The following is a 113,365-nucleotide window of genomic DNA, read 5'->3' as shown; positions in this document are numbered from 1 at the left end:
TTGAAGGTGCACATGGTGGCTTACAAACCCTGGCACACGTGGGTTGCTCTAGTTGCCCTCCTGGGACACCCAGTCCTTTGGTGACTGGGGCAGTCTCTTTTCTAACTGAGAAATCTCTTAAGAGGTTCAGCACATTGCAAGGCTGTGTTAGCTGGCTTCTGCATCTTGGCTGTGGGGTGATTTTGAGATGCCCCTTTCCAAGCAGGAAGAACAGCTGGAGAGATCTAGCTGGCTGGTGGCAGGAGATGAGCAGACCTTGCCCAACGTGGATGATGTGCTGGGGAACATGGTGAGCCCCAATGAGTTATCCTGGGGCAGTAAGAGGAGCAGACTGGCTGGCAGGGCGGTCAAAGGATCTTTACTTGCAGAAATGCATCTGGAAGGTCAGCAGGGACCGTGTTTGCTGGCCTGATGCCTTTTCTTACTTGCACATAGCCTCCTGCTCAACAGTTGAGCTTCTGTCAGCATTTCGTACCGCACGCTCCTTGGCAGGGTGGGGTGGCCAACCTCCCTTCTAAGACACCTTTTTCTGCTGTGTCTCAAATCATTCAGCCTTTGCAAGGAAGGGGTTCTTCGCCTCTGGGTTTCACGCCCTGTGGCTTGAACCTGCTGTTTGGGGTGTGTGTCTGTCTGTCCGTTGCACACCTGAAGTGCTCTGCTGGGTTCGTCATAGGTACAGACTGGACAGCTACGAACGAGGAGCCTTTTCTTTCCACCCGGTACACAATCCAGAACCTCAGCTCCGGTGACAAGATCCATGTACGGGTGAAGGCTGTCAGCGCCAGTGGTGCCAGTGTCCCGGCTACTTTGGAGCAGCCAGTAGTCATCAGAGAGATCCTCCGTAAGTACTGCTCCTGCCGTGCATAATTCCTGTGTGCTTTGTCAGCAGTACAAAGAAATCACAGACCATTCCTGCAGCCTGAGCAGCCTCTGCCCTCTCACATGTCACAATCCAGCCTTTGACCGAGATGTTATTCTCAATAACTGTGTCCAGTTCCCTTGGGGTGGGATGGAGCAGCTTCCCAACCTCGAGACACTGATCTTGCAGATGGTGAAGCTTTGGGGGTGAAGGACTCAAAATGCAGAGGCACATTTTCCCATTTCATTGCAAGAGCTCAGAAACAGTTTCACTTTCAGCATATCTCCTCTCCTTGGCCATGCTCACGTCTCTAATATGCCATCACATACACATCGGACAGCTTTGTTTATTTAGTTAAGGAAAGTCAAGAGCTGGTAGTCTGGAGAATGGGAACTTTAATCATGCTGAACTCGCTAATGAATGACTTGCTCCCATGCTTAGCAAGACTCGCATTCCTCCCGGGGTGCTGTGAATGTGCTGAGGCTGATGTATGATTGCAAGGCTGTTTTTCACTTGTCAAACAGCAAATATAGACTTATTTTTCCCTTTACAAGGAATTATTAATGCACAAGTTTTCCTGTTACTCAAAGAACAAGTCAGATTTTTCAGCTGCTTAAAAATAGTAATAATAGTAATAGTAATAATAAAAGTTATTCCAGGAACCATCAGCTTTTCATAGGAAAAGGCTTGGAGAAGGCTATCAGCATTTGGAAAGGGTCCTGCAGGGTCCATCCTCTCAGTCTGCTCGGAGGAAGTGAACATGGCTTAGTGGTTGGTGTCTGCTATTGTGTTCACCTCCAGATCTCAAAGGCATCCCAACATAACTTGTGGGACTGGGGAAACTGAGGCATGAGGGACTGGCATGAGATGCCAAATACACAGCTCATGTTTCCCACTTCTAGTCCCGTACTGTACCCACTAGTTCAAACGCCCTGTTCCTGCTGCTGAGCTTCGTTCCAGCCACATGTACCAGCTGAGAGGTGTAGAACCGAAAGAGCTGAACGACCCACGCACAACTTGCTCTTGCTCTACGCTAGTGGGTTTTTTCTTTTCTCTCTTTTCTTTTTGCTGACTGAAACTCTTCATCAGCAAACAGCACTTGCCTACTTTTGCGTTTCATTTTAAATACAGCCCTGTGCACATTGCCTGGCTTTGCTGAGGAACAAATTAGCCCTCAATGTCCTGCCTCCCCGTGTCCACCCCAGCGGTGCTGGTGTGTGTCGGGTGCATGAGTCTGCTCCTCTCTCCCCGTCTGTTACCTTCTGGTCTTCACATTTTATTCGGGACTGCATTTTGTACCTCTCACCAGTTCATTTATAGCATCACAAGGGATTTTAAATAGCAGCAATACAGACGGCAGAGAGTTTAAAAACAGGTGGGACGAGTGGGCTTGGGAAGTGGAGAGAGACGAGGAGAAACCAGATGAAGATTTGGTGTGGGAGTTGCGTTTTGCAGGGAGCTGGGGCAGGAAAAATGCCTTCCCACCCGCGGCAGCATGTCACCTGGGCCACCGACCTCGGCCAGCCCTCTCCGGCTGAGCAAGGCACGCGTGAGCTGGGGAAAACACCCATGAATTAACATTCCTCCATCGAGGTCAGGTTTCTCTGCCCCACTGAGACTGATGAGCCCAAGTGGCAGCATCGGTGCATGGATCCCTGGAGTGAACAGCAGCATGAGCAGAGGAGAGACTGTCTCAGCTGTCGGCAGGGCCATCTGGGGCGGCTGGGCATCTCCCTGCCCTCCCCAGCCTACCGCCGGCGTTTCACGCTCACAGCTGTTTAGCCATCGCTCAGACCTGGTTTAATTCTGGCCATGCCCCCTCCCCAGAGCTAAGCTCCAGCACGTTTAATCCGGGCAGAGACACACAGCTCTTTTATGAGGGGCTCACGTAAACCCAGTGCCTCTCCAGAAGGATCACTGAATGGCACCGAGCCGGTAGGGTTACACGGCTGCTATTTTCACCCCGGGAAGGAGACACACACTCCGTCAGCATTCTCCAGTGGGTTTTTTGCTTATCTTTGTTATGTTCCCTTGGGGACGTTAGCCTTCATTTTAAGCCTGGGGCTTTCACAGCTCTGCTGTGAGTAACCATGCACCACCTTGGTCTCTCGATGGCCTTGAGCGCACAGCGAAGGTGGAGGTCTGGCAAGCCTTGTCCTTGCTGGAAGTTGGGTTGTGTGCCTCTGGAAAGTCTGCTTTCTGAGCTGGGGGAGAAATATTTCCTAACTGGGAGATGTTGTCCTCTGCCTTGCTACCATGTAGGCTGTGCTGTGGCTCTTCTGGTTAAGCCCATGTTGGTCTCTGTGGCCTGCCTATAACGAAGGGGGTGAATGGTCCATCAGGGTGGAGCCACTGGTTTGGTGACCTAGTATCTCAAGGATGGATATAATTTTGGGGTGCAGGCAATGGGCTAGGCTGGCATGGCCCTGCAGGGAAGCAACCACTGTCCAGGAGACAAGAGGGAAGAGGTGGCCGTGTTTCTGGGTGGGATTTCTTTATGGCCAAGCAGAGGGATGCATGGGGTCAGCCAGTTGGGAGCTGTGATTTCCTTGGCCCCACGGCATGACTTTCTGGTCCCCAGAGCTCCCGAGGATCCGGATGCCCCGTCACCTGCGGCAGACTTATGTCAGGCGTGTTGGGGATGCTGTGAACATTATGATCCCTTTCCAGGTAGGTGGATGATTTGGGATTTAATCCCCCAGGCTTTTTCACTGCAGTTTAGCTTCTTCAGTGACTTTTCTAGCCACCATGACATGCCTGGGGCCAACTGTGGACTGGCTTGTCCTGGTCCCCGTGTCTCATGGGCCAAGGGTGGGAGATGGGGTGGGAACCTCTCTACCATTCCTGCCTAGCTCCCATTTTTCTCCTGCTATGTCTTTATTGATGGTGTTGGCAATGGGACAACCCCAAACACACTAGCGCATGGGCTAGCTAGTGCCGCTGTCTCAGCCCACAAGCCCTGTTCAGCTCATGCTCCTGGCCGAGCCTGGCAGGGATCTGGCCACATGCCACAGGACCCCATGGCACAACAGTGGGGGTCCCCTTGGCGAGAGTCGCTCCTTTGGAGCAGGGCAGCCCCAGGGCTGTGTGACGGGGGGAGCGATGCTGACATTGATGGGCCAAGCTGGAGGTCCTCTGCTCAACTGATCTATCGCATACTGTCTGGGGCATCACCAAAGCATCTTCACCACGGTGTCTGGGATGGAGAAGAACCAGCCCTGAAACATGCTGGCCAAGCAGGGGGAAGCAAGAGGCAGAAAGCTGCCCCTGAGATGAGGGACATGTCCATGCCGTGTCTCACAGGTAGCTGGGAGCCTGCGCTGGCCGTGCTCCAGGAATGAATTGGCCCTGGATGCTGAATTCAAGCCCCTGCTGCTAGGCTTGAACCTGGGCTCAGTGCCTGAGGACTTTGGGGGACCAGCACGTTCCAGAATCATCCCTGGAACCTGATGGCTTCCCGACAGTGGGGCTGGCAGGGATCGGCTGTAGTTTCTTCCCTGGGAACTGCTGGGTGGGAGAGGCTGTATCCAGGCCACTGCTGCCTGGACAAAGCAGGGTGGCTCTGCCCACCCGTCCTTCCCAGCAGGACCCAGTGGGACCATGCGCTCGAGTGGCTCCTAACCTGCCTGTGTGGGTTGCCCCAGGGAAAGCCGCAGCCTGAGGTGATCTGGACAAAGGGTGACCAACCCCTGGACACCAGCCGCGTCAACATCCGCAACACGGAGAAGGACACCATCTTCTACATCCGTCAGGCACAGCGCAGCGATTCGGGCAAGTATGAGCTCGCCGTGCGGATAAACGGAGCGGAGGACAAGGCTACCCTGGACATCCGAGTGATTGGTAAGGCTGGGGATAGAACCCTGCAGGGTCGCTCTGCGGCTCATTTCCACCCCTTGGTTGGGGCTAATTCTTGTTCTGGGTGGGCTGGGACAGAGCCAGCAACAAGGCAAGGGACTCTGGGATCCCTCTTCCAGTGGATCTTCTCCAGAATCATGGAGGTGAACTCCTCTGGTTGGGGATGCAGGGTTTCTGCCAGCCCATGCCCATAGCAGATGCTCATCCCTCGTGTGCTGCAACAGGGTGAGAACAGATTAAAAGTGAGGTGCAAGGGATGGTCAAAGCACAGGATGTTGGGGGAGCAAATTAGGATGCCACCCTGGGAGGGTTTGTATTTGCAGAGCCACCGGGCCCCCCCCAGAACCTGAAGCTGGTGGATGTGTGGGGTTTTAATGTGGCCCTGGAGTGGAACCCCCCAGTGGACAACGGGAACTCTGAGATCAAGGGCTACACGGTGCAGAAGTCAGACAAGAAGAGTGGGGTGAGTCTGGGCACTCCTGGGCCCCCATGCCCTGGTGCTGGGGATGCCCTGATGGGAGAGGGGGAGCTGCACACCTCTGTCTCCCCCCATGCCTTCCTCACCCTTTGGACAGCCTGCCTTCCCTCACCGCTCTTTTTTTTCGTCCCAGAAATGGTTCACGGCACTGGAGCGCTGCACCCGCACCAGCTGCACCATCTCTGACCTCATCATTGGCAATACCTATTCCTTCCGGGTTTTTGCGGAAAACGCCTGCGGGCTGAGCGAGAAAGCAGCTGTCACCTCCGGGGTGGCCCACATCAAGAAGACAAGTGGGGACAAGACCCTGGCTAAGGGTTTGGGGGTGGTGGTGGGCAAGGGGGGTCCTGTCCCCTTTGGGGCTAGTGGGGCTTCCTGGGTGTTGTGGTGATGCTGCTGGGCTGGTCCCCAGGACAAGCCCTGCAGGGGTGAGGCTGTGCATCCCCAAGGCAGAGGTCCAGAGGTCCCCTGCCCTCCTCCTACACCTTCTTTCTCCTTTGGGGAAGGCTTGTGCCATGGTCAGCCCTCTGGGAGCGATCAAGGCATGGACATCCCTGGGGTGAGATCGAAGCAGGAGCCGGGAGGGGTGAGGAACAGCCCTGGCTTTGGCCCCGCAGCTCAGGGCCAGCAGAGGAAGAGACCCAGTGGTCCATCTCAGGGTCAGATCACCAAACCAGCATTCCTCAGCCCTGCTCTCCCTTCCTCTACTTCCATCCTGCTCCCTGGTACACACAGTGAGTTGGGGTCTCTGCCACCTGCAGAGCTTACCTCCAGCTCCTGTTTCTGTGCACTGAATTTTGGGGGTGGAACAGGAGATCCAGAGAGGTGGCTGGCCTGGATCTGACATGCTGCACGTAGCATGCATCGTGGTGTTGGTTTGCAGACTGGCATCTCCCCTGTCCCCCTCAGGGACTGGGCACCAACACGGCATGGTTGGATGTGAAGGGATTTATAGACGTGGCTGGTCTGAGCTGGCTACATGCTGTCTGGCTTGTTATGTGAGGGAGCAGAAGTATTTTGGGGTACCTTGGGCTGTATCCCTGTCACCATGTGCTGGTCAGCCCAGGAGCCCGAGCTCTGCCTCAACCTAGAATTAATTATTTTCTTAGAAACTGCTTACCAGGCAGAGAAGATCCCCCAACGGGACATGATGGAGCCTCCAAAGTTCACCCAGCCCCTGACAGACCGAACCACAACCCGGGGCTACAGCACACATCTCTTCTGCTGCGTCCGGGGCTTCCCCCAGGTCAGTGGTTCCTCCATGGGTAGCGTTGCCTCCACGTGTGGGCAGCCACCAGTGGGGCTTTTGCAAGGTGGCTGGAGATGTTGGGAGACGGTTGGTCATGTTGGGTTAGGGTTGGATGAGGTTAGGGGGCTGCAGTTGCCCTCTGAGTCAAACTGGGGCAAGTCTGGTGTGTTTCTGCATGGAGATGGGAGACTGGGCTTAAGTCAAGCCATGTCCTGTTTCCTTCTGCACTGAGGGATGAAGCGTGGAGCAGTGGTTAGGGCTCAAGAATGGGAGATTTAGCTTTTCAAACTACTTCTGACTGTGAATCCCACCATGGCCACCAGCTTCAGGCAGGGCCAAGGCAGAGGCAGAGGGAGGTAGCTGCATTTTGGGGCCAGTTAGATTTCTCATTTCTCTCCCTGCTTTAAACAAATAAATAAATGCCTCTGCCTTCCAGCCCAAAATCATCTGGATGAAAAATCAGATGGAGATACGGGAAGACCCCAAATACATAGCGATGATTGAGCAGGGCGTCTGTTCCCTGGAAATCCGCAAGCCCAGCCCTTTCGATGGGGGCATCTACACCTGCAAAGCTGTGAACCCCTTGGGGGAAGCCTCAGTAGACTGCAAACTTGATGTGAAAGGTAAGATTGGTTGAGGAGATAGAGGCGTAGGTCTCCTTGCCTGCCTTTTCCTGTTCTCACTTTCACAGTAGTGTGGTTTGTCCCTGTTTTTTGTTGATCCTGGGGATGAGGGAGCCTAAGGACACTGGGAAGCCCTGTGGAGCTTCAGGGTTCTTGGGTTTATGGTCTTGAAGCATCTTGAAATTGCCTTCCCTCATTCATGGCCAAAAAATGGGGAGGAAACCAGAAACTGCAGAGCCAAAGGACCAGAGGTGCTGGTGGAGGCTGGGACAGTCACTTGCTCCTCACTGCGTGTACCAGCACTTGTGTCCCAAGCCACCCACAAGCCACACATGTGGGGGCTGAGCTGAACCCCCTCCACTTGCACCTGAGTTGTTCCGATTTATGTCTTGGGATCCTGCCCAGACGTTCCAGCTCACGTTTCCCTGCCTCAGCAGAGCACCCAGACCAGCCCTTGCACAGAGGTGCCCCCGCTTTGCTCCCTGAAGACCCTTCCTCTGCGTGGCACAGACCTGCCTCGGCATGCAGGAAGATGCATGCCCACACACACGTGTGTTGCTCAAGTGGCGGTGTGTCCTTAGACAGATGTCATTATTTCTCCTCCCATGGCTTCCCAGCGCACGCTTGCCCCGAGACACGCTCTGCCCTACTTCCCACGCAGGCAGGGCTCCAATCCGGCAGGCGCCCGACACCCTTGGTCCCTGCTGAAGCTACAGGGCTGCCGGCGTGGCACGGGGTCGGTGCCTGGCTCTGCAGCAGCTGGTGTCAGGGCTTCCAGCCGGTGCAGCGAGCACTGACCCAGCTGGCCCCAGCCACGCTGCCCTGCAGGCAGGGCTGTCAGTGCAGCCATGCAGGCAGTACGGTGAAGTCAGCCAGGAGGATGAGCTTGTGTTGTGCTGGGGACACAAAGCACCTGGGAGTCACCCAGGCTGGGATCTTGGGGGCAAGCTGACCAGGAGCAGGCAGTGCTGGTGGTGCACATGATTTCTTGCAGCACGTGTGCGCAGCGATGGTGTGCGTAGGTGCACGCTGGTTTGCGCGCATGGGTTCATTATGCCCTGGCTCACTTTTGGAAGTCAAAAGGGGAGTAAGATGAGGGGGGTTCAGGGGGTTTATATCTCCCATGCTCTCCTGCAGTGCCCCAGTGAGGACAGATCAGAGGGCAAGACGAAGAGCAAGGTAGGTCTGGGTTGGGGCTGTGGGATGGAGGGAGGGTGGATCACTTCATCAGGGATGGAGCAGGCTGAGTGGTGTTCAAGGAACGTGTGGACGAGGCATTGTGGGACATGGTTTAGTGGGCATGGTGGTGTTAGTTGATGGTTGGACTTGATGATCTTACAGGTCTTTTCCAACCTTAGTGATTCTGTGATTCTGAGTGTCCTGGATTAGCCCTTGTCACCTGCTGATGCAGCCCCAGCTCGGGTCTTCCTCATCCCATGGCTGGAGATGCACTGGTGGGGTGAGATGCTGCAGAGCCGTAGAGAAACCCGCCCCTTTTCAAGGTGGAGGGAGGGCTGTAAATATGGCCGGGAGAACGAAGATGTGTGTGGAGACTGGTGTGCCCGGCAGATGCATGGGCAGCACTGCGGGCAGAGCCCCAGTTTGCAGGCAGGGCTCAGAGACCTGGGGCACCAGGGGCTGGATGCACATGAGGGGCAGGTACTGGGGCTGGGGGCAGGTATAAAAGGGTGCGAAATGGGGCTGCGGGGTGGAAAAGCAGAATTAAAGGGTTGAACCTGAATTCTGTGGGGCAGGAGAGGGTGGAAGACCTGGGCTGGGTTTGTCTTGCATTAGAGCCATGGCTGGGACGTGGTTTTCCCATCTCATCCCTGACCACTGGTCTCTCGGCAGCGGTGCGCTCACAGGACTCAGATCTCATTCCTTTACCCCAGGTGGATGCTGCAGCTGCTGTGCGGTAGCGTGGCACATGGTGTTGCTCCTGGCCATGGCCTCTGCTGCCTGCTGGCCTGCCCCCTCCCTGGCAGTGCTCTGCGGGGGGGCTACACCTCAGCCTGCCATGGCAGGGTCCTCTCTGAATGTGTCCTTAGCTGTGACAATAAAACAAGCCCATCCGAAGGGCTTTGGTCCTAATAAAAAAACCCAAACCTCTCTGTCCTGCTTGTTGTGGGGCTGGCTTGGGTGGGGGGAGGTAGAGGGGAGAGAGCTGCCGGGGATGCTACGGATTCGTATAGCATCCCACCGAACCATGGATGGAGGAGATGGTTTTTGAGCTTGGAGAGAAAGCACCAGCTTTATGAAACACCTGTGAAGATGACTAAACCAGAAGCAACCCAACAAGGAGGAGGAGGAGGCTGAGGAAAAGTTTCCTTCTGGAGCTGGAGAATTATTCTGGCTGGGGGGAAAAAAAATAGCAACACCAAAACTGTGGCATGTTGATGCTTCTTCATCGAAGCACAATTTCTTTATCCACGCCAGTGATGCAATGATCCAGACACGCGCTGCCACCAGCATCCCCTCCCCACGGCATGAGATGGCGGGGGCAGGACATGCCGATGCATTATCCTGAGGAGGAGGAATCGGCCCCGTTAGCTACTAATAGCTCATGTGCAGAAAGATGACTCATTACTTACAGCTTTGCGACAGCGTGGGTCAGATGCTGTTTATTAACAGAGAGCCCAGACAGATCCATCAAATTGACTAAGTGCATGGTTAACCAGGGGCCGGCAGCGCGGTGTACCTCCTCCGCCGGCACAACCTCCCTCTCGGGCGGACGGGTCTGGCACGTGGGTGAGGGCAGGAGCTTTCCCTGCCGCGTGCCAGCTCGGTCATGGGGCCAGACCCAGATCCTGCCCTGAGAAAGGCATATCCCGGCAGGCCCCGGCACCGCAAATGTGGGTGCAAATCCAGTCTCGGCATCTGCAGATCTGAGCCCAGCCTGCCCTTGGTGCCACTGGAGAGCAAAGCCAAGCAGTGCCTATGGATAAAATAGCTGACCCCTCTCTGCAGCACCTCTCCTGCAGCCCCTCTGCTTTGTCCCCGTCTGCCCCCAGCCACCTACTCGCCATGCCCGAGCTGAAGTCCATGGGTGTATTGCTGTTCCCATGGGCTCAGCACCAGCACAGCACTGTCCACACCAGACATTGTTTCCACCATCAGAGGGCATTGTCGGATTAATTTTTATCCCAGCTGATGGTCAGGCTGGTTTATTGAAGGTGGTTGGGGTTAGCGATGATGCCAGCGGGGTGGAGGTTGCAGTCCAGCTGGCAGGTCGAGAGCAGGTCTTCCCCTGCTGTGCTCACACCTGGCCTTGGACACTGATGGGGATGTCCTGGTCCCCTGATGTCCCCAGCGTCTTGGCACGTGGCTTTGGCCAGTGGGAGCCTTGGGGGACAGGGACTGGGAGCCGGCTGTGTTAGCTGGGGGTTTGCTAACACAGGGGAGAAGCAGCATGTCCAAGACTGTGTCATGCTGAACACTGTGCCCTTTCCAGACTCTTAATGCAGTCCTACAGGGCAAAGACTGTGTTTGTAACCCCACAGGGGTCTGGGGTGGGTAACAGCATCCACTTTAAGTGAGCTTTTCCCGGGAAAGGTCTGGAGAACATGGAGTGGAAAAATCCACTAGATGTTTTTTCTGAAAGCAATCATCCACAATGCCTTTTAATTTATGAGCATCCCAGCCATCAGGTTTCTGGGCACCTTAGCAAGGATCAGAGGCAAAGGCATCAGTTCCAGGAAAGCAGCCTCTTGCAGAAATAAGATGCAAGTGGGAATCAGACCTGTGCTTGGTAAACAGCAGCCCTAACCCAAGGCCAAGCCAATGCAGTGCAAAAGGACCATGGGCATGGGGCGGGGGTGTCCTCTCTGCGCTAGCCTGGGCTTGCAACATCCTCAGGCACTACTGATACAGGATTTTGGGTTCTTTACCTCGAGGAGGCTGGAAGGGTGTTCAGGGCCCCTCCATCACGATGAGGCCCAAGGGAAGGATTTGCTCCTGCCCTTGCCATTGCTCCTCTTCTCCGCTTCCGTTTTGCCCAATGTGGTCTGAGCCAGGAGCCTGGATATGACATATTGAGGTCTTTGCAAAATGTGGGAGGCTGAGCCCCTCATCTCCTCTCTCCTTTGCTGCCCTCCTCTTCCTCTCAGGGAAATGAAGGGACTCCCTCCAGGCTAAACAGAGCTGGCTGCAGCAGTGGGAGAAGGGGACACCCAGCAGCCCCATTGCCCGTGCTACATGTGCACAGCGTGGCTCTCCATAGCCAGCTAACGAGCCACCCATAAATCTCACCCACCCAAGGTCCTTTTCCTCCCTGCACCCTGTCCCAGCCCCTGCGGGAACTTGCTGCAGTCGCTTTGCCCGTTGGTGACGTCCGAGGGGCACGACCCTCCTGGGGCAGGGGAAGGGTCATAGGAAGTGTGTTTCCAATGGGAGACTGGTGAACAAGGGATGCTGATAAGAAAAGAATCCCAGTTAACTCAAATTAACTCTTCCCACCACCTCTTCAGCCCTGGAAGTCCCAGCACAGCTGGGACTGGCAGTGCGGCTGCCAGCACCCATAGGGACCACAGAGCTGGGTGGGGGAGATGGTCCATCATCAGGCTGTGGCAGCCTCAACGCCGAGATGGTGGCCTGTAGCCGTCCCCCACTTGCCCCCAAATGGGCACAGGTGCCTCTCTGCTCCCCTGGGCCATAGAAGTGGCTGCATTAACCCACAAAGTTTGGGTCAGAAGCGTTTGGCTGCACAGGGAGGATGGCAGGGAGCTACATGGGAGAGATGAGAGAAACAGGGGCTGTGAGACACTTGCTACTGCCTTGCACAGAGGAAAGGCAGGAGAAAAGAGGGAAAAAATTACTTAAAGCCAAAGTAAAAAGAGAGAGAAGTCACATGGAGGGGATACAGCTCCCTGGGTGTAGCTCGCAGGAGTGGTGGGTACTGCTGGGGTCCCTGGGCAGCCATTGGGGCAGCAAAGGGTACTTCTTGCGGAGTACTCCGGGGTTATGCTTAAGGGTTTCCTTTCCCCTCTACCTACCTCTCTGGCAGTGTTGAGAGTTGGAGACTGACCCTTTGCTCGGTGGGGATGGTGGGTTCATTACCCTGTGGGTGCCGGCATCGCCATGGGACGCCTTTTCCTATCTCTTCCTGTGTCTCAGCCCAGCTCACCTCTCCCTGGTTATGGAGGAGAAAGAAAGGGCTTGAAAGCTCCCAGCTTCAGAGCTGCAGAAATCACATTGCTCTGGGCTTGCCTGGTTCTCAGCAGCTTCACTCCCACCAGAGCGTGAGGTTCCCCCAGCATCACCGACTGCTGTGCTCCAAGGAGCCAGAGGTATCCATCAATGTCAGAGGATCTCCTGGGTGGTTTTTATAATTTTACTTTATTTGCATGAAGATAAACTGCGCCTTTGTCTGTACAATTTCTCCTTAAATACTTGGCAACCCTTAAAAAAATGAAAAACAAACAGAAAAAAAAAAAAAGAGAGGAACAGTGCAGGCTACAATATCAAAACAGTACGATGCTTGTGAATAAATAACCCCCTGGGGCAGCTGGGGGACACGGCTGTCCGGATTGCACAGGGCTGATGAACCCAGCCCTCCCGGGTCCTCACTACCCCTTCCACTGACAGCAGGAACAGTGGCCAGATGGGGAGTGGGCTGGGCACGGAGGACCCCTCTCTGCTCTCTCCCAGCTCCTAGTTGCCCAGCTCGGCTGTGGTGGTGCTGGCATTTTTGTTGGTTTTGCAGCAGAAGTACTGGTTCCAGATCTGCAGGAAGGCTGTCCGGAACTTCTTGATCCTGAAGGCGTAGACGATGGGGTTCATGGCCGAGTTGCCGTGGGTGAGAAAGATGGCGATGTAGGTGAGGATGTGCGGTGTCTCGCAGGATGGGCAGAACAAGGTGATGCAGTTGAGGACGTGCAGAGGGAGCCAGCTGAGCGCGAAGAGGAAGAGCACCAGTGCTAACGACTTGGCGATCTTCAGCTCCTTCCCATAATACTTCTGGGGGTCGTTGGAGCTGGAGGAGACCTTCTTGTTGAGTTGCTTGCGGATGAGGTTGAAGACTTCCAGGTAGATGAGCAGCATCAGCAACAGGGGAGGCAGGACCCAAACGAAGAAGTTGAAGTACACCATGTACTCCATGCTGATGACCGTCTCAAACTGGCACTTGATGACAAACTCTGTGTGGCTGGTGTTCAGATCCTGAGTCCTCCGCATCTTGTTCAGGTTGTTCCAGCCAAACATAGGGGTGAGGCCCACCAGGAAGGAGACAATCCAACAGCAAGCGATGGCTACTGCTGCCCGGCGGGGTGTCACCACGCTCTTATACCTGTGGAAGAGACAACAAACGCAGGAAAGAATTAAACATAAGTGGGATGCTCTGCTTGGGGGTTAAGACTGTTCCACGTGGGGTGGCAGTGCCAGTGCTGAGATGGCATGATGCTCCTCCCTCCCTTCCTTGGCAATCAGTAATAGCTTCTGATAGATGCGTTAATGGACTGGTTTCTCTGCATTTGCCCTGGGGAACCTCACCCTGTCTCCCACCACCACCCCTGGCCCCAGGGATGGGCAGAGACCTCAGACATGATCCTGGAGCTCTGGGGGTTGATGCCAAGCCATCAAACGCATTAGAACCTGGAGCATGCCTGCGTGTCCAACCCTCATATCTAGGGAGGGTTTCAAGTCACTCCGGCAGCCCACCTTACATCTGATTGCCATACACCCAGAGCACCAGGTCACCCTTTCCTCCCCCTTGCACCAGCCCTTCCAGCACCCTGTCCCAGACAATTCCCCCTGTGCTGGGAGAGGAAATCATCAGCAAAAGCATCCTCTGGGACCCACTGGGCTGGAGGAAGGATCCTCCGGTGCTAATGGACCCCTAGGGAAGCTTCTGGGCACAGCCTGCTTCTTTTCCTAATGTGCTGGGCCGATCGACAAAACCCTTTTTCCTAATGGGTTGGTGCCAAGGGATGGAGGAGGAGGAGAGCTGTGCTCTGGCTGGGCTCTGGTCCCTCCCTGATGCCACTGGGGAGCACGCCAGGGCTGGGCTCATCTCTCCAGAGCTCTCCAAGCGGGAAGTTGAGCGTGCTAGATTGATTTTTACCCCTCAAAAGAAAGCTTCTCCTTGGAGGTCGAGAAGATTTGCAGCCCAAGTGTTATTGCTTTCCACCGGAGGGGATTGAACAAAGAACATTTTTCTGACTGTTTGCTGTGTTTTTCAGTGATGCCGGTGTTAACCCAGCCATGGGGACCATGTGGAGATGGCTGGCAAACCTGCATCTCCATCCTGATGCTCGGAGCTCCCTGCTGCATGTCTGCAGCCTTTGCCTATGGTGGAAAAATGGAGTGTTTTGGGGCTTTTTAATACATCCAAGAACCCAAATCCACTCTCTATCCCCCTTGAAGGTTCTTTCTCAAGACCCATTTCACAGGCAAGGTGTCAGGGCAGGAGCATGGAGGGGTGCAGGGTGGAGGGAGGGAGGGACATCAGTCCCCAGGAGTCCAGGGAGTCCAGAGCCTCCGCTCCCTGAGAGCTTTCCTGAATGAACCCCCTCTGGTCTGGGAAAAGATTCCCAGCATCCTGGAGGCAGCCAGGTCCCATGGGAAGGAGGTGGCAATGTGGGCTGCTGTTTCCTCTGAGAGCCGAGGCTGGAGCTGGAGGGTGATTTATTCCTTGTGGGGAGGAGAGAGGGCAGGAGACCCTGAGAAAGGCACAGGGCAAGGAGAGCTGGGGCACGGGGAGGATGAGGAGTGGTGGGAGAGCACCAGCGCTATGGGCCAAGCAAAGGGCAAGGTGGGGGGGGCGGGCATGGGAGCGGCAGGTGGCAGAGGGATACCGGAGGGTCCCGTGGGGCTGTGTGCTGGCTCGGGCACCCCACGTCACCAATAACAGGTCCTTGGGGAGGGCTGATGTGCCAACCCCCCCGCCCTAGCTCCTTCCCTCTTTGCAATCCCTGCAAGCTGTGTCCCACCTCCCCACTCCCGGGGGTTTCTGGGGTCTTCTACTGATTTTGCTGAAAGCGCTGCTGTCCCGAGTGCTCCCAGCCCTGCAGAGCTGTGCGACAGCCATGGCCAAAGAGACAAGGCTGCTGAGCAGCAGCGGTGCCACCGCGGTCCCCAAACACCCTCCCAGGGCTTGCAGCCTGCGCCCAGGCACGGAGCTGCTCCCAAAGCACCCGCCCCTTCTCCCCCTGCCCTCATGCCTGGGTTGGGGGAGCACATGGGACAGAATGAGCTCTGAGACCCCATTGTTAGTCATGAACCAGGGTTGGATCAGAGGACGCAGTGTTCACTCTTGCAGCCAAGGCAGAGGGGGTGAGGAACGGCTGCAGGGGGCCCAGCCCGGACGGTCCCGGCCCCCCACAGCTGCAGAACATTGCGTGTTGTTGCAGATGGCTATCAGGACAGCTGCGGAGGTCGGGCAGAATTCAAGTCCCTGGAAGCACGCAAGCTCACATGGTCCAGAGTGTATAACACAGCCATAACAGAGCAACCGCCCCTCATGCTGCCGGCTGTTTGTCCACCTCCCCACTTCAGTGCACATCCCTCCCACCTCCTCACTGCACATCTGTCTTCATCCCTGCACATCCATCCCTTCTCAATACACATCCATCCCTCCTTGCTGCACATCCATCCCTTCTCAATACACATCCATCCCTCGTTAATGCACATTCATATCTCCTCTTCACTGCACATTCATCCCTCTTTGCCTCACATGGATGCCCCCACCTCGCTGCACATCCATCCCTCCTCCTTGCCGCACATCCATCTCTCTGCCATGGTCCACATCCATCCCTCCTTGCTGCATATCCATCTCCACCACCTCGCTGCACATGCCTGGCCTGACGCATACAACAGTTCGAGCATCAGTACCTGGCTCTCCCTGCTCCTCGCTTCACTTCGCACCGTGAGGTTTAAGTGTGGAACTGCAGAAGCAGCCGGCAGCTGAGAGCAAAGCCAGTCCGTGGATCCCCCTGCACGTGTGCACCATGGTCACAGGAACCACGGCTGAACCCGAAAAATCCATAGAAGACAGCAACATTTGGAGCTGGGGCTTTTGTTCCTTTTGCTCCTTCAAGCAACAAGCCAAGGGCAGAGGCAGCTGCAGCACCCTGCAGGGAAACGTGCTCCCCGGGGGCTCACCGTCCCCCGTCAGCCCTACATGGAGGATGACAAAAGCCATAAAATGACTCTGAGTTCCTCCTCTGTCCACCCCACAGGGTCTGACCATGCAGTTCTCTTGGGGCTCAGCTGCTCTGAAGGCTGCAAACCCTACTTAAAGGAGGGAAACGCAAGATCCCACCTAACGCTCAACCCCATGGCACAGGGCGTTTCGTGGGGGGCGATTAGCAGAGGGGTCAGGGGCAGACTTTGCTGTTCCTGTGTTTCTTATTTGGTTATGCCATAAAGAAAAAGCCTTTCTCATTTACCTCATTTTGCATTAATATGATAGGCCTGGAGTTTGGTACGGGTCTGGGAGGCAGAAGCACTAGAAGATGCTGATAATGGCTCACAATTAATAAATAATCTTATTATTATCATCAACACTGGAACAATTGCTACCATCGTTGCAACTTTATTGCTACTATTATTTTTATTAACAGCTGCGACTAAAACATCCATGATAAGAGTCACCACCGTCATCATACAATTTGGGTTTGTTTCCTTTGTCTGTGGGGTTTGGAGCCTGACCATAATTGCTAGATTTTCCTCCTGCCCTCCCTCACTGGTGGTTTTTGCACCATCCCTTCCCCACAGAGATGGGTATCGCCCCAAGTCCTCCTGGACACCCTGCCAAGGCCAGGAGAAAGCAGCCTGGAGGGAGCACAGCAACAGTCCAGCCTCATTGATACCCCAGTGAAATGGGATGGGCAGGACCTTTGGTTTGGTGTGGAACACAAATGTCTGTGAGGGTTTGGAAAATAATGCAAAGAGGCAAAATATCAATTATTGATAGAGTGCTGTTTGCATCCCCCGAGGCAGTGCAAGAAGTGATGGTTGGAGGCGGAGGCAGACAAATTGTCCCCAAGGGCTGTGCAGCGCTAAAGGGGAGAGATGGAGCAGGCTCCTCCAGGGAGAGATGCTGCCTTGTGATGGGATGCTCTGGGAGATATTACAGTCTAAGTTTCTTGGGCTGAGGATGGAGTCACAGGGGGAGACCTGCGGCCCCTTTTCTCCAGGAGATCATGAAATGCTCCCTGGGCTCTCATGCCGAGGATGCTATCTGCCCTCCTTTCCCTTTGCTCGTCACTGCCAGACTAGATTCAATTTCTTCTGCCACATCTTGATGTGGCCAGACCTCTGCATCCCTGTCCGCTGCAGCCAAGGGAGCTCAGCTCAGCCCAGGAGCTGCTCTTTAGGTGTCTGGCACTGGGTGGGCAGAGTCCCATGACATATCAGGACACATCTGAAAACAAATGGAGAGCAGCGTATCAGTTGCATTTCTATTGATTTGACTTCTGTCTTCGGGTCTGTCCCCCAAGAAGACAGGAGGGCTCATTTCTTAGACCTCCCACCCACAGGTCAATCCAAATCTAGCACTCACAAAATATCTCCTTTTGTTTTGATTGAAAAAGCTTCAGAGATTCCAGGTCTGATTTGAATAAAATTTGTTTGGTTTTTAGTATTTCAGTGAATATTCTTTTTATCCAGAAAATGCTTGCAGTTGTCCAGACAGCTTCAAGATGCGGCTTCGCTGGTCCTTGCTCTGGTAGGGTTTATTGCAGTGCAATTCCTGGGGAATTAATTCATTAATGAAGGCAGGCCATCGCTAATGAAATGAAGCTGGAGCCAAGGTGGTAGGAGGAAAGGAGGCCAAGCTGACATGAAGCTCATCTGCATTGTGAACGCAGCAGGGAAAAGCAGCCAGAGCATGTCCTGATCTAATTGAAAATCTCTAGACAAAAGTGCTTTGATCTCACAGGATTTTGGTTTCTGCTCCTTTTTCCTGGCTGTATTTTTGCTTCAGGTCTTCCAGTGTCCTGGAGGCCGCTGGGTGGGAAAACTCAGATGTTGGTGTTGAAAGCTGTTTAGAAATGCAAAGTTGAGAAATGTGAAGTGGCATCCGGGTTCTGCAAGGGGCAATCTCAGCCGCGGCTCAGGGCTCGGACAAGGAGGTCCCTGGGCACCCGCACAAGGTGGGAAGTGCTGCAGAAGGGACACTGCATGACAGAGGAACCCTGATCATGGCTCCTTTGTCACCTCTGACCCTGGACGTGAAAAGTTTATTCCTTCTTCAGTCTCTTGCTTCGGCTGTTTTCCTTCTTCCCTTCAGATCTCTTTTGCGCTTCATTTAGGTAAAAACCCTAAGTTCAAAATCTTAAAGGTTATCAAGGATTTGAAGGTGCATTGAAGTGTCTAAACAGGTCTGTTCACATTGGCATAAATGTCTTTTGGCACCAATGTCCCTCTTGCACCATTTGAGTGCATCTCCTATTTGTTCACATCCCTCCTATGTGACAGTTGGGAGCTTTGCGGCTCTTTGGGGTCAAACACCAGCTGCTCAGCGCTTCACACTCCTGACAGCATCCATCCAACAACTGCAGCAAGTCAACGCTCGTGATGGGTCCATGTTGTCTGCAAACGTGGGTGGAGCTGTTGGACGGCTCCCGCCATGAAGGCATTTCACACCCTCCTGCATCATCCCAGCAACTCTCACAGCCAGGTTGACAGGAGGCAATGACACAACCATGGAGGTGATGTGAGAAAACATCTCCTGGGCAGAGGGGTGCCAGCACCATTTCAGCACGTTGCTCTCATGGTCACATCACTTCTGGTTTTCCACCTTGGAAGAAATGTGGGTTTGTGACTGCTGATGGATACATGGCCATGTGAGCGGTGGCCTTGGGAGGGATGGGTGTCAACTAACATCAGCCAAAGCTGGTAGCTAGATGGAGCTCTGCATGACAGCCTGTTCCTACAAATGCTCGGAAGGGAGGAGACTGGCCCTATCACCATCTCCTCCGGGATGCATGGGGATTGTCCTGATCCCAAAATCCCAGACCTGTTGCTTGTCAGATGCCAGCTGGCATATAAAGATGTAAAAAACTGGTCCAAAACCCATGGAGAGTCTTTCAGGTGAGTCAGAATAGTGTGTCCTTCTGCAGCAAGGACATTGGTGCTGGAGACCCTGTCCTGCCTCAAAACAGCCCAGCAGCCTCCATCAGCACAGTATTTCCAGCCTGACATGGATGTACTACCACAGAGACACTTCCTTGTGCTCCAAAGGGACCAGGAGGACCCAAGGTGCCCTGTGCACTGTCCCCTCCCAGTTGGTCTGGGAGAAATTTGAGCTATAGGAGAAACCTGAGAAGTGCCAGCAGGCCCCTGGGACAAGAGGGGACAGGGGGACACGGTGCAAGAGGACAGGCCAGGTGGCTGTGGCAAGGTGGTTTCCGCTGCCTGGCACCATACCCATGTCTGTTTGCTCAGGGTGAGCACGAGCTCAGCTGGAGGGCACAGTCGGGTGAGGACAGCATTGGGTTTTTCTACAGGTCACACTTTCGGATGGGCTGAGGATGGGTTCCCATGGCAGGAGAGGCACTGACGGGGACACCTTTCACCCACCACCCATGCAGATGGGGTGCATCCCAAATGTCCACTTAGAACCAACCTGGCACCCCAGGAGCAGACAAAGCCCAGGTCAGGGTCGCCCTGCTCCCATTGTCACCAGCTGCCCCAGTCTGCAGCATGCACTGGGACAGCCTAGAGGACCACAGGAGAAGGGTGGTCAGTGCTCCCTGAGCTGTGTGCTGTAAGAAGAGGTGGCGGCAGGAGGTCCAAAGCTGAGAGTCTGCGAGGGGCTCCTGGGGTGGATGTCCCTGATGGGTGCCGGGTCCTCCCTGCTAGGCTGCTGCAAGGTCCCTTACGTGCAACGAGCCATGATTTCAGAGGTCACGGCTGCCACCGCAGCTGGAGAGTGCCCTGCAGAGGGGCAGAGCGGGGCTGGGACCACCCCACCGAGAGCCAGAGAAGGATTTTCTTGCCATATGGTCTCTGTTCTCTTTGTCATCAGCTCTACAAGCAGCTGGCACTTTTCTAAGCCCTATAGCTCAGCCCACACGTGGTGACCTGGGGTTACAGCAGCTCAGCACCCCAGGCTCAGCAAAGAGAGGAGCTGGGCATGACCAACCCTCTTTGAGGACCTCTGCTCCCAAAATGCTTTGGGTCTCCTCCACTGCAGCAAGAGGAGACGACACCACACCATGAGGCTGCTTAACGCAAATCTGGTCCAAAGCCACCATGAGAGAGGCCGAAAGCATGTGCAAGGGGGTGTATAGTTCCATAAGTGCACCGGGTTGTGTGCGTCCCACTGAAGTTCCTCCTCGTCCTGTCTATGTCCAGGGTTTGGTTCTACCATCCTAAAATGGTAGCTCTCTGCATAGGAATTACTCTGCAAAGCGCAAGCGGCTATGGCCAGGCGAAGCATCTGGCAAGTCCACTGAACGTTTCTAACTGCTTTTAATAGCCAGTAATTCTTTAATGGATAAAGGCGAGGGTGATTATGAGGCTTATGAGAACAAATCCATCCTGTCAAAATTGACTGGTCCCCACACACTGAGATGCAGCATCCCCAGGGCTTTGGTGAGTGCTTCATTTAGTGGTGGGTGAAGCTGGAGCTGGCCACAGCTCCAGCAAACAGCAAGAAAAAGGAGGGTTTGTGCTTTGAGCTTTATCAGAGCAGGTTGTGCAGAGATCTGGACTGTTTGCAGCCCTCCTGGACCCCAGACAGGGTCCAGGGAGATGCTGCTGCTTTGGTGTGGGTCCAGCCTGCCCTGACACATCTCCTGGGACCTTAGAGGCAGCCCTGAGATCTCTGAGGACTGCAGAGGGATGTGGGCACATCCGAAAGCAGCCCTAGGGACACAAACATCCCCACAAGAAGCAGGACCAATAAGGTGGAAAAGAACTTTATGGGCTAAAATACCTGGAAACGGGGAATGGTGCATCTACAGGGCAGCCAGGTTGTGCCAGGGTATCTTCACCCCAGACTGGCAGTACAAAACATGAGAGTCCATCAGGGATGTCCAGCCAGCAGATGACTACAAGTGCGGGAAGAGGTGTCCTTCCCCGACTGTAGTGGTCCAAGGCCTGGACCCAGCGGCCAGACACATCCCCCCCACCTCTGCCACTCTGCTGATGACATCAGTCCTGGTGGGATCAAGCCCCCGAGCACATACCACAGCTCGGCGCACCTTGAGCTTGGCATCTCCCATGGGGCAGCATCGCCCACAGCCTCATGAATCTACTTAAGAGCTTGTTTCTCTGCTCCTCAGTACCCGTACACACACCTACACCATCCACCTGATTTTTGAGACTAAACCTGCCACGTTTCAGGTTCCAGCTAAGGGATCTAGTTCAATCTTTGCGTGCTGAGCCAAAGAGGCTTCTCTTATCACATGTCTGGTCCCTGGGATGTTAGGAGCAGCCACAACATCACACCAGCCTGGATGGGTTCATTGCCAAGCAGTCACAGCCCCCTCCCAGGGCTGCTCCTGGCCTCGGCAGAGGGGTAGCTGCTGGCTGGATCTCTGCAGCCTGCTTCATTCGGGATGTCTGTGCCACTGGACTCTCTGGGCTCTGGCAATGAATCACAGCCCATCTTTGGGAACAAACCACAGGCTTCCAGTAACTGCAGAGCCTCTTTCAGATCACTTGCCCAGTTGTCTTCATCTGAGAGGTGGGACATGAGTAACTTCCATGGCGGCTCCACTGCCGACAGCTTCCCCTTGGGCATCCCAATGGCTCCCACTGCGACAGGATGCTGCAAGGGGAAGGGGGAGCACGGGAGGGCTGGGGATCGCAAGCGGGGAGGATGGAAAGCACAGGGACCTTGCACATGCCCAAGGGCAACTTCAGGCTCTGCCCCAGGTGCGGGGGAGACACTGCTGTTGTCCAAAGAAGGCAAAGGAGCGTGTGTTGTCCACCACTGCTCAATGAGAAAGACAATTTTTCTCACATCCTTCAAGCAGCATCCTTTGTGTATGTGAAGTTAATCCTGTTTTCAAACTGGTCTTGGTTTACAGCCTGTGGCTGGATCCTGACACGTTCAAGTGCTCTGTCACTACGTAAGCAGCAATTGTCTGCAAGGACCACTCACCCGGTGTTCAGCCCTCTCATCCCAAATGTGGGTGGGTGGGAGCTAAGCAGGGGGCTGGGGATGCCCATTGCATCCGATGCCTGATGGAAATGATGAATTTATTTGTGCCTATCGGGGCGTGCTGCCCTCTAACCCCAGGCAGACCCTCCATGCCCCAAAGGGAGCCATGGGACCACCCAATGCCGTGGGCAGCACTGAGTGCATCCAAGGGTGCTGAGTACAGACGCTGGTGTGTCCATGCTCTGGATGTGTCACCCCTCTGATGCTGTGTGACAGTCCGGAGGGTGTCCCTCTCAATGGGGTACAAGTCGCACTGAGCCACAGATTTGCTGCCTGTTTCCTTATGGGATAAGAGGCAGGATTTGATCTCACGCACCCAGGCGGCACCAGGGCTCCTTCCCAGCTCCACCATGTGTGGTCACAGCTCTCCAGGATTTTCCTGGATCTTTGGCTTCTCACTCCAGGACCCCGAGGTAAGTGGGAGGGAAATGATTTAACACTATTGGCAACGGCTGCAAAATCATGAAACGAGCTGCAGAATCTCAGAACCAGGGGGAAAAAATGTGATGTTCTTGTCTTTTGGCTCCTGGTTGCAGGCAGCAGCATTTTTGAGCATTTCTCTGCAATGCAAAGCATGAGAAAGTGCTGCTTTAAAAGAGAAAAGAAACAAAAGGTAGGATTCTTCCATAGCACCAGGGCTTTGAGAATTAGGGCACATAGAAAGGAACAGCCCAGTCCCTAAGAAATGTGGCCAGCAGGACTGGGGAAGTGATCGTGCCCCTGTACTCGGCGCTGGTGAGGCCGCACCTCAAATCCTGTGTTCAGTTTTGGGTCCCTCACTCCAAGAAGGACATTGAGGTGCTGGAGCGTGTCCAGAGAAGGGCGACAGAGCTGGTGAGGGGTCTGGAGCACAAGTCTGATGAGGAGCGGCTGAGGGAGCTGGGGTTGTTCAGTCTGGAGAAGAGGAGGCTGAGGGGAGACCTCATCGCTCTCTACAACTGCCTGAAAGGGGGTTGTGGTGAGGTGGGTGTTGGTCTCTTCTCCCAAGTGACTAGCAACAGGACAAGAGGAAACGGCCTCAAGTTGCACCAGGGGAGGTTTAGGCTGGATATTAGGAAAAATTTCTGTACTGAGAGAGCGGTGAAGCATTGGAAGAGGCTGCCCAGGGAGGTGGTGGAGTCACCATCACTGGAGATGTTCAAAAAACATGTAGACATGGCACTGTGGGACATGGTTTAGTGGACATGGTGGTGTTGGGTTGATGGTTGGACTTGATGATCTTAAAGGTCTTTTCGAACCTTAGTGATTCTGTGATTTTGTGAAATTATGAAAGCTGGCTACATCGCTGATGGACAGTGTGATGGGCATGATGGACTTGTTTTCAGTGTTACCCGGTGCAATAAATTTACTGGACATTTTTAGTGTCTAATCAGTTTTGTTGTCAAAAATAGAAATTCGGTGTGTGAACATCTCCTTGGAGAGGAGTACGGGTCTGAGTCTGAGGGCGGGTCCTGCATGCCCCCATCACACAGCTAAGCCCTTTCTACACTGGGAGCAACCCCACCTCCAGCAGAAGAAAATTTCTGCAGGGCCAGAAGGTTTCAGGAGGACACACTCAAAACTCACGTGCATCCCTCTCTGGACAGTGTGCTGGAGGTGTTTCTCACCCAGATCGTGGTGGTGAGACCAATGTGCTTGGCCAGGAGTCTCAGGTCATCTGCCCTAGCCATGCCGGACCATCACCCTGTGGATCTGGCCACCTCAAAGGCTCTCACACATCGGCCCTGCCCCTGCCATGGTGATTAGCTGGGAGCTGATTGCCCAGACCTGGCTCAGCAGCTGATCCTGTGTGTCTCTGCGTGTCACTGTGTGACTCTAATCAGAGAAGTCAGGGCGATGTACTCATGTAGTACAAAGAAGAAGGGATAAAAGGCAGCTTTGGCTATCTTCAGTGTAAATCCAGGACTTTGCTGGATAAAAGCACTGTTTTTTTCAATTACTATTTGTATTGCACTTGAATTTTTCTATGCATTGCATATTTTTGTTCTTTGTGCAAAAGAACCTCTTTGAAATGAAGACTCTGAAAGTCAGCTCCAAAAAGGAGAAGGGAGGGGGAAGAGGGGAGGATGAAGAAAGAAGGCAGCTCTAAAAACCACTTAAAATGCCAAATCTGTCAAATGTAGGCTCTATGAGAAACTGAAATTAGACAGCAGATATAAAATGCCTGGTGTGATTGGGCTCCGAGAGCCTCTGTGGTTCATACTCTGTCCCACAAAATGCTGTGGCTTGCAGAAAGCCGGCCATGCTAGGAGAAAGATGCCAGCTAAGGAAGTGCCTGGTGCCATCAGTACAGCACCAGGGCAGGTTGCCCAGTGCCGCCGTCCTTCCCTGAATGTCACCACCTTGCTCGGCGAATGCTGCTAATTCAAAGGACAAGTCCGTACCCAGAGGACACCTCCAACTAGGTGAGTCTGAAAAGCACTGAGAGCCATTGAAAGGCAGGAGCAGATCAGAGATCCCAACTAGGTCTTGAGACCTGCTGTTGGCATTTTATCTGCATTCGACAGGACATCGAGATCTGCTCCCTGGATAAATGGGAGGCAGGAAACTGGAGATAGCATCTCCCCTTAAGAGGCATTAACCCAGCCATGAAGCAGGGCTGAGATGGGTCTTTATCTCTCCAATGCAGAAGGACGCTTCAGAAAAAGAGATATCCTAAATTACAGCTGGAACAAGAGATTAGTATCGGCTGTCTTTTAATTTCTTGGATTTTACACTTCTGCTTGCTAACCTGACTCCTGATTTTGCAGTCGACAACCGAACTCCTCAGTTTCTTAGGCTACAACTTGTTATTGCTGTCCAGGATCCTCACAGCACAATTTGTCGCTGCAAAGGGAACATTTGCCTTCTTGCACTTAGCCCAGTTCAAAGATTAGTACATTCAAGACTGAAAAATTGGCTGGAAGCTCACAAAATGAGGGAGGTTGTTTTCTCTGCCCGATGTCTAAATGAGAATTAGGAGTGCCGACGAGATCTACTGTTTCTAAACCTCAGAGGACACAGTAACCCAAAACAACCAGTTCAGCGTCTTCTGTCCAATGCATATTTCCCCAGATTAAAAGATTCATTTCAAATGAAAAATGCAGTTGGCTTAATTTTTTTTTTTTTTTTTTTTTTTGCTAATGAGTTGGCTATATGTACTTTCAATTAGTGAAAATTGTTTTGGAGATGCCGTTTCATGCTATAATTGACTTCCAACTTCTGTCCAAACACAGCTTGCCACAGAGCTTGAGTAAAACCTGATATTCACCCCTCCACAACTCCATAAAAATGGGAGAAGTGAGGATCAGAGTACAGATGTGTCAAGCCATTAAGTTATTTACGTTGGGATGAATCTGTCCAGTGCAGATCTATATATCTTGATCAGCCAAATGAAATGCTAAATTGAAAGTGAAACTTCCAGTTAACACCACAATCAAATGTTCCCTCACCGCAGAGAATCGATCTTTTGCCAGGAAAACAAATAAAAAGTGCAAATGCAAAGCAAACCTGAAGTTTATTATTTAAACTCTTTCCTCTTTCAGATTTAAAAGATTTTTTATTCCCTTGGAGGAAAACTGATTGACCTTGTTGCCTGGAAGGAAGCAGCTCAGTATTTCCATCAGATGGTGGAGAGAAAGAGCTGAGACCCAAGACCAGGAATTGCAGCGAAATGCATCAGCTGGGCATAAATTACACCCTGTGCATCTTCCTAATTACTCTGGCAGTTAAATCCAGGCAAAGAGCAATGGGCATAGTCTGAGTCTGCCCAGGCAGACTGGCTGGCACAGGGCGTGGAGACGAAGGATGCATGGGCCAGGCAGGATCGAGTCCTCCCCAAGCGTGAGAACTGTGCGGGTCCCTGTGAAGCCTACGAGGGACCTGGCATCCCCCTTCCCTGGTGCACAAGGGACATGCGGTGCTGCAAGAAGGTTCCCAGGCTGCTGGAGATGGAGGTGCTTTGCTGTGGCTGGACCAGTGGCACTCAGGGCAGGGGATGGCCCTAAGGAGGGTGGCCATCTGCATCGCTGATGCTGCGGGCATCGTGGGAGTGGGTGTAAAAGCAAGACGGGGATGGCTGCTGGTACCAGAGCACCTTGAGCTCCCTTTGAGCAAACAGACCTCTCTGAGCCCATAAAGCACCTGCATCCCAGCAGTGCTGAACGTGGGGAATGATCTCCCTTAAAATAATCCCCTCCCGCCTGCACCCACGCGGGTGTCCGCCTGGTTCTGCGCAGGTTTTGCCATGTCCATCTGGATGCAGGCTGTGCTCTAAGCTCGCTCTCAGTCTCGACCGCTCAGTGCCGCAGGCGAACAGAGCCATTTGCACTGAGAAAAATGAGTGTTTCATTTTTGTGTGTTACGATGTTTAAGTCACTGAGTGTTGTTACCAGTGCAGAAAAGAAAGAGAAATAATTTAGTCTGTAAGACTGTGCTAATTATGGCTATGCCTGAGACAGCATTTCTCAGCATCGGCCTCTTGGTGCTTTCAGAGAGTTTGTAGCATCATTCCCTCTGTGAACAGATGGGGAAACTGAGTTGCAGGGGGAGAGGGCTATGACATGCCAAGTGAAGCAAGATGAACTGAGTTGAATGAGAAAGCATCCCTGGTGCCAGGAGCTGGCACTTCCCTTATTTGAAGGAGGCCAAGAAAAATCATCCAAATCCCTGGTTGCAGGGAGATGAATGGCCTGGAGAAGGTGGATAGGCACCCATGACAGCAATGTCCGGCTTTCTGTGCTCTGGCCCTCCTTTGAGAAGCGATGGAAAGGTGTTATTGTCACCCCAGGCAGGGTCTGGGACTGGGGGATTTCACCTCCCTGCCTCTGTGTCCCTGTGGTCCTGCTCGGACATTGCTGGGACCCAGGGGCCCAGTGCACGTCCGGTCTCAGGGACAGCATGGGCAGAGGCTGGCGAGGAAGACAAGGGAACGGGGCTGGGGAACAAATCCCCTTTCTTCCTCCAGCTCCTTTTTGTGAACAGAGACTTCCGTTCTTAACAAAAATCCAACCAAACCACCCAAGGCTGTGGCGGCTGCTGAAAGTGGTCCCCTGCTCAGCGCCGGGGGGCAAAACCCAGGCAAGGAAGGGATGCGGGGAAGGACGGAAAAGAGATGGGGCAAGGGCGTAAGGGGAGCTGCTGCGTCCCACCGAGCTCAGTGCAGTGAAGGGCAAACCCAGATGCTGCAAAACTTCCCAGTGGCTGATCGTGCTCTGCGCTGCCCTACATCACCAAAAATGATTCTTCCTCCCCTATTTGCCCCCCATCACCCATCTGGCCCCTAGCCTATAGGTGATTGCTGCCTGTGCTCTATAGGAAGGATAATCTCAACCCCTTGGGGTTATTTTATACTCTCTTGCTGATGGCATCACCAATGATGTCTCCTTAATACCCAGACCTGCCCGTTCAGCCGCCCTCCAGTTGGAAAGGCGGCTACGTGCCCAGCAGCAGGCTGCAGTGGGGCTGGGTGCTGGCGGAGCAGGGGGTGCTCAGCTCATTGCTATTCTGCAGGACACCCCACTGGCTGTGGGGCTTTTTTGTGGCCACCTTGGAGAGCATCAATTGCTCTTTCTTGCAACTGGGCATCCTGTGCAAGAGCCGTGCGCCTGCCCCGGCAGCTGGGCAGCCGTGCTGCCAGAGAAGGCATCTCCCTGCCAGGAGCCCAGACAGCCTCTGGGGCAGCTGTTTTCCCCTTTTGTGGGCTTAAAAGTTCAGGTCACCTTGGATGAGATGTGTCCTAAAAGGACCAGCTCCCTGGGACCGCTCCTCCCAGCCCATCGGCAGCCCACACGCTGGGTTCTCCCCAGCTCTCAGGTCCTGCAGCCATCCCTGCTGTGTCTGGCGAGATCATTTTGAAAAATCATTAATTTATCTCCAGAATAAACTAATGCTGTTCATATTAGCTCAGCTGTGCTGGCTGTCATTTCCCCCAGCTCTGAGATGGTGCTGTCCCCAAGGGGACGAGCCTCTCAAGCTGATCCTGTCCCTCCCAGGAGTCTCTCACCTGCGTGGTCTCCTCCAGGCTCCATGTCCTGCTGTCTGCAGGGACCACAAGCCCCCATGATCTGCATCTGGGCTTCCCTCACACCCCTGTGGGCAGGACTCTGAAGGGTTTTTCCCTGTCCTTCCTCCAGCCAGAGGTTTTCTTCCAGCCCATCAGTTTCTTTCAACTCTAAAATGACTCCTGTGTGTGTCATGAAGAAACTCATCTCCCAGGTCATTTCACCACGGTGCCTCCTCCACATTTTCCTCCTGTTTTCCATCCTTCTTTGTGTTGCAGTGACCTTTCTATCCCCCCTGCCTCCACACCAGAATATAGACCTGCCAATATGCCAGCTTTATGAATTTCAGAGCCCTCTTGACTCCCTCACGTCTGCTCTGACCCGTCCCACCAAACCCCCTCTCCATGCCAAGGCTCACGCTGTGACCCTTGAGGTGAGTCATTCCTCCCCGCTGTCAGGCCGATTTCAAGCATGGCCATTTGGATGCGATGGGTCCATGGCCCCCATCCCTGATCCTTTGCCTAGCCCTGCCTGCTCTGCCTTGGAGGCCCAGGGACTTGCAGGTCCCAGGCCACCCAGCCGGGTGACTGCCATGTCCCCTGTGAGCACACCTCCATGTCCAATAGTTTCTTGTGTTTGGGTACAAGCTGCTTTGAGATGTTCTAGACAGGAGACCTTGTTGGGTCTGGCCTCACTGACTGCAAACTGCAGTTGTGGGTCTGAGGGTCTCTCCAGATCAGACTTTGAAAACGGAGTCTGGTGGGCTTTGTCCCAACTGTATCCCGTCCAACCTCATGGCCAAACTCCCCTTTCTGGTCAACAGAGTCAACCTGGCACTTTTAAGACACAGTTAAGCTTATTCTCAAACTACGAATTAGCTAGAAAACCCATGCTGTGATGCACCCTGGGGTGTAAAAGGAGCTGAGGGTGGCTTGGCTGTTGGTGGCCACACGGCACATGTCCAACCAGAGCAAGACAGATGCCACATGCATGTGCCAAGGGCTGGGCCTGTGGCTCCAGATCCAGTCGCTGGGGAGGGGGTTGGTGCCGGCTCCGTGGCGGAGGATTGCCTGAGCCCGCCTGCACACCCAGCCCTGACCCCGTGAGTCACTTACTTCTGCTCGATCGCTTGCTCTGGAGTGGAGGTGGGACCGTTTCTGTAAAGACCAGGTGGTGACGACACCTCCCATTCATGGAGTCACATTCTTCCATCTCAGGGGTGGGGGAAGACCCAGGACCCCCCATCAAAGGGCTCCTGCATGCCCTGAGCCAGCTCCAGCACCAGATGGCCGTGGTGACGGCACACACCATGGTGAGCTGGTCCTGACTCACTCCTGACACGCTGCCTGCAGGGCCAGGCTGGGCTGGCGGGGACCAGGCAGGCTGAATCAGCAGTTTTTGCTTTGGCAGAGCCTCCTTCTGTAGGGTGTTTCACTTGTTGCCAGCAGCTGCACAGGGTCCTTGGAAAGCACTGGACACCATCGCCTCCACCAACCCAGTGCCCTTGGAAACACCTCTGTCACTCCAGAAAAGGGAAAAACATCTCCAAAGTGCTCAGCGGTGCTGTTGGATGTGTGACAGTCTGTCTAGGTGTTCCCAGGTGTTTTTGGGGCTCTGCTGCTCAACCACAGGTCTGAGGGACTATCGTACCATGGACACAGGACCATCACTCACCTGCAGTGAGGGACCTCACCTTACTCACTGCAGACACCTCTCTGTCCACCCCACTGTGTCTGGGTGGCCCTGGCTGTTGGTGTTCCTCACCTTCTGCTCAGTGGGGACTTCATGATCAGTTTATATTGCCATGGGATGAAGAAATGCAAGCTGGCTAATGTCCCATCTGGACGCTTTGTAGAGTAGGTCCTCTTGGGTTGACGGTACCCAACACTCCTGAATCACTGCTGTAGAGGAGGCAGAGCCTTGCTGGGTTCCATCCACCCATCTCCACCTGGTTTGATGTCTGTGTTCCCTGCAGGATAATTCATGGGCAGGAGCCCCCTCGCTGAGGGCATCTTCCCTACAGATGTGTCTCAGCCCCTTTTGACTCTCTCAGTGGATGGAGATGCTGTCACTTTTAATGAGGACCATTGGGCCTCCTGGTTAACCTCATTTCATTGAGTTACTCCTGCACGGATCACTGTGGCATGGGTTGGGATGATGGAGGAGCCTGGCTGCTGGGTGCCCTGGGCACGGTCGTGCCATGAGACCGGCTGATCACGGCACAGTGCATGAACAGAAAGGCCAGGTTGTCCCGGTACACCTCAGCTTCCATACCTGCTGTGCCCCAGCCTCTGTCCCTGCCTGGTGGGGTGACCCTGAGCGAGCGACGGTGCTGCTCTGTGCCTGTTTCCCTGTCTGCAAACGTGCTATTGCCCTTGCTGGGAAAGTGCCTTCAAATTTACTGGTGATGCATTGTCAAGGGTCAATGCTTTAAACTGAAAATCAGTAGAAATGGGGAAAAAACCCAACAAAAATATTCCCAGAGCATGATTTTGGGGTGTAGCGGGTGAACACCAGCAAGAAGGAGCTGGTTTTTGTTCATCACTCTGCAACACAACACGGGCAGACGTAAGCTCTGCTGAGGGGACAGATGTCGACTCCCAGCTCATGGGGTCAGGATGAAATGATACCCTGGGCGGATTACCCAGCACGGGGACCATCTCTTGCCCCGCTCAGAGATACAGGAGAAGGGCTGGGATGAGACAGGATGCTGCTGCCCAGGAAGGCTGTCCAGGGGCTCTGGAGGCCATGCATCTCCCCTTGCCCTTTTAATCCAGAAAATTTGGGAATAACCCCAAATATCAGCAAGTCCGCAGCACCTCTGCACAGGATTACCTGCTCTTCTCTCCTTCCCTCTGTGCTACCGGGAGCGGAGCATCCCACGGTCAGACCCTCGCTGCATCCCAAGGAGGGGGACACCCACAAACCCCAGCGTTTTTCCCTAAGAGCCCAAGAGCTGGGGACACTGCTTACAGCCCAAGTCGCTTCCCTCTGGCCAGCACGGCAGCATCTGTAGCTTTTTCGAGTGACCTGATTTTGCGTCTGTCGGCAAACGTCTCGTGGCGCCGCTGCAGCAGCTGTGCGTGCTCCCGCCGAGCCTAATCCAGACGTCCTCTCACCGAGGGAAGAGCCCTTGTGGCTTTGATCTCTGACTTAGCATGCTCTTGGCTGAAAATTACTCTGCGGATCACAGAATCATGCTGAAAACCAGATCAACCTGAGTATTTACAGGATCTCAAGACCAATATAACCTGCTGGTAAATCCCTTCCAGTTTCCAAGGCTCTGAGTATTTTGGTGATACCAGAATTGAGCTCCTGGTCCTGGACCAGCACAGCTCATCTGTGCACCCCGGATCTGGTTCAAGCAGGGCTCGGTGTGAAGTACTTGCTTTGATTTAGCACCCATACACTGAGCTGGTGCAGGGTGCTGGAAACTGCAGCTTGGAAACAGCCCAAAGTCTCCAGCAAACCTCTCTGGGCTGTGATTTCTGCCTTTTACTCTCCATCCTTGGTTCGGATCTGCCTGTTCCTTGGGAATGAAGGTGTCCATAGATGACCCTCGTTTGCTATAAATATACCTGGCAGAGGGCAGCAAGGGAAGAAACAAAAGAGGTGGCTGCAAAGACCTGCCAGTCCCCAAAATTTCTCCAGTTTAGGAAAAATGGGAGTGTTTTCCTCGGAAATTCAATCTGCCTTTGCAGGGGCAGGACCTGTAAGGATGGATGGCATCTTTTCATTGACTAATGGAGGTTGAAAGAAACCTCGATGAGCTCCTGGGCGTCAGAGCCCCCCTGCAGCTCTCCGAGCTCACGCTCCCGGCTCTGAGTCACCTGGATGCTTTTGAAATGTTTCCTCCGAATTTAAAAATAAGCCTTGGAAGAAACACTGTTTGGTTTATTCACTTGCCTGGCTGGACAAGATTGCTCACCATTGCCCTCACTTATCATCTGCTGTTTTGGCTGGGCTGGCTAGAGACACCTCCAGTCACCCTTGCCTCCCTGGGGACACATGAAATCCATCACCTGGCCAGCAAATTGCTCTCAGATGGAGCATACGTTTCCTTTTCTTAATTTCATCCCATTACTCTGGCTTGAAACCCTTGTGCCAGCCTGAAAAATTGCTTCTGTGGTTTGATACCTCCCTCCTTCAGTGGGTACCATCCCCAGGGGACCAGCTCCCACGGGCACGGGGCCACCATGCACCCCAGCCTGTTCCGAAACCTCCCCATCTCCACCCTGGACACATCTTGGGTCTCAGAGCCCAAGTGTCTGGGGGGGGTTTCCTGGCACTTTGTGTTGGGAGTGCCGGAAAGATTTCCCATGGGTCCTTAGGTGCTTTGGTGCCTGGGAATTTGGGCCAAAGTAGGGTTTGATCCTAACATCCTCCTCATCCCCCTTCCCATGGCACCGGGGTGCCCATTGCTCTCCTGCCAAGACCCTCCACAAACTCTTGGTGGAGGAAAGGGGTGAAAACCATCTCGGACGTGTGCCCTGCTCCACGACCCAGCTGGCTGAGGGTGACGAGACTTCCTAGGCTTCCCTGTGACCCAGCCCCAGCTGGCCCCACGCCTGCGGCCCTTGGCAGGCCTGGAGAGAAGGGGAAAGAGCGCTGCAATCCCGGCAAGAGCCCGAGCTCAGGCAGCAGCCTGAAAAACAGGGGGGTCAAGGAAGGAAAGCTTCCCCCTTCCACTGCCGGCTCCATCCAAGAGCTCGCAGGCTACCTGCAAGTCCTCCTCACCTCCTGGCTTGCAGGCGCTGCAGTCCAGGGTGGAGGGATGCTCCTGCCATCCCTGAGCTGTTTTATCTCGTAAGGCTCAGGACAGGGCACTCCTGAACCACTGGAGAATGGCAGTGCCGTCCACAGAGCCACCCACAGACCCTGCTTTACCCTGGGCTCTCCCACTGCTGCACCCCAGCCTCCTGCCCCCCTGTTTCCTAGCAATTCCAGCTCGGTTTGGTCTAATTTCCATGGTTCTGCAGCCTCACATGTGTATTCAAAACCTTCAGCAACACAAAAATGCAGCTTGCCCTGGCGGGATGCTGCTCAGGATGCCGCAGGGTGGGAAGGGCAGGGCTGGGGGGCACCCCGATGTCGGGGCCCAGGCACAGACACAGAGAGGAGAGGTCCCTGTTGTGGAGTGAGAGACCCCACATACAAAGGCTCTTGCTACCAGCAGATTTCTCCAGTTTTTATCTTCTTGGCACATGTTTCAAAGTGTTTGAGGAAAAAGCTGGTGGTCCAAGCGAAGTGGACAAGGTGAGGACCCCCGAGGACACATGAAGACAGAACCAGACAGCATCCAGCATCCCCAGCCAAGGGGCTGTGATTCAGTGTGTCCCAAGAATATCAGCTCCTTCTGCCATGGCCCTCTTCAAAAAGCCCAACGCAGCATCTCAGAGCAGAGATGGGGGGCCCTGAGTCAGCGGAGGCTGGCGCCAAAGGAGCTACATCCCCCCACAAACATCCCTCCGGCACCATCCCCTCCAGCATCCTGCCGCCAGCCGCCGCGGGGATGCCGAGGGGCCGGTTCCTGCTGGACGCCCCTGGCTGGCTGCTTCCCCTCCCTTTGAACTCGTTTCATCTTCCCCAAGCGCGGCTGTGAGAGGGAAGTTTGGGCTGGGCTGGGGGACCCCGCTGCGCGCCGCTGGGGGGGATGACAGGACGGGGGTCCTGCCTGGCCGCCGGGTGGGAAGGAAGGATGCAAGAGGGGAGATGTGAGCTTTTCCACCAGCACGAAGCCAGCAAACCTATTTTAGGTGGTTTCCAGCTGTTTAGAGTGGTTCCTGTGGAGGCTGGGGAGCGGTACCCTCTGCTCCAGCCTGCTCAACCCGAGAGATGCTCTTGCATCCCTCCATAGTTGAGAAAAGGCCCCTTGGGGGGAGGCAGCATCCTTCAGACCCCAGGAGCCAGGAGGGACACTAGCCAGGGGTTTGGGGCAGAGGGAGAAGGTTCGGTGGGATATCCCGGTCCCCCAACCATGCTGGGTGTGCACTGGGTTTACCTCCAAGAGCAGGAGGAAGGACGTGCCAACTCAGAGCCTTGCAAGACCCCTCTCCATCCCACAAAATCTGCCTCCACCTTGCACGAGTTCCCCACATTCCTGTGTTTCTGTGTCCATGGGAAACACAGCCATGGGAGTGAGGAGGATGCCTGAGATGGAACATCGGATGCCGCTTGGGCATCTCCCACTGCCATCCCGAGACACATTACAAATGGTTCAGGACACCATTTACTCAAGGCATGTGCCAGCAAACACCCACCCCCAGAGCCGCAAAGCTTCCAATCTCCCCTCAGGGCTCACTCTCTGGCCGGGTGCAGGGGGAGCGGACGGGTCCACGTGTTTGCTGGAAGAAAGAGCAAACCTGTAGGCTGTCCCCTCAAGCTCACAGCCCCCAGCGCTGGGATGTGCATGGGCAGCCAGGAGCTGGCGCTGGTCTGCGATGCACCATGTTCCCCCCTCCATGCCAAGCTGCGCTTCCAGTCCCCGCTCCACTTAACTAAACAGAAAGCCTGGAAAGTCCAGTAGTGACTTTGCTTCTCATTCAGACAACTCTTGCCAGCCAACAGTCCTGTTGTCTTCTCACCCCAGTTGGCCAGTATGTGACAGGGACAGGGAAACCCTTGCACACCCCTTCATGGAACCTGAAATGCAAGTGGTGACTTACTGGGGACCCCCGGTGTGGAGACGGCATTTGCGGGGTGGTCGGCACAAGGATGGAGCAGGGATGCACGGAGCCTCTCTCCTTGCTGCTGCCAGTCCCTGTCACTGGCCTCTATGAAATGCATGTCCTTCCTCGCTGCCCCTCTCCCCGAGCCTCGGCAGAGCCAGGGCTGCCTGCGAGCGGATAGCGGGGCCGGGGGTGTGGGCAATCCCCATGCACGACAGCCCATGAGACCCCCTCGGCCACACTGGGCCACGCATGGGTCACGCTGGTGAGCATCCACCCCGTGACAGGCTTATCTGGAGACTTTCTTTGGCACAGGAGCAGGCTGCGGCGTGCACGCTGTCTGCTCACCCTGTCCCCTCCGTGCCTGACGCTGGCCAGCCACGTGCGGGAGGGGATGTCCCTGCTCCATGTCCTGGCTGCCCTAGAGACGTGACCAAGGCAGAGATCCCCCCGCATCGCTCCCCACTGCCTGCAAATCTCTGTGGGATGCCATCGCTCCCCAGGACTGGATGCCATTGCTACCTGTGGACCTCCGGGGACGGTAGCAGCTCTCCCTGAGGTCTCCCAGGCACAAGGGGCCACACGCGTCTCACCGGGGACCCGAATCCTGCCGAGGTGTCGCAAGCTTTCAGCACCCAGCACCAGTTTGCACACCGGTGGGTTCGGTGTCATGGTGAGGAACGACACCACGAAGCCGCGATTTGAGCTGTCAGTGCTGTAAAAATGTTTTTGGTATCATCTTTTAGCATCTAGCAACAGGCTGGGAGAAACTTGAGGCATTTCACATTCAGGGACTATTCTTTAGTGGCGTTCTCTGTCCTATTTGTGATCTACAATGTTGTTTTGCTGCTGCTGTGTCTAGGGCACTAAAATTACCTAAAATCACCGCATTTGTCAACTGCCGGGAATTCACACCAGGGAAAGAAGGAAACATCCAGGGATAAGTGAACAGAAGAGCTGGCAAAGCTGAACCCTTCTTGTTGAGGCTACGAAGACTTTCAATGTTAAAGTAGGCTACAAAAAGCCAGAGGAAAATCTTACGATGCCAAGAAATCAGGCACAAAAATGGGACAATGAAATTCAGGGTCGATATTGCATGGGAAACACCCACCCAAACTATACAGGATGGGGTGGGAGGGCTCTAACTTAATATTGCTCCCAGAAATGCTTCTGGGCTCAGGGCAGAAATCTCCCCGAAAAGCCATATTTGATGTTCAGAGGCAACAAGGGAGGAAAAAAGACTGGATTTGGTAGAAAAATGACAGATATGAGCTAGGCAGCGTTGCTATGTATAAAGCCGCAGTCCTCCCACACCTGAACCCATCCCCACCGTGCAGGGGATGCAGGAGGACCAGAAAAGCACCGAGTGCAATGACAGGGTGAGAATCACTTCGGTTACACCGACGGGCTGGAAGACGAGCATTTTTCAGGCTGGGAAAAATCACACTTAGGAAGGAAGTCGGGAACAGCCTGCGAAATCGCGTGTGGCAGGGAAGGGGTGGGCAGGGACCATGGTTTTATCCTGTGCTCCCCCCCTCTGCCTTACACTCCTTCACCAAGCAGCCTCCGCTGGCCATGGCTGCACGAAAAACCCTAAAGCAACAGATCTCTGGCCTGATCCAGTGGATTGGGGGATGCTGAGCACTCCGGAGCAGACAGTTGATCCCGACGCAGGTGCCTCCTGTCCCTGTCTCCTTGTATGGGAAGGCAATTCCTGCCCCAGGAAGGGTCCTACACCCGTTGGGGTCTGGGCAGCACCTAACACAGGGTGGTTGGGCTCCTTTTGGGGGGGTCCTTCTGCTGGTGAAGGGTCACAGACCCCTCCAGCAAATGGGCTGGAGCCCATGTCTGAACTGCAAAGGCGTCAGTGGGGTGACACGAGCTGGGTGTGTGCTCAGCCATCCTGGCTGGGCTGAGGTTTCCAGCAAGGCTCTCAGCAGCAGGAGCCTTCCCGGAGCCGACAAGCCCAGCAAAGCTGTCCCTGCAGCCCAGGCATGTCCTTGGACAGAGCAAGGGGAACCAGCGACAGCAACTGCACAGCGAGAGCCCGAGCCAGGTGTCACATCCTCTTCCAAACCCACTGACACCCCCCGGTTCCACTGCAGCTCCCTGGCCCCACGGCTGCCTCCCCCCAGCCCCAGGGGCTGTAGCACCGCACTGGCGGGGACTGAGCCTGCCGTGAAGCGGTTAAATATCTCCTCCTGGAGCAACAGATTTCAAATACAGTGTGTGCCCCTCATTTATGCCCCACAGTATTTGCTATGGGCTTGACTTTGACAACAAATAAGATGATGAGAAGGGGAAAAACAGGGAGAGGAGTCATTTATGGGGCAGACCATAGCCAGGAGTCTCTCCTGGGTGAGCCTGTCCCATGAGACATGACGGGTTGTCACCTCTCGTCCCTCAAAACCCCAAAACTGTGTCCCACATGTCCATGAGCAAGCAGGTTATCACCCCCAGGCTCCTGGGGTCCCCATGGCAGGGGAAAACCTGGGCCGAAGACAAATCTATATCATCCCCTTTCCACTCCCTGAAGCACCCCACTGCTGCTCTCCCACGTGTGGTGGGACACACTTTGTCCTGGCCACGGGGACGCTGAGAGGGGCTGCCCTGCCCTGCCTGCCGGCTGCCACAATGCAATCTCTGCCTGCACACCCAGCACCCCCCTGAACCCCCAAGTGAAGCTGCCCGAGGCTCTGGGACCCACCCCAGCCCAGCCTGCCCCGATTGCTACCGTGGCCAGCTGTGCCCAGGCTGGCAGCGTGGAGGAAGACCTTTCTCCCAGTGCTTCTCCAAGAGTTGGGGGCATCCTCACTCCCTTTTAACCCTTGCAGCACCCATCACAGAGCCCATCCCAACGCGTTTTCCTACCTGACGGGGATCTTCACCCGCAGGTATCGATCCACAGCAATGGCCAGGAGTGCCAGGATGGAGCTCTCGGTGAGGATGAGGACGGGACAGGCCACCATGAGGCAGCTGTAAAACTCCGTCTGTGGTCCGATGTTGATGATGATGGCCAGGGGGATGACCAGGGCCCCCACAGCCACGTCGGCCACCGCCAGTGAGACTATGAAGCAGAAAGTGGCATCCCGCAGCGCCTGGTTCATCTTCACAGCCCAAATGACCAGGATATTCCCTGGCACGGACACCAGAGCGATGAGGACTTCGATGGAGATGTAGGCAGCCTGGAAGGCTGAGACGGGGTGTGCCATGATGCTCCGGTCCCCTCCCCGCTCACGCTGGGGTCCCTCGGTCACCTGCAAGTGCACAGGGAGGCAGTTCGCAACTGGCATCGTTAACTGCGCTGCGAGCCGGGATGGAGCCTGTGCGGGGGGGGGGGGGGGGGAGTGGAAAAAAAACCCTCTCCCGTCTGTGCCGTCTCCTGGGGCTCCGGCCCCCCCGGGGCTCATCCTGCACCCACCTCCATCCTGCTTCGCAACCGCTCCCGGAGCTCCGGGGCGAGCGGGAGCCGCCGGCCAGTCCCGGGGAGGGCGGCGGAGCCCCCCCCGCCCCGCGGGGCCGTCCCGGGGCCGCCCGCCAGAGCCCCTCGGGCTCCCCCCCCCCCCCCCCCCCGGGGCTGCTTCCTGCCGCCGACCTCGCACCGCGCCCCGGCAGCAGCCGCCCGCCCCAACCCGCCTCACCTTGTCCTGCAAGCCGAGGGCTTGTTTTGGGGTGCCCTCACCCCAAAATAGCAGGAGCTCTTCAGCCGCAGGGTAAGGCGGGGGGCATGCTGGGGGGGGGGGCGGCCGGAGGGATGCTCGGGCCGCTGGGTACCGGGCTCGCCGCGGGGCTGTGCTCGGTCCCCGGTGCCCGGCACCGTTCGGCTCCCGCAGCTCTGCCAGCTCCCAGCCGGAGCATCACATGGTGCAGCCTTCCAGCCGTTTAAAGAGCGACTGACCCGATTTGGGGCTCGCCGAGGCCGGGGGGAACCGGGGGAGGGGGGGAGCCGGCGGGGGGGTGGCAGGACCGGGGGGGGGGAGCGGGGCGGGCACCGGCAGCGGCGGGAGCAGCAGAGCCGGTGCAGCCCCAAGCTCCCGAAACGGGTCGGGGGCCGGTTTTAGCACCAGAACCGGTTTTTGAGGTCGGGTGTGAGCTGAGGATCCGGGGAGGGGAGGCGAGCGCAGAGGCAGAGCCTGAGCTCGGGGTGAGCGAGGACCGAGCCCGTCACCCGGGCACGGAGCCGCCGCTGCTCCGGCTTCAGCCCCAGGACGGGGCCGGCACCCCAAGTCAGACCCCAACCGGCCCCCAAAGAGCTGCGGTGCTCAGCCGGGCTCTGGCTGACAATGTCTCACCCAAATTCACTGCTGAGGCGGGTCTGGAGCAAGCTCCAAAGCACCCTTCGTCTGCTGAACGGCACCCCTGGGTGCTGGGGGGGAGCTGCACCCCACACCGGTGAGAGGGGAAGGCACAGAGCTGAGTCGGTAGAAAACAGAGCTGCTGGGGCAGGCGGAGGGTCTTCCCTGTCCCCAGAGAAGGCATGTGGAGGAATGGTGGCCCCAAACTGGTGCTGAGGCTGGACCAGCTGCTGCTTAAGGTCCTGGGAGAAGTTTGGGGAAAAATGGCCACCCCCAAAATTTCCCCCTTCGGCTCGGTAGCAGAGAGGCAAGGGTCTGGGGGCTCGATCTGACTGACGGAGCTGAACCAGCTAAGCCCTCCAGGGACCCCCCCCAGGTGTGGACCAGGCACCTGCAAGGCTCATAAGTCGCTCCCCAGGAGTGGGGCTGGTTTATCCACGTGCTGCAGGGACCAGGACCAGGACCAGCTACGACCTCAGGTGTGGGGCAAGGGGAATCTCCCAAGCCCCATCTGCACCTCTCCCCATCTTTTCTCCCTCCTTTGGTGGGACTTGGGGCTGGCGTTGTCCTCTCCTGCTCTGTTCTGCCATGCTGAGAGAGGTCCCAACACCCGGATCTGCCCCTTGGGCCCGACCCTCAACCCTCTCCTCCACCAGAGCCTGTGCACCCCAAGGCAGGGATGGGAACAGCTGTGGGACCATCACAAACCTGGTGCTGGCCTCCTCCATCAGCTGGTGGCCCATGGGCTTCCCCCTCAGCTCCTTGGCCAAGTGGCCAGCATAGGGCTGGAGGGGTCAAGCATCCGAGGACCGGCCAGGGACTGTGGCAATGTGCCATCTCCGGCCATTGGGCTGTGCCAGCAGCACAGGGCGAGGAAAGCTTATTTGGATTTCAACGATCTGTTTGCTCTGCAGAGAAAAAAATAAACTGAGGATGGCGGGCTCACATAAACACCGTGCTATTTATGGGAGGTGTTTGCTGGAGCATCTCACAGTGCATCTCCTCACACATCCTCCACCGCGGGGAAGAAGCTGTTACCCCACTGTAGGGCTGAAACCCTGAAGCCAGAGGCAATGTGTGGGGTGGATACACTCTGGACAGGGTACCGGGAGTGGAAAGGGCATTCCCAGAGAGCCCCGCAACGCCTTGCCCACCAGCTTCACGGGGCGAGTGTCCTTGCAATCAACCTCTGGCTGGGAGCAGAGCAGGAAAACCGGCGGGTTCATCATGGGAGTGCAATGCGGAAGCAAACGCGGGCAGGTCCCGGCCTAATTGTATGCAAATCTTCCCAACGCGGCGATTAAAAAACCACTCCTTTTCCTTAGTAGATTTGCAGTTTGTTCTCCCTCCCTGGACTCATGTCCCAGCGTACTTAATTTTAGCAGCACCCCTAAAAAAACCCGTGTTATGCCAAAAATGAACTGCCCGACTGGGAGGCTGCCAAAGCGGGGCAGGAGCTCTCCCACCAGCCCAAGCAAACTGTCCCAGGGCTTTGGCAGAGGCTGCAAAGATTGAACGAGCAAATGCTGTTGCTGGTCGTTGCAGGCACTGAGCCTCTTCCTGATGGACGTGGCATCATCTGCTTCTCCTCACAGACACCAGGCTAGGGCTTGTGTCGGGCGAGTGTCGGAGATTCCTTAAAAACCCATGAAAGGTAATTTCCTGGTGAACATCAGGCACCCAGAAGGTTATTCAGGTCTTTCAGGCTCCTCCTGGGGTTTGGAAGGAGAAAATGGCCTGAGAGGTGCAATGGGTCGTGATGATCCCAAAGAAGTGTCGGATGATGCTGCTATGGGCAAATACCCACTGCCATCCCCGGCGCAGCGGAAGAGTTGGGATGAAGGAGGGCAAAGAGGGGACACGGTGCGGCTTCAATATTCCTGCACCGGTTTTTCCACTCGCTGCCTCCTGTGAGACGGGGACAGGACCAAACCTTTGCCACGGCAGGAGAGAACAATTGGTGTCGGGCTCTGTGCCAGCGTGATGCACCCGAGGGTTTGGCGTGTCGGGGCCGGCTGAGCCAGCCTGCCTGGCTGACGAGACCAAACCCCGACTGAATGCCCCCAGGGCTCGGCAGCAGCCAAGAAACGCTGTTCCAAGGAGGCGAGTCAGGGCGTGGGTAGCTCATTTCCACCTATCTCTTCTTCGGCCTTTCTTGGGGGTTTGAGTTTTCCCCCTCCTGCCTCAGTTTACCTACATGAAGAGCAGCTCCATGCTGCCATCCTGGGTGCTCAGGGCAGGAGAAGTTGAGGATTTCTCCACTTCTTCCACCATGGGGACCTTCCCACAGCCCCTCTAGTCACGGAAAGGGGCCTCTTAATTGGGAAAGTTAATTAGGAGCACAGCTGGTGCCAGCAGCACAGGGCTGTGTGCTTGGATGGCTGACGTCTCCGTGAGATATTAATTAGGATGAGTGACCCCCCCCGAATGCCACGGCCCGGTGGGTCCAAACAAGATGGCACAAGGCGAAAAAAGAAGGAGCAAACAAAGGGAAAACCCAGAGCTTTTCCAAGGATGCCTCTGCTGCGCTGAGATGCTACGGAGCAATGCTCGCCCCATAGCACCAGCCCTGGGGCCACCGGTTTGTGTGCGCCGGGTGACACAGAGCCCTGGCGGGACTTCACTCGGGATACAGGGCAGCTCCATGACTTGCGCTCGGTCTCTCTCCCGTTTAATGGGCCCTTGGGAAGCAGTTTGGGGAGCAAGGAGCACCGCGCTTTTGCAGGGTGATGCATCCCCCTCTGGGCTTCACAGAAGATACTCAGCAGCAATGACACAGCGTAGAAAAAATTCCCAGGTAATTTAAACCAGCAAATCCCGGAGGGCAGAGGGAGGAATGGCTGCTTCCCCATGGACTGACCCTTTCCACCAACCGCATCTCAGCCCTGCAGCCCAGAGCAGGTTTTAACGTGGGTTGGCAGCACTGCCCATGCCTTGAAGGAGAAACTGAGTCACGGGTGGTGTCTGTGGTCACTCAGCAAGTGGGTGCCGGTGCCAGGATGTGCCCCGGCTCCCCTCCGCCCCAGGTAGATGCCATGTTCATGAGGCTGCGGGCTCCCATGCAGTGGCCGAAGGGGTCAAGACCCACTCGGTGCCCTGCCAGATGCCAGCCAGATGTTGTCCGCAGGCAGCTGGGTCACAGCCAAGCCGGGTGCCGTGGCACGGCAGGATGCTAATGGGCTTTTGCGCTTCCCTGGCGGGGAGGAACTGCCGAGACATCACTTGATGGAAGAGAAAACATGTCTGAAACCCGGCGAGCTCTCTGCCAGTGCCGTCCTTGGCACGGCAGCGGAGTAGAGCAGAGGTCTGCCCCTCTCGCCAGCTCTGCAGTGCACCCGGGACCGCAGCGGGGTGCCGGCATCTGCCCCTGCGCCCCAATCCAGGCCCTTTGCCTCTTTGCCGCTGGATCTTCCTCACCACGCGCTGGGTTTATTTTAATCCCGAGGGAGCCCCAGGAGTGTTATCAAGCCAGGCTGCCGGCCAAGAGCTATTCCTGCCCACCGCCTCCAGCAGGCTCGGTGGCACAGGAGGGGGTTAAACCTTTCCATCGCTGCAAATCAGTTTAAAGGATGGTTAAAACCCTTTGCCCCCACTCCATGGCCACCCCTTAAACAAGCCCAGCGCTTGTTTAGCCTCTTTTTTTATTTGAAATGGCCCACGGAAAGGCAGGATGGTGCTTGCTACCTCCATCACTGCGGGCATCCGTGCCCATGGGGAGGGAGGAGGGAGGGAGGCTGGTGGTGTAAGTGCTCTGAGGCACGCAGCAGCGATGACAGATCTTTCTGGGGCAAAGACTTGTGTGAAACAGTGACTTCCCAGGAAAGGAAAAAAAAAAAAGGAGGAAAATGTAAAAGGAAAAATGTGGCTTCTGCAAGTCCTGGTTTTCTACGAGAGATGAATGAGGGGAATTTCTTCCCTTGATGGATCTCTGACAGGGTATAATAATTCTCTAATTGATTTTTGGGGAAATACTGGGGAGGGGATGAAAAGCCGAGTGGGGGCTGCACCTGGAAGACCCCAGGGCCAGCCCCAGACCTGGAGCTGCAGTGACCTGGGGACACAGGCTCTTACCCCCCTGTACTCCACAGGGGCGGTGGAAGATGAGGATTTGAGGTGAAGGAGAAAGCAGGGGATGAAGGAGTGACAGTGACGGAGGGAAGCGGCCGAGGAGGACGGGGCTGGGCTGGTTCGGTGCCTCCGGGCTGAGGATGGATCGGTGCCCCCTCGCGTGGGGCGTAAAGGAAAGCCACCTCCCCATGGCTGCTGCTCCCAAAGTTTGAATTTCTCGCTTTAGAAACATGTACCGTATTTCTATTTTAAAATTCTCCACTTTTAGCTTCCAGCTGTCACTTACTGCATCTTTCTCCACTGGCTGGGCAGCTCTCGATTTCTGTAACAGGGTTTTTTTCCCCCACTCAGACACTTACAGACTGTAACCACATCGCCACCCTCCAACACAAAAGCTCTTCTTCCATTCGACTCCTGCAGCCTCCGAGCCCTGTGCTCTGCTGCTGCCTAAATTATTTTCTTCCAACCAATCTAAGAATATTTTATTTCCAGAAATTAAATCAGGACAGAAATTCACTGGGCAGGTCCTCTATATTGTAGGCAGATCTGTTTAAACCCTTCCTGAGTGCCTAAACCTACAGATTCCTATTGAAGACGTGGAAAATTCCTTATCAGGAGAGGGGATCCGCCTCCTGCCCCGTTCCCCTTCTCCTCTTCCAGCTGGGATCCTTTTCCCCGTGGCCCCAGAGCAGCACAAACATTACTCGAACCCTCTGAACACCGTCAAAAACAGCCTCCCAGCCCTGGTCCCTGGGGGATAGCTTCTCCGGGACGGTGACGCTGCAGCGGGACATGTGACATTTTGCATTGCACAGCGCAACCCCGAGATGGTCGGCAGCAATGTTCCCACAGCTGGCTGCCTTCCTCGGGGATGTGTGACCAGATGTCCCCTGCCACGAGCTTGGAGAATCTCAACTTCGACAGACATGGAGGCTGCTTCTCCTGCCTTTCCTCCCCTTGCTCCCGTGGGTGGAGAGGATTTGGGGTGCACAACCCAGCTTGGGGATCACCCAGCCTTGCGGTGGGAAGCCCCCAGATGCATTTGTGCCCTGGGAGGAGGTGACTTGGTGCAGCGATGCCCCGTGGACCTGCTGCCACAGCGGGGTGCTGCATGGCTCCAGGGCTCGGAGATGATGAAGTGGGGACCCATCAGTGGAAGTTCAGTGCTGCAGAGGCCAAGGGGTGTCAGCTGGGTGGCTGCAGCTTTTGGGGTGCTGAGAGCCCCCAGATGCTCTCCTAGCTCTGAGGGCAGGCAGAGAAGGGGCGAGGGAGAATGCAGACATCGCCTCGCTGGGAAAGGGTGGGAGGAGGGATGGGCCGGGAGAGCACCAGGCTGAAGGGTAGAGACCTCAGACAGACATTGTGAAGGCAGCTGGGTGCGTAACCCCAAATTTCCTCTCCTCTCCCCCAGGAGCAGCCTTTTGCCATGAAAAGCCCTGGCCGAAGCAGTGTTTGCCGTCTGTGTCCATCTCCTCCATCCAGGGTGGAGACGTGGGGATGGAGCAGGGGAAGGAAGCTCCCCGCTGTGTCCCCATCCCTTGTGTTTTCTTGCGGGGATGAAAGAGGGTGAAACCCCATCTCAAGCCTGCTTGGCCTTCCCAAAATATCGCAGGGGGCCAGGAGCTGGCATGCTGCACCTCCGCATATCCCCTGGCTTTAAAGTGGAGCCGGGACCCAGCAGAGCCACCGCAGAAGCACTGGGAAAGAAAAATCCAGATACTGCCCCAGGTGCACCCCAGGGTCCCCTCCTGGGGACAAGGGACCTGCCCAAACCCCAAGGGTGCTGGGGCTCCCAGTTTGAACTTTATTTTCCCCAAATAAATGCTCTCAATATGGCAAAGACTACTATGAACACCGGGGTTGAGGGGTTCATCTGCCCCCAGCCTTTTCATTCACCAAAAACAAATCCATAGGGCCAAAGGGACCAGATGCGACACGGGCACTGGGCGAGAGCATCCTGTGAGGGATAGAGGACACAGCTCCTGCAGGGGAAATATAAGGGGGGGGGGGGGGAACCCCTCAAAGCGCATTCCTGCCCCTCCAGATGGGGTGAAAGCTGAGCAGCTCCCCAAGAGACACTCGAGGGCAAGTGAGGCTGCTAGAGCTGAGGCCAAAAATTCCTTCCCCAGGACGATTTCACCTCCAGCCGAGCATAAAAATGCAAAGAAAAGGGTTTCCGGGAAGTCCCCCTGCTTCCCCAGAGCCTCCACTCCCCAGACTGGGATGTTTTGGCCCAAAAGATGAACGAGGGGACTGGGAGGGGGGCAGGAACTGGAGGAAGCCAAGCCCTGGGAGCTATTTTCAGCCCTCGGGCAGGAAAAGCACCTGCTGGGGTCATTACGCCGCGGGAAAAAACAAACCTCGAGATTTTCTCCCTGGGGGGTGGGAAATGAATAGCTGGGCTCATCCTCGATGGGGAATCGGTGCCGGATATGAAGGGGTCACCCCAAGGGTTTCCAGGTCCCCCTGGGCAAAGGGCTGGGTCCGCACCCCGGATCCTGCATAGGGAGGTGGTGGGGTTTTCTCCCTACCCCCCCCCCCCAAAAAAGGGGTTCAAAGGGCTCCGAGATGCTTTTGGCCTCTGACTTGGGGTGTGCAGCCCTAAATCTGGACTCGGCGTGCGGATAACTGTGCTGCTGGTGCCCTCTCCCGTCGGCCGAACCGAACGGCTGTGGCGGCTGGAGGGGGCTGATGGTTTCTGCATCCCTCCTGGCAAGGAGCGGGTGGCCTCGGCCCCCCGGTCCCATGGGACCCTCGGGTGACCCGGCCAAGGAAGGGGGCGGTTATCCTCGGTCATAACCTCAGGGCTCCGAAAATTTGCAGTTCAAGGCGTTTTTCCTCACAGGCAAGCCAGACGTTGCGTTTGCTCAGTGGTTGAGACGGGCTGGAAGGAGGTCTACCCTTGCGATAGGGTGTGGGGAGCACCCCAGAAACATCTACTTCGTTTCTGTTCCCTACACCAAACCCCACCAGCCTTCCTCACCCCTCCCAGCCCCTCCTCATCCTCCTGGCTCTCATCTCCTCCAGCTGTGGTCCAGGTCCATCAGCTCACTGGGTACAGGACGTCCCCACGGTGGGTGGCCTGGGGAGCCCCATGGGCTGCCTGCCTGGCCCCGGGTCTCGCCGCTGCGGGGTCGGGATTATCCTCCAGCCGCTTGACCGGTCCCGACAGCACATGCTGGAGCAGCCGACAGCTGAGCATGCGAGCGGGAGTCGGGGTGTTGCTGAGGCACGGCCCCCCCACGGGGCTGAACATCCCAGCAAGGGGGAAAACCAGCCTGGGGAGGGCACCGAGCCTGGGCGCTCGTGGGGTGGGCTGAGCCAGCAGCCTCTCCCCACAATAGGAATTTGCAGGGTGAGGCCCCTCCGGAAGGGCTGGGTGCCCCTCCTTGGAGACTGGCTTGTCCGGCATCACTGCTGGCATGTCACGGGAAGGGTCTGCCATCCACTCTCCCTTTGGGAATCCCATCCCGACACCACGAAATCCCCATGACCCTCCCTCCCCAGCAGTCTGAGTTACCGTGGGGTGTCCTATGTGGGGGGGGTCACCCCTCCTTGTGCTGACATTTGCTGTCCCATGGGGTGGGGGCAGAAAAATGCAGGAGTCACCAGTTTATGTCCTAAAAGCACCACTCCAGCATCACCAACTCCTTTTTCCCCCCGCTCACCGGACCCACAGCATCAGGCCCCAGTCGGGCCATGGGGGCTGGATGAGCCCCGGTGGGAATGTGCCTACCATGGGGACAAGACGATGGTCACCCACCCAGGAGACCTGGCCCGCAGCTGCCCGGTTCCCTCCCAGCCCCCACCATGTTCTCCACGTGTCTCCAGGCGTCCCGTCTCAGGGCTGTCCCCTGCCGAGGGACACCGCTGTCCCCAGCTCCCGTCCCAGGGCCTTGCGCCATCCCCCTGGCCCAGGCAGCTGTCCCCCTCGGGGGGTCGAATAGCCGCCATATGTCACGGCTGAATCCCTCGCATTCATGGGTCTTCCTCCAAACACCCACCTGTCCTCCAGCTTGCTCCAGCCAGACTCTCCCACCCTGGGGAAAACAGCTCCTTGTTGACAACCCGAGTCGTCCCCCCCGTCCCTCCGTGACACGTGTGGGGACAGCCCAGCCAGTGCCACCATGCAGGGGATGGAGGAGCAGACTCACGCATGCTGAGGATGCCCCTGGCACGGGGGGACTCTGGATGGGAGCACCACAGTGGGGTTCGCTAGTGGGGGTCCTGCCGGGTGAAACCCGCCTCCAGCTGCAATTTGGAGCGAGGGGCTGGGAAGGGGAAGGGCCATGTCCAGGCCATGGGGTCATGGAGCAAGGGAGGCCACAGCAGGGCAGAAATGCAGGAGGTTTGGTGGTGACAGTGGGGCAGAGCATTACTCAATGAGTGCAGGCAAGCAGGGGGGTCAGGGCACCCTGTATGGTCCCTGGACTGGGAGCCAGCAGACTGGTGTGATGAGGCACCTGGTTTGGTCCCCAGACTGGGATCTTGGCAACTGGTGAGTCAGGGGACACAGGATGGTTCCTGAGCTGGGATCCAACAGGCTGTAGGTCAGGGCGCTCACTAATATCCCCAGACCAGGATCCAGTGGATTGGTATGTTGGGGCACGCAGTATTGTCCCCAGACTGGGATCCAGTGGACTGGGGGCTGCTCGGCCACCTCTCTGTTGATACCTTGTCCCCTATCCCAGGTCAAATCACAAAGACAGCTAATAACCAAAATAAAACTGTTCTCCAGCCAGACTTTATACCTCTGTCATTATCCCTGATTTCCTGATGGGGAAACTGAGGCACAGAGGCTGGTGCCTGGGGCCAGGGATGCCAAGCCCCATGGGGACACGGTGCTGCAAGGGGCATGAGCAGCCCCATCCCACCACCCTCCCAACCCACCAGTGAACCCAGACTGGGCGAACTGGCACATATGGGTGACGAAGTTGCTGTTGGCTGGTTCTGCCACCAGTGCTCCCGTCCCAGCCGGAGACAGACAGCAGGACACTATCCCCCATTGCTCCACATGGGCTGGACCTAAAACAAATGCCGAATCCCCAGCAGGTTGAGACATGGCTGTGTGAGGTACTGGCTGGTGGGGACGGGGTTGAAGGGGCAGGTTCTGCTGTGGCCCCATCACGGCCGAGCAGCTGTCACCGTCCCAAATCTCCGGCGAGCAGGCACGTCGGAAATCCCGGGTGTCGGAGGAGAGGTCTGCTCCGCATTCCTCGGCCGGGAGCGGGGAGAGGGCCAAGCATCTCCCCGCCGCCTGCAGCTGCTCCCAAATATGTTACGACTTGTCACAGCGGCAGGAAGGGATGTCGGTAAGCCTGGAAAGCAAGAGAGGATATGGGGCGGTGGGGTGCCTGGAGGGGACGGGAAAGTGGGTCCCATTGGAAGTGGCATTTTGGTAGGACCACTTTCCCCGTGCTGAAATCCCAGCGGAATGACCTCTTTGCTGGGTCCTGGCCAGCCCCATCCTTTCTCCCCATCAGTGGGATAGTGCCCGCACCCTGGGGGTGTAGATGCTGCCTTGACCACCCGGCTTGCTTCACCAGCCCCTAAAACCTGCTGCTTTTTCTGCCCTTTCCAATGGAAGGAGCCAGTCAGCACCATCCCCACCATCGCTTCTCCGGTGCTGAGACCGTGCAGCTCCAAACAGGGATGTGCAACCAGTGTGTGCAGCTCCGTGCACCAGGCAGGGACATGCACCGGCTGCGTGCAGCTCCGAGCACAGAGCAGGGACATGCGCTGGTCAAGGCTCTGTGCACTGGGAGGGACATGCACTGGGGTGTGGGCAGCTCTGTGCACTGGGCAGGGTCAGGCACTGGACTGCAACATGCATATGTGCTTCCCCAAAACTCAGCAAATCAAGACCATTGGCCATGTTGGGAAAGCAAAACAGCTGGGGCAGCCCCCGGGCATCTTTCCGTGACCCTGCACTGTGGACCTGGCCACCGTCTTGGGAAGCTGCCCCGGAGGAGCAAGGACAAACCCTCCTCGCTGAGATTTTCTCAATGGACGGGTATTTTTAGCACGGGCCTCGTGGCTGCCTGGCCCTGCCGGCTGTGACGGGGTGAGCCGTCCCCGTGAGGCCTCCGCCAGCCAGGGGAAGGTCACCCCGTGACAGATCGCAGCACGTTCTGCCCGGGGCTCACACAGCATCGCCTTTGTGTGCCTCCCAGCCGCCACCATCCATCACGGGATAACCTGACAGCCGGCAGCAGAACCCTAATCCCCTGCCGGCTCCAAATTACCCGGGGCGCAGCCTGCAGCCGCCGTGGGCACCCATGGGACCCCGGAAAAGCCGCCCTGCTTGTTCATCCCCCAGCAATCGTCTTTGAGGGGAGCTCAGGGTGGCACGGGCTATGACAGGAGCCTCCTGATAGTCCAGACGCTGCGGTCCATCGGTGATGGCTACTTGCCCAGCAGTTATCATTATCCATGACTTGAAATCTGCCGGGATGAGCCCACTGGACCCACAGACTCCAGACCCCGCTGTCCCCTCACCGTGTCTGGGATTAGGGTCATCCTTGGCATAGAGGGTCTGATGGAGGAGCAGACCCACGGCCGGGCGGGCACAGCGTTATCCCAGCTCCCCGTACCAGTGGCAGCGTAGGCAGCCTGGATGAGACCCCCCAAAAGAAGCGGGGGCTGCCACCTCAGTGTGGGGTCCCTCTCCCCCAGTCCCCATCCCGTGCTGGCACTGGGTGCCCTTTCCTCCCTGTCTCTATGGGCTGCCTCCTGCCTCTGCTGCCCGCTCAGCTGCAGGGACACGGTGGCCTTGGTGGCCTGTCAGGGCTGGCTCGACCCACGTCCCTCCCTGCTCCTCTCCTGTCCGGGGAAAGTCCACTGCGGCGGCTGGCGCCTGCTCCGCCGATGCTGCCCCTCTTTTATGAAGTGCTAAATGCTTGACTGCTCTCTTGTTCGGGTCCACCACATGCTCCGCGGAGCTGGTTATGTCACCACCAGGTTCCTCATCCTCTAAACACACTCTTGCAATTAAAACAAAATATTTATGTGGTAGAGCCGGGGCAGTCCCACAAGCATCCCTCCCCCAGGGACCTGGCTGCAGCTCAAGGCACTCACCAGGGTCGTGTCCACCAGCAAGTGCCACTGATAAAGGTCCCCACAAACAAGTCAAAGTGCTTGATGTGATGATGTGAAGTTGATGTAAAGCCCTTGGGCTTGGCTCGTCCCCTTGAAACAGCTTTGTGCTTGCCACTGGCTCCTCCGCACACCCTCAGGGATGAATCCTGCCTCTTCCTAACAGTTTTAGGGCTTTCACCTAACTCAGGGACCAGTCCGGCACTCTGATTTCTTTTGGTTTTGAGTATTTTGGGGGTTTGATTGACCCTGGGCAGCGCAGAGGCTGTGCCGAGGGTGAACATTGAGGCTATGGGTCCTGCTTTCCTTACTGCAGATTTTTTATAGATGCTAGAACCGTAGGGAGAGCAAATCCCCAGGACTGAGACCCTGGGAGAGCTGAAATCAGGGCAAGGATGCATTATAAAGCTCCTAGCCCCAAAGAAATCACAGCAAAGAGAGAAGAGCATTGTGGCGGGTTCCAAAAAGGCTAGAAATCAACCCAAAGTGAGCAAGGGTGCTGGCAGTGGGCGTGGGGAATGTGCCGCAGCATGGCCTCTCCAGGGAGGGGGGATTTGGGGAAGGAAAATCCCGACAGGGTTGGCCCTGCTCTTTGCTGACATTCTTTCCACTGACCGATCCCTCGGCTGGAATCTGGCCCGGAGCAGGAATAGGAGGAGATGGGAGATGGTTTCTGACGTTCCTGATGGAAAAAAAAATATCCCTTCGGAAAAGACAAAGCTGGAGAGATGTGGTCGAGCGGTTGGAGTCTGTAGGGAAGGGCTGGGGATGGCTTAAAATCCCACTCATGCTACTGCTCATTTAGGGCCCTTGGTTGTGCCTCAGTTTCCCCTTTGGGAAGGTGGGAGTGATGCATCTTTGCTGGGAGAGGGGTGCGGCAGGATGGTGTTGGGGCTTTGGTCATCCACACGTACAGAGGCCCGTACCAGAGAGCAGCTCAGATGAGCCAGAGCTGGGGTGGGAGGGCAGTGGGGACACACGGGAGAAGGTGTCCCTTGGGTTTGGTGCATGGGAGAAGCCATGAATGCGGATTTTGTGCCAACACTGCCGCTCTGGGATAAGGGACTCACCCAGGGACCTTCAGGAAGCCCATGGTGGAGGAAAGGCTGAGCCTGGCGCTGTCCTGCCTGCTCCTACCTGCCTGCCTGCTCCCTTCCTGCGGGACAGGCAGGAGGGATGGGCAGCAGAGCACAGGGCTGGCACCGGGAGGGATGCTGCGCGGCGAGGGGTGCCCACAGGGAAAGGGCTGGACCCCAGGGTACTCCCTGCATCAGGACGTCCCTCCCGGGGCTGGATTCCTCCACTTCCCTATGGATTCAGCAGAAGTAGGATCAGGCCTTTATGCTGAGACATGCACCGGCAGGATGAGGACATGGGAAATATGGGGGGTGAGTGGGAGCGGTGCGGGGCAGAGCAGGGTGGGGCGGTGGGGAAGGCCAAGTGGCGGAGGATGCTGTGCCAGTGACTGGTCCGACTCCAGGGAAGGTGTGCATCTGGGGTGCTGTGGGATCGAGGGGGGCAGCCATGAAGGGACGAGGGTGCCCTGGCTGGGCAGGCTGGCCACGAGGCCACCGTGGGCTCCCCCCAACCCGGCCGTAACTGAAGGGACCAGATGATGCAGGAATGCCGGGAGGAGCTGGCAGCCACCCGCTGTCCCCGGTGGCACCCCTGGGCTCAAACAAAGCCCTTGTTCGTGGGGCAGCCGAACTGCCCTCCCCGCTGTGCCAACTCCCCCAGACCCCCCCGGCATGGCTGTGGTCCGGGCAGCGTAATCCCCACAGGGAGAGCACATGAAATCAGATGGACAAGTTTTGATGTGAGGCAGCAGCTTAGGGTGGGCTCAGGTTTCCTTTAGGTTTTCTATATTTATCTCCGTGATTTAATGCCAGCGCTGGGGTTTAAATGGCACCAAACAGTTGGCGTGGGGAGAGGGAGCAGCCGTCCCCGAGCCGCACACACGTCCCTGAGCCGCCCGTGTGCCCATGGAGCTCTTCGAGACCAACCCTTATTTTTTCCCGGACCAGAGGTTTTACGATGGGGAAAATTTCCTGGGCTCCCGCTTGCAGGGCTACGAGCCGGCAGCATTCCCCGAGCGGCCCGAGGTGGCCCTGTGTCCCGAGGGCAGGGTCGCTTTGGAGGAGAAGGACTCAGTCCTGCCCGAGCACTGCCCTGGGCAATGCCTGCCATGGGCCTGCAAGGTTTGCAAGCGGAAGACGGTCTCCATCGACCGGCGGCGGGCAGCCACCCTGCGGGAGAAGCGCAGGTTGAAGAAGGTGAACGAAGCCTTCGAGGCATTGAAACGCAGCACCCTGCTCAACCCCAACCAGCGGCTGCCCAAGGTGGAGATCCTGCGCAGCGCCATCCAGTACATCGAGCGTCTGCAGAGCTTGCTCAGCACCCTTAACCAGCAGGAGCGGGAGCAGAGGGACCTGCGCTTCCGCCCCGCCGCTCCCCAGCCCGGGGTAAGTGCCTCTGTGCATCCCCCGGGGTCCCCAAACCTGGGCTGGGGACCAGTGCGGGGGTGACGCCCTATGGGGGTGATGCTCTGTGGGGGTGATGCCAGTGGGAGGCATCGCGGGCAGCTCTGGGGCATGGGGTCCTGCTGGGGGGAGCAGGACCCCCAGCCCTGGGGGCAAGGTGGATGCTGCTGTCGTGGGCTGGTAAATATGTCCTGCATAAAGGCTCGGGGCAGCGATGATCCAGCCCCAGCTGTGAGCTCAGCTCCCCGGGCAAAGGGGCCACTGGCGGGCTTTCCCTGTGTACGGATGTAGTGGGGGCTACGTGGTCCAGTGCTGGACACTGCATTGAGCGCAGCACGTGTGCCTGGGCTTGGGAGGGATAATAAGGGCAAAAGTGAGATAAAACAACATAAAATTAAAATAAACAAAACAAAATAGAATAAAATAAGACAAAATAAGGCAAAACGAAATAAAACAGAATGAAATGAAATGAAATGAAATGAAATGAAATGAAATGAAATGAAATACAATAAAATAAAATAACATAAAATATAAAATATAAAATAAAATAAAATAAAAAATATCAAATCAAATCAAATCAAATCCCCCTGCTCACAGACACACACACACACTCCTGGTTTCTCCCTGTAAAGTCTCGGGGTGGCACAACCCACAAAGCCTCTGACCAAACACCATTGGGGGTTCACCACCCGCTGCCTCCCGCGACACCCTGCAGGTATCAGCACTCCTGGGCGCAAAACCCGCAGCCTCCCTCCTCTCTCGTTCCCCGCCATGCGATTGCTGGTGCCACGACACACTGGGTCATGGGGACTTTTTCTGACAATTGGTGTGGCACAGAGCACCCGGGCAGGGGACAGGGCAGGGGATGAGGGGGTCAGCGTGGGGCCACCTCTGGTTTTTCGGACCGAAGGTGCCAATTCGAGAGCCGGGCGAGGACACTTGCAGCAGTTGTGTCTTGCCACAGCCCCACGGAGAGCTGCTGCTAGCCAGGCCCCGTCACACCGCAGCATTTTGGTGGTTTAACCATCTTTTGAGAGATATTTTTATCTGCCCTCTGATTTCTGGGGGGATGTCTGGGCATGCACTTCCCTGCTGCTCTGAGGCTGTGTATATGGAAATGTATAGATAGATATAGCTATAGATATGGGTAGATATGATATAGATATAGATGATATAGATAGATGTAGTTGTACGTACAGGTGTAGGCATTGATGATAGATACAGATTATATCGATAGATGTAGATGTAGGTATTGAAGTAGATATAGATGGTATAGATATGGATATGGGTATGGCTATAGCTATAGCTATATAGATAGATGCAGATGTAGATAAAGCACTTTATAAGAGGCACAGAAAAGAGAGATTCACAGAGATTCATCTCCTTTCAGACTAGGGGATTTAAGGACCAAACCAGCAAGTACCCGTGTAGCCCAATGTTTAGAGCTGAATAAAGGACTGAAAAAGCTTTTAGGCTCCATCCTATATATTCTTGGGACTTCCTGGTGTAAACCCAATGTATCCACTTTGGTTTGATTTGGCTGGATTTGTTGGCTGCCCCTGCAAATGTGCCCAAAACACGACCCGCGCCGAACGGTTCCTGCATCACTGCTGCTCCGAGCCTTCCCTTCTCCCAGGCACGGCCAGGGGGTCACATACTGTGTGCAAACTCCAATATTTTGGGGAAAAAAGATCCTATCTGTAAGAACTTCCTACTTTAGTGGGAAATAAATCCAAGCGTTAATTAATTAGCCCATGCTGCTGTGAGCTCATAGACACAAAGTACCATTTCTAGGCTGCTACAAACAGTTGGGTCCTTGGGGTTGCTCCTATAAATCATATTTTGGGTTTAACCCGAGCCAGCATCCACTTCCAGATAAAGACACACACACACACACAAAAAGTTAATTCAGAGCTTTGCTGAGCAACGCTCTCATTTTTCAGGCTGTCAGCTCTTTTCTCTGAAATAGCAGTTCAGCCCCAAATCTACAAATCAAACTGCCAAAATATCTTCCCCAGAAATCCCCTTGGGATGGCCTGAGGGTGTCCAGCCTGTGTGTCCGTTTTTATGAGTCTGATTAGGTGATTTTCAGCAAAAAGTTGTTTTCCCCAAAGATGTTTTTCTGTCCCTATCCCTTTCTCATAGTCACTGGGTGAAGAGACTGAGGTAAAAACCGCAGTGAGCAGATGGCCCCATTTCACCTGTGTCCAGAGCCCAAAAAGGAGTTTTTTCAGCCTTTATGGTTAACAAAGCATCTGGCCCCGATGGGTCCTGGGGACCTTAATGCTGTTGGCTCCTCCAGCCGCTTTGCAGGTGGGAAGGGACGTGCCCATCTCTGCAGGGGCGTTGTGCTGCGGTGATTGGGTGCCCCAGGGTGGTTTTGGGGTGGCTGGTGGGCTTTGGCTGGGCTGGAGGAGGTGAGACCCATGGTCGGCATCTCGGCTCCTTGCAGGCAGCCAGCGAGTGCGGGTCCGGCAGCTCATCCTGTAGCCCTGAGTGGAGCAGCCAGCTGGAGTTCGGCACCAACCCTGCAGGTAAGGACCTCCCCGTCTCGCCCCCACGTCCTGCAGCTTCGTTGGGTTCGGGTCGGGGGACAGCAGTGGGGGACACCGCAGCCCTGGGGCAGAGCATCGCTGAGCCAACCCCTTCCCAAGCAGGAGATGCTCAGAGTGGAGGACAAAAGGAGCATTGTCCTCCTCTCTCCACCCCGCTGTTGCAGAGACATGAGCTCCCCCCAAGATCCTAAATCCTCCAGCACCTCCTTGGCTGAATGCTCAGTGAGTTCAGGCTTCTCCCACTGCCTGATTTCACCAAGACACCTGCTCTTAGGAGCTGAGAAACCAGACTGCAGCAGCCCGGAGCCCCGGTGGCTTGGCCCCCATCAAGGGTTCCTCCATCGCTGTCCCTTGGCTTGGCTTTGCCCGCTGCAGTGCTGAGCAAGGCTGAGCATTGCTGAGCATCGCTGCCCCGGGCTCCCTTTCCCTCCCCACGCCCCCTCTGCAGCTGCTGATTTTTTTTTTTTTTCTGTTATTGCAGTTATCCCCTCCCCAAATCCACCTGTTTTTTTCCCCAGAAGGCAGAAACTTAAATCTCATTTTCGAATGGGGAATAAAACCTAAAAAGTTTCACTCCCTGTTGCTCTCTCCAGGGGAAGGTCTCATGCCCCCCCAGGGTGGGAGCTGGGAGCGGGTCCCCAGGTCACTCCGGCTGTGCAGGAGATCACGGGGTCCCCCCTGCGCGGAGCCAGGAGCCGTCCCCCACACATGGTCCCCGTCCACAGCAAAGTCATCACCCCCTTGCTCTCTGCAGATCACCTCCTGGCTGACGACGCGGCGGAGGACCGCAACCTCCACTCGCTCTCCTCCATCGTGGAGAGCATCGCCGTGGAGGATGTGGCCGTGACGTTCCAGGAGGACCGGGTTCAAAACTGAGCCAGTGCAAACCCCGGCGGCTCTTTGAGCTGGTAACAGGGTGGGAATAAGATGCCGGAAGGGTCCAGCCGCTGGAAATCGTATTTACCCCTCCGGCATCAGGGACTGCACTGCTGAAACCACTCAGCTCTTTTCCCATTCCTCATGAAATGCTCCTGCTTGGCCAGCTGAAAAAAAATGATGGGGAGAGGTGGGATTTTGGCAGCGCTGCGGCCCCACGCTGGCAGTGGCCTAAGTTCCTGTGAGGGCGGTCGCCCGGCGCCGGGCTCTGCCTCGCTCCCCGTGTGGGGGCGATGTGTTTTTGGGGCCAATGTGTGTGCTGGGTTCGCTTGCTGATTTTTTTTCCAAGATGCTCTTCGACCAACGTCTCTCTCCGGCTGGTGTCCTGTGGGTGCCGAGCCCCGCGGAGGCCGCCAGCGCCGTCTTTTCTACTGAACGCTGTGTGGAATTGCCATTTGTGGGGTTTTTTTTAATTATTATTTTTGCTAACTTATTTGGATTTTTTTTTAAATAAAGGCATTTGTTTGAACTGCTCGGGGCTTCCTTTACTGCTGTCCCCCTCTGCTCAGGTCTTTGCTAATTCCCAGGTTGGGAGTTTTTCCACCTCAGAAAATCCAGTTGGATCTCAACGTGGTCACTCAGCGGTGGGAATTGGATGTCCCATGCTTAAATCAGCCCTTGAGAGACCAGTGATTGCACTGGTTTGCAACTGGGGCTCAGTCCTGTACCCCAAAAACTCTTGGAGGAGCTAAAGATTAATTATATTTCTAATTTGGACTCTAGAAAGAAGGCTCAAGCCAGCGCTGGTTTAAAATCCTGTTTATTGGAACACACATACATCCTTTCCTGACCCGATCCAGGGTTTGGAGTCCATGCAGTACCAATAATATGATGAAAGAAATAGGGCATCGATATAAAGGGCTCACTGACTCTTCAAATTAAAAAAATATTTAATACTGTATTAGGCAAATAATACACCAAAAAGACATCGTGACTGTAGAGCCTCTCAGATATTGCACTTCCAGACAGCACATGATAAGTATAAGGTCATTCCAGCCATCAATAAATATCACATCAGAAATAGGGGCCACACAAGGCAAACGTGGCATGAGGAGACGAAGAGATCCTACCCTACGGGGAAGAAATGGGAAGAGTTAAGAGCCTCCTGGACTGATCCATGCCCGTAGTCTGGAGGCAGGAGGGGAAAGCACCTCCTCCGCACCCGGAGGGGAAGGGATGGGCATGTCCCCGGGCAGTGGGTGCCCTTGCCGTGTCTCCCCAGGCACCCAAGGAGGGTCCCCTGTCCCGTGGGTGCCAGGTACCGTCCCGGCCGGCAGCAAGCCGTATGGGGCGGTTCCAGCCCTTCCCCACGCAGCCCTTCGTGGACCCGGTGTGCAGGCGCAGCGTCCTCCCACATGGCATCTGGCAGCACCCCAAAATGCAGCACCTTGACCGCCCACCCCTGGGCAGACAGCCACTCTCCTCGCCCCCATGATGGCTGGTCCCCGCTCCATCCTGTGCAGTGCGGACCCTGGCACTGGCCCCAGCCCGCCCTGGGGGCCGCTTCTTGCCCGTCCGCCCCCGATGTGAGGATTTTCACGAGCCTGAATCTTCCTTGGCTTCGAGTCCTGCGGGCAGCAGTGTCCCTGATGCCCGGGGCTCGGGCAAGTCAGTGCAGCAGCCCATGGCATATTGGCAACATGAACCAGGCAGGAGAAAGGTTTCCAAATATCGCAGCCCACTTTCGGGGTGTCTCTGCCGCTCCGCCAGGATACACCACGCTTCCGCCAGCGACGGAGCGGGCACCCAGCGAGCGCATCCATAGCCCAGCCAGTGCAGGGAGAGGTGGGCAGACAAGCCACAGGCAGGAGCCACGGGGAGCCGGGGGAAGCGGTGGGGTGCACAAGCAGAAGGGAGGGCATCCTTTTCGGTCCACAGCAGTGAGACTGCAGCATCTGTTGGTTTGGGCCGAGGAACAGGCGCAGACTGGGCTCTTGTCCTGAAAGGCAGCCAGCATGTGGCCGTATGGATAGTGGGGATGTGCTGAGAAATGAAGTGGGAAAGGCCCCGTCAGGATGGGGGCTCACCTCCACCCAGGCATCCGCAGGCCGACAAACCCATACGGTCAGTAATGAATCCTCCTGGCACAGGGGAGCTGTGCCCTGGGGCACAGCAGGGTCCCAGGAGCCTCTCTAAAGTGCTTCACTATCCTTCCCTCATCCCAGTGGGACCCCCCTCATCTAGGATGGCGTCCTGTGGTCCCCTGCCTGTCCAGGGACTGGACAAACCATTCGTGCTTGGGATGCTGAGCATCCCTTCTGCATCATCTCAGGGTCCTGCGAGCCTCAGGCAGCAGCAGGCTGTTCCCCCACTGCTGAGGTCTCCATGGTCCTCCATGGCAAGGCGAACCTTGGTGAAGGCAGACACCCTGCCTGGGTGACGCCGGGCAGAGGACGCTGGGCCTCGTGCTCTCCTCTTGATCCCCATCCAGCTCCAAGGCCTCGGTCCTCCTCGCACTTACCCAGGGCCGGGCTGGTTCCCGTCACGCTGACCCTCAGCAGGAGTACGTCCGGACCGTGGAGGTCTCCAGCCTTGGCGACCCAGAGGCACCAACTGGAAGCGAGTCAAAGAGCAGAGCGTGCAATTAGTGACTGCTCCAATCAGCCCTCGGCTTCCCACCAAAATATTTACTAGGCAGCATCTGTGCACTGAAGCCACATGAAGATGAGGGTCAAAGGAAGAGGCATGTTAGGCCAGGTCTGATGCTTCCAAGGCTCCAGGCTATTTGGAAAATTGCTGCTTGCCATCCCTACTCTTGGGCAGCGAGCACCCTGCTACCTGTGCCTGGGTGCTGTCAGACCTAGGGATTCTGCCCCAGGTTTCATTGTCCTCAGCTGGGTGGGAATTGCAGCTTCCAGGGATGGGGTGGAAAAGGTTGAGCAGAAGTTTGACCCAAACCACTGGATGGAAAGCTGTGAAATTTGAGCAAATCTGGAGACAGGAGGAGAGCTGAGCCTGGGGCTTGGAGCCAGAAGGTGAAAGCACAGGTTTTTAATTCTCATTCATACACTCATTTCTGAGCCTGCTGAAGCCAGCTCTGCACCTCTGGGGATGTGGTGGGTGGCTTGGGACAGTGGGGCCAGGGTACCTGGACCAGGGGACAAACCAGGGTGATTTGGCTGGAGCTTGTGCCTCCCTGCAGCTTTGGAAGGGACCAAGATAACTTGTAGAAAGGAGTTGTGTGGTGGTGGGGCAGAGCCTGGGACATGTGTGCTCAGCTAAAACACATGACAGCCAGCAGCACGGGCAGCAAGCATGTCAAAGCAGGTCCCTGCCAGCCCTGGGAGAGTGGCTGCTCAGCAGCGCTTGGACTGAATTTTGCTGGTTAATTCAGCCCCTTTGGGGATGGTTTCCAAAAGGCAGGATGGACAAGACTGGCCCAGACTGGGCTGCTGCTTCCTGACAGCCCTCAACGCTACCCCAACAGGCTCTGTCTGACCTGGATGCCAAACCCAGGATGGGTGAGATATCTCCATTTCATGCCCCGATCCAGCCCTCTCCCTTGTCCTGGCAGTTTGAAACGAAGAAACCACACACCAGACCAGAGCCTGAAATAACCGCCCTGAAAAAAACATTTACAGCAGACAACGGCTCAAGGATCACGTGGATTTGGCATCACAGGCGATCAGCAAGCCTCTCTCCTCTCCTCTCGTGGTGGCACATCATTCCCCATACTCACCACGAGGTCTGATCAGGGGTGGGAGAGGACCCTGGAGAGGAGGGGGTGACCCACCTTCCGGGGGCATTTTCTTGGCAGGGGCGGATGGAGGGGGCAGGGGCACCAGGCTGGTGACGCGGAAGCCGGCGGGCAGCGTTTCGGCCGAGCCACTGAGCATATTGATGCTGTGAACATCTCGTGGGCGGAAGCGCTTTCGCCAGGACGGGGTTCGACGGAAGGTCTTTTCGTCGCCCTGCAAGAGAAGAGCAGGTTTACGGGCCCAGCATCAGTGGCAGCAGGACCTTCCACCCCTGTGAGATACCAGCACTGCTTCCACCTAACTAAGGGTGTGCCTGTACACGGAGACCAACTCAAACAGTGAAGAAGTATGTATGTGATGAAATTGGGCCAAGAACATAGGAGATCTCTCTGGGATCCCATGACATAGGCTTTATTCTTTCCAGCTTGCCTATCTCTTCTCTCCAGCCTGCCTGGAAAGATGCCTTGGAGGCATCAACACACAAGCCCCAATAAAGACCTCAAGCGATACATCTAACCTCAGCCAGATAATGGCATCTGGAAGTGCCTGCTTCTCTCTGTGCTCTCAAAAGAGCCCTGACTAGCTCTGCTATCATATGTTATGGAGGAAAGCTGTATGTATGAGAGCTCTAGATGATTTCCCACCTTCAGTGACCCAACACGAACAGCTTTCTGGCTGCCTAATGGGGCATCTCCAACCCACCCGCTTTAACCGCTGCAGATGTGTCATGCCCAGAACATCTGTGACTCTAAAAGGCAATATTAAAGCAGCTGGCAAGGAAAGCCAGGTAAGCCTACTTGAAATTCAGCCCATGGAGCATGAAGCTAGAAATTATGCACAAGACTCTTCCTCACTTGCCTCCACAGCCTGGCAGCACATTCCTTATGGCCTTGTCTAATAGTTTTAGCTTATTCCAGAGATACTGCTCTTGCAACTGCTCTAGAGAGTCTGTGAGGCACTACTTGACTCCCTGGACAAGGAGGGATAGAGCAGAGGTCCTGTCTCTCCCGTTCCTTGCACAAGAACAGGTACTCAGCATGATCTGGACATGGGAGAGCTTTGGTACTCACATCGTCCAGCCTCCGATCTGTGCCCAAGGCGAGCAGGTTGTTGAACTCCCTCTCCAGCACTTGTCGAGCCTGAAAATAACATCAAATGAGCATTCCCCGTCGGTGCGAACAGTTCCCAGCACAAACCCCCATCTCAGGAAACCCTGAGAATGATAGAGAAAAAGCCCACACGCCATCCAAGTGCTCTGCTTTGAAAAGCAGAGTTGAGTTGGTGGGACTGGTGGAGTCACACTGCAGCCGTGTCCCATGCTGGCCACTCTCCTCCAAAGTCCCCCAAGCATGCTGCTCTTTACCTGTGTGTTCTGCGTGGGGATTTGCAACACGAGAGCCAGACTGTTGTGGTCGAAGTTTTCATCAAGGGCCAGGAGTGCCCCGTGCACTCCGCTCTCAACGAGGTTGTTCGCATACTCGCGAAGCCCAATGGACTGGATCCAGTGAATGACCTGGTCGTTGGTCCACACCAACACATCTGCAAAAGAGCAAGGGCGTGTCTCAGAGCCAGCTCAGACCACACTCTTGGTTGTGTGGGGACCTGAGGATGTCCTGAAGCCCTTTGGCACAGTCCCAGGCTGATCTTGGGACTCTCCTTCCTGAGCCAGCAGCAATACCGGGTGCTCAAGTGCCAGGACCAGCTCACTTCAATTTACCAAACTAAATGCTGAAACAACAGGCAGGCAACAACTGTAAAAATTAATCCTAAGAACCCACGGCTGCTGGTGTAATTAGGGGCATTATCAATAATGAGATGTAATCTAAGCAGCAGCCAGATGCGCAGGGAATCTCAGGACAGCCAGCGAGGAAGGGGAGGCTGAGCAAGCTGGGCAGTGTCCTGAGCATCTGAAATGGGCCGGAGAAGATGATCTGATGCTCAAACTGGATCTTTCCTGTCTTGACACCCTTCCTCCCTCCTCATGCCTGACTGGGGTAAGCTGCATAAAGCCACTTGGAGCAATCTGTTGGGAAAATACTGCAGGGAGGTCCCCCCTGGAGAACAGCTCTGCAGGCATGGTTGCTCAGAAATAATGATTTTTCCCTAGGCAAATGCTGTGTTAAAAATAAGGGACAGGAGAGAGACCATCGCTGGGCATCTCTTGGGAGGTTTCTCATCTCCGTTTCCAGAGCTGGATTGTGTATGTGGCTGCTGACCTTTGATTTCGTGCTGGGTCTCTTCCCGCCTCCTCTCGAGCTCTTTGCGGTCATAGTTGAGCCTCTTCAGGCACATGATGCCGTACTGCAGGCTGGTGCTGCAAAGACACGAGTCATCACCCAAGCATCAGGAGGGCTCAGCACCATGGGGCAGGTGGCTTGGAGGGACCCGCGGAAGGACCCACTTCCCTGCTTGCTCTCCAAGTATCCAAAGGATGCTTCACTTAGGGTTGGGTCAGCACAGACACAACCCAAAGGGAAGATCTTGGCCAGGAAACAGGGAACATCCCTCCCTTCCATGGTAATTCCCCACTCCATCAGTTTTACTCTGTTCTACCTGCTTGAGAGTGCACAGATCTAAGCAATGCTACTCTGAGCTCGGTGGCTGGGGAGAATCAGCCCATGGGAGCTGCTCCAGGCTGCAGAGTTCATCCTCAGAGCAGGGAGGGCCCTGGCAGGTCCATGGACACAGCCCCATGGGTTGGGGTAGACGGTGGTACCCCAAGGTACTGGTGTACCCACTTGAAAGCCATGCCAGTGCACATGCCTGTGCATCCCCTCCTCTCTGCATGCCAGAGAGAGGAATGAGCCGATGCCCACAATTCCCACCACAACCATTCCTGATCTGAGCTGAGCACTGGTGGTCAGTAGACGAGGATGCTGGTGCTTGCGCAAGGTGGTTGGGATGGCATAAGCCTTCTCCAAGCTGGGCTGCTGGCAGATGACTCCTCTGCCTGCCAGAGGGGGGCCAGGTGGGACGAGCCTTTTTTTTGCCCGTGGTTTGCTCCACAGCCAGGAGAAGGTTTGGTCCTCTGCAATGTTGCTGGAAGGAGTGTGCTGAAGGAGACTTCATATGTGCCCATATGAGCTGCCCCAGACCAGGTGGTTGAATTTAGCCTAGAAGAGCCATCCTCCAGCACCAGGGCTGGCCAAGACAGGGGAGAATCCCCCAAATTATCCCATCCTCTGCTCCATGTACAGACACTGCAGCCCAGGGACCTCTCAAGGAAGGGGACTCACCGGTGGAAGCTGTCCACCATCTTCAAGTGCACTCTGAGATCTTTCTTGGTGAGGTGGTCCAGCATCCGTGCATCAACAAGACACTCCATGAAGTAGCTGCGATACTGCGGGAGACCCAAGCTGGGCAGCCACTCGTTCCCAATCCACTCGTGGTTCATGTCGCCATAGGCCAGTGTCTGTGGAGAAGCAAATGCAGAAGCTAGGGAGAAACCAGGACTTGGTGGAGCTGCAGACTCCCAGGAGACCAGTGACAGTTCAGTGCTGCACCCTGGGGGTCACTGTCCTGAGGACCAAACCTGGGCCAGCGGAGTTTAACCCTAGCTTGACTGAAGGAGCTGGAGGGAACAGTCCTGCTGGCCATGGTCTCTGTCCTACTGATGTCCCCCAAGGAGACAAGGCAGTAGCCAAAAAGCAAGCATAAGGGATAGCTGGACTTTACGACCAGCTGCTTCTGGAAAAAGCACATTCATGAAAGCTGAAACAACTAACTAAGAAAGAGGTTTCAGTGTGTTCCCAACTGATTTTTAAGAAGCTTAGAAATCACCCAAAGATATACTCTGTGACTTCAAAATGAAAAAAATGTCAGTTTTGGGCAGAAAAATATCCATTCACTTTCACTGCAAGCTGATTCTGGGTCCAAAAACCGAATAAAATCCACCAGAAGAAAAGTAAAACATTTGATAGTGATCAAAACCAGAAGAGACGGATCCAAGCAGGACTTTTTCCTCCCATCTTTTCAGTTCATGAAAATAGTCTATATCCTGAACTTGGGGCTAAAAAAAAGGTGAAAACTAAGTATCGGCGCAGCTAGAAATCTGCCTCCCATGCAGGGTGGCTGGTCACTCTTCTGTTGGGGTCTTAACACAGGATCTGTGTCTTACACAGAGAAAGTCACTCTGCCTGACGCAGAGAAGGATGCTGCTTGATGCAAGGTCCCAGGAGGAGCACCCCATGCTCACGAGATAGCTCAGAGGAGCAACCACAGGGTGCAGGTTCAGACTCCAACAAGGACTTGGCGAATACTGATGCCCCAAGTTCATCTCCCATGTGCCCCGTGATGTCCAGCTCTCCCTCCCATAACCACCCCATGCAACGCCCATGGAAAAGGGTGACGTGGGGACCTCACCTGTGCCCAGCTGCCTTCCTCTGTGTCCTAAGTGTGACACATGCGGCATGTCAATAGAAAGGACAGGTAAAGTCAGTACCCGGCAGCCCTGCACCGTGAAAGCATGTGCCACGTGTGCTGAGCATGTGACCCCTTGGCATGGCATGACCCAGAGGGGATGGGGTTCAGTCTCACAACTGCATGGCTTGGGGAGCTCAGCGTTGTCAACAGGGTGCTGGGGACACCCCAACCCGCCCTGGGCCCAGGTTTCACCCCATCTCTCAGTCAAGTAAGGAGGATACAGGATGAGGCTTTTCTCATGGGCCTTGGGCTGGAGATGGCACAGACACTAGAGCTCATAGGTCTTTCCTGGGAAATATGGGTAGTTCTTGGGTTCCCCAAAGATGGATGCAGAGACACCTATGCTTCAGCTCATGGGTCACAAACCCCAGAGAGGCTGCCCAAACCAATTTGTCAATTTTGTAGCTGTTTCTTCCTTTGTCAACCTGTGCTGGTTTTACTCAACCTCACAAAACCTGCTGAGGGCAAGTATCACATCCCTGCCATAACTCTCAGCTCTCTGTCCCCAAAAGGCACTCACCAGTTACAGATGCCAGTCACAGGTCAGTGCTACTCGACCAGCAGACACAAGCATCAATAAAATGCCTAATTCACACAACAAATCCAAAATGCTGCTCCTACTCTAAGACATGAACAAGGGGTCCAGTTGCAGAAAGAGGCGCATGGCTACATCCCTCCAAAGGAGCCAGAGCTTTTTGGCCACATCCCTCCAAGGGACCCCAAGCTATCAGCCAGAGTGGTAGGGACAGACAGTGGAGACAATATTTGGGTGTGCTAAGGTCAATGAGAGATTAGACGGCAACTTTTTGGGTGTAGGATAACCAACGTGGGACTCAATCTCATGCATCTATCTGAGATCACTCTTGGTTTTTGTTTTTCCTTTCTTTCCTCTAACTCACAACTGACAGACAAGCTACTCTAGAAACCCAGCAAAACCCACGGGGGCTTGACAAAGGAAAATGCATCTGATGGTTTTTAAGCCAGTTTTAGAAATTGTTGGGATATTAAAGGTTGAAAGATGGTTTCTAAACAGGTGCATGGTGCTGGCCAAGAGCTGACACATGAGACGCAGCAAAGATCCCCTTCCCTCCCGGGGTTTAGTGCATTACCGCATGCCTGGAGCTCAGCTCGGTAACTGATATGCTATGCGGCGGCAGTGGGGCCGGCCAGTCTCACCGTCTTGGTAGAAGTCGCCATGTTCTCCATCTCCTCATGGGTGACCCAGACGTTTCCAGAGGACTGCAGGGAAAAGAGCAGAGTGGTGAGGGTAAACCACCACAAAGCCATGGCCTCAGTTCACAACCACGCTGGAAACAAGCCCAGCTCGGGCTGATGGAGATCAGGCCACCCTTGCACTTGGAGCTGTACTGGGGAGATCTCACAGCATCTTTGCAGCTTGAAGACCCTGGGCTTGTCCATGCAGCCATGGAGAGCACAGCAAGGAGCAACGGCCCTTTGGCTGCCTTTATACTTTGGTGTCATGCTCATGGAGTCTGTAGGCTTGTCTCTGACAGCCGTGACCCCAGCCATGGCCATCTGAGGGGACGCAGCATGCTTGGGGCCCTTCTTTCTACAGGTGTGTCTTGGCATTACTGGGGCATCATTAATCCCTCAGGGGTTTGGGGACTATCACAAGAAACAATCCCTCTATCCATTCCATGTCCTATCCAGGGTAAGGATGGGATCTGCAGTTCCTTTGACTTGCCCCAGGAATTTCACATGGTCCCAGGAAAAGGCTTGTATCGAAATGATTCAGAAAACGGCTGTGCATAACGAAGTTCACCCTGTAAATCACACATATGCTGTTTGGGTGGGATTTTATCTTCTCCAGGGCGGATAGTCCCTGAGCTTTGCTCTTTGCAGGCTGCTCAGCAGGGTCAGCCTCCTGCTGACAGCCTCTGAGCGTGAGGACAAGAGCATGTGCTGGTGCCTCAAGACAGGAAAGTGCTTCACACTCAATGGCCGTCAATGATCTTTGTGCCTAAGGACATGTGTCTGGTGGCTTGACTGGTCCATGAAGGAATGTCACCCCCTCCACGGCCACACTTGCCTGTGACACTAAGACTCCCTGGGGATGGATGGACCATTGTGGTCCCAAGGAGTCAGGGAAAGGGAGGAAACAAGTGTGTCATCCTGCCCCATGGAGGGTCTGTCTGGGGGAAGAATGGATCCGTGGCATGGAGCACTTACTGTCCGTGAGGTGGGTGGTGCCGAGGGGCTCGTCAGCGAGACCATCTCCTGGATGGCCAGACGCAGCTTCAGGCGATGCAGTGCATTGCTGATGCCGATCTCCCTCTGGATCTCAGTGTCGGACAGGGCTGACATGATGGCTCCACTCTTCACGTTGGCTCGGCAAGCAGCAACGTACCAGGCTGGCATCCCCACCCAGAGCTGCCAAAACAGGGCAAAGCCAGTGACTGTCCTGTTGACCTACCCTAACTTCCTCTGGTAGGATCAAGGCCACCCTGTTTGAAGTTCAGTATCAAAGTTGGACACCCACGTGGGGCTCCTTTTTTCTTTGTACCTTGCACAGATGGCCTGCAGGCAGCCCAGCATCCCTATATCTGATGGACACAGCACAGGGGAAGAGCACCAACTGAGCCTTTCATCTCAAAAGCTCTACTCAAACTACAACTCTACAGAATATGTGAGGGATCTGGGGATCTGCTCCGCTCCCCCAGATTTTGCAATCACCAACCATGTGCATGGACCAAGCATGGTGGGATTGTGGGGTGCTGTACTGCTGCTGGGAGAGCACACTACTGATCAGCACCGACTGCAAAGCTGTTGGTGCATGGAGACAATGCACGGCCATGCTCTGCCTCACCTCCAGCCAGGAGACAACGGTGGGGCCATCCCAGTGAGCAAAGGGCAACCCTTTCCTCCGAGCTTCTTCCAGGAGTTCGTGCCTGGAGGGAACAGAAGCAGAAGAGTGATTTACTGGGGGCTTGGGGGGAAGGGTACAGCTCTTGAAAGGGAATAGACCACGGGCAGAGCTAAAAAGGGCTCAAGAGAAGGTGAAGATGAGAAGCCTTTCCAGCAATTCCCAGCCCCATGCCATGGCTTCTCAGCCATCAGGCAGGACATTTTCTTGCTGGGGCAGGGAAGGATGTTCACTCACTTCTTCCGCAGTCGCCGATCCTTCTCAGCCTGAGCACCCAGCTTCCCAAGTCCCAGAGGGTCCTGCATGCCCACATCCATGTCAGTCAGCATCACTGTTGGGCAAGACAGACATCCTCACCTCAGGGTGATGTCCCACAGGTTCAGTGTGGGCACTGCCACAGTCCCCATGCCAGGGTGTTGGGGATGCAGAATCGCAGCACAGGAGGTGACAGTCTCCATTTCCAACCCACCCCCACAGCCCCCCTGCTTTCCTAGGAAGCCCAAGGGGATCCCCGCCTGCCATCCCTCCCATTTCAAAATGCTCAACATTGAAGCAGTAAAGGATTTAGGAGTGGAAAAGCAGCTCCTACCAAAGGGCTTTGCAAAATCAAGAAGGTCCCATGGGGAGGGGAGCAGCTTTGGGGACATTAAAGATAAGATACAGTGATGGGGGGTCACTATCCTCACTGCAGCTCTTGCAGAGCATTAAGAGTGATACCATGGTCAGGTCAGAAAGGGCTGCGGGGCAGAAAGCACCAGGATCCAACTGCCCTGAAGCTGCGGGGAGCCCAGAGCCAGTGGCCCCAGTATTCCCAAACCAGCAGGGGTGTCCCTGCTCCTCCACCTGTCACCCCAACAGCACCCCAAAGCCAAACAGTGCCAGGAGGCGTGCAGAGAGCCTGGCCCGAGAGGATGCCCGCCCGGCACGGATGGGAATAGGGCTGCTCACGGACCCTGCCCTGTGGGCCCTTCTCTGCTCAGCTGAATCAAGCGACCCTTCTCTTTTTTCCCGAACAAGCGCCCGATGGAGGATTTGATCCCCTTCCTCTTGGAGCCCTTGTGCAGGGAGTCCTGGCTGCTGTTGCTGCTGGGGTTGCTGGCCTGCTCCTCCAGCGAGCTGGGGACGGAGGAGGGAGATGAACAGCAAAGCCTTTAGGTTATTCCCGAGCAGCGCACAAGCCATGGCAAACCCCAGCCCATCCCACACTCCCACGCTTAGCCCCATGTAAATCCTCAAACCAACAGAGCAGGCACTGGTGGGAGATCCAAAGGGTGCTCCACATACCTCTTCCCATCCTCCTGACTTAGCGCAGGGTGGCCCAGCTTCTCCAGCCGCAACGTCCTGGGTGAAGATGGGGGGGACGTCTCGCATTTGATGGTGGTTTTATCCTCTCGGCTTTCATCCCGAGCTGCAGGCGACTGAACAAGCAGAGAAGCCATGAGGCTGGGCGGCCAGACCCCAGCTCCATCCTTGCCCTGCTGCCTGCCTCTCTCTTGCTCCATGGAGGCATGGCCAAAAGAGCCACCAGAGCCCTGAGGCTTTGCCATGCTCCAGGATTGGCCTGAACTAGAGCTCTGGCAATGGCTCGAGATGCCCAAGCAGATGGGGAGGATGTGGCCGTATGGCCGTGATCCTGGGAATAGGGAGGAGAGAGGATGCAGCCCCATGGTCCAGGTCAGGGTGTGAGGACAGAAGCTGCTGGCCCTCAGCAGAGGGCTCTGAGGAGCACAGATGGGAATGTCCCAAAGACACCCTGTCGCCAGAGGGGACACACAATGTTTGAGGACCCAGTGGCTTTCTGAACCTCCCCATGTCCTGCCAGACCCCCCAAGCTGCCAGCCGGCACATCTCCAAGCACCTTACGGGATCCCCATGATCATCCTGCTGAATCCCTGGGGTCCCCAGCTCCATCCCGCGCCTGCTGCACCCTGACCTGGTGTGGACAAAGCCAGGAGCAGGCTGGAAAAGGGGCTTGGACAAAAACCAACGGGATGGGAGCCACTCACTAGCAGTTTCCTCCGGTGCTTCCTCAAGTCGCTGGGCTGATTGCAAGGGGGAAAGCGAGAGAGACACAGAAAGGGGGGCAGTTAATGGAGAACCCCCCCGCAAAGCAGTCCCGGGGCCACGCGTGCCAGGCTGGGAGACAGCAAACATGGGCACCCCCGTTCCACATCACCCTCCCGCACACACGTGCGGACACCGGGGCATTGCTCCCACCCCAGGCAGCCACACGCACACCCTGTCCAGCCCCCCGTCCGCCCCACGTGCCTCCTCACCAACGTCATGATCCCCATGCGGTCGAGGTCCTGAGCGGCACTGCGGGAGGAGAGCTTGGGGGTGGAGCGTCCGCTGAGCGGTGGGGACGAGCTGGCCAGGGACAGGGCCGTCAGCGAGGTGGGGATGGAAGCCCTTTTGCAGAGCTGGGTGAGGTTGAGGCCCTCCATGCTGCCGCTCGTGACGCGGGTCTCCAGCTCCTCCGCGCGGAGCTCGGTGGACTCCTTCTCCTCTTGGATCATCCTGGGGGAGCAGCAGAGCTCAGGGCTCCTGGCTCCCCACCTTTCTGGGGAGTCATCTCACACCTCACAGCCATAGGATCTCCCCACCCTGGGGAAAAGCACCTTGGGTGCTGTGACTCGAGCCCCTGATCTCCAGGAATGGCAGCAAGATCCATCAGGATCCACATAAACCAGAGCTGAGACACACCATGATTTCTTTTAATATTCATGGGGGACTTTTTTTAAAAATAATGATCCTTTCTGTGAGCCAGCACTGATACAGATGAGGCACAGGGAGCCATATGCAGGAAGGACCAAGCCCTGTGGCTGGATGTCCTGGAGCCATTTCCCTGGCTCAAGCTGGACCATTTTAGGGCGTCAGAGCCTCTTCCCACCACCTGGCAGTTTGTTGCCCCTCCGGAGCCATTTCAGAGCAAGGCAGTGGTGGGTTTTGACCATGGTTGCTACCTGATCTCCTCATTGATGGCATCCAACTGCTCCTGGAGCATCATGGCCAATGTCTGGGCATCCGAGTGCCCGCCGGGGGAGAGCACATCCATGGAGCTGAAGAGTGTCTCACGGTCGTCCTCGTCCACATCGGAGATCTCAGGGTCACTGTCAAAGCCGTGAGGCCCCGTGGCCAGGACACTGCCTGCCTGGGCCTGCTCCCAGTCCTGAGGGAACAAGGTCCACTGGTCCCACAGGGCACTCCCATGTCTCCAAAAGCCAAACTGGAGGCTTCCACACAACAGTCACACCTCAACACAACCCCAGCAGGGAAACCCTTCCTACCATGTTACCCCCATCCAGGCACCAGGTTAAGGAAATTGCCCCATGTCCCCAAATCAGGGATAGGTGAGACCAGCGTCCAAGGCAGGAAGAGACCCCAACCCGAACTCTGACCCCATGCTGGCATGAAGATGGATTACCTTGGTTGGCTCCTCTCGCCGGGTGGCGAATCGGCCCTTCTGCGCCCGAGGCAGGCCCGGGGCTGTCCCAAAGGGCTCGGCGGGAGCATGGACCACGGCGCTCAGTGGGAAGCGCAGGTCCGTGGCGCTGCCCATATGGGACCTGGGGAGAAAGAGCCCTGTTACGGACATTGTTCCATGCAAGGATGCCCCTGTCCCTGGGCTGCTGCCTGTCCCCGGGCTGCTCCCCTCGCAGCCCAGGCTAGCTCAGGACAGAGGAGGAGGACAAGGCCACTCCAGGGTGCCCACCCCAGCGATGCCTGCCTGTTCTGCATGAAATGATGCAAAACCAGGCTCCAGAAAAAGGTGCCCCACTCCCCCCATGCTGGCCCTGAAGATGTGCTCACAGACTGTAAGAAGCTCAGCCCTGGGCCCTATCCTGCTGCTACCTCCCCCTTCGCTGCAGTACCCACTGGGGCATCCAGCCAGTTCTGGCCGAAACCACCCGGCGCAGTGGGTCTGCTGTGAAGTCGTGGGCTGAATAGTCCCCTCCTGTTCTCCCCTCTCGAGAACAGCTTGCACCTCCTGACATGTACAGCACGCCTTGTGCCTGTCTTCTCCATCCCCATGGTACAGAACAGGGGCCAGCCAGGGAGCTTTTCTCCTTCTTTTTATGTTTTCTTCAACATTTTCATGAAAAAAAACCCTGATGAATAAAACCCCATTTGAAACAGATCTTCCAGGTGTGGGGACATGAGCATTGTTTGGGATCTCCCAGTAGAAACCGGCTGGGACTTCTTCATCCTCCTCCTCCACGCTGAGGCTGGTGCTCGGGAGCGGGCCCCCGTGCCAGGCAGAGCAACGCAGCAGCTGCTACTGGACACGAAGCCACTTTTTGCCGCTCGTGGTACTCATTGCATATCTCCGCGTTGCCTGGTTGCTCCTCCTCGCCCTGAAGACCCAACCACGCAGCAGAGCAAAGCACCTTCCTGGAGCACGGGGTCATTACTCCCTACATGTTTTGGCATAAGAGGCATAAGGGGTTTTTGCTTTAAGGTGACAAAAGCAGTTGCCCAAGGCAGATCAGTGCTCTTCCACCACGGTGGGTCTGGTTTGCAGTGCAGATACAGATCCGGGCTCCCCACCCCAGCAGCCTACCGAGCCCAGACAAAACTGCTAACACGAGCAGCTTGGCTTGGCGTCAGCTTGGTGTTTGCAGACGAAGGCACAGCCCAAGTTTCAAGGGGATTTAAGCTGCGGAGCCGCTGACAAGCTGCTCCCGAGCTAAAAACAGATAAAGGCACCTTAGACAAAAGCTGACATTTCAGCTGGGGGATTATTCTGGCCTCTGTAACTTAAGCTTTCTGCTGATTTTTCCTCCAAGAAATAAAAAAAAATAAAATTGTCCGTTCTGTTCTTACAGACCCACACAAAGAGGTCCCACACATGCTCCAGAGACTCCTCTGGCACTCAGCGATCCTTCGTCCTCACAGGCCCTTCCTCGCTCTCCCTGTTTCTTCTCTCCACGACAGATATGGGGCTTCCAGGCCTTCTCCTCTCTGCCACAGCTGCTGACAGATTTGAAGCTGGTTACACTGGCTCCTGTCCATCTTTTCCAGTCTTCCTGAGAGGTGAATTTTCCCCAATGGTGGTTGCTCTCATTGATCCCTCGCTGCCTCTAACCCACGTCGAAAGTGCTCCGGAGAGGATGTGGTCTGCCAGGCGGCCGCAGCAATGCAGTCAGGTGCATGTCATGCTGGCACCCTCCTTTTCTAACCCCCTGGTTTCTTGCAGCGGTGCTGGATACCCCAGTCAGTGCCAGAGGCTGAGACCCGATGGACTCACTTCTCCTCCTGGTGCTCTGGGCTGGGACCTCCCCATCTCCCAGCTGACTTTAAATAACAGGATGTGGGAGGACCATTGTAGAAAGGAGGGGAAAAAATGGGGGGGTTCATTCTCCTTTGCCTGCAACACCTCAAAAGAGATTCCTCCTTCTCCACCAGCCCATCCCCAGCACACCGCAGGGGGAAAGGCGTTTGGTGAACATCCAGCTTTCATAGAAAATTAAGCCCTAAGCCCTTTGTGCAGAAAAAGAAATGATGCCCAGTGTTTTTTCACCCTTAGAAGAGCAAATTTGGGGCCATTCAGTTGGGCTGGGCTATTCTCAAGAGTCTGCGTCCCACCCCAGGACAAATCCGTGGTGGGGACAGCACAGAAGGACCTGAGCCTCCTGTGATGAACCACCCTGCAGCCCTGCCCTGAGGCTTTGTGAAACCAGAAATGCCTGATGCCAACAGCATTTTGGGGCCCTAAAAGCAAAAAGCCCCCAAAGCCATGGGTGCAGGAGGCAAGCAGGGCACGCACAGGCTGGCAGGGTTTTGGTAGCCGGCCCTTACCTTGTGTGCACGCTCTCCACGAATGTCCCACTTCTGGTTTTGAGCTGATCGACCTCCAACCTCAGTTTGTCGATCTCATCTGACAACCGTCGCTGTTTGGGGCAAGACAAGAGACAGGCAGGGGTTGGTTTTGCTCTGAAGAGCAGCCAGGTTTGGGGCAATCCACATCCTTAGCTATTTCCAGGTTTATATTCCCTTTAAAAATCCCCATCCCAGGTTTAAAGCACCTTTGACACATCGGTAAAGAAACAGCTCATGCAGGCGACAGTGAATGACGATGCTGGGGCGATGCCACGAAGGGAGGAAGTGATCACAGGCCAGCCAGACAGACGGACAGACACACACGTGCTCAAAGCGATGCTGGGTTGAGAGGTGAAGGAAAATCAGTCCCACTAGGATGCTCCGGGTTTGCTCCAGACTGCACATGCGCATTCGCCTTGGCAAAGGACTGGCAGTGAGGGACCTGCTAGCCAGATTTGATACTGGCCCTGTCCCTCCTGCTACCAACCCCATCCTCATCAGGAACCTGTGCCTGCACTAAGGGGCCGTGCTGTCCTGCGGGAGATGCGAGGGAGGAGGCTGCAGGCAGGCAGGGAGGCAGGGGAGACAGGATCCTTGAGACACAGCAGGATCCAGTCCTGAGGGCAAACAGGCTGAACCAGGGTGGGCAACATGCAGGCAGCATCATGCGAAGCTCTGAGCTTTGCCTCGGCCTGCAGCTGAGCAGCCATGGCTGGGAAGCACGAGCGGTGCCCGCACATCCCCACTGTGGACAGGGAGCGTCTGGGAGAGCAAGACCCTGGGCAAGGGGGAAAGCAGCCCCCTGATGCCCCTAACCATGCATGAGACATGGGGCACATCCCAAAAGCTCCCATTGCTTCAAAAAGCTGCAACTCTCCAGCTTTCCAGCACAGGCCAACGTGGACTCATGTCACAGACCCTACTTAGATGCTTTATCTGAGAGCAGGGGAGGTGCAAAGACCTATGAGGCTTTCTGCAAGCTCGGCATGGAGCAGATCTTCCCCCCCAGTTCAAGTGAGGGGGTCAAGAAAGCCTCGGGGACGAAGGGGACATGGCTGCCTGAGCAGCACTGTCCCTTGCAGCCAGGCCGCACCAAGGAGCGCTGGGGTGAACCCTCCTCTAGACACGCGGGCGAAGCCACCCCAGCCTTGCTGCTGTCCTTGGCGGGGGGTCGGGGATGGATGAGCATGATAGAAATATGGAGATGGGACTGAACGTGCCTGTTAGGGAACCGAACCGGGGGTCTCCAGGGAGGTGGGTGGCAGCTTCCATCCAGCCACTGCGTGGGTTAGTTTGTGGCCTCCTGCTGCTGGGCGCTTTGGGATCCCAGCTCCTCCGAAACTAGGGTATTTTAGGAGGCGCGACTGCCACTAGCTGGGAATTAGGAGTAAGGAAGCGCAGTCACTAGGGCAGGCTCCCTGCAGCGGCATTTACCTTGTCGTGCTGGTGTTCCTCTATCTGCTTTTGGGTATTTTCCAGCTCTTGTAACAATGTGTTCTTTGAAAAACGAAACAAAAGAAAAGGGAACAAAAACAGGAAAGAAAAAAAGAGACCGTTTAGAAAACGGCCATGCGGCCTCCCAGGAATGGCCAGTGTGGAATCACTGCGTGGACGGTATGACGGACACCTGGCAGGAGGGGTGGCAATGGCTCCCTGATCTATTCCTCACCCACCTGCCTGCAAACCGGTCTTCTCCGCAAACCTCCTGCTCCTCAAGCAGGGCTGCCGTAGCTCAACTCCTGCCCCACAGCGGGGCTGGGGCATGGCCATGGAGGGCAAGCAGTGATTAGAGATTTGATGGGCAGGGCTTGAAGATTAGGAAATGCGTCTGAGAGGAGATCAACTCCTCGAGCAGCTAGATCAAGGGCAAAAATGTCCCCTACATCTAAGCTAGGGAATAGGCAGGGGGAAAAGAAGATGTGTTTGCAATTGCCTGACCTAGTGCTCTTTTTTGGGAGGTGCTGGCAGCCAAACAGGATCATTTTGGCCCGTGGAAGACCTGGAGAAACTCTCTGGGTGAGCCAGTGCTGGCAGCAGGCTGGGGAGCAGATGATGCCCCTTTGCAAGGTGCCACTGCTCTGGTCCCTGTTGCTTGCTGGGGTGGGAATTTGGACTCATCCCCATGTGTTGGGTCCTGCTCTTTATCCAGAGCCACTCAGACCTATCTGCTGAATGACTGGACACGCTGACACAGCCAGATCCGGTTGGGGACAGGAGGTGCAGAGCAGCAGGGGAGACAGACCCAGTCCTGGAGGCATCAGCTGGGGGATGCTACCCCTCTGTGCTCTGACTTGCCAAGGGGAGCCTGGGTCCTGCAGGAACCCAAATAGAGGTGAATTATCAAGGCCTGACCTCCCACCGGCATTGCGAGGTTAATCCTTGCTCTGAGCCACCTGTTCTCCCAGCTAATTGCATTCACGCTGGGGCAGCAGCAACTCCAGCTGGCTCCTCAAAGGAAAGCCCAGCTTCCCGGGAGGTAGTGGGGTGGGAGCTGGGAGGCTGCTCACGGACTCCGCCCCAGCTTGGAGAAGGCAGATCAGTCTGGGCTTAGGGGATAGGAAGGTTTCAAGGCAGGATGTGGAGGGGATGGGCAGGTGGGAGAGGATGAACGCTGCATTTTCTCCTGCAAAATGCAGTAGGGTTTTGGTCCAACAGCTGAGCGCAGGCTGCAGTCGAGGCTGCGCCAGAGACACAGGGAAGCGAGGAAATGGAGCAGGACAAATCCTGCTGCTGTCAGAGGTGAAAGGCGGTGGGGAGTGGGTCTTACCAGGCGAGGGCCGGCTGGAGGCGAGGGTGCGATGCAGAGCACACGTCCCTGCGCTCCCACCAGCCCCAGTGCCCGGATGGCGTCCTGCATGTGATCATTTCTCTGTCCCTGCACAGGTACTTCCAAACCCCTGAGCTGTGGCTGGCTGAGGCTCCACGCTGGAGGGGCTGCGGACCCCTCAACCCCCCACTGGCCCCCCAGAGGACCCCCTGCCCCCCAGCCACTACCTTCTCCTCCAAGGCCGCCATCCTCTCCTTGAGGTGCAGCTGCAGCCGCTCGTTGGACTCGCTCAGCAGACGGTCCACAGTGTCCGAGAGCCGCTTGTTGTGCTCCTCATTCATCTTCTCCCGCTGGCGGGCCTGCAATGGCAAACAGTGACCGGCCACGTCAGATCCAGTGGATCTGCTCCTCCTGCCACGAGGGTCTCAGTGCCCTCCTGCCACCCCATGCCTGCTGGTTGTGTCAGAGCTGATCTACCAGGCCCAGCTTTTGAGGAGAAATTCACCCCTTACAGCACAGATCAGAGCCTCCGCAGGGGCTCTGCTGGTCTCTGCCATTTCCCAGCCAGGGATGAAGAGGAGAGAGGAGAGAATCCAAAGAGATCCTGCCTGATGCTCGAGAAAGTCTGACCTGTGTATCTGCCAGGGACAGCCACGCTGGGGGCACATTCCAGACCCCAATAGGGGCTGATCCTCTGGATTTGCAAAGGTCTCTCCAAATCTCTGCCCTAGGCCAAAACAACCAGGGGCTTCCCCTTCCCCAGGGGCACATGCTGTATTGCCACCTGGGTGACCCAAGAAATGGGCATCACAACCTCCTGCGTGGACAGCCCAGCCACTGGCTAAGGAGCACAGTAGGGATTGTGCGCCCCATGACACATCAGCTCGGTCTCCCTGTCTTCTTGAGGGGCAACACCCTTTGCTCCCAGCACCCATCGGTCTCACCCTGTTGCTGATCCAGGCTGGGGGAAAGTGCAGCTGGAGCCTCCCCCTCCACCCTGCATTTGGGTTCCCAGCTTGCCCCAGAAGGTGATGCTGGGAGAGGAGTGGATGTGGCACACTAACAGCAAGACTTGGATGCCTGGGAGAGGGGGAAATCACAGCAGAGAGTGTCATGAGCTCCTGGATGGCTCTAGTTTAAAGGATCCTGGATGGGAAAGGATTAACCAGTCTCCTCTCCCCATCCTGCTTCACAGACACCAGCAAGCCAGACTTTTGCGGTGTGCCCAGGTACCCAGCCACCGTGGCAAGGGGGAGCCAAGGCCGGATCAGGATCCGCAAAGACTCCCCCGTCCAGGCTGAGCAGCACTTACCCTGGCTAGCTCCTGGTTCTTCTCCTCTAGTTGGCTCTCCAGCTGCCGGAGGTGCTCCTCGATGCTCCCGTGCCTCTCTTCTGCCTGGGAAAAGCAGAGCAGCGCTCTCGGATGCCGCTCCTCAAAAACATGCGGGCCCTCCTGCATCCCTCCCTCCATCCCTACATCTGCATCCTTCCCTGGGATGCAACGCTCCCTCCCACTGCCTGCATCCCCACCATGGTTCACTGTGTGCTCTGAGCCCAAAACAGCCCTGCTAGCAAGGTGATGGGAGATGGAGGTGCTCTGTGAGTGACTTGGCACCCGTTCCAGTGCCCGGGAAGGGCAGGGCTGGCCGTAGCCAAACCTCCCTCCAGGCCTACACCATCCCAGATCCAGCCTGGGTGCCTCCTCTTCCTCCTCATCCCTGAGTGGTCCCAGCACAAGCTGAAGGCCACTCAGATTGACAGGACCATCTCTGCCTTGGAGAAAGGAGTGGAGGGAAGGGAGCAAACCCCATGCGTGCAGGACATGTCAGGAGCCTTAAAAACCATGCATTGTCCCTGCAGCCACGGGGGAGGCAGAGGACAGCAAAGCTCAGAGGCTGGGAATGAGAGCAGGGTGCCTCGAGCCTGCCAGGGGCTCCGTCGCTGCAGGGGGTGGCCAGACCTGTCGCTTCCTCCGGTTCCTGCACTCCATTCGGCTCTGGTCCCCGATCACCCTGCACACTTGCCTTGGTGAGTGCAGCAATGCGCTGGGCCAGCTCTGCTTCCACCTCGGGCAGCGTCTCTGCCTTCCGCATTGTCTGCTGCAGCTTCTGCTCCGCCAGCTCCAACAGCTCCTGCAGGTGCCGGGCTTTCTCCTCGCACTGAGGGACAGAGCAGGATGGGTGCCTGGCACCCAGGCTTGCCTGCTTGTCCCATCCCCAGCACCCGCTTCTCCCTCCCAAGTCCCCAGGGTGGTGGGAGCCTTTGGGTGCAGGCTTTGGTACCTGGCGATGCAGGGACTCCTTGTTGGCCAACTCGCTTTCCAGCTTGTCGTTGAGGTCATGGATGGAGGTGGCTTCTCTCTGGGCTGCCAGGTAGCGTTTCTCCAGAGTGGTGATCCTCTCCTCCATGTCCTCTTTCTGAGCCAGGGCCTGGGGAAGCGATAGGGCTGTCACATCCTGATCTGTGACCACCAATTTGGGAACAACTGGGCCACCCAGCTCCTGTGAGCCTGGGACAGCCCCGAGTCCAAGCATGCAATGAAAACCCTGCTCTGCACAGGAATGAGGGACAGGCAGGGTGGGACAGCAATAAAGGAAGAGTCAGGCAATCACAGAAAAACCTTCTAGCATGGACACAGCTCGCTGCCCCAGGTCTGCAGCACACCTGGGTATCTCGGTGTCTGCTTATAACATCAGAGAAGTCCTGCTGATGGACCTGGGGACAACCTCCCAAAGGCAGTAGCCTCTTTTGGGGAACACTGGCCTTTACCCTGCATACAACAGGGATTACAATCCCTTCCCAGCCCAGAGCATGTGGAAGCTGCTGTGAATGTCTCTGCAACTGCAACAGGCTTGGCAGTGCGAGAGAGCAGTGTCTAACCTCTCGGAGGTCCCTCTGGTACTTGCTGCTCATCTCCTCTGATTTGATCAGATCCTTTCTGGCGGTGCCCAGATCCTCCTCCAGCTCGGTGACGCTGGCAGCCAACGCAGAGATGCGCTCCTTGGCCTGGACCACTTCGAAATTCTGCTTCTCCAGGAGCTCCTGCAGCTCCACCACCCGCCCTGCCTCATCATCCGGGTGGACAGAGCCATTGGAGAGCCGCTGCAAGGCAGCAGAGAAGGAGGTGGGGGGGATGCCGGGCTGCCCCAAAGCACAGGATGCAATTGCCTTCAGCTACGCAATGGGGGAACATGGCCCTGCAGGGACCATGCAGGTGGGGAGTGGGGACGTGGGGCTCTGGGACACCCTGTCAACAGTCTCTGCTAGCTGGGGATGTGGCTTCTCACAGGCATGATGGAAGATAGAAGGCTTGAGGGCTTCCCAGAGCGTCTCTGGGAAGCAGAGCCCCTAGGAGCATCCAAGCAGGAGCACAAATTCCCCTCCACTCAGAAATGGCCTGTATCCACTGGGAAGGGCATTTCCCAGGGGGTTGGACCCAGGAGAGAGGGAAAAAAGTTTTCAGCACCCTGGAGCCAGTGACAAGGGGGCTGGAGAAACGATGGCCTTGGTGAGCACGGTCAGAGTAGGGGCTTCTGGGGCTCTCACCTTCCAGGGAAGCTTCTGTGCTGGCTCCTTGGTCTCCCTCTCATCCCGCTCACCCGCCGGGGCCTCCCGCGTGGCGCCTTGCTGCAGAACCGCCACCTGCATGACAACGGGGCTTAATTAATGAGAGAAAGCAGATGAGACCAGCTGGTCTGGCTGCGGGTGAGGCCAGCCCTGGTGCACCCAGGTCTGCAACCGGCTTCCCGCTGGCTTCCTCCACCGTCATATTCAGCTAGTGCCTATGGCTGGGGGGAACCGGAGGGACAGGGTGAAGAAGAGAGGGGAAGGCAGAGATGCTGTGAAGGCCCAGCACTGATGGAGGATGAAGCCACATCTTGCATGGACACAGTGATGCTTGCTACAGGCATGCAAAAAGCCTGAGCCCCAGCAGTAAGGTTTTCCTGGTGAGCCCTCGGGGACCTGAGACCTGCATTCCAGGACTCCCTCCCAACTCATTTCACTAGTTTGCAGCCAGACAGACTCCAAACCCGGTGCAGATGTAGCCAGCAGGAGCAGGGGATAAACACTGACATCGCACCATGCTCCTGCTGGGGGAGGATGGGGGAAGGTCCCTGCAAGGTGATTGAAGGCCAGGCACCACCTCGCCGCTGAGCCTGGGGAAGTACTGCGAGATGCATCTGGGAACTGGAAAGAGGAGCAAAATTTGGCCAGGCAGAGGCTATAAGGATGGCTCTTTCCTTTTGGCAGTGGTGGCTGGACACAAGCTTCAGGAAGGAAAGCGTCATTCACCATCTCCAAGAGGAACAGGACTAAGTGTTGGGGACAGAGAAGTCCCCATGCCAGAGCCTGAGCAAGAAAGGAAATGGGGGATGCAAGACAGGGTGCTTGGAGCAGCAAGGTTTGGGTCTCTGCTGAGGCAGGGGAAAAGCCAACAAGCAAAGTCACTCTCAGCCCCCTTAAATGATTCAAGTTCAGGTTGCTTTTGTCAGTGAAATGAACACCAAACAGCAAAACAACAGAGGAAATCTTGCCTGTGAGACAAAAGTTTTCAGAATATTTACAAGGTTTCCTTAAATACAGACAAGCCTTCACGTAAACAGCAATTTTAGAATAAAAGCCTCACATTAAAAATGCCCAAATGCCACTTCTCCAATCTGAGTCATCATTTGAGGGTGGTATTTCAGCAAATACAACATGAATTCAAAAATGTAACACAGAGCAGCCCCAGCCCAGCAGGCTCCCCAGCCCAGGGTAGGGTGCCAAATACCTCTTACCTGCCGATGGGCATCCACGAGCTGCTCCTCCAAGGTTGCCACTCGCTCCAAGGCTGCTCGCAAGCGTTCCCTGACCTGCAGTCATGTAAGATAACAGGGAAGGCCATTATTTATCCATGATGAGGGTGCCCAGGATCTAGGCAAGCTCCCAGCCCCTTTTGTCTGGCTGACAGCCAGTCTTAGGTGGATTCACGTCCAGGGCACAGGCTCAAAGATGCTCCAGCCCATCGCCTGGGAGAGCAAAAGCATGTTGGAGAGGAACATCCTGGGCCAAGCTGACTCTTGCAGACCTATGGCCAGGACAGCTTGAAGACATCTTTTAGCAGAGCAAGGAGATGCTTGAGGCAAATGAATCAGGAGGAACAATAAGAGTTATAATGCAAAGACTGAACCAGGGTGCCAAATGCCAGCACTCACCACCATCATGTGAGTGACCCGGGGAAGCAAGTTCCCCGTCCCCAACAGCCTCAAACCCACACCATCCACTCAGCAGCCCCACTGGCTCCTAAAACGAGGGTGCTGCAGCTTTTGGACACCCAAGACCTTTTTCCTGAGGGACCCCATGTCACCACCCAGCTTAACAACAAAAAATGGCATCCAGTGGGAGGGAGGAGAGTTGGGAGAAGGACAGCTCTGAGCAGGGGGTGCTGATGGAGTGAGCCAGGAGAGAGGTCCCAGCAGCCCGTCTCACCTTTTCATCTAGCGCCTTGTGATGCTCAAAGAGTGACTTGAGCGCCTTCAGCACCTCGACCTCACTGGAAACCCCGGACGGTGACTGGGCCTGACGCTTGACCACGGTCATCCTCAAGGACCGCTCATGCCTCGACACCAGGCACTCCAGGTGCTCCAGCAAGAGCTGCAAGAGGGCAAGCATGAGGCTCTCACCACCCCGGGGGGGTGGCGATGCCGATATTGGCCCAGCAGCCTGCAGTATCCCACACTTCTGGGGACTGAAAGACAGACAGCAGGTTTTATATGCTTACCCGGGTGTTATTGCGCTCAGCTTTCAGCTCTGAGATCTCCTCTTCCCTCTCCAGGAGCTGCTCCCGGCACGCACTGAGCTCCCGCGTCAGCGTTGCAAACTCCTGCAGAAATCAGGGCACGGCCGTGAACAGGGAGAGTGGGATAGAGACGGAGCCAGCGTCCCAGCCCCACTGCCAGGACCTCCAGAACAGCACATTTCTGATCCAAACCCAACCAGTGAGAGATGAGGACACCAGGGGAACATCATTGAGAAATCGGTGGAGAAGCACAGCCAGGCTGGGAGGTGATCTATTCCCGGCTTCCCTAAGTGCTTTGGACAAGGGAGAATGCAGCATCCCAATATTTATCCATTTGGTTTGATGTCCAATGACACAAGAAACTGCTCTACAGCTCCAGAGGTGCTCGATGGCATTCAAAGCATGCCAGTCAAGGCCATCAGCATGCTCCCATCCCCACTGTCCCCTTGATGCAACCCAGCAGAGCACCCACCTTGGAGCATCCCATCAGGCTAAAACTCACCGCAAAGCCACAGCCGGCCAGGATGGGTCCCCTGGCCCCAAGCCAGCCTCTGCCATGGCCTCAGGACCTGGCATCATCCAAAATCTCCTTCCAAAGGAAAGAGGAAGATCTGGCCCAGCCCAGCATGTGTGGCCCCATCAAGCTTCTTATGGGGCACCCCCAAGCCCCGAACCCCAGCTGAGAGAGATGGGGCACAGCAGGAGATGTGGCAGGTGCCACCAGTCCTTGCTCCAGTCACTGCTCCCTCCAGGGAGGTGACAGCCAGCAAGGAAAAGCTGTGCACAGAGCGATGCCAAGGCAGAGCTGCAAAGCCAGCACATCCTTTGGGATATGATGGGCTCCTCAGAAACAGGGGAATCGCACTTGTGACTGTGTCGGAGGGGAAAGGAAACCCGCTGTGAAGTTCTTAGGATGCAGGAGAGTTCATTTTCCCTTAAAAAATGAAAACCAAGCACTGGGGTTAGGAGTGCTCCAGGAGCACTCTCCCATTGCTCCCAATTGCTCTTTCAGTTGTCAGGTGGTGCCAGGACTAAGCGACATTTTGCAGCTAGGATTTTCTGGGGTGAAAAATGCAAATGCGGAAACGCTTCATGAATTTACACCAGTTTCACAGTGTTGTTGAGAAGAACTTAAAAAGGAAAAGGGTTTCAGAAGAAGCTGAGAAGGATTTGATTGAGAATTAACAAACCAAATTTCAACAGGGGGCTGAGAGCGGTTTTACAGCGTGAAATTTTATTTCACTTTAATTTTCAAGTTAAACAAATAAAAACCCTTCAAACTGAAGCAAAATGTTGAGGCTTAGGTTGAATCAAATGCTCTGCTCAGCTCAAAGTGAAACCTTCTGCAACAGATGACATCCCTCCAGGAAATCAAGAGCTTTTTAATCTCTGTTTGTCCCAACTAGATTTTCCCTCTCCCTTCCCACCCCAAACTGCTCACACTGGTGTTGTTTTTAGCCTGGGGGTGATGGGGATGGTGGTGTCACTGGTGATGCTGAGACCCCAGGGCGGGACAGGACCCAAGCATGCCACAATGTGGAGGAAGAGAAAGTCAGTCAAAGTCAGTCATTGTCCCTGTAAACAGCTGCTTTTCTGCCCATCACCATGCCTCAGGGCTGCTGCCACCTGACATCCTCAGCCCAGCGTCGCCCCAGGGCCTGAGTCCCCCGGCTCCTTCCCAGCCCCACTCCTGCCCCATTGCTTCCCCAGGGACCGCTCCAGCCCTGGAGTCATCCCTGTCCCCATCAGTTGTCCCCCAAATTGGTCACAGCCCCCCAAGCCTCCGTCACCAGCCCCTGCCATGCCCAGGCACCATCCCACGCTTGCTCTCGGACCATCCCACAGCCCCCCAAAGTGCAGTGAATGTCACTGCAGAACGGCTTCCCCAGGAGATCGCTGTGCTGGCCAAGCCTTTCCCGGAGACGTGCTCTCCCAGCCGGCGGGGATTACGGCTCGGCACAGCCCAGCAGCACACATATGTGCGTGCACACTGCTGGGTTATGCAAGCGCTGCGCACAGGAGCGAGCAGCTCACGAGCATCCCCATGGATTATATCAGGGTTGGGAATGCCCAGTGGAAAGCATGCGAGAGCAGCAGCGAGAGGTGCCAGATTAGGTGCCCGTGCACCGCTGGCTGCTTCAGATTTAGGGATATGTCACTCCCCCTGTCCCTCAATATGCCAGGAGACAGGCAGCAAGGCTTAAGGAGCTCAGCAAAAGCATCCTCACAGCCGTGATGGCTCCAGAAGCGTCTTTCAGCAGCCCAAGCTATAAGAGCGGGTGACACATTGGCTGTGGACTCTCTCCCAGCACTGGGGCAAGATTCACCAGATCTGCAAAGGGTGGAAACCTCTTGCTCTGACCCATGGCTGGCAGGGAAAGCCAGGGCTGTGGACGTGGATGCTCTCCCCACTGGGGTGAACAGGGCTATGTGTAGCATGGGACGGACAGGACAAGGCATCGGAGGCAGCAAGAGAAGAGGAATGCCACGCTGGGGACAGTGATTGCCAGTGCTCAGCCCTCCTCAGCCCACGTTGCCTGTGTGGCCCGCCCGGGCTGGCCAAGCTGTACAGATTGTGGCCACAATCAGGCTTTCATCCCAAAACACAAGGAGATTAAAAGAGAGAGAAAATCCGCTAGAGAGAGGCAGGCAGCCCCCACCCCGGCCAGCCCAATGCAATCCACGGGTCAGCAGGTCAAAGCGTGGTGGTGGCTCCACTCCCGGGCACAGCACAAAGCTCCTGCCCAACCCCATCCATCGGGGTGCCCCTCTCCGAGCCCTCCACCCCGCCAGGAACGGCTGGTCAGATCCTGTGCTGTGCACCCCGGCGAGGCTGCCGGGCCTGGAGCATCCCGTGGCAAACAAAAGAGACCGTGAAAACTGTCCTTCCTTGGGGAAAGGCTGCAAAAAGGAGCATTTACCACCAAAGATAGCAACACCCCTCCAGCGAGACGGGACAGCAGTAAGGGTTAGCTGAGTTCACAGGACTGGGGGCACTTGCAAGCCTGATTTTGATGCTTTGAGTATAGAAACATAGGAATAAATCAATCCAGCACCCGCCTCTAGCTACCTGCACCAGCCTCGGCTGTGCCAGACGTCTGCCCTAGCACTGCCACCTTGCTTCCAGGCCACCGGTGGGCACCAGGCAAGTTTGGGACCGTGAGAACAAGCTGTCCCTGGCTTCCCAGCCGCAGTGTCACACTGTGGAGCGCAGCTTTCACCCCCATCTGCAGGTATGCCATTGCTCTAAGTCCCAGCAAAGTGGTGATAAAGAGGAACCGGGTGATTTTCCTCTGCCCCAGCCACGGCCAGGAGTCTTCCAGGAGATGCAGAGGCGCCTGCCCCCAGCTCCGATAAGCTCTCAAACTAAGCAGGGACACCTATAAACGGATTAGAAAGTGAAGGAGAGGTGCCTGATCTTCAATCAAAGGACGGAAGAAGAGATACAGCCCTGGGAGTCCTCAGGAGCCCTGCGGGAAGCCCAGCAACCCGGGAAGTGGCTAATTTGGATTAAAACCAAACCACCCAAAGCGTGACTGGCTGGGCTCAGCCCCAAGCCCCAGGGCAGGTGGGAGCAGGGTGGATGGATGCTATTTTCACCGACGGAGCAGGGAGGGAGATCTAGAGCACCAAAGAAGGTATTGAAATGGGGCACTGTGTCTCGGGGCTCGGATCTTTGGTCAGCACCAGGCATGTTCGGGGTTCGGGGTCTTCCCCCTTGGCTGCATCAATGGGGAAGGCACAGGGAAGAGCTGGAGGGAGGCCAGAAACCAGCTACATGGAGATGGCTGGGAAAGCAAGGAGAGGTTTAGGGAGCTCAGGTGGAGAATGCTCATAGTATGAAAAAGCTGAAATGCAAAAGTCCTCAGCCCAGAGCCATCTTCTGCCATTCCCCATGCCGTCTGCAACACAGACAGGGACGCAGCAGGATTGCACCAAAGCAGGCAAAATTCCCCCATTTGTTGCAGCAATGTGGCTGCTGCTCCAAGGCACTCAAGCCTCGGGAACAAACTGGCTCCAGCTGCGGGATTAATAGCATTTTAAAGCTTGTAATTGGAGTGATTGCTCCTGACGGGCCAGGTGTGTGACGGAGGGTGACGTGGGAAGGATGCCCACGCCGGGAAATCAGCACTTCTGACTCGGCACGCACGGGATGAAGCCCCGTCAGTCCGTCTGTCCGCGCTGGGAGCTGGCAGACCCATCACCTCGTTTTCTCCTTGCTGTCCCAAGAGCAGTGCAGAATTACAAGAAAGCCCTAAGTCACAGTTGAGGGGATAAACGCAACCCCAGCAGTGTGTAACATGGGATTACAAAGATTAAATCCTGCCGGGTAAACCCAGGGCTTTGACCATCACCCTCCCTCAGCACCGAGCAGTGCAGTGGCATGTCGTGGACCTCTCAGCCACAGCACTGTGATTCTGCGGGGACCATCCATGGGGAATTGGTGTCCTCCGCTCTCAACATGGAGTCATGATATGTATTTCCACCCAGGCTTGCTCATGGAGGAGCATCGTGCAGCCAAGCAAGCAGGAATCCAACATCTCAGCACCCTGGTCTTGTGGGAGGGTGGCCAGCTCCAAGGGTTCAATGCTGAGACACCAGATCCCTCTATCCTTCCCCAAAATTTTGAGACACTTTAAAGGTCTCGCCCAGTGGGTGTTTTCCCCCAGCCTGGAGCTGCTGGGGTTCCTATTTTCACGCTGCTTTTTGCAAGTGTTAACTCTAGATATATTTTTAAGTTAAACGGGAGGAATTTGGGGTGACTGTTTGATATCAGGACCCTCCCCAGATCCTGGGGGACCTCCAAGGAGCTCAGGGAGTCTTAGGGGGTCTGCCTACTCCAAAAAGTCCAGCTCTCAGCTGCTCAGACAGCCGCAAGAGGCAGTGAAGGCACAGCAGAGCAGGGCCTGGAAAGACGAACTGCAGGAGGTTTCTGTGACCATCGGTGGCTCTCAGCACAGCAGCCCCTGTGAAATTTGGGAGCCTGTTCTCCCCCTGACACAGCTGGGGACGTGGACTCCTGCCAAACCCCCAAGCCCTGGCATGGCAGGGACAAGTGCCATCCCACGCAGGACCCTGCACCGGGAACACATCTGGATACACCTGGAGCCTTGCATGTCGCATCTCCGGGTGGCACCTACACCCAGGAGAGAAGAGGGGGAGCTGGGCTGAGCTGAGCAGCCAGGCAGGAGGAAGCTGGCAACCGTGCCAGGGCCCCGGGGGGCTGCTGAGAGCACCCGGACCCTGGTCAGGGCTTGGTCCTCGACCGCATGCCCCCTGCGCAAGCAGGGAGGGCAGAGGGATTGGAGCCAAGAGCTTTCAGCCCGATTAAGTTGCGTTCAGCGCTCCCACATGAATAAATAAATCATGTAAGAAGCATTAAGGCAGCTTAGTTTCCCCAGGAAATCGCCCTGGAGTTCTGCCTTTTGGGGGCTGAGGGATGCCCCCATGGATTGGGGGGGGGGGAACGGTTTGGCCACGTGGCAGCCAAGCCCCGCACGGGCAAGGGGGAATGGGAGCTACAGACAGGAGCATCCCTGGAGCATCCCTGCCTGCCCCATGCAGGGGTTTGCCCCAGACACACATATTCCCTGCCTGCCCCATGCAGGGGTTTGCCCCAGACACACACATTCCCTGCCTGCCCCATGCAGGGGTTTGCCCCAGACACACACATTCCCTGCCTGCCTCATTGATGGCTCTGCTGGCACTCTGCATCCCACCCCACCCAGTTGCTACTGTGCCCTGAAATGCTGCAGAGTGCCACGTCCCCCAACCACCATCCACCCCAACCTCCCCAGGCAGCACGTCCTCCGCACAGCCAGAGCTTGGCTCTTCGGTGACACTGGGGAAGGTCTGTCAGCCTCATGGGTGGCCACCGATGAGCCCGGGTGCCCAACCCTGCCACAAGAAAAGGGTTTCTTCAAGGAATCCAGATTGAATCCCATCCCAATGGGGTCTGACACATTGCAGCAAGCTCCTGGGCAAAAGGGCTCACAGAGAAGGAGGAAGAGGATGGGATAGGCCCATGGAATGCCCCCGCGCAGTGCCCTGGGGAAGAGACCCGCCGCATCCCGCTTACCTGGTACATGCTGGGATTAATCCCATTGGGCAGGTGAGTGCCTTTGGGTTTGCTCCCTGTGTTCATGCCGAGCCCTCATGTCCCATGAGGGTGGCCGGTGCAGCCCTGAGGGCAAGCGGCACAGTGGGCACTGGGAGCCGCCGTGCCCGGGCGCAGAGCAGCCCTGCCTGCGCAGGGACAGGCAGGGCAGCGGGAGGCAGCGGGAGCTCAGGGAAATTCCCCATTTGCTGCCCACCCTAATCACATCCCTCTGTGCGGTGCACGAAGCCAGAGACAGCCCCGGCTGAAGCGGGGCAACCAGCGGTCTTGTGGATGCAGGTGCTGCCACCGAGTCTCTTTGCGCTGACCCAGTTTGCTCCGTCTGCACGCCACCCGTGCCGAGGCACCGAGGACCCTTTATTGGACCAGGAGCGGAGACTAAATCCGCGCAGTCCCTTAATCCGAGGCGGCTGCGGCGGGGCGGGCGGCGCGCGCTCAGGGTGACCTGGCTTGCTCTCTCTGGCGCGCGCTGGCTGGGGAGCCAGGAGCAGAGGGCAGGCGAGCCCCCGGCACACAGGAGGTGGTGGTGGCCCTGACTGCACCCAACACTTGGGCACATCTTAGCGCATCTCTAGGGGCAGAGAGCAACTCATCCGTGGGGACCCCAGGAGCTCCCGGGGAAGCATTGTCAGGTGTTTTGCTTTCGGCAACCAGGGCAGAGCCAGGACCAGCACAGCTCCATGGATGAGGACATGGGCTGCCTTCCTCCTGAGCTGCTTTCCCCTGTTCAGAGCAGAGGAGGGATGCTGACAGCCGGCCAGCCAGCAGCCCAAGCTCTGTCCTGACTTGTTCCACTGGTTTTGATCCATTGGTTATTTCCCATCTCCCTGGGGTATCCCAAACCCCAGCACCCAGGTAAGGCAGGAGGATCTAAGGTCTCAGCACTGGCACAGTTGACACGGACAGAAGCGTTCGAAGCCTCCTGCTTCCCCTGGCTGCGGGGTTCCTCACCGGCTCTCCCCACAACACAACCACAATGGAGTGGTGCAAAAGCCCCCCTGTAGCCTGATTCCCCCAAGTCTGGGCCCTGGGATGCTGCGTGCTGCCCCACAGGACCCCACAGGGAAGGCGGGCAGCTCGTTTCCACCCTGCGCAGCTCAGCAACGCTGATCCACCCCATCCTCTTCTGACGTGAGCATCTTTGTGAGGCTGAGCTCAAGTCCAGGTCCCTGGAGTACTTAGAGCGGGTCCTGCAGGTGGAGGAGCCAGGAACAGAACAACACCAGGCTCTCAGCAGAGCCAGAAACCTCAGTGGAGCCATGGCAAGCCTCGATTTCCCCATGCCCTGGGCTGCTTGCTCAGCACAGACCTCTGGCAGCCTCTCTGCCTGCTGCTTGGCTACTCTGGCTCCGGGAACAAATGGGCCCATTGCGACGTCCCGATCCGCACTCTGCACCCAGTTCTGCCTCCAGCGTCCCCTCTCAGGACCAAGCTCAAGACAAAGAAAGTCCCATCTCCCCACCGGGCGATGGGGCTGAAGGAAAGGATCCCTCCTGGTAAGGGAAGGGGCAGGGAGCTGGGACTTCCTTCCAGCAGTGGGGAAGGAATGTGGTTAACGTTCCCATTCAGGGACTCTGTAAGTGCCAGTGGGGACTCATGAAATCAAGAACAGCCTGATGTCCCAAGGAGCAGGCTGGAGGCAGCAAGCCAGATCTGCTACCCAACATGTGTTGTCTGCTCCCTAAGCACTCTTTGGTGCCAATGAGCAAGCATGGGCCCTGCATCTCCCTCCCCGTTGCCCCGGGGTGTCCTCAGGAAGGTTTTGCCCCTTATTCATACCCATTCCCCTGCGCAAGAGGGGGCATTACACTCTCACACCCCCCTGCATGGACTGCAGACCAATGAGGGGTACAGAGGAGAAGGGGAGACGTTCCAGCTAGTTGTGGCTTGGCCTGGGAGAACCTACGGGTTTTACTATTGGCATGAGGTGCAACACACCTGGCAGCATCACTGCTATCACACCAAGCCAGCCTTCCTAAAGACATGAGCTAAAAATCACATCCGAGTGGCCGATCGCCCTCGTATGCCTCAATGAAGTCTCCTGCTCATCCCAGGGCCAGATCCTTACCTGTGGGAGGGCTGAGTTGAGTTGCCGCTGGAGCTGGTCACGCTCCCGTACGGTCTCCTGCAAGCGGCTCTGGGTGACAGAGAGCGTCTCGCGGGTCTCCCGCAGGGTGTCCAGCAGCTTGTCCCTCTCATCCAGCATGTTCACCATCAGCTGCTCGAAGTCGGCATCCGCCTCGGAGCCCTGTGGGGGACCCAGAGGGTCCCCCTCGCTGATGGTGGGCATCACCTCGCACATCATGGCGGGGTGTGATGGGTGGGCAAGGGTCCTGAAGGTGCCTGGTGGGGCGGGCAGCGGGTGCTGTTGAGCTGTGGGGCCCCGATCACATTGCTACGGGCTCCCGTGGGTCAGGGGAGCCAGCACAGGAGGGGGCAATGGGGATCCCCCATTCCTTCTTCCTGGGTGCTAAGCAGAAGCTGGCATCACTCTGGCGGGGTTGAAGGGACGTCCTTGGCACCAACAAGGCCCTCGCAGTCTTAAATCCCCCTGCTTGGCTGCTTGTCACTGCCAGGGTCCCTTGTGTCACCTCTCTGATGCCTTTCGGAGGGGCTGCAGCATCAGTGAGCCATGGGGATGTTCAGAGGAGGACAAAGCAACTCTTGAGGATTCGTCCCAACGGGGAGCCCAAGCTGGCAGCAGCACAGGGAGGGTCCAGGGGATATTTGGGCTGCCCAGGCATGCTAAGGAGGAGTCCGGTGACGGTGGGCTGTTCTCCCCAAGGCTGGATGAGATGGTCACTGCTGGTGCGGGAACGTGTCTCCGTTTGGCATCACAGCTCTTCAAACATGCAGCGGTGACCTACAGGAGAGGGGACAGAGATCAGATCCCTCCTGCTGTCCCTAAAAAGCCCAGGGCGCCTGTCCAGCACCTTTTGACCCCCATCAAACCCTGGAGGGCTGCAACAGGTGAGCTTAGCACCCAGAGGAATGGGCTGTGTCAGCTTGTACCACCCTGCACCACGTGGTCACTATACTGCTTCCAGTACGGTACCGAGCTGCAGGGAACAGCATCCCCAGGACCCAAAATCCTGCAATAGTCTTTGGCATTCACATATCCTGGGCCAGGATTCCATCCCCTCTGCGGAGCGCCTGGCTGCCGAGGGACCCCGTGGCCCAAGTGTCCTCCAGCCACAGAAACTCTCCATTTGCAGAAAATCTGACTCAAACCTGAGTTTGGCCCAAACCTGGCATGAAGTCACAGCAACAAATGAGTTAAATGATCAGACTAATGTTCATGCCGCCTCTTCCTGTGGCATCAACAGGGACAGATGCGATGGGACTGGCCATTGAGTGTTAACCGAACTTCAGTGCATCCTCCATCAGTCAAACCCCTACCCAGGGGATGGAGGCAGCAGCATCCCCAAATTACTGCCCAACAAGCACCATTCCCTGGCCGGTGCTAGGGATGAGAAGCTGGAGGGCAGAGGCGGAGCTGCCAATTTGGGCAGCAGCCCGGATTTAGGCTGGATTAAAGCATGGGTGGACTCAGGGACTTGACCCCAAGGGCGATGCTGGTACCTGCAGCCTCACCTCCACTTCCACAGCCCAAAACCACCGGGGCGAGAGGCTGGGATGTCCCCCATCCCTGCCGCAAGCAAGGTGCCAAACGGGGATTTCTACTGACGCAGCCTTTTGGGTGAACTTCAGCCCACTACAGCTGGATGAGAGTCCCCAGCAGCGAGGGTCAGTGTGCCGCTGCCACCCCAGCCACCCTGGGGACCTACCCACCCCTTATCACTGTCTTTGCAAGGCTTTGTCTGCAACGGGATAAACCGCGAGCAGGACTCGAGCCAAGCAGCAAAACACGACGTGGCAAGCTCAGTGCGAAGGCAGCTGGTCTAACAGTGCTTATGGGATAGTCTCCCTTAACTTAGCAAGTTTTTAAATCTTTACAACAGATAAAATTCTCCAGGCTAGGTCTCAATATCCTTATATCACCCCCCTTTCAAACTAACATACGCACACAGAGAAAAACGACCTGCACGCAGTCATGGGCCAGATCAGCCCGTTCTGGCCCTTTGGACTGGAACAAAAGCTCGTGTCTCAAACAGCTCGGCGGCACAGTGGGGCACTTCTCCCCTGTTCAAAGGCGGCGTGCATAAGGAGATGCTTTTGTGCACACCCAGACGTGCAGACACATGCTGCCGGGGCCAGGGGAACCGTAGCTCCGTTCTTGGGATGACATTGGCTCATCAGCTGATGGGAAGTTTGACACAAAAAGCCCTCTAAAAATAGAGAAGCTCTGGCAAAAGCACCAGCCCCTCAATGTGCATCCAGCACATTACGCTGAAAGCTGGCTCCCACACACTGGGGACGTGGGACAGGGTGTCCCGCAGGTGTCTGTCCCACCTCCTCCCCCTTTACAGATTTAAGTTGCATTCGTCAAGTGGGATAAAACCTGTTACGGGCACGTAACACTGTCCTGAACCTTTGAAGCTCGTCCATACTCCCTCCTGGCCGTTGGGACATGGATGATGGGATAACTGTGACTGATATCCTGTCCCCGCAGCATCCCTGCAAAATGAAGGCTGGTGGAAGAAAAGGCATGGAGCAGGGACCACTCCAGCCCACTGCTCTTCTTGGGTTGAGTTGGACATAAGCCCCATTCCCATAATTAAGCAGGTAAAATGTTTTCCAGTCGTCCTCCCCCTAATTAGCAGCCCCAGTGGTACCCACACATGAGCATGGCCACGCTGCCAGCCTTCCTGGAGGGCAGGTGCCCCAGGCTCTTAGGGAGACTCGGGGCCAAGAAGAGCGGAAATCAGCCTTACTCCAGGGCTAAGCCCTATTAATGTGGGTGCCAAACCCAAATGAGGTGACTTTCACACCTCATCTTGCTGCTGTGCCTCTGCTTGTGGAATGAGCATGGAGAAAGCATGTCTGTGCCATAGAAAGCCAGACGGCCCCACGAGCACAACATGAATGGCAAAATCAGCTGCGTGGCTGTGTCCCCACCTCGGCTGCTGACGAGGAATTGAATGAATTAGCAGGTGAATTAAGAGATATCAATCAAGGCGCAGAGTGAAGAACCCTGCAGGCACTCAGGGAAGGGAAATGCTGCAGGGAATGGCCAAGACATAAATCTGATGGGAGTGATGATGGGATGGAAATTTATTCCAGCTGCAAAGGAGAGACTCGCTTACCACGAGGAGATGCTGCAGACGCTGGGGGCCATGGTGGCTCCCCACACCCCATGGAGGTAATCCAAGGAGCTGGACCCACACAGTGCAGGAGGAGGCACAGATTTACCCCATGCATCACCCAAGGGCTAATTTTCTTTTTGCTTCCCCCACAGTTGAGCCTGTGCATGGGTGGTTGGGGTGGTCTGGGTCGGCCCATGTGCTGCTTTGCTTCACTGCAGTCTGCTCCCGTACAGTTACATCCTGTTATATCTGCTGTGCTTGGGAAGGGAGGTTGGGGGTGATAAGCACAGCCTGAACACCTCAGCCTGGGGAGGGTGATAACAGGATCACTGGGACCTTGCACAGCACCGATGCTGGTCCGGGACAGACTCATCCCATCCCACTGGTCCCCAAAAGCATCGGTGCTTTGCCCTCCTGGGCATGCTCAGCAAAGATGTGATACAGCACAAAACTGTCCACCCAGGACAAGGCAACGCTTAGTGACTCAAACCTCCTCCATGCCCAGGGCTTGGGGGATGTCTTCAGTGGAGGGTGGTCATGTTCTCCCCTTGCATCCCAGGCCACCAGACGTGAGTGCTACGGAAAATACACACTGTGGCTTAAGGCAAGGAGAGCTGCTATAACCCTCTGCAGCTAGAGAAGCACTACAAGCAGGGATGAGACTTCCTACCACCACAAAGAGCAGCCAAAGCCCTCCTTGTCCTGGCCTGAAGCCCCCGGGCAGGTGGTGAGCAGCCGGCCCAGGGCTTTCAGGGCTCTCCGCACTCCCCATGGCACCGCCGCACCGTGAGCATCCCTCTGCCAGCAGGTCCCTGGCACGCAAATCCAGGCTGATGCTCTGCCACCTCCGAGCGTAGCTCTAGAAACTTTTCAGCCACGAGTGCCCATCTCCTGGCTGAAACGACAGCAGACCCCAAGAGTGGAAAACTCCCTGCACTGCAGAGGCACCGGTCACATCCATAACTGCTGTGGACAGACACTGAGCTGCCTCCAGTGTCCCCATCGCAGAGCCGTCCCGCCAACAACCACTGGACAACTCTCCTACCCCACAGGCTTGGGGGCTATTATTTCTGGATTCAACCACAGCACCTTTCACTGCAAAACCAGAGCAACAGCAAAACCACAAGCCCCAGGAGTAGCCCAGCTAATGGGAAGGACCATCATCCGGGGTCAGGGTGGTTGCAAAGGTTTTATTTGTGTGGCCAAGTGAGGAAGCCAGGACCAGGCTGGGTTTGATACCTGCTGTCTTCAAGCCCTCTGGAGCGGGAAGTGTGTTCGGTGAGCCACAGGCATGGGTGAGCGTGCAGAGCTGCGTGCACATGCAGGGACATGCACACATGCAGCAACATCCATGCATGCAGGGACATGCATATGAGTAGGGATGTGCATGGGTGCAGGGATGTGCACACGAACAGGGATGTGCACACACGTAGGGACACACACGTGCAGAAAGCTCCCACCTAGGGTCAGCTCCCCTCAACACGAGCATCCCCTCATTTCTGTTACCACCCCAAACCTTGGGATTTTCCCCGTTCTCCAAAAGCAACAGAAAACCACCCATTCCCACGCACCTCTTCCTCCGGGAGCCCAGCTGGCGGCTGCATACACAAGATGCCATCCCCACGTAGTGAAGCTCAGCATTTCTTAGGCAGACTTGCACGTCCAACCGGTGGCTTTTAAGGACCTTGGGGATGTCAGTGTGGAGGACGGCCTAAACGCATCACACGCTTTGCCAGTGACTTTAGCAGCAGCGAGGGCAGACCAAAAGCAGCCCTTTGGCGCTGGATGTCGGAGGGGTCTGAGCTTGCTTGCAATTAGCAGCAAAATGCTGCCTGTGAATCTCAACCTTTCAACTGTATCTGGTAAAACCACGCAAATGCTACTGCCTGGGTTTAGAGGGCCTTAACTGATGGGATAATCATTGGGTAAAGGAGTGAGGATGCGAGGAGACAGCTGGTGAGCTGAGAAAACAGACATTGCGCAGCTCTAGCCCTTTGCTGGGTATTTTTAGTCCCGCGGGGCTGCCAGGCGCAGACTTGCTGGAAGCAGGTTTGTTGCCAGTGAAAACGTGCTTGCTTTACTATCCCTTCCCCCCCGCAAATGATGCTTTCCCCACTCTTTGGGATGGAAAACAGCACAGTCACGCACTGCCCGCTTGGAGAGGCACGTTTGCAACAACAGTGCCCAGAGGTGGAGCAGCTGATGGAGAGCAGAGGGGATTTTTCTTTTGCCCTTGGGCTGATCATTTGCTCGGTGTGACTTCTGTGAGTGTCTGCAGGATGCTCGGTCCGTGGTGCAGAGCACGGCACCCACCCAGCACCCAGGGAGCACCCTGGCTTTCCCATTTCCACCAGGGCAAGAAGCACACCCAGCATTTATCCACACAGAAAAACGCCTGTGCACCGAGGCAGAGACAGGCTCATGGTTTTTCTCTGAACAGCTTCACTCTCATCTCAGCCCTGACAAGAGAAAGAAAAAAACCTTCATGGCTCTGTCAGCAAGATCATCACCCCAGCAGGCAGCTGGCAAAGAGGGTTTAACGCGCACCTCGGAGGCAACAAGCTCGCCGAGATTGATCATCCCATAAAAATGTCAGTTTGATCTTTTCCGCTCCTAGAAAATCCTCGTCAGCCGCCCAACCTGGCCTCAAAAGAGCAGCGCAGTCAGGGCAGCAGAGCCCCCACCAGCGGTCGTTGCTTGCAGCTCACTGGCGCGAGGACGGCTTCCCCTCCACTGAACCAGCTGAGGACAGGGTCCCAACGTCCTGTACTGACCCCTCCCCAGCCAGACGTGGGAGGAAGAAGGAGCGTGATGCCCTTTTGCTGTTGCTTTTTCCTTGCAGCATTTCTTTTTTCACTTTTTCCTTGTGATGCTGCATTAAACGTCATTACATGGACAGGCTGCGAAAGGGTTGTACCCTTACATTTCCAGCAAGCTCATGCCCATCGCTGTTCCCACAGTTGGAGCCATGTCCCAGCATAAGTCCTTCCCACCCCTGTTGAAGTTGGACACCATTTTGGAGCAGCCAGGACACGCTGAACCACCGATCCCCCCGTCTGCCCCGGGAAGGTCAGTCCCAACCCACTGAGCTGTGGGACAGCTTGCGGATGGCAGAGCAGGAACATCCTCAACATCTCCATCAACCCACAGAGCCCGCTTTCCATTTTACCCTCAGTGGGAGATGTGGTAATTAGAGGCTGAAAAAATGGAAATTATTCCCGTGCACAAGAAAGAGGATGCTGAAGTGCCCTGGCTCAAGAGTGGGAATTGCCATTTTAAGTGCAGAGCCTAGAAATGGAAACCTTGACCCATGGCAAGTCTCAGAGATGCCTTTGCCAGATGCTCATGTGAGCCACGTGCTGAGATTTCACCTCCTGAGGCGCTTCTGCCCTGAGACCACAGGAGAGCTGCTGCTCGTGCCACAGTGTCTGAATGGGACTTGCCTGCAGTGGAGATGGCCAGGTGAGCTCCACATGTGCCAGGAGCTCCTTGCATCCCTCTCTACAGCCCCACAGACCCCGAGGGTCCCTCCTCATCCTTCCTTTCCTCACTCCATCCCTGTGCTTGGTCGCAGACCCTGTCTAGATATGCTCCACAGGTTTCGTAGTTTTACAAGCCTGGACCTGAGCAGTCTTGTCTGCAAGCTCAAACATCCTGGCTTCTCTATCCTGGGCGAACCACAGGGAAAAAGCTGCTTTTCAATAAGAAAACCAATCAGCAGATACAGCCTCATCCCAGCATCTCTCCTGAGTCCTTACATTTACTCCCGGGATGCACTGTGGCCTCTGGGGACCTCCAGTCCCCTGAGAAGGACAAGGAAGATCCAATTTACCATCGGGTCCATATGGTGATGGTGCCTCCACATTCCCTAACGCAGCCCTGCCGACGGCAGGGTACCGCGCAGATGGTACCCGGCTGATGCCAGGGACAGCCCATGGCCAGGACACCCAGGGATAATAAGGGATATGAGGCATTCTGGCTAGAAATAAGGTGCCAATTTTCAGCATCAGAGGATTAGATTCACATACTACAGGGTGAGATGGATTCACAGGGGGAGAGTCACCGCTGTGGAGATCTGTGTTATGGATGTGATCAAGCCCTGAGAAAAGATATAGTGGTGCCTCCTCTCCCATCCAGGCCTGGGAAGTCACCTGGAGTCCCCACACCTGCAACATGTCCTTCGCTCTCCAGGGGACAAAACCCCACTCGTCCCTTGCTGGAGATGCAACCCTGGGAGGACAGGATGTTTGGGCAGCATTTCCAGGTTTCGGATCCTGTCTCAGAGGTGGCAGGGAAGCAGTGGGTACCCCTAAAGCATGGGCACAGAGGACCCTGCAAGCAATAAAAGATAGCTACTCCCAATAGCTGACCTTAACGGGCACACTTCTGCCCCAAAGGCTTGCTCCAAAACCAAAAAGTGGCTCCCACCCTCAGCCCTTGCTTGCTCCAAGCCCCTAAGCCAGAGGAGAAACTGGGAGGAAGAATGTCCAGATCTAGCTGTTTCTTTGCAGGGAGAAGTAAGTGTTAGTATTCAACTGATATTTATAGTTCCCAGTGGGAGAGAAGGCATTACACACAACTTCCAGTGGGTATTTTCAGAAAGCCACCTGCTCCTCACCATTGTGCAGAAACACAATTGTTCTGCAACAAAAAGCTCATCAGACAATGAGCCGAAATCTCTGCCGGGTCCTCTGGTGCGGATACGGGGAGCACAGTGCGAAGGATGGTGATCACCCCTAACAGGGGTTGGCACCTAAAGTCAGTCACGTATGCCAATTTACAGACTTTGTTACACCTTGGAGAGTGTTGTATCGGTCATGTTATGGTTCCTGACTCAGTTTCCCTGTTTCCAAAATGGGTTACGTGTCCTCAGCTGACCCCAGAGAAAGGTGTAATCTCAGTTTATTGCAAGGCGGAATCTGGCACAGGAAGGGACTGCTGGGGCAAAGACACACCAACATGCAAACCTCCTGCCTTTGCACTCTGGGCCGAGATGACAGACGGGAATAAGCCTTGGAGGGGCTCCAAACGGGATGATCCTTCTGACAAGTGGGATCCCAAAGCCTGGCCAAGAGATTCAGCAAGCCCAGACTCACCTTCAAACTTCATCTCTGGGTTTGCAACAGCCAAAAACATGACTGAGGGGAGAGAAGACGACAGGTCTGAAATCGCTGCTAAGCCCACGAGGATGCCAGTGTGGCCAGGAGCTCACGTGGGTGCCCAGCAAGCGTGCTGGTGAAGCAAGGGCATGTGGTCACCATAACAAGCCCATGAGCTGGATTTCACCCTGCTACAGACCTGCCCTAGCAGGCAGAAGGGGTTACCCAGAACCATTAGAAATGTAAACCAAATCCCCCAAATCCTGTCACCACAATCCCACTCCAGACACCCGCACTGATAACATCTTCTAGCGGATTTCCACAAAAACCTGGCAGCATCGCTCAAATGACTGGACTGCCGGTGATGACGGAGAAATACCGATTCCTTCAATGGATGACCGGTTGGGAAACTACTTTGTGCTCTGAGCAGGACTCCCTGGAAGGGAGCAGAAGGATGCGCCTGATGCACGGCCCTGAGCTTGCATCCCTCTTCGGGGATGTGGTCTGCACTCAGATCCATCCAGAGGCAAGGAGGGGTATTAGCAGCAACTGACCTGACTCAAAAAAGCCATAATGCGGTTACAATAATTTCCTTTTTCAATAGCTGATCCGCTCGCCATCCATGTGCGTGCACGTGGCTGTTTCATCCTTTTTTTTCCTATAACTTTGCAACCAAAACCTCTGTCCTTTGCTCTGTTAGGACAAAGCCTTTGACTTCTGCTTTATTCAAGGTTAGTTTAAACAAGCAGCAGAGGGAAATGCAATTGCCATGGCTCTTCTAGAAGCAGCGTGTCAAGGTAAACCAGCCCCTAGATGAATCTGCAAGTAAAGGTAAGCACTGGGATCCCAGCAATCGGGCTGGTTTCCAGCTCAAGTTGGATGCAAACTCCTTTGAGAAGGAACAAGGCATGGGGAAGCAGTCTACAACCATGGGGAGAAAACTGTGCGCTTGTCACAGAGGCGGCATCACTGCAAAAGTCCCCTCACCTTTGGGAAAGTGAGGCTTTGCGCCTCAGTTTCCCCACCAGCAGGGTGAAATCTTGAGCCACTCTCAGCAGTGGGGACTGAAGGGGAGAGCTCAGGGCGTAATGTCAATCGTTGCCGTGAGTCAGAGGGATAGCTGGTGATTTTCCATAATTTCGCTTGAGGTTTTGCCACGGGTACATCCCTCCCACCCCCATGACACTTTTGATGAGGAGTTATTTCATCTGGGAGCCTGACGCCCCAGAGCTGGGGGCTGTCCTCCTCGCTGCCAAACCAGCCCCTGCCCTGCTTTAGTCACACACTGTGAGCACTTGCTGGTGCTAATTTATTCAGCGATGGGGGAAGAGTCACCAGCATGAAGGGGGACTGCTGAAATCTGTGCTGTGGGTGCACCCAAGCCCCGTGAAAAGATGCGGAGGTGCCTCTTCACCCACCTGGGCCCCGGTACCCACGCTACGGCAGGCAGCTCGGGCTTCTGCACCCAGACCAGGGGACACGGGATGCTGCTGCTTGTAAAGAAACCCCACAGCAAACACCATGTGCATCCTAAGGCAGTGGCCTTTCACCCTAAGCGGCTTGGCATGCCTTGTCTGCCCAAGATCCAGGGTTTCCACTGCGTCATCCAGCTTGTGGCATCTCTTCCACACCCAGGAGCATCATCCGCACCCTAAGCACAGCCCTCCGTGCAATGAGCCTCAGCAGTAATAATTGCTCCCCCAGATCTGCTGCACATCTGCTCATTTCCCGTTATAAAATTTGGCCACCGACTCGATGAATGGTGGAAAGGGAAAGCTCCTCAGTGAGCTCCCCAGGGTCCAGAGTAGCACCCCTCTCCCTGCCTGCTCGGGCAGGTCTTAAGCACTTTGCCACGATCCTTCACCAGACCGCAAATTTTGAGTGGTGTTGAGGAAGAGGACAGGGAGGTAATTTGCAGAGCCAGAGAAGAGGCAGCCTGGGCTTTCAGTGTGAAATTTGGGAAGTATTAGAGGGTATTCAGAGCCATGGAGGACCAGGGAAATGCCTAGTGCTGCTGGGTCCAGTTTGGACCATGGCAGACTCAAGAACACATCCCTGCATCACGCTCTGGGAGGTTTTGCAGCCAACACAACCTGAAAGGGACAAGCAATGGTCATGGAGCACAACCCATGCCATGGGGATGCCTCCAGAGCTCAGCAATTCACCATCGACCACTTTAGCACACAAGCAGAGATAATGGCGGTGAGAGGTGCACCCCAAGCCCTCCCTGCGTTCACCACTGCACCTGCAGATAATCCAGGGTCTCCCCCAGATGCATCAGGACATCGCTTTCCTCTATCCTCCCAAAACACGGGAGGTTTTAGTCCTTCCTATTCAAGAAGAGCACCAACGTCTTGGTTTGGACATTGGATGACCTCAACCAGAGGCAACTCAGATGGTTTTCGTAATTCAAGAGATGTGGGGATCCCCCTCGTATTCATCCCTTCTGCTTTCCCCTCCTTGTGCTAAGTAACTTTCGCAAGTTATTTAATCTCATTGCTGATGGCACAGCTAATTACTAAACAGCTTTTGCCCAGCTGCAGACATGCCTTGGTGGGGAGCAGGACACCAGGGTGATGCTCGGCTCTGTGCAATCAGGCTCTAAGGATGATCGGGCCAGATCCTGTACCAGCACAGCTCTGCAACATCCACATGTTAACAAAACCAGACATGTTTTGATCCCATTCATGTTGGTGGATGGGATCTCAGAGCTGTGGTTGCTCAGCTCCACATAGGGCAAGGCAAGATCAGGGGGTTAAATCCCCACCTGGTCAAAACCTGCTCTTCCTCCCAAGCATCCTCACACCAGGGATAACCACAACCTTCCCTGGCTGAGTCATGGTCCTTTAGCATCTTGGCTGTGCCCTCGCGTGGTTTGGAAGGGGTGGGTGAAGCTGGCAGAGGAGCACAGAGGGCAGGACCAGTCCCAGCAAGGAGCAGGCAGAGATAGAGATAAACTGCAGCACGGCCCTGTCTATCACCAACCCAGGCTGGAATAACCCTGCTGCTGCTCCCACAGTGCCCGTGCCTGCAAGGGCCCAGGCAGCCGGGTGTCAGCTCCCAGAGTCTCACCCCTGCGGTTCACGGCAAGAGACAGGACATGGCATGGCATGGCAGAAGCAGCCATGCAGGGACATCTGAGGACAGTGACATTTAAAAGGCGGCTGGGGGCAAGGCGCACACTAGAGCTCTGTCTGCTTCTGTCTAACCTGCATCGAGCAAGTCCACATCTTCAACCCACACTCATCTTTATGCAAAATTAGCCCACAGACAACGCTCGCCTGGCACACAGCCTCCAGCCATAGCAGCAGGAAAACACCAAGTGCCGGCCTCGGCCGGACAGCACTGCAGGAAGGCTTCTCCTGCATTTGTCTTGCATTTCAAGCCTTGTTTTTTGCAAGAAGGAGTTTTTGGTGGTGACTCTGCCCCTGCACGTCCCCAAACACCATGAAGCAGAGGACTATGTTCCTAGCTCACTGCGCCGGCAAGGCAGAGGTCCTGAAAATGCTGTGCTTTGAGAACTGAGTTGAGAAGGAAAAGCCAAGTCGTTCCCCTTTAGGAGAACAGTGGAATTAGCTCAACCCTTATTAGCCATCAGAGAAACCACAGAGAGCACCTCAAAAATACCCTGCCGTGGAAAAAGCTCCATCTGGAGCTCATTCCTCCTAGATATAGTCCACAGGGAAGCTATAAGGGATATATAAGTCCAGTTCCCTCCAGAGATCCTAAGTACTGGAGAAGATCAGGAAGAATAAAAAATCAAGCCTTTTGTGAATGTCACGAGCTGCGTTAGACCCAGCAGGGAACTTTGAGCACAGCCCCCAAGGGCTTCACCCAGCTCCACTAGCCCGCTCCTTCCCTTCTCTCGTCATTAACTAGCACCCCCGTACCCCAGCTAATGACCCCCATGGTTTATGGGGCAGAAAGGCCACCTTCTGCAGCTCAGGCAGGCGGAGCAGGACTGGGTGGCCCCAAGGACAGAGCAGCCACGGACACCAGCCAGCTCCTTACCCAGTGTGGTCCCAGTCTGCTGGCAGCTGAGCCACCGGGGATAGGGTTCCCATCCCAGCTGGGAGCCTGGGTATATCAGTGGGGAGGGACAGGGGTGCCACAGAGCAACCGTCCCCTTAAGATGTCCCCGGAGAGGCCAGCGAATGCGCTGGCACTATGGGGCATCCAGGGATAAGTGAGCATGCTCCAGCCCATGCCATCACCATGCCCATTCCGTGATCCTGGCATCCATCCTGCTCACCACGGTCCCAACAGTGCAGCCCAGCACTGCCTTCATCCTCCTTCTTCTGCATGAGCACCCAATCTAGGGATGCTCAGGACCACGCTGGATGAGCAGAGAGACCGGCCAGAGGAAATACAGCGCCCCAGCACCATTCCCCTGGTTCGGTGGATTTGAAAAAACAGCACAAGCTTCGAATTGAGGGAACTAACATAAAATTGCTCCAGAAAGCGTGGGGAGTGTCGTGGTTCGCAGTGCGGTTGCAGCTCTTCTCTGTGTCGGCAGAGCTCTCATCTGAGCATTTATTGTCACAAAAAGCAGTACTGGGCATTAGTTCAGCTCAATTTCCAACTTGTTCCCTCTTAAAATGTCAGTTCCACAGAGCTAAGCTAATGCAGTGAGCTCTGCGTCCTTGCCAGCAGCACCCAGTGCACCCCGGGCAAAGCCCCGTGCCTGGCATGGACAGCGCCAGGAGCTTGTGCCCTTGTCCCTCTGTTTCCCGCAAGGTCCCACGGCCATGCCCAGCTCACCCAACAAGACTGCAAAGGTGATGGCTCCAACCATGCCATCATTGAGCCTGGCCCGTGTGTCCATCCATCACCCCCAAAGGGTGTCCAAGAAGCATCCACCCCTGTTACGCCCATCAGCACAAAGCCCCTTGACACAGCACTTCGCAATCCCCCCCAGCACTTGGAGGAGCTCCTGCACACACTGAGTTGCAGCAAGTGGCCCCGTGGCCAAGCACTGGCACCAGGGACAATCCCCTGAACCACCCCAGGAAGAGGCGAGAGGAGTATTTGGCCGATCCATGTGAGACATCACCAGGAGAAGGGGGAACTGCATTTGCAGTTCAGCAGGCTTTTAAAGAAATTAAATGTAGGTAATTACATTGGTGCACGACTGGCTGGGAGAGACGCAGGCGTGGTGGTTTCCATCCTGGTCCTTCTGTTTGAGCAGTGCTCCTGTGGGCACTCAAAAACGCGGTGGCCAGGAAACCTTAAAATCCCTGGAGAGGGGGATGAAGGGAAGGGGATGACCCAATGCGTTGGCAACACATCTGCTGCCTGAGATGACAATGTCGTGCGCCCTCTCTATTAAAAGCGAGCAGCGTATTAAAGCTCACAAGCTGACAGGATGCACACAGGGTTGGGATTCCCTCTCCACACACAACTCAAGAACAGCAGCTGAGCCAACATTTTCTAGAAGGTTTAGTGACCATTTTTGCAGACAGCTTTAAATTTCTGGCTTCTTTACGACACAGTTTTGGACCCTGGGCATCCTACAGTGCCCTGTTCCTGCAGATGTTAGCCCAGGCAGAACCCAGCTCCACCAGCACCAGCTTAGGGATGGTTCAGCCCGAAGCAGCCCGTCCCCAAGATCCACCACGTCACCGTCGCAGTGCCAGCGCTGCGCTGCTGCAATGCTGCAGTCCCTCCAGGGCAACATCGGGGAAAAAAAATAACATGTGTCAGGGGTTGGTGGGGTGCTCACCCGAGCAGAAGTGGCTCCCTGCCCAGCCTCCCGTGCCGTGCCCTCCTCCCGCCTTCCCAAGCTCAGATGCTGCCTGCAGCCACCAGCCCACCTGAGATGACCTTTACCTGCCGTGCCGATACAGGAGCATTCACCGAGCGATGCTCAGGATGTGCACACCGTATAGACAGAGCTCCCTGACCTTGTCTCCACTAGGTAAATGCACCAATTTATCTTAACCAATTTTGGAAGGGGCCTGGTTTGGGCAGCTGCAAGCCCTTCCCTGCCGAAATACAATGATTCAAGGCCAGCTCGTCTGAAGCAATGCTTGCTGCTGGGTTTCACCTTGCTACCACCCACATCAGGACCTTCAGTCTACACAGACAGAGCAGCAACACCTCTCTGACGCAGAAATTCACCCAGTGCAGGAGCTCAGAAGGATTGAATTTACCCTGGACCCGGCATCCTGAAAATGGGAGGTGGGATTTTTATGCATTGTCCTTTGTAAAGTGCTTGGCCCTGCTGAAGGACCTGACAGACAGACTTCAGGCTTGATTAGCCTCAGGCAAAGCATTCATGGTACCTCTGGGTATGCATGTTAACACCCACCGTGTAGATCTGCCATCGTCATGGCATAGCATGAAGTGCTGTCCAAAGACCCTTTCTCCCCTCCAACATCACAACCACACCTGCCACTTACCACGTTTCAGCTCGGCAGAGCCACCTCCACCGATTTGGACATGCTCAGAGCTGACACCCCATGGTAATTCAAGGTCTGGGCTCATATCCAGCAATGCACTGCATCCTTACTGGCGATGCAGCACACAAAACATCTCCCAGGGTGCTGCCACCCCAGACATGGAGTCAACCTGAACAGACTCATCTCTCCCTACAGCCAAAGCCACCTTCCTCCCAAGCACTGGGTCCCTGTGGCAAATCATTCCATGCATGGAGTAGGCATAGATATGAGCCCACCTTGCTCCTAAATCTCAAGGGATTTCCAAAGAGCTTCAGCCAAGCCTGAGGGCTCAAAAAAGATCATGACCAAATCTTCCAGAGGTATGGAGGAATCTAGTTCCTGAGGCCCAAGAACTGAATACCCTCCCGGATTGGGTCTCACCATCTCTGCTGTCCTTTGCGAAGCATATGGCCATTCTCTAGCTGTGTCTGGTGTGGGGAACATGGGATAGGACAAGACAAGAGGGTTTCTGGGTCAATCTTGGTCTCGTGAGGGGGAACAGATGGGTTTTCTGGTGGGACTGATGTTCTGAAAAGCAATTACACATGAAGACATCCCCAATAGACTATGCTGTGCTCTGGCCCAGAGCCCAAGTCATCCTGAGTTTGGATTTTAATTAGCCCCGTTTTGGTATCTGTTCTCTACTTCCCTCCAGATAATGATTTAATTATTACAGACATGTCTTCAAATTAGCAGCTTCCTCAGTGGATTATTCAGCTGGGATCTCCTCAATTACAGAACCCATCTCACCGCCATCAAAAGAGAGGCTGGAGAGAACAAAGGAAAACCAAAACCCCTCCTGGAAAGGGAAACCACACAAGCACCCAGCTCCTAAGCAGGGACCACTGCCAAGCCCTTCTCCTACCTATATCCATGTCTCACAGTTGGTTAAGAAACCTAGCTCCAAAACACACCACAAACATCTGCATCATGCATGACCATGCTGGCATCAAGGCTGGTCTTGTCTTCCCACCATCAAGCCTGCTTACCCAGAAGACCACAAGTAGGTGGAAAGGCCAAGCAAGGTGAAAGGGATGCACCATGAGCTGGGACGCAGAGCCACTGCTGTGCGTTCCCCCTAATGGGATTGCATGCTTGGGGATCCCCTAGGAGAAGGGAGCCCCGGGGGAACTGGTGACGACCCTGCTCATTGCTAGGCTACAAGTGTCCTTGTGCTCTCTGCAGGGTTGGTGCCACCCAGCAAGACCCCATACGTTGGGAAGGACCACAAGGGAGAGGGGAAGGCAGGTGCCTGGTGGGACCAGGCAGAGAACAAGGCACGGATCCCGATGGCATGGCCAATCTCCTTCTCCGGCAGTGGGACTAGGCAGGGGCCATGCTGAGGTTCAGCAAGGCTCCAGGCCTGAGGGACAAAGGCTGAAGAGAGAACAGCAGAACAGGTTGTCCAAAAGAAATATCAGATGTATATGCAAAGTGAAGAACATGGCACAGCGCGGGTGAAACCTTCAGACTGCAGCCCTACAACATGACTTGGGGCCAACGAGCAGTAACTCACCCGCAGAAAAGCTAAGTCCCTGGCCAAACTGCCAAGCAGACAGGTTGCTTCCCCACTGCGAGACCTGGGCAGAGCATCTCCATGCTGCAGGGCTTCAGCAAACCCTCCTCCACAGGCTGGCACGATCCCTCTCCCCCAGTTAGGCTGGGAAAGGAGGGGACACGCTCATGAGGTACTCCATCCCTTGTAGCAAAGGGCAATGAGCTCCAAGGACACACACTTTGGTCCTTTCCACCGATGCACTTGAGCTACTGACTGCACACTGTGCTTCTCCCAGGACCCCCAAGATTTCCCTTGCCAGTAGTTCTACAATCCCCACGTTACTACCAGAGAACCAGATTTTGCAGCAGCTCTACCTTGGAAAAACTCTACCATGTCTCCCTGCTGTAGCAAGGACAGCAGCGGAAAACCTCCTCTGGCTCCTCTGTCACTGCAGTTCACACTCCAACAGATTAGCTTAAACCAGCTGCGGCTCCTGCTGCTGCAGGAAGAGCCCTCGAGCACAGCCATGCGCGAGCCTGCGGCTGAGCACACAGCCCAGGTCTCTCGAAACCCAGACTAACACCCCGTTTGCGAGGCTAGAGCGACTCTCCTCCTCTGGTTCCTTTCCTGAACTCAAGAAAAGCAGCTGGGCAGCAAAAATAGCCAGGCGATGCAGCCTGTTAGCCCAGCTAACGGGCTTGGGGATACAGCCCCAGCGCCCCTCGTGCTCCTGGTGGGATCGGCAGCCCTGTTCTCTGGGCGATGAGCCCCAGCCCGCTGCACCACCACTGGCCCCTTGCACCATGCCCCTCCGGGGCATCGCCTGGCTCTGTCCTCCCCACCAGCCATCACAAACCCCAAGGAATTTCAAGCTCTCCAGCCCATCAGATTTGCTGAGAGACCACCACATTCAAGAGCAAGCCAGGGGAAAAGAAAAGGCCTTGACAACACAAGCCCTTTAGTTTCATTTCCTTAAGAAACCAGGCTAAAGAAGATGGGAGTGGAAGCGACACACAAGAGAAAGAGAGAAGGATTTTCATTAACCCGATCAAACCTCCTGGAATATGATAACAGAGACAATAACAGACACCTCCCCTCTGGCCAAGGACAAAGAAAGGCTTCCTAGTTATGAAGAAGAAGAAGAAAATTGGAGTAGAAGAAAGGAAATGACTCAAAAACGACTAAAATGTCAGATGTTATTAAAAAGCCTTCACCTAGAGAGAAGTACTGACTGAGGAGAACAGGGATATGATGGGGGAGGCCGAACAGCTGGAGAACAAGCAGGATGGGGAGCAAGCACCTGCGAACAGCTCCGCTCGCCTCCAAAAGCCGCTCTGCTGACTACAGTGGTGGGCTGACTTTTGCAGGTGTGCCTGGGGCAACCTGTGAGAAATTTGGGGTGCTGAGAGGCCGTGCTGGCGAGGAGGACGACAGCAGCTGCAGGAGACGGCAGCCCCAGGCTAGCCTCACCCCACCGCAGATCAGCGAGTCCCCTAGGAGCTGCGGTTAAATGCCTCCATATTTTGAAGCATCCTTTACAGAGGCCCTCATCCTGCTCTCTGGCCACCCCCGGGCCACATTGCCGCTGTACCACGTCGCAGGGTCCCTGCTCTGACTGCTTGAGGAGAGGGGCGTGGATGTTACCTTGCTTTCTCAGGGTACTTGCAGCGCCATCAGCACGGCCGGGAACGCAGCTGCCAGAATCCCAAGCGGAAAAGCAAATTGAGCAGTCCCTCTGGCATCCCCGCCAGCATCACCCTGCAAGGGGACACTCACACCTCCGACCCCACCAGGGACTGTCCCACCTTCAGAGGAGCTGAGCCAGAGCATCCACAGTAGCCGGTTGTAGCCGGCGGTAGCTGGTGCCCACATTAGGCAAGCACGGCCTCGCACGGCCCCGGCTTTTTCAGGCTGCCGTGGTGACGGCCAGGGAGAGGAGCGTCTGGGCTGTATCAGTGTCACGCAGCATTGCGGGCTCGCTGGCTCCCGCTCCAGAGCAAAGGCAGCTCCATCCCAGCCTGGGAGGTTGAGCTGAAGTCACGCTGCTCTTGCCTTTCCAGTGCTGTCACAAAGCCCCTTTCCTGCTCCCAGCGTGGAGATGAGCTGGCCCTCCCCAGCCGATCTGCCTCTCCGGCATCTCACAAGCAGCAGCACGAGGAGTTTTGCAGGCAGGAGCGACTCAGATTCCCTGCAGCAGCCTCCCTTCTTGGCATCTCTCTCCACCACCTCCCCAGCCGTCCGTGAGCTGCATTCGCAGATAGATAACATCCCTCTGAACCCCCCCAGCAGAGACCCCGATGTGCAGATACCCAGCTCCCACCCCGGCTATCTGCGGAGGCAGACACACACGTGCCGAGCCTTGCTTTGGCTCCCCATTAATATGCACACAATATGGCCAGAGTTGCTCTGAATCTGACAATATTCGGTTTTTGGAAAACAACAAGAAGCGAGAGCCAAACCGGACGCATCTCCCTGCCAGAGCAAGGTCGAGGCTGGCAGGGAGCTGGGAGCTGTGGCTGCACAGAGGCTGGACTCCTTCGAACCCAAACCATCATCTTCGGAGGAAGATACGGAGGCAATAAAGCCATCACAGCGGCCACCATCGCCTTTTCCTTAGCAGCATCCTCCTATCATCACCAGTCTGAACCAGCTCTCCCCAGCCAGCCTGCTCTGGTTACTGGTGTTATTAGCACCCATCCTGTGCCCATGAGTCCTCACAGATTTATGAAAGCTTTGGGTACCACCAAGCGCACTTGGCAGCTGCCTCAGAGTGGATCAGCCTCAATCCAAGCCAATTGGGATGGAGAGGGGCAAAAGGAGACCGTGAAGGTCCCAGCTGCCCCAGAGACTGGTTAACCCAGGTGCTCATAAGCAGCTCCCAGTCTTCTGGGATAAGTCCTGCAAAATCTCATGCTTTTGGGAGAACAGGCTCAGGCAAACCTCTAGCTCACCAGCAACTACATGGGAGCTGACCCACGGTCACTCGCCTTGTGTACCCACCTGCACTGAAGGAAAGAGGGGGAAAAAAGCTCAGGGTGAAGGCAGCAGCATGGGAAGATCCTTCTGCTTCCTTCTCCACAACAGGTTTTTGGCATTTCGAGGCACACCATCAGCCCATGTGGAGCCAAGAGCCCTTGGAAGGAGAAAGTCCGGGCACTGAGTGATGGAGGACCTGCCACATCTTGGTCTGACAGACCAGGGTGGATCTTCCTGATGGGTCACTACACTTGTCCCCACCCCAGGGCAGTGGCAGCATCTCCCTGGCAACTCCAGTCATTGAATTTCCTCCTACTTGCAGTGAAGAGAGGAGGAAACCAAGCAGCCAGTGTCTGCCAGCTACGTGGGGTTGGTGGCTGGTTTCCTCACCTTTTCAGCCTCCAAAATATACGTTGGGTTTTTTTGCAAGACTGGGGGAATTATCAATGCTTGCATCCATGGCTTGACCGTATTGCAGCAGGGTGTAGGACTCCTAGCTACCAGCCAACCCCATTAGCTGTGTGTGCCTGGAGCCTGTGCTCACCCGCTGCTCCGGGCTGCATTTACAGCTCAGAAACCAACTCCCCCAGCAGCATACAGGTTTATCACATGGAGACAGAGAGAGGAAAGTCCAAATACCTTCAATACAAAGTCTCCTAAAGAAACACATCCATTTAGAGCATCACTCATTTTATAGCCTCAGCACCTCCCAGCTATGCTGAACCTCAGTTTTCACATCCACTGCATCCAGCACTACTCCAAAATCCCCCAGTCAATGCCACAAAGCCAGTAAGCCAGCTTGCCACTTCACCCCAAGATCACAGCATGTGACATTAGCCCTTGGCTTCATTCGTAGACCAACCGATGAGCTCTCCCTGCCCTGCCAGCAAGCCAGTAAGGTCAAGAGGCTGAAATCTGCTGGAGAAAAAAGCCTGCTTGCTTCTGAGTTACACACCAGTCTGCCCAGTGCCCTGTATGAACTGAAAACACCAGCATGCCCTCTGCATTCACCCATTAGAGACAGCTGCTCAGACCAAAGCAGTCAGTCCCCTTCCCTGTATTCCACATCTCAATGCCAGACGTGTAAACGTAAATTATATATTTACTGCAAAGAGGATGGAATAGACACCTGGGACACACACATGGAGGGTTAACAGGGATGAAGCGCGGTACACTGTTTTCGACAGCTCCTAAAGCATGCAGCTATTTGGACACAAGAGCATCCTCGTGGGTAACGCTGGCCAGACGGGCCCGTTCACCTCTGCTCTCCTCGCTGCAGGGATAGCTCAGGGGCTTGGAGGGCTCCCGTGATGGCCTGGAAGGGATTATGGAAGCAGCTTTCTCATGCCCTGTCCTGAGATAGGAACAGCCCTCACTGGCCACTGCCAGCACACTTGGCCAGCCCTTCCCCGAGAAGGTCACCAGCAACGATGGCATTCTCTTTGGCAGCTGCTGAGGGTCCATCTCTTCAGCAAAAGGATGAGTTTTGGGGGGTATTTTGCTCAATGCCACATCAGGGATGAGTTTCCCCTCCTGGCCCCTGCTTCCCCAAACACTGCTGCACCCCTGATTAACACACCTCACAGCACGGAGTGTAAAAGTAACAAATGTTCATTTACCCCAAAGATCGACACAGCCACTGCATTACTTAAAGACCAGATCTCGAGAGCAAAATTTCACCCTTTGTAGCATAACAGATGTCCTGCACTGAGCCATGCAGCAATATTTAAATAAAAAATGGTGGCTGTACAATAGCCAAGTCATTTGAGAATTAAAGCGCTGGTATTTTTAGGCAGCGGGAGTACGTGTGGGAGAGATCTCAAAGTGCAGGCTGATGCCATTTGCTGCAGGGCAGTTAGAATTAGATTTATTGACGACGTGTGATTTGAAAGCGACACCAGCACTCATGAAGAGCCATGCAGTGATCAGCAATGCTGGGGCTTATTTCAGCTTTCTTTTAAGAGACAAAATGTCTTTATATACGTGTAAACACAAAGGACACGCAGAACGAAAACCATTTCTGCTTGCAGAGATGCTCTGATTGCCATCTCCAAAAATGGCCACTGCAAAAGTCTTGTAACTAAATTAACTAGAAGCAGATGATCAAAAGGGGCAAAAAATGCTCTTTTTTTAATACGGCAGCCCCAAAGTATTGGCAATAATCAAGTGATTATCATCCAGGTTTTGATGCTGGGGAGGAGGAAAGAGAAGTCTTCTCTCTCCATCAAGCACTAGCTGCTCTCTGGGTGGCACATCTGGATATCAGACAGGTAACAGCAGCAAAGCAAACCCTTTCTGGATCCGGGCTCGAAGGAAAGACGGCTCAGATCAGGATAGATGAGCCTTCTGGCTCCAATTAAACACTTAATGGGTTAAAATGAGTTAAGCCATGTTATTCTGCACGTGGTGACTGGAGAGCCCAAGCCCCGAGAAGGGTTCAGGGAGGTGTCTCTCCAAGGGATGCTGGCAGTGACCTTAGAGACTCCGCTCTGTCCCCTGTGTCCCAAAGAAGCTCATGGGCACCTGCCTCCGGGTGCTGCAATGCTAGCGAGGAGTGAGGACAGCAACTCTTCGCAGGCAGATGGGAATCTCCAGGACTTCCACCCATCCACTCTCTAGCACAGCCAGGGTTTCCAAGCAGCAAAGCAGCAGCCAGCATTTGGTTTGCTCAACACCTCCAGGGGTCCTTTAGGGGCTTGGGTCCTTTAGGGACTTGGGTTCACAGCTCCTCCGCCCCTGCAAAGCCTCCTGCAATCCTCCCCAGCCTGCCTTAGCCCAAATGCCCGGCTCACTTTCGCCATACAGCCTCAGCCCTGCCTGCCTCCTCGCTGCAGGAGATGTGGGGATCAGGTCCCCCTTCACCCATGCCAGCAGTGCATCCATGGTCGGACATCACCACCACTGATGCCCCCAGCCCCACAGCAGCTATGAGGGTGGCACAGGGACAGGATCTCCACTGCAACCAGCACCTCTGCAGGGGGATGCAGCCAACAGCAATGCCATCCTCAGCCAGGGTGGGAAACACTGGCACAACGGGATGGCAAAGGCACCGGCAGTGCCACGTCCCAGTGATGCCCACCCTGGCTGACCCCCACTAGCCCTGGCCAGAAACCAGCTGCAGTGACACCAGGAAGCCCCACGGAAACAATCTCTCATGCAGACACAGGAGAAAAGCAGGATCTGACCACGCCACCCTCACACTTCATTCCCACCGCCCCTTCCCGAGAGCGGGGAGCTCAGCTTTGCAGCATGCCAGGGAAAGCAAACACAGGGAGAAGATATTCAGCAGCACCACGGCTACCTCATCCTGCAGAGAAACTGGCCAAGACACCGCGGCACTTCCCGAGCCTTTAAACGATGCTGTGCTCAAACAAGCCTTGAAAGGCTGCCCTGCACTCCCCAAACCCAGGTCTCACCCAGGGAGACCCACAATCTAGCTGGGCGCTCGCTTGGATGGAGCAAGAATTTCAAGGCACAGTGCTTTCCACCACCCCAGGGACACAGGACTCAGGTCTGTCCCCCAAGGACCAAGGACCGGAAGGTGCAGAGCCCATATCCCCTGGCCGTGGGGCTCTGGCCTGATTTGAGCTCCCCGAGTGGGCTCGCAGGACAGTGAGCCATCAAGGTGCTTTATGAGAGCTCGCTCCCCCAAAACGAGAACGTCATCTCACAACCTCACCCGGAGAAATCACACTCGCACAAGGTACTTGTACATTATGTGGGACAGTTTGGGACCAGAATAACTTCCTCTCCCGGCTGATCAGCGTGTGAATAAATCAGCCACAACCAAAAATAACCTCTGGACCTTTTTTGAATTCCTTCTGCAAAACAGTTTGGGGGGCATGCTAGGAAGAGGCCAAGATGTAGTTAGTACAGTTGTCAGGCACTGAGTTACAGGGCAGATTAACTGGATTATTGAGGCTGTAAACACTGCACAAGCCCATCTTTCCCTTCACTGTCTGCAGCCCCTGGCACCATGAATTTCTGCATGGGGAATAGTAGTAGGCACCACCACCAAGCCTATTTAATTCATGATTAAGAGCTTGAGATCAGGTTTATGACACCTGTGTTAATGCCACAGCAAGGCTATAAACACCCTTCCCGATTTTGGAAGCCAGAAAGGCCAGGGTTTGGCAGGAGAGGATCCGTTTGAGGATGCACTGCACTAATGAGACTCCCAGAAAGGTGAGTGTTGGGCTGGCAGCATGACCAAACATCCCCCTTTCCCCAGGCTCCAGCCATCCGATGCGCAGCCCAGCTCCTACCTCTTGGCTATCGAACTCCCCCGGGCACCACGCGGCCGCCAGCCCCACAGCAGCACGTTTCTTGTGTCCCAGCACATTAGCCACATCACGAACAATGCTAGCCAGGGAGGTAAAACCCAGCTGTAATTATGGAGAAAA

General features: G+C 55.7%; 4 protein-coding genes across 4 annotated transcripts in view; 2 read left to right on the top strand and 2 right to left on the bottom strand.

Moving 5' to 3' along the window:
• The window catches only part of MYBPH (myosin binding protein H), a 10,099-nt gene extending 1,887 nt beyond the window's left edge, over positions 1-8,212 (top strand). Inside the window, exons 3-10 of the mRNA XM_009807948.2 lie at positions 674-841; positions 3,441-3,529; positions 4,504-4,699; positions 5,038-5,177; positions 5,326-5,485; positions 6,302-6,438; positions 6,878-7,064; positions 8,202-8,212. Of these exons, the coding sequence (XP_009806250.2) occupies positions 674-841; positions 3,441-3,529; positions 4,504-4,699; positions 5,038-5,177; positions 5,326-5,485; positions 6,302-6,438; positions 6,878-7,064; positions 8,202-8,212 (1,088 nt within the window). The remainder of the gene's footprint in view (positions 1-673; positions 842-3,440; positions 3,530-4,503; positions 4,700-5,037; positions 5,178-5,325; positions 5,486-6,301; positions 6,439-6,877; positions 7,065-8,201) is intronic.
• A 4,461-nt stretch (positions 8,213-12,673) lies between these two features.
• On the bottom strand, positions 12,674-38,037 carry ADORA1 (adenosine A1 receptor). The gene is made up of 2 exons (XM_059831219.1): positions 37,697-38,037; positions 12,674-13,347 (listed from the first exon to the last, which is right to left on the bottom strand). The coding sequence occupies exons 1-2, from the start codon at positions 38,035-38,037 to the stop codon at positions 12,714-12,716; spliced, it is 975 nt and encodes a 324-aa protein (XP_059687202.1). The 3' UTR covers positions 12,674-12,713.
• A 14,228-nt stretch (positions 38,038-52,265) lies between these two features.
• MYOG (myogenin) lies at positions 52,266-56,194 on the top strand. Its single transcript, XM_059831305.1, has 3 exons — positions 52,266-52,749; positions 55,220-55,297; positions 56,073-56,194. The coding sequence occupies exons 1-3, from the start codon at positions 52,266-52,268 to the stop codon at positions 56,192-56,194; spliced, it is 684 nt and encodes a 227-aa protein (XP_059687288.1).
• A 2,554-nt stretch (positions 56,195-58,748) lies between these two features.
• On the bottom strand, positions 58,749-90,047 carry PPFIA4 (PTPRF interacting protein alpha 4). Its single transcript, XM_059830996.1, has 28 exons — positions 89,811-90,047; positions 81,607-81,708; positions 81,315-81,479; positions 80,624-80,698; positions 79,392-79,487; positions 78,726-78,947; positions 78,128-78,274; positions 77,866-78,004; positions 77,158-77,237; positions 76,073-76,204; positions 73,058-73,149; positions 70,683-70,824; positions 70,222-70,427; positions 69,535-69,775; positions 69,265-69,300; positions 68,543-68,676; positions 68,211-68,374; positions 67,496-67,589; positions 67,202-67,283; positions 66,565-66,765; positions 65,551-65,613; positions 64,315-64,341; positions 63,189-63,364; positions 62,169-62,266; positions 61,316-61,491; positions 61,023-61,091; positions 59,988-60,165; positions 58,749-58,807 (listed from the first exon to the last, which is right to left on the bottom strand). Exons 1-28 carry the CDS (start codon positions 90,045-90,047, stop codon positions 58,749-58,751), a joined length of 3,633 nt encoding a protein of 1,210 aa, XP_059686979.1.
• Between the last annotated feature and the right edge of the window lie 23,318 nt (positions 90,048-113,365).

This window comes from Gavia stellata, chromosome 30 (genome assembly GCF_030936135.1).
Source record: "Gavia stellata isolate bGavSte3 chromosome 30, bGavSte3.hap2, whole genome shotgun sequence".
Classification (NCBI taxonomy): Eukaryota; Metazoa; Chordata; class Aves; order Gaviiformes; family Gaviidae; genus Gavia; species Gavia stellata.
Note: the sequence above shows the minus strand (reverse complement) of the source record. Positions and strands in the feature narration are given on the sequence as shown.

Coding starts and splice junctions, on each gene's coding strand:
- ADORA1 (XM_059831219.1), bottom strand. CDS start 38,037: ATGGCACACCCCGTCTCAGCCTTCCAGGCTGCCTACATCTCCATCGAA. Junction 13,348..37,696: donor CGGGTGAAGATCCCCGTCAG/GTAGGAAAACGC, acceptor TCTCTTCCACAG/GTATAAGAGCGTGGTGACAC.
- MYOG (XM_059831305.1), top strand. CDS start 52,266: ATGGAGCTCTTCGAGACCAACCCTTATTTTTTCCCGGACCAGAGGTTT. Junction 52,750..55,219: donor CGCTCCCCAGCCCGGGGTAA/GTGCCTCTGTGC, acceptor CCTTGCAGGCAG/CCAGCGAGTGCGGGTCCGGC. Junction 55,298..56,072: donor GTTCGGCACCAACCCTGCAG/GTAAGGACCTCC, acceptor TGCTCTCTGCAG/ATCACCTCCTGGCTGACGAC.
- PPFIA4 (XM_059830996.1), bottom strand. CDS start 90,047: ATGATGTGCGAGGTGATGCCCACCATCAGCGAGGGGGACCCTCTGGGT. Junction 80,699..81,314: donor ACAAGGCGCTAGATGAAAAG/GTGAGACGGGCT, acceptor ACATGACTGCAG/GTCAGGGAACGCTTGCGAGC. Junction 77,238..77,865: donor TGCTGCACTCACCAAGGCAA/GTGTGCAGGGTG, acceptor TTTCCCAGGCAG/AAGAGAGGCACGGGAGCATC.